This window comes from Streptopelia decaocto, assembly GCF_964273445.1.
Source record: "Streptopelia decaocto genome assembly, chromosome: 3".
Lineage (NCBI taxonomy): Eukaryota > Metazoa > Chordata > Aves > Columbiformes > Columbidae > Streptopelia > Streptopelia decaocto.
This window is the reverse complement of record NC_138656.1, coordinates 7,711,573-7,831,485: the sequence shown is the minus strand read 5'-3', so window position 1 is coordinate 7,831,485 and position 119,913 is coordinate 7,711,573. Positions and strand designations below refer to the sequence as shown.

Genomic DNA, 119,913 nt, shown 5'->3' with positions numbered 1-119,913 from the left:
GAGCAGACTGCAGCCAACTCAAAAAGACTGTGTTTTGGTATTTTTTGTGAAGTAGCTCCTTGGCCTGTAACAGTTTACAGAATCCAATGCTGCTGTGGGATCCCGCTGCAGCCCAGGCAACTGCGGTCCCCCATAGGATTGCTGCAATGAGTGGTGCCTTTCCATGTCTCCGTGCCCAGGGACGCAAAAAGCAATCCTGCAACAGCCTCTTGCAGCTTCCGGAAAGCTTCAATTCAGGAAAAAAAAAATCCTTCACCTCTCTATGTGCAAATACCAAGCACTATTTAAAGTGCTGGTGCATCATTTAGGCCCCAACTTGACTTTAGACGTACCAATAATCCTACTTAAGGCAGGTACGTACTGATGTACTTTCTTAGTTTGGGCTCTACACATTTCTTCTCCCATCCCAGTTCTCAAAGTTTCTTTTTCAGCTTTTGGCATTGTTATGCCTTTTCTTCCCTGGCTGATTACTCCTGTAAATGACATTTGAGCTGACAAGCCTGAGTGTCATGACTACCTTCTCATATCACCCAAGGCTTTCCTTTGATATTGTTGGTGTGTGTTTTCTTTTTTATTAGTGACATCCAGTGCAGGTGTAGTATCTAATCTGCTCTATCATATCTACTAAAGTGGCACCTTCTTTGAAGCAAGGACAGGTGACCCACAGTCACATTTTTACTTAGGATTGTCGACACTGTTTTATTGAAATGCTGTGGAAGTGTACGCCAGACATGGCTTACTAGGGTGTGTGCTGCTTTTCAGTTTAATTTATTAACAGTGTAAATAACTGCAGAGAAGGAATTAATCACTGCATATGCAGGCTGCAGCTTCAGTCAACGCCACGGAGGCAGCACTTCAGGAGAGCCTGGGTTGGGCGTCTGACGTGACTATCCCGTCACCTTCGGCTGGTCTCTGTGTGGAGTCACCACTCTCCACTCCTGACACAGAACGTGTTTTTCTGATGCACGTAAACCTTGTTCAGCAGCTAGACAGGATAAATATGTGGGTTTGCACATTTTCTTGAAGACATCTCTTACTGCATTGCATAGGCAGCAAGTTGAGGTGCAAGAGGTGACTCGAGCTGGTGCTCAGCTGCACTACAGCCACCAACATCACAAGTCAAGGACCATGAGGAACTGAGGCCTAAATTCTGTTGCAATCTCTGACCTGCTTCCCACAGACACGACGGCTGCCAGTAACGCTGCAGGTGATGGGCATCTTTCCATGACAATTATATAGCAAACCTCCAGCATTCTATTGTTCCTAATGCCAAGAGGTACAGTAAATGTTATGGGCTCACCTCGGCTTTAAATGCAGGCTCTCAATGAAGTGTTTAAATGCTGATGGTGATGGTGAGATACTTGCAAGCAATCGATTCAGGAGCACCTGGGACAAGACGTAGGTTACTCAGACACATTCTTGCCTTTGTGGCAATCAGAACTAGATCAGGTGGTTCTCTGCCATCTTTTACACGGTAAGAAATTCTAAAATGGAATGTTCCCTGTGCCATGGGATCATGTGAGATAAAAAACTACCTAAACGTGTGGGTGGGAAGTCAGGAGGAAGAGGGGGAAATAGGGTTTTGTGGATCAAAGTGTTCCAAACAGCGGAGGAAAAAAACCCTGCTGTAGTATTTCCTTGGGGCCAGAACTGCTGATGAAGAGCAGTGCAAAAACATCCCTGTCTCCTTGCATGTCCCCTTCCCCACCAAGGGCAGTGGCTCAATACCCACATCGCCATGTCTCGGCAGAGCTGCCCTTGGACCTGGCGTGTTTTAACCACCAAGTAACACCCAAGGCTTTTCCTCGCCCACGGCCTTCATCTTCTCTGTCTCACTGTATCACAGAGTTAGCGTAAAGCCTGTTAGGCTGCCTCTGTTGCTACCACCTCTTTGGGAGGATTGTGTTTATCTTTTCAGTATACATGGGCTACAAATATATTTATTAGAGTAAAAAGCAGAGGCATAGGAACTCATCCCACATTCAGCAGCATAGTACTGCCTGTGCACCTTTGGGTAGGCAATGATGATAGGACCTGCCAGTTTGCAACAGCTCTTTATTTTACTCATATTATAAAACATCATCACAGGGCTTTAGTTAAACAGTGTTCACCTGTTTCAAATCATGAGCTTCATTTTCCCCTTTATTATAAATACCAATAAAATTAACTTTATTTTCCATCAGCAATACCATAAAAACTTAGTCTAACTGGACATACTTTTTCAGTGATCTCCTGATGCAAAAATCCTGAAGAATTTGAAGTAGATCTCTATACTGTATATACACTTAGTTTTATATATACTTATATCAAAACTCACCATTTCTTTATATCACTCATTATCGTGATCTTTCACTTAATAAATTATGTCAGCATTATGAAAATATGAACCACCATCTAGTTATTTTGCTGCTTTATAAGATATTTAATGATTGAACAGAGAACTTCAAAATTACATGAATGCAATGGGGAGTCATGTACATGGTCATATAAGATTTCCACATGGACTTTTCTTATTCCAAAACTTTTCCCGCACTTTAGAAAAAAAAAAAATCTTCAAGTTACCTCTTTCTTTAACACATACACACAAAAAGTAATGATGTGTGTATATGTAGTATACGTTACATACCATATGTAATTCTATACATATTTATAAGCAAATATATGTAACATTCTCTGAATATACATATCGTATGTAATATATATTGAGAGAGAGAGATACCACAGGTGTGTCATAAGCATTTAGACATACAGGTGTATGCATATATATATATATATATATATATATATGGTAAATTCTTCCCTCTGATATGTATGTGCTGCTCTTGCGGAGAACTGGGTGCGTTCCATGGAAACCCACCCGCACCAGTACGATCCAAACAAAGACACAAACAAACCTGTCCCCAACCCCTTTAACTCCAGGGAGTTTTGGCTCGTGCAGCATGAACTACAGTTCATGCTTTGAAATGGGCCCCTCTTGTCCCTGGGTTAAGTTTTACATCACCAAATTAAACACAGTTGACACTATAATGTATTGAAACAAATAACAGAGCACTTAAAAATCACATGGGTCCTGATTCTTTTCCTGCCAACGCCTGTTTTATCCCAGTGACTCAATCATCTAAAGGGACTGCGGCACACACACTGAGGAACCTGTGAGTAGTGCGAGGCTTCTTGTCTTGGCTTTACAGTATAATTCACATAGACTTTGAGTAGGTTTAGCTGTTTATTTTGCATTTAGATTTGTAAAGGGAAGAGCAGGCCCCATGGAAAGATAAAAGATGGATATTCACTAGAATAACAGCACGGATTATACATTCTTAAGTGAAACGTGTGCACCGTATAACCTTTGGGTTACGTTTTTCATTTGTTAGATAAATACTTACTGAATGTGTTTCTACTACTATACACCTGATCAACCAGGACAACTGTTATTAAAACATTTTAGATTAATACTTTGCATATTAAAAATACATAATACAATTCTGAAACTAGTCACTGCTAAAAAGTAGATCTTAAATCCTGCAAAGATCCGAAGCACGTGCTCATTTAGCATTAGAGTAGGTCCACTGATGGCCTTTACTGTGCCTAAATATTTGCAGAATCAAGACCTTTTATTATTCAAAGGTTAACTTTTGGATCTCACACCTGAGAACATAGTGGTTACTACCACGAGTAATCCCCACCGAGGAGAGTGTTATATCTTGCAGCAATAGCCGGCACATACTCCAAGGGTGGGAGAGACTGACTTTACTCATGTATGAGAAGTGAAGGTGGGACTGACTCTAAACAGCCAAGAGCAATGATTACCAACAAATCTTCCCAAACATACTACAGTTTATTTCCCAAGAAGGCCAACTTTGCGTTACACATTAATAACTTAGGCAAATTCTTCTCCTTAAATATATTTGTATAACATAAAAATAACAAATCTCTTTTTAAAAAATGAAATTTGAATTAAAAATTGTCTTGAGACTGAAACTGCGTATTTCAAATTTCCCGCCCCCCCCCCAGCAATTTACTGACAGCTTGTAAACCCCAGAAAACAGGGGTCTGTGGTTGGAAATGCTGACGCTGCCTCATCTTACACTGCTGTAGCACATCTTGCTATAGAGACTTTTGCACACAGGTTGCCAGAAACCCTACAGCTCATTGCCCACGTGCTCATTCTGCTGTAAGACGGTAAATTGATTTAAATTGCCAAAAATTGAAAAAAAAACAACAAAATAAACTGAAACTTGTGCTTCTAGAATGCCCTGACCCTGTTTGTAAAGCACTTCCCCTTGTCATCTGGCTTTGGCATTGCTTTGCCTTCCTTATTGCATGCCTGTCAACCCATTCTGTGGCTCAAGTGTTAGTGCGTGTGTTGTACAAGTGTATATTTTAAAGAAAACTCTCAAAATAATTGGATTTCTGCAAATCGGACTGATAAATTCTCTTCAACTCTGGATTATTTTTGTAGGGTCTAGTGCTACTTTGGTTGAACCCAATGGGGAAAGTCCCACTGAAGTCAATGATTTAAAAGGAGCTGTTAGATGTTCAAAGGCCTCTCCAGCCAACCTCTTTGTGATTCCCTCTCTCACGATAATTTTTTAAAACGTGCCCATTATCACCAACTGCCAATGTTAAAATTCAGTCTTTTTTTTTGTTTTTTTTTAATACAAACAACATTTACCACAAAAATATGAAGGTAAAAGCTATCAACTTGTTTGCAGGTTATTACCTATTCGTATGACACAAAAGAAAAATCATTTACAGTCACAAACTGTACATAGTATTTGGTGGGGGACTATATTGTGGTTTAGAGTAAAAAAATGATTGCTTCAGTGGTAATTAAAATAATTATTGATGAGATAGAAGACTTTAAAATCAAGAAAGTGTGATAATTTGGCTACAGGGACGATCATTGTAATATGTCTAACACAGAGGTTTGGATAGTAGAAAGGTGAGCAGAGGGATCTGGGGAAGGAAAGACACCATCATGCAGAACAGCATTAGTTCTTGCTCAGTATACTCTTCAGGCTTCTCTCCACTGCTTCATCTAGTTCTTCTTCCAGCTCTTCCTTCTTGGACATGGCCAGTTTGGACTGATAATCTTTTACTATTTGGTCTATATATGGTGCGCTCTGGGTCCCGTGCAGCATCAGTGTCCACTCCTTCAGCACCCCCCGCTGCGGCAGGCTGCCCACAAACCCAATCTCTAGAGCCCAGGTGCCTCGGGGGTCTTCTCCCCAAGTGTGTGTGGTCATGAAAGGCCATTTGTCAAAACCCACCTTGGAGTCGTCATCCCTGGGACGCCGGCTCAGCAGAATGGACTTTGTTCCCATTGGCGAGGTCATGTTGATGTTGAGGTCTCCTCGCCTGGTAGAATTCACAGTTATAACTGCTTGGACGTGTTCAAGGTATCGGACAAAGTTTTCCTTCCCCTCACAAGCATCAGTTGTAAGCGTGAGGACCAGCTTGCCACTTGGTGGTATCTTTCTGCAGGTCAAAAGATAATTAAGCAAATTAAAAGAATATAGATAGCACGATATGCCTCAGTCTAAAACTACTGGGTTTTGGTGCCTCACAGAAAAACCTGTACTATATTCATTGTTAATACATGGAAAAATAAGAAAACAACAGGGGAAAACTTAGCCAGAAAAAGAACATTCTGTTTTTAGAAAATGATATCAAAACCTTAATTTGAAATTACATTATGAAATGTACACCTACACAAAGAGAGAAAGAATACAATTAAGAAGTACATACTGCTATTTAAGAAATATTAACATATATTTAATAGCTGCCTTGTCCCTACTATATTGGGTAATTGCATAATAATGTGTACATTCAGTGGCAGAACCGTGAGCAGCCGTGTCAGACAGTCACCTTAACAGGCAGCAGTGAGCGGCTCGCTGGAGTCAGAGCAGCCAGTTGCACGGAATTTTGGTGCAGTCACACTCAAGCCTACATCCTTGTTTTAATTTGGAAACCAGCACAACCACGAGATCCCAGTTTCAGCTCATCTGAAAAATATTTTTCTACTAAAATCGCTATCCCTGAACTGCTCCCATACAGGAGGACACACAGAGAGGAAAGAAGTTGCACTTCACTGAGTTGGCAAAGTGCTACACCTCAAAGTCACAAGTTCCTTGGTGGTTGAAATTCAGTCCTTATGAAGATGAACTCACAGCAGCTGAAGGACATTTGTCCCAAGGCTCATCAGAAGGCTGGATCCATAGATGGACACAGGCCCAAGGCTGCCGAGCGCCTATGAAACCCCTCAGGGGTCTGGATGACACTGCCAATTACCAGCTGCCTCAGAAACTGGCCGCCAAACTACATCGAAGTATAAACACAATTTTCTGCATCTTGATCAGCCTGCTGTGAGCAGTGTGATGCTTTCCTCTGTCTAGAATACTTGCAAGACAAGAACTACTGTGATCATTAAAAAAAAGAGTGAGTTACAAAAGACTGCAGTCAGCTTGTCGTTACCTCTTCCGGTGGCTTCTCCATGACCTACATTTTGCACTAAAATAAGAGAGTCCCTTTTAAAGGGCATTAACCACACTGTGGTAATGAATCCCTCCTTTTCAAAAGAAAAGAAATGAGTATCAGCCTTTCCCTTTACTAATGAAATAGTGCATTCTTTGGAGACCAGTGAAAGCGTTTCATCCACGCCTAGCTTCCAGGAATTATTTTCTTCTTGAGATGAGCTCCAGGTATTACAGCTTAGTACATCACTAATTGGCTCAGGCCAGTCTCTTCCCCACTTTCATACAGTATTGCCACCTTGGGAGTATTTGCAGAGTATAAAGACATTCAAGTCCAGGTCCTCATGGCATTTAAACACCTTAAATGAAAAACCTGCGTTGTTCTGAATCTTACAGGTGCCCTTAGAGCAGAAGCTGGTATAACATAAAATATTGTATGGTTAAAATATTTGAACATGTGATACCCTCAATATTTATTTAGTGTGCCAAAGCACAAGGAAAATGCACTGTATGCAGCCAGAGGTGAAGGATCATAATCCCACAGTTGCCATACACTTGCAATTTCTCTACATGGGAAGCATCATCCTCAAAGCAACCTGAATTCATATCTCACAGCAACCTCACAGAGCAGACAAAAACATGTGCCAAAAAGTGTTTCATTCCAACAGTTGTGATAAGCGCTTCTATCTTCTCCAGTAAATGAGGGAGGACACCACAGCGTGAGCCTTTTCTGTCTAGCAACAGCAAAACCTAAAGAAATAAGAGCAGTGTTATCACTCCGTCTGCTTTGCAGACAGCCTGACTGCCGCAGCTTTTCTCTCCACCTTCGTAAGTGCTGCAGTGCAAAAGTTATCTCAGCTCTCAAACACATGGGAAAAGGTTTGCTCTGTTTCCTCCTCTCCTATTAATTAGAATCCAATACTCTCTGCTTTGCTAGACTAATTACTATAGTCCAGCTGAATTTCCCCAAAGAAATAAAAAGAACCAGGGGCGGTTGAAAAAAAGCCTGCAACGAAAGGAGCAGAAGAGGGTTTTCCACACCCTCACAGTGCAGCCCTGCCCAATTGCTATATATGTGTATAAAATATAGTCACTTTTGCATGAAGTGTGGTACCCAGCTAGAGATGAGCAGGGGTTGCTCAGCGCTCCCTGGAAACACACTCTGGTGCTCCTGTTCCTCAGCTAATCAACTATCATGTCCTAAATCATCTTTGTTTAATATCTCCCTGAAAAAGCCAGATTCAGACTTGTCCATTTTTTTTCTTTTTGCTGACACAACAAAAATCCCTTTTCAGGGACAGTTGCTATTGCTAACCAGCGTCTCTACATGCAGCAGAGAAATGCTGCACTAAATACTGATTGCTTTCAGCACACTGTCTATTCTAGGCTGTCAATTATTTCCTGGCTTGTTCCTGCTAATTGACAACGCTGCTCTGGTACACACCTCTGGATCAACCTACCTAAATCAATATTGAATATGTATTTTACATATACCAATATCTATACTAACATAACCATATAGAGAATATATATAGAAAATGTTGCTCCAGCAAAGCCAAACCAGAAAAATAACCCAGTTATCCGTGGCTGAAATGCAGTGTAGTTTTAATTTCCAAGGAGTGTCTGGAGATGCTGGGACCGAGTTTTATTTACTATGTAATTCAAAAAATGTAGATATTGCAAGTCATGATGCTTATTACCTCCTGTCAGTGACATTTTCATTGGGGGATGTAAATATTACTGCAGATGTGTTAGGTAGTTCTGGGGGGCACCCATGAGGACCACACAGTGAGATGACATTGCAGTCAAGTTAGGAGGTTGGCTGGTGACTGACTTGGTTGAACTTCACAAATCTGCATTAAAAAAGGCTGTTCTGGGTGCTGCTCAAAAGCACCCATACAAGGCAGTGTACTTCTCAACCATGGAGCTTGTTGGGAAGCTTTACTGCAGTTCCAGACCCTTGAGCTGGAGGAAATACACCATCACCTCTGCTCTTCTATGTGTTCAACAGCAGAAACGGGACAGAAAAACAAAGGGAAAGGAGACAATACTATGGCAAAGTACTTGCCTGGCTCTGGCTCAGTCTGCACATTGTCTAATGCATGGAGCCAAGCCTGCAGAAAGAAATTTCCTCTCTTCTTCTAGGATGATCCTCTTTTCAATAACCAGGGCTATCCTAAGATAAATGTGATCATTTGACTGCATTTAAATTATGAATAAACTAGAAATAGCTCAAAATTAGCTTCTGCAGTTTCTCATTTGTTTCCTACCTGTGAGCATGCGTAGGCCAGATAAATTAAAACTCAGATCTCTGCTGTGAAACCTTGGATCCTGCAAATATAAACCCATCTGGAAGGCTGGGAACAAACTTACGCTTTGCCTGGCTGAGCTATGTGCCAGGATGGCATAATGGTTTGCTTTCTTTTTCCAATAGAATAATGATGCCTTCAAAAATGGCACTGAAAAGCCGTATTTCAAATGGTATAGACATAAATTGGCCACTATTAGATTAGTGTTTCAAATAATTAAATTGAACTATAGCTGTTGTAGTCAATTAGTATTAATTCATTCACTTGTTGACTCATTCACTTTAGCACATGAAGGTAAATCAGAAAATAATTTGACTACCTAGCCTGCAATTAGAGATTTGAGGAACATAAACCAAACATAATTAAATGCTGTAGTCTTCAAACTGAATCACTGGTACCTGTAGATGATTGTTTCAGTCTTCTGGAGATAAAACTGTCTGCTGGAATATGTCACAAGGAGATATGACCAAGCTGACAGATGCTTCATGTGGCAGCAGTTTATGTAATTTACAGTGCCAGCCTCCCAGATTTTCACTTGTGCACAGGCTCTTTATTCACAGGAACTTTGGCACAAACATACCTGTAAGCACCCAGGAGAGAGGGATGTTGCTGCTACCCCTAGTGGCAGCAGCAATGATGAGCTGCTCCTCCAGCAAACCGGGAATTGAAAGACCATGTAGTTGATTTTATCACCTTACTGAAATAATTGGAATGCTACCGGTAATGTTAGGCTTTCTTAGAAAAAAAATCCTCATTATATGTCTCTCTATGCCTTTGTCAATGTCTTTGCATGCCTGGAAGAAGCCAAACATATACTAAACCATCCACTTACTCAGGTTCCTGTATTGACCCTCCAACGCAATGGAATCTCTCGGGAACAGTCTTCCAGTCTTTCGCCATCTTAACCATCGCTCCTGCATCTAGGACACCGTAGCCAAACAAATGGTTGAATTCCAGCCCAACGCCATTTCTACGCCATTGATGAACCTCATCGTGAAGCTGGTTCCTCTTGGAGGTGAGCACTGTCAGATGCTGCATGTCTCTCCATGTCAGATCCACACTGGGGAAGAGCAACATGGAAAACAGCACAGTATTTCCAAGCAGATATTAAAGAAAGTGTGTTTGAGTAAGTCTGCTTCTCTGAATCACACAGAAGTTTTATCTAGACATATCAATAATAAAGCTTCTGTTGATTTCAGCAGGAACAAGACTAGGTTTTAATTGTATAGTACTTCCCCAAAATATACTCCCCAAAATTGCAAAATAATTTCTTATTGTTTCTCTGTTCTTAAAAACAACTGCTTTTAACCACACATGATAGATCCACCATGCAATTTTTAAGATGATGAGTAGGATATTAAACCAGATCCTGAGAAGAATACAAAAAGGAAAGGATGATGACAGAACTTCACCCAGCCCTCTTCTTAAACAGTGCCCTCCTTCTCCTTGGCTGCTCATGTTTCCCATGGGCTTTCTAAGGTTCACCCAGAGGTGACCTGATGAAGCTGTTGAGCTATTATATAACAGCCAAGGTCTTAGTAATTCTGGTGGTCTGGTAATACAGATATATGGGCTGTGCGTGGCTGTAGATTTGCATTGTAAGGTATAGCCGAGGTTTATCACCTGTGATTAGCATGGATGGATGCAGTAAAATAACTTTTGTCTAGATTTGCTGGTTATTTTTCATCATCAGCTCTTGTCTTCCTAGATGTGCAGTGATTATGCTGACAGGAAGGGCACTTATAAGTTATTATTCTGGAAGCTTTAGAACTGACACTCTAAGGCTACATAACTAAAGCTATTCCAGTTGTTTCATGATGAACTCTTTCAACATTACAATATGTCTGATTCAAACCATCAACCTCAAAGGATCTGCTTTTCAGCTTTCTGTGCCCCAAGTAATAAGCATGTGTGCATGCTGAATGTACACCAGAATAGCCAATTACTGTCATCTCTCCGCAGTGACACAAGATAGCTGAAAACCAGATATCACTTGAATCATTCTTATTGAAACCTTTAAAGAGCTGCTACATATTTTAAACCCATACTTTCCATTTCACAGATTGATGTGGTTTTAGAGACATGTCAGACATATATTGTATATGAGCTGAGGGACATATGACAGACAGCAGTTGTCTGCATGGACAATGGTGAACCAATCCTGTGAAGGCTCTTGCAACTCAACCTGGGTAGTTCTGCACTCACATGGAGGTTTAACAGAGCCAGCCTAGAAGGACAGGGGACACTAATGGTTCTTTCTGTCTTCCCCTCCCTGCCCCTGCCCGTCTTCTCAGCAAAGGCTGGAAATCCAATGGCGAACCAGGGGTAACAGTCTGATTTCTACTCGTGATAGTTTACCAAGAGTAATTCCAGTCTTCATGGGCAGTCCGAATGAAGAGGGATGGTAGTTACTACTGAGACATTAAGGTTGTAGTCCAGGTTAAACATGCAGTGGTCAGAAAACTACTTAAATCTTTACATTTTTATGGCCATGATTATTTATTACATCATGGCTGTCCCACTGAATGAATTCAATAGTAGAAGGATTAATCATCCAAAGTTAAACACTTGGCGTGTGTGTTTTATGTTTACAAAACCTGACAAATGAAACCTGGTCCAAGTTTCACACAACAATCATTGCTCTGCTAGTGACAGAAACTTTGTCTCCTCTGCCAAATCTTCATTCTTCTGCATACTGTTGAAGAAAACTCTGTACACAGTGCTCTCTTCATGCTATGGTTACAGCACCTGAAGCTGTACACTTGAGGAAATGTTGTCTCACTTCATAAAATAATTTAACATGAAGTGAAGACATGGTATAGGTTATTGTAAGGAAAACTCTTCTGAATCATTAGAGAATAATGAAGCAAGATATACAAGAGGTCTCCAATGCCATGAATACCATGGAGATGATATGGATATTTACCCTTTCACATAACAGCACATATGTAGCACAGAAGCAAATTACCAGGAACAGGTTAAGAAAAAGGAAACATTCCCCACCACCATCGCCAAAAACTATTATTACTGTAGAACTGATTGCCACTGGATGATATAGGTGCCAAATACAGACAAGCTGAAAAGAGTAAAATTCAAGGAATATAAATCTGCCTGTGACTATTAGGAAGAACAGGCTGACTGCTCTCTCTTCACACCACTGATTGCCAAAGCTGTTGTTGAAAGATTGCTCCTAATCCCCGTTTGTTGTACTCTCCCCTCAGCATCACTGCAGACAGCATGTGGCACAAGATGAACTCCTGTTTGATACCACAGGTTTGGTTTATATTTTTGTAGGCTGGGCATCCCACACTGGATATGTGAAGAAACGAAATCATCTCTCCATCCAAACAGTGCTGGGGAAGACAAACCCCTGGAAGCAGTGGATGGAGAGGACACAGAGAGAGCGAGTCAGCCAAAATGTATCTGCTCTATGGCTTTGGCGAGACTGTCACTGCATCGGTAAGATTCCACACATGTCACTAGGGCAGCAGGCAGCTTGTCAGCTGCTCCTTCTAGCCCCGTGCCGCAGCCAGACAACTTGTCTGATGAACAACGCTAAAGAACCACAGGCGCTCTCCTCTCTAGAGCTCACAAGGCGTTTCCCAACAGCATACTTAGCCTCCAGGGCCAAGGCGAACACTCCGGCTGCTTCAGGGGCGGCTGCAGATGTTCCTGAGTGACGCAGGGTGCAGTTGCCATACAGATCCGTTGTAGCCTGCAATGATATTAGACGTAATCAATGAAACCGGCTAGCCCATTTTTCTTGCAGCTCAGAAAAATACAGAAACTGGAGTTTGCACCCTTGCTCTTCAGAGTAATTGTGTGTTTGTTCATGGATCTGTTTTCTTTAGAATAGTGTATCAATTTAAAACCATGGTGAGACATAGCTACAGAAGGCATGAATGCAAGGATAAATTATTATGTAGTAAAACAGTGTTTATTACCACTTAGAACTCAAACTTCTATTGATGTCATTCATTTTCCATAAACACAGTTTAAACAGAGGGCTTAAATTACCTTGTGGTTATCAGAAGGATTTGAAACTACAACTTTTAACAGTATTGAGCTTCCTAACATTTGTGCAGCTCTAGGACCAACAGTAGTACCAGGCTGCTATGCTCTATGCAGATTAGTCACTAGAAGAGACTAGAAGGAAGCCTTAGAAGTACATTTTATGCTCATAATTACAAAGGTGCCACAGATCATCTTGGCTGATAGCAGCACAGAGCTGATATCAAGACAGAAATTGGTATTTTTCCATCTGCTACTGCACAGGGTCATTTTGGATGCTAGAGTTTGTCTTTGGGGTTTGAAACAGGGCCAAGAAAAATGTACAGAGGCGTTTAGCAAAGACTGGCCTTGAATTACTACACCTGAATTTTCCACTCTGTGGATTAGACTGTCCTGGCTAGTCTGAAGGTGCTGAAGAGCAGCAATCAATACAGCGGACGAGAATCCCAGTTACAATTGAACAGAAACTGCCCATTTTCCAGGAGCAGGTACAGCCCTGTGGAGGACCTGAGGACACTGCTCTGCACTGCTCAAGATGAGACTGTGTGTCTGTGGGTAAATCTGAACCCCCACATTTCCTCCGTGGGTGACTGAATGTCTGTCTGCTCTGTGCGGCCTCTAGCACAGCAGAAGTCTGGTTCATGACTGCTCTGCCTGTACCAGTAAGTGTCATCTCAGATATTGACACCTTTCATTTAGATTTTTACATAGACCTTTTGTCACACTGTCCTCTGGAAAGAGTGAAATCGAACTTCTAAATCTGATTTCTGGCAAAGGAAAGCACGAACTATATGAAGCTCTAAGAGATGGAAGATCATTGCTGTTATCAATATGAACCCCACATCTCCTCAGCTGACAGTTTTGGCATGACCACGTACTGCAGATGAGAAAATATCCATCTCAACAAAGAACCATCTGCTGCTCCGAAGCAAAGAGAGTTGTAATAGGTCATGGGAGCGCACAAAGACAGCAGCGACAGCACAATAATATCTGGACTCACCACGCCAGCCTCCGGATTTCTCTTCCTCCCATTACTAAAGGTGGAGGCTAATGTTGAAGAGCAGCTTTCATCATATAGGGCTGTCCGTCCATCATTTATAGCAGAATTGATGGAGATCGTCCACATGCTCGATGCATAACCGTCACAGTTACAGTCATCATAGCTACCCCCATCTCCAGAGGCCCACACGTAAATGCTTCCTTTGCCACCCCGGCCCTGTGAAAGGGGAAAATCGACTCTCTTGGGTTAAATTGCAAAGAGGAGACAGCAGCTACTTTAAACTGTACATCTAATTGTAAAGCTAAGCACCTATAAAGGAGAACACTGGTCAAAACAAAACATACATCAACCTTAAGCTGAAATAACATGGACTTGTGTAGGTTATTAAATCTGGTTAACTGGCAGCCACAGGCAGTTCTGCAGCCTTAGGTACACAGCGCATTTCCATTTAGCTCCTGTTTTGCTTCATGCCCTGAAGGCTCCTGTGCCAGATGCAAAGACATTTTATGGATTCATTAGCGTTCATGTCAAGGTCTAAGTGCTAGGAGGAAAGCGCTCTTTCAAAAGGGATACAGGTCATCTCACACAATGCGTTTGTAAGATCCAATTAGGTTCAGCATTGGGTAAAACACTCTGTAAAACTGGCACCTTTTTCTCTCAATAGATTTTTCTCCAAAGGTATCAGTGACTCAGAGATGTTTTTCTGACAAACCAGCTTCTACTATTAAGCAGAAAACTAAGTTATGAGACCATGTAAGTCATCTACAGAAAGATGGTCTACCAATTACACTGAGAAGGCGGGAGATGGATGGGAGACACACAAGCTGAAGGGCAGCTAAAAAGGCTTCCCGCTAATTAAAGGAAAAATCTGTATCCTCTTCCAGACAGGCAAGAAGTGGGAAGGGATCAACTCAGCTCCTCATCCCAGACCAAGGAAGAGGCAGAGGCTGCCTGGAAGAGCGTTAGACCTGAGAACCATGGCACTCAGGGAAAGATCAGTGCTATGGAACCCAAAGCTCAGATCTCTAGTATTCCAGCACAGCCACCATTTCTCTCCGTGTTTAGCTTCATGTAACCAAACATTTACTTCTACAGCACAAGAAGGGCTCAAGGTCCCAGTTTAACACACCGTTTATAGGCACTGGGCAGAAAGTAAGAAAAAAATATCTCCTCTGGCCTCGTCATTGCCCATCATTAACTGCAAGTTAAGGAATACACAAACATAGCAACCGGCAATGGTATTTTAATAGGGAACCTTTTCTACCAGGAATTTAAATCAAATCTGAGTTCCCAGCAGTAGCTTCTATTTTTCATCATCCCCCACTGAACAGAGCAACCTCATTATTTCAGGCATGTTAGTGAGTTGCATTATAATCCACTGAATTGCACAGCAGGTTTGCTGCCACTGGAGTACGTAACATCTCAGGACATAAGATTTTCATAATAAAGATGATGGCTATGGAAAAGCTTATTGAAATCAGTCTAAGAACTCCCACAAAGATCTGAGCTCCATCACTTGAGTTTTAAGGGAGGAGGACACTGTTGCAAAAATACATACTCCAAGAACAAAATAATTCCAGGAAATTATTTTAAAAAAATTTAAAAGATCAGCATAACAAGAACAGTTATGTCTTTTTTCCCTTCGACTTTTTCCATATCCCACCTTGTGCTCTTGCTGAGAGCCCACAGGGCCCAACCCTGGGCTTTGGCCTCACTTCAGAGGCTACATCCCAAGCTTGCCACCGTGCCCACATCCACCTTCACGCCACCTTGCCACCATCTGTCTCCTTCGGACAGCCTTGGCGGCAGCTCGAGCACATCTCTCTGTCCCAAACGGGCAGGCTGCTGCCCAACGCAGACAGCAGGTGGCTGCTGGTGCCAGGAACAGGAACCCGTTTTCAAACAGCCTTTTCCTTACAGCCATTTTAAAGGGAGAGGAAACACTTCCTTTTCCTGTGATAGATTCACAAAAGTAGCTTGGTGCTTGCAAGCTGGCCTCTGCAGCATTCATCACGGGGAAGCAGACTTAGCCCTGCTTGGCAAATTGTTTCATGCAGCCAAAACTGGGTATTGCTGTGAAGCATTTCATTCAACCCACAGGTGAGATTTGTGGCAGAAAATGAATGTAACAGATTGCTGATGGGGAGCAGGAGAACCTATAGAGAAACTGAAATTTGGACTCGAGTCCGTAGGTGGAGTTTATCCTGCTGGGTGCTGCTCGGGATGGGTTTTCTGCATGTAATTACTGTAATGTGAGAATGGCCTGAGGATATCACTTCTAGGAGAGTCACATACCCAAGCATGGCTTAGTGTTAAAAACCTGTAATTCATACCTTAATACATAATTTCAGTTGCCTTTCCCTCTTAGCTAGGACTGGAAAGAGGAGAAAACACCACTGGAATAAACTAATAGCAGCCCATTGTTTGCAATGATGCTCAGGACTTGCTGCTCACATTTCGCACAATCAGACCTGGAGCAGTAGGACAGTTTGCACAGCAAACTACTATGCCTGTATAGTAGTGGTATAAACCTGAAAAATCCCAGTTGGGTCACCTAAGTGTCATATTTAAAGTGAACTGAAAGCTCCTCTTTGCATCTCAAACTTACATGAACCAAAAAAATCTCAGTGGTGTCACTCAGCTTAGGCTGCTGTAAATTCAGGGCAAAATCAGGACTGGGAGGGTGGTAGTAATACAAACCTACAAACACCAGAGGGAGCCTGAAGGAAGACTCAGGAAGAAGAGAGAAGACTAGAACAATAATAAGATACATTTTAAAGAGTCTCTCCTCCGGAATCCTATTGAACCCTGCTCATTTACCCCAAAAGTGACACACCGTGTGGCACACACGCTTCTGAGCCATCTCAAGCTGTATCTTGCTAACAGCTGAAAATGGATCTTCACGCATTTAGTACTAGCCCTAGAGAGACCCACCTATCAATTCACGCTAAACCAGAACTGAATCTTGGGCAAGGCTACATGGACAAAGTCACAGATAGCAACCGAGAAGCTCTCTTTGCAGAAACGGCAGGTTTTCTATTTCCAGTGTCCTTCGTGGGATGTTGTGCTACCAGCAAAAAGTATTCCTGAGAAATCGTATTACCCCCCCCTTTCTCATCTTCCGAAGAGCACAGTCCCAGAAAATTTCCACTGAACTACCTTGCAAAAGTGAGACTGCAGCCTAATTCACTTTATGTAACTTTAGGCACATCTTGAGCTCTGTTTTCCCTTGTTACTGTGTTCATTCATCATGCTTGCTGGGCTAGTACTTCTCAAAGTTTTAACTGCTTGATCACACTATCCAGATAAAAATGAGTGGTATTTAATAAACAAATCTCCTTTCAAGGAGATTCTTTCCCATCTAGGCTGGCAAGTGCTCACATAAGTAACAGCTGGTACAGCCTCTGCCTTGGCTCCCCTAGTTCACCCACTCTCGCCTGGCCATCGGGGTTGCTAAAGACGGATGGAAGGAACATCACAGGCTTCACAGCACGTTCCTGATGCCCTTTGGCTCTGGCCTAATCCTGCAGTTATAGGTGAACAGTGCAAGCTAAAAACAAAGAACAGGCTCCTGCCCTGAAAAGCCAAGTACCAGGGAACGACAGCATCAGGACAGCAGCAGGCAGATGGGCTCAGAGTAACAGGAAAAAACAAGGAGCACCTGACTGTGAGGGGGTATTTCAAGATAAGGAGAGCCAAATGGTTTGCTGATGTTTATAGACTGTCCCATGCCTAAGGAAGAAAATGCAGATAGAGCCCACTTGAAGAAAATATGAAAAATTACAGAACTGGAAATTGCTTTCTGTAACAAATTCGAAGCGCATATTATTTTATAAGCACCTTTCTTTTTCTGCAACATATGATAGCTATTTTGTAATTCTCCCCCTTAAGAAAACAGAAGTGTTTCAGCACCCTCTATATAATTTAATACCAATTTGTGTGCCTGCTATGCTAAGAGAGAGGTTGGTGTTCCAGGGAAAGCGAAAAATTCTATAGCTTTTTCAAGTCTTTGCCACGGGTCCTACTGACTTATGAATAGGACTCAGTTATTTTCCATCCCCTATTAATTCTGACTGTATTTTCATCTAAAAAGAGTGTTTCTTTCTCTTCAGGAGAGAATTATTTGAAAATCCTTATGTGTGTTGTAATTAAAAACCACATTCTTCAGTAATGATTGCTAATTCTCTCAGAAAGCCTAGTTTGCAGTCCAGGGTATGGTGTGCCCAGAACGCATGGCTCTGCCTGGAGACACTGCAACGTTGGCTCTGCAGGGAACATGAAATTGCCACCGTGCCCCCAGGCTGGGCCATGCCAAGGACAGACTGTGGAACAGCTGTGGGACCATTTGCCCACTGTCATGACTTGGCCGGGGACCATCAGGCTGGGTTCTCCAGACATCTAGGAGTCTATGCAGAGTCCTTGCTCTGCCTCGGTCTCCCCACCACTTGGGTACACGAGCGGTCTGGCGAAGGGGTGTCAGCCAGCTGGAGGCAGCGAGTCCTTGGCACTGGTGTCCTGCTGCTCATCCTGTGCGCTGCCAGGGTTTTCTGGAGCCTGCCTGCGTGTTCCTGCAGCCCTGACACGGTGCCAGCTGGACAGCCCATCGAGCCCTCGCTCTCCTGGCTCCTCCAGCTCCCTCTGCATCTGCCAGGCTGATCTGCTCAGAGCAATCTGGTAGCCCATGACTTGTCAAGCACTGGAACAGGCTGCCCAGGGAAGTGGTGGAGTCACCATCCCTGGAGGTGTTTAAAACACACGTAGGTGAGGTTCTTATGGACATGGTTTAATGCCAAAATTAGGTTATGGTTGGACTCGATGATCTTGAGGATCCCTTCCAACCAAAACGATTCTATGATTCTACAATTCCCGGATCCCTCTGCTCCTTTGCTGTACTGATTTCTTGTGGAGCGCTAAAATCTAAAGCCCAATCTGGGCAGAAACACATGCCTGACAGTAAGCTCACACATGCCAGTCAAGTAAGCTCACTTTAACCACACAGCCACCAAAGTTTAAAGCAGGAAACATATCTGGATTTCCATTTCTTGCCATGGCACACATTCAGGGGGACAGCTGCCTTGTTTGAGCTGAATGCCTTAACACTTCTCCCACCTCCAGCCACTTCCAAAAGCCTGGAGCTGCTGTACTGTACCCCTGGCAAAGTCCAGGATGTCCAGCACACCCCCAAGTTGTAGGGTTCAGCACAGAAGAAACAGCAGCTGCGTTATCCCACTCAAATTCAGCACTGCTGAAGGTGCTGTCCCTTTGCTGTTGGCCTGTCCAGCTCTCACGCGTTCAATGGGGAAGGAGAAAAGGCTGTTTTGGCAGGAGCAAGAACTCAGCTGAACACTTGGCTGCTATGCAGAGGACAACTGTCACTTGGAACCATGTTTCAGCCGTGCTTCTCCTGGTTTTGTCCCTTTCATATTCTGCTCCTTCAATAACTGGCTTGTCTGGTTCCTCCTAGCAGATTTCTGAAAATATCTGGGTCAAGTAATAATCATCCAAGTACAAGAGATTGCTGCATACAAGGTTCTCAAAGAACTGAGCTCTATAATTGTTAAACCCTAACAAAAGGCTTTATGTAAGTTATTCTAGACCTGGTCAGAGAAAAGTACTGAACTCCCATCCACCCACCCCCACTTAATTGCGTAACAATACCTCCTTTGGCTAAAAATACAGGGTGTCTCAAAAAGATGGACTCAATTCAAAGCAGCTGTGGGGTCACCATCTTGTGAATGACCAAGGCTGGGGCTGTTTGTGCCCTGGGAATCATTCAAAACTCTATTTCCCGCCCTTTCAAGTGCTAAGAGGTTCATCCATGGGCAGTTCATGGTTGCAGAGATACATTGATTTCAAATTGGGTCCATCTTTTTGAAACACGCTGTAATGCTTGACCCGTTTTCTACATTTAAATTACTGTCGAAGCTGGATGGGCTTCTATTAACTGAGAGAAACAAACGGAAAGTTACACTTTTGGTGAAGAAGCGGTATTAGTTTTCAATTAGGGTTCAGTCCAGCACGGCAATGGGGCAGGAACTTTGAAAATGCTGAGATAAAACGGAGTAATTATCCATTCCTTTTTCTGTTGGACTCTCGGCTGCATACTGTAAGTGATAATTTGTTACTGTATTCCAACAATTCTGCAGGTGTCATTCTGGTATTGATAATACTTGCAAAAATCCATCCTGTATTTCTGAGCTAGATTACCACTGAGAAAAAGATTCTAAACATCCGATTTACTTTTTGCCAGTGATGATGCTGGTTTCTGTCCCCAGAGCTCCCAACTGGTGTGATGAACCCCGGCCTCACAGTGTCACCTGTGGCTCTTGCAACACTGTGCAAAGGTCCCGGCTGGCAGCACCAGCCTTGCTGCTGAGTTGTGGCACAGATTGGGCAGAAACACTCTTGGGGTCAGACTGAAACAGCTAAATCCACATTTCGAGGCTACATTATTGTCTTGCCTTCTTAGAAAACAGTAATTTACAGGTCAATAAAGGAAATATTTACATTTGGAGCCTACAAATATTGCCATGTTGGCCCATGATAGAGCAGCTTTCTGCTCTTTATTGTAACAGTCATTCGAGTCTTTGTGAAGGGCACTATTTTACCATGTCACAGGCCCATGCAAAGCACAAACCTACAACAGCCAAGGTCCTCAGCTGACCAAAGCATCCCTGAGGAGGCCAGTATCACAACAGAAATCAGTGGCACTTGGATATTTGCCCCCATCCTGTCCTCATAGAATCATGGCATCATTTTGGTCAGAAGAGAGCCGTAAGATCATCAAGTCCAACCGTAACCTAGCTCAGGCACTAAACCATGTCCCTAAGAACCTCATCTACATGTCTTTTAAACACCTCCGGGGATGGTGACACTCCACCACTTGCCTGGACAGCCTGTTCCAGTGCTTGAGAACCTTTTCCATGAATAAACTTTCCTAATATCCAGTCTGAACCTCCCCTGGCACAACTTGAGGCCATGTCCATTTCCTGAGCTGTGGCAGGAAAGCAGACGGTCACAGACCGATCTCCAAACCTGGGTCATGTACTCAAAGGTTGTGTATCCCATCGTCAGATTAGAAAAGCTGGTCGTGCTGTTTTACAAAAGCCTGAAAACATCCCGTGAGGTGAATGAGGTGACTTCAGAATTCCAAGCAGATATAACATACTTGGTGTGAGGTTTTAATGAGGTTTGATTTTATCTTATATGAATAAGACAAGGCATGGAATTATAATGCATATTCCAGACACAATAGCAATACAATAGTAAAGGGCTCCCAGGTTCTAAAGAAGCTTGTAAGGCGTCCTCAGAAATTGAGTAATCACATGGTTGCCAGACAGAACATAAAGCCATTTCCCTATCCTCATTTGGCTGTTGAGCAAATAAAACAATAGAACTGCATATACTTTATTAATGTGCTATCTTCAGCATATTTCAAAGAACAATAACACAATGTCTGTGGCCTTGGAGAGAGGTAAATGAAAAATATTTCTTTTCATTTTTAACACCGTCCTTTCTTCTCTCATTGGTAAGCCCAATTACAGACCCATGATGAGACTATAAATTCTTAATACTGCTCCCCTGGCAATTTGTACTTGTGCAGCATTTTCTTAGGTAGAACCATATTATATAAGCAATAACATTTTCACCAGCACAAGCACAAATGGATCATGTCTTATATATTTTGGCTTAGCTGGCGAAGTCTCAAGAAATTAATGCAGTCCAAGAGCAACTCTTCACAACCTACTAATATAAAAGCCTACATGGTAAAAATGCAACAGATAGAGACCAGCTTAGCTTGATTACTTCTTGTTACTGCCTTAAATTCCAATAACTGAAGCTGGAAAGAACTGGACTCATGAAACAGCAAGTAAGAAACATTTACTGGATATTGCATTAAAAACAGGATGTACCATAAAACGTGGGTGGAATTAGTTCTTGAGCTAGTTACCTTTTCCTGTTTAAGATGACTGCTGATACAATTCTGGATGCAAGGTACCAGAGAATAAAAAGTCTATATTTAAGAGAGTTGTGCTGTCTCAGGAATCCATTCCTACCTCCTCCCAGCATGGGTCAGCATAGGTCATACAAGGGCTCTGTATATCACGCAGTATCACTTTGGCCATACTATATCTAAAACAATGCCACCAGCTCATTCTCCTCTTCTCTCAAATGAAAGTACTTCTCACTCAGATAAGACAGCTGGCTGTGCTCAACACCAACAGGCTGCTTGTTCCCAAGTCCATCGTCCTGGTTTCTTGCTCTGCTCCGCATTTTAGTTTGTATTTCTGCACCTGCGGTAAAACCCCTCCACAGCTCACCAAAGAAAGATATTTGCAAATATGTGACAGTGTGATGAGGAGTGACGAAACTGAGCATATAAGCACAGCCAAGATATCTCAGGACAGCTTAGAACAATGTTAGGTTGGTGATTTACTGAGACTGTGAAGAAACATACACCTTTCTCCCTAGACCCCAAGAACCTGCTGCTGATTATAAGTGAAGCTCAGAGTCTAGAGGCCAGGTAACAAAATCTCATGAAGGATATCCATTTTTTGCTCCCGACAAGCGTGTTTGAAGAAAGAGCGAGCGTGACAGAGCACACTCCCTGGATCTCTCTTTCACCAAATGCAACAGCATTTGTCCCTTCGCCTATTGTGGGTGACCCCAATGGACACCTGACTCTGTCTAGCACAGTCCCCCGTCACCGCTGGCAGCCACCATCAGCTTCCTCACAGCCACGGGCGAGTTAAGACCTCCTCATTAGGCAGGTACTGGATACGAGTTTCAACCTAGTGTTTAAATAACTGAAGTTTCATTAAGTCCTTTCCAACTGCGTCCCCAAATACGTGTTGTCTAGCAGCTGGAATTGGCATTAAGTGAGATTGTTCATTTGTGTCAAACCGATGCTGGTAATTGCCAAACTGCTCATGGATGTTTGTGTGCATGGAACTCTTTCAATCCCTGTCCTGAATCGGCTGCTAATTCAGCTGCGAGCTCATTTCTCTTTGCAGCCCAGCTACCACTATTCAGTGACCCCGTCATGCTGCTGACTGCTGCCCCTGAACAAAAGTAATGAGATAACACAGCAAAGCACAGATTGAGCTAAAAATGAGTGCAATTGTGGCTTAAGAAGAACAAGCAGCTTGAGTCCCCTTCCCACACCTTCTGATTACAGGTATTATACTGACACCAAGTTCACACACACGCCATCCCCTTTGTTTTCAGCCTCAGAAAAGCAATTAGTAAAAGAGCTATAAAGGGGTTGCCAATGTGATGGACAGATTCTGCTGTCCTTAATGATACTGTTTTAGTGCTGCCTTTATTTATGCTATTTACCTTAGGAGCGAAGAGCTCACCCAGGTGAATGTATGATTAAAACAGAAGGTAAGAATTAGCTTAACAAATGTCAGGACTGGGAAACAGAGGAGGAAAGGTAAGAAGATGGGCTTAGTCCACCTGGTTATGACTGCACAGCTTCAACACATAAAAACAGACACACAAACCAGAAGTCTCACAGTTTCTGCAGTTGGCATCATCTTCTTGTTATCAGTGACTCATTATCCCTGGCAGCTCTGGAAGGAGGACTTCAGAAGGGCATGACAGTAGAACTGAGTTTAGGGGAAGGATGAAACTCTTGCCAGTGGGTTTCTTCTTGGGCTGGGTTCCCAAGTGTGGGGGCAACAAGGTAAATGTTTGTCAACTCAGTTAACTGCATATTCCTTGTCAGAATTTCCTGTCACTCCAACTTATTTATTTCTAGTTTATTGCATCAGAAGCAAGGATATTAACCTTGCTCTGTGCAAGAGATCTTCCATTTCCTTCTAGGATATTTGGAAGTATTGCTTTTAGTTTAATGACACATTTTTATTCTCAGCATGTTGCTTCCTCCCAGCCAATATTTCAGCTTCATCACTAATTCATGAACCATCACTCTGGTGAGAATCAGCCCTAGACTAAGAAAAAGAATTTTTACATTTATTTGTCTCTCAGTTTATAGAAGATACTTTTCTCTTTAATAAGAGGGCCTTTTATTCAGAAAAATGATCATAAATTAGATTTACATTTGTACAGTCAATAGGAAATTTGATGCATATATTATAGACTTCAACTAGGTAAAAGGGTATTATATCAAAGGCTGGTTAGTCTTCCTTTACATGCAGGAAAGTGCAGTGTTTTTTTCAAAGCACCACAGAGAGCACCCAGCATCTTGAAATACCTTTAGAAAATATGGCTTTCCACAAAAAGAAATTAGAACAAACTATACCCCAAAACCCCTTCTATGACAGGAAATGTAATGAGCAAAATAAGGGCAGATAAAGCTACGATCACCGTGCAAAGGGAGTTATCTGGGGTGGAATTGTCTCTTCATTCCCACACATACTGCCAGGAGACAGCTGGGATGCTGCCACTCTAAAATTACGTGTAATTGTCTCCAAACAACAATATCTTTCTTAGGTACAGTCCAGTATTGTTCCTTCTGCTCTTTAATTCTGCAATGGCTGTTTGACCGAACGTGTTTCCTAATGCAGGCTCTCCTGTTCATTTTATGCTTTCTGATCAAGTATCAGATCCCCATTCTCTCTCCTCAAGCATTCAACATGAGAGACCTCAGGGCCCCTTCCAGCCTTAATATTGCAAATTATTTCTTAAAGAGAATTACAAACACTTTTGAGGGGAAGGAATTAAAGAAGTAATATGTCCAACGCTCCCAAGTATGAGACTATGACCAGGCAATAAAACAGAAGAGAAAAATCCCTTCTCCTGCACTTAACATTCAAAGAGAAGGTTAATTCCAGTGTAAGTCCACAAACTCAACCATACAGTGATACAATAACAAATTAACGGAAAGATCTTTTAAATACCAAACTGCAAAAAAACATGACTACAGATTAAAATCTGCTTTGTTTGAGAAGGTGAAATACCTCTATTTAGTTTAGTTTTCAATCACCTGTCAGGGTTAGTAGTGCATTTTCTGTTACTTTTAGACAAGTTCTGCATGGGAGGAGAATAACACAAAAATTATACGGGAATTCTATATTCAGAGTTTAACTCTGCTCCAACCAACCTTAGTGGAAGATCAGGTATCCACTAACTGTAAGATATCAAGATGTGGCTAAAACATATCAACTGTGTGACATACCTAAGAAAGATTCTACCCAAGACAGGAGTATTAAGAAGGTCTTTATGGAAACTCTAGATAAATGAAAGAAAGTCATGAGAAGCTTATGTTAGATGGCTTCACAGCAACTTTGAGCTCATCAAAGGTTTGTAAAGTTTATACTACAAAACTGAGCAGACTCAGGAGAAATTTGTGACAAGTCTTGCCAAGTTATTGCAGTACTTTTTGAGGGGTGAGAGCATGAAGGTGACTAATTCATCTATTATAGGCAAAACATTTGAGGTTCAGGATTTGAGAAACCGTTAGATGCTTCACTACCTACCACAGCAGTAGATTTAATTATCATGTCACAAAACACGGTAAACTAAACGTGCTGCTCACAACGAGGTGGTGATGAGGAGTGGGAGAAACTGGCACAAGTAAGAGGAAGAAATAATTTGGATGGAAAAATGAGTAATTGCAGAGCTCCCACACAAAACCACCCCAGATGTGCTGGGGAATTTCAGATCTTTTCATGATGGATACCCATCTATGTTCAACCAAGGCAAGGAGGCTCATTCCCTACAGCACCAGGAGCAGCTGTGGTTGTCCTGGCTGCATGACACCAAACAGATGGAGACAGAGCCATGCAAGGTTGGTTTTGGACTGGTTTGTTTTGTTTTGTTTCTATTTGAGTCGTGACACACATTTTACCCAACCTTCTAATAGAGTACAGCTTTAACAGATTCCAGGATGATATTGAGTGTCTTCAACAAAGACCACAGACTGTTCCTAGAGGGAGTTGGAAAGGTGGCAATAAACAAGGAGGCTCCTGCTACTGGACAATAGATTGTTCCATGGACACCTGAGGAGTTGTGATTCAATCACAGCTATAGTAATGACCACACATGAGTGACCTGCAAGACATTACAAATTGAAAATTGTAATTAAACTGGGAGCACACCGAAACAGCCGATGTGAGGTCAGTAGCACAGCTGGCATGTTGCAACCTGCGGAATATTTACAGCATCAGGCTCCTCCATTTTGACTGCAATGGCATACGAAAAGCATTTGTAAACTGACCAGAGATAAACACAGTTCCATGCAAGACAGCACTGTATCCTGAGACTATGCAATAAAAGCAATGCAGCAATATTGCTGAGAGAATATCAGTGGACTTGGAATACGCTGAAAGCTGGGATAGTTTACACAATTGCATTGTGTTCTGCGACATCTATGGAAGGCCGACGTATTCCCGAGTCACTGGTTTCAGCGCATGTACGTATCATTCTGCCCCAGTACCCAGCTTATTTAATAAGACTGTTACCTTGTTCACACCATCTGCCATTGCTTGCAGTGTTAGCTCTCTAGGTCCATCCACAGTTTTCCCATTATCAGTTGGTCCCCAGCTGGCACTATATATGTCTATGACTTGAGGCATATGACTGATGGAGGAAGCCTCAATAATGTCTGTCATAAATGGCTGATCGAGCATTCGAATACCTGTAGATTTAATCAACGTAAACATGAATTATGCATTACCCACCACAAGATGAAATCTCAGCATCTGGAGAAGTCCCTCCGTTACAAGTATTTTAATTCACTGGCAGTTTAACCTGCTCAGTAATTCCGTGCTCGCCATTCCCATTTCACCAGGGTGTGCTTACCCAGCAGGACGGCAGCATTAAACACCCAGCCACAGCAATGCAGTGTGGCCCAGAAAGAGAAAGCACTCGTTAGCTTTCCAATTACATAGTATTTTCCATCTACTATTTGAAAACACTTTTAAAACAGTAGTATTCATCAATCTCAACATTTCATAGCATTTAAATAATATTAATAGTATTTAAAATATTATTTTGTAACAACTAGGGAAAAAGATTAAGGCCCCTCCCCAATCTAATTTATACTCAGTGATGTGCTGACACTTCATTAGTTTTTCAAGTAATTTTTCTGTTTATTTTGGTTCTACTCCAGAATTTAATCAGAGAGGGGAAACACACTACACAATTTCCTGGAAAAATATCATTGTGTCAACATGCAGACGCAGTAGCAAAATATCACCAGTATTTGGAGAAAAAAGCAAACTAAAACCTGCTTCCTTTAACTTCTACTGCAATAGAAATCGAGTTAGAGTTTAAGCGATACAATCCTAGGACATGTCAACTTCATAAAACCTCAAAGTGTTGGCCCTAAGCAAGGCAGAGAGTGTGACAGAGCAGCACAAGCCCTCACATCCATCATGCCCCCCACACAGGACAGATTCACTGAAAGTCAGTCTCTCGATGGCCTTTGGGTGAGGCCTGAGTAACCACGGACACATTCCACCTCTCTTTTGTAGCCTTGAGTTGAAGTTCAGTTTCTCCCAACAGTTTTAGGACACAAATGGGACAGAAATTAGTACCGCACAGTGTGAGTGGCAGTGATGACCCTGATTTAGAAGCCACTGCTTTTTCTATATTCAACACAAAACCCATGTGCCAAATGTGAGGCTGGAAAAAGTGGCAGAAACTTTAAATAGAAACCAGATGAAAACTGGATATTCCCGATCTGCTCATTCAAGCTAGAAATTATGAAGTCAAATTCTATGAGAAATCCCTTCACATGATTATACAATTAAGACCTGCACTGAAAACACAGAATTAATTACTGACCCCAGCAAGGTGGGGGAACAACAGGAGGAGCCTGGAGTAAAAAGCGAAATAACACGATACCCCAGATTGTTTGCTACCAACTTCCAATTCCACCTTCACACATGGACCCTGCATCGTGTCAGCAGCATTCTCAGCTCTAATGAACCTCCAGAACCTCAGTGACCAGGTGGTGGTGCTACAGGTGCACACTGTCCCCAGGCAGGAACGGCTGGCACTTCCAAACACCTCTGGGGATGTTATCACAAAGCAGACAAGTATGGAAGATTATTTGTAGGCTGCTCATCATCAGAACAGGCCTTTTGATTTTTAAGCAATCAGCTTGAAGTTGTAGAGTTATGCCAATCATGCAGATGAGATCCACTCAAAATCCTACATCTCAATTCACACACCTCTGAAAGCAGTTATTGCTAGAATGTAAACATTAAATGTGCCACCTCTGGAGGGGACATCACTAGACCTGCCTGGCCAGTTACTGGCTCTCAGTGATATCTCTTGGGGTAACAGCTTAGCAAAAATTGCTTGCTGCCCTTCTAAGTGGAGATTCAGCTTTCGATCGTGCAGGTGATAGCTGAAACGCAGCCTTCTCCTGACTCTTCTGACAGCACGGCAAAACAGTCAGACAGAGCAGAGCTGCCCATGCACACACACTGTTAACTGTTCCCAGGAAGCAGTGGGTGCATCCACACTGGAATTTTAGTTGGACTGGGGAATGAAATGAAATTCATAATCATCTATCTCTGCTTGCTGCACCTTGGTTCTCATCATGGAACAGTCTTAGTGTGGGAAAACTGGATTTCATTAGATTAAGCTAAGTTGACACATGCTGTGCAAGAGCCTAACTCACTCCAATTCGTACATTCAGTCTGTCAGTGCAGACATGAGCTAGTTAGAAGTAAAAAAACCCAATACCCCCGAGGTGTGAATGCTGGGTACTAAGCACCACCCATTGCATTCTGTGCACCTGCTCCCACCACTTTGCATCGCTTGTTAAAATAGAGGAAACCAGTGACTGCAGAGATTTACAGCACTGCAGGGCCTGCCCTGTGAGAGTCTAAAGAATAAAAGCCGCATGGAATTTGCCTTTTCAAGCACTGTTTCCAAGTGCAGCAGGAATTTATAGCTTACCCCCTGCAAAATGAGATTCACAAATGATTCTGCAACAACACAGGCAAGAAGCATTGAAAATCAGTATACAAACAGGAGTTGGCATAAGAAGGAGCATATCTGATCCTTTGCAATGTTATTAAAGAGCCTATATAAGGTCCTCAATTGAAAAGTCAAAGCCACGGCGAATTTCTTCTCCTCTGCTACTGCGAAAAGTAATAAACACATGGCCCAGTGCCAGTCCGTAGTCCTGTCCTGGGCAACACTCCCTGGCTCTGCAGAAGTTCTGCCTGAGGCGCAGTGCTGTAAGGACCTTCTACACCTTGAATGGCGACCATACCTGCCACCTTGGAGTTGTACGCGACTCCCACGCCGCAGATGTTGTTGTTGGCAGCTGCAGACACCTCTCCTGCACACCTCGTCCCATGGCTGCAAAAGAGGAGACAGAGACACCATGTGAACCTCAGCTAATGCATGTCCTGAACTGAGCTGGATCACCACGATCTTGGTTTTGCGTCACAATCAGCTTCCAGCACTGCCAAGGAAACCAGTTCCAAGGGAAACTGTTGGCTGCAGTACTCAGATATGTGGATGAGCAGGAGATAATCAACTTCCCCTCTGCAGTATGAGCGATGCTTGCTCTGAGGGTAACATGCATACTTATGCTTCATTTAGTCCTATAGTTATCCAGACCTTTTCTTTTTAACTCTGTCAAACAGGTTCTGCCTTGTTAACAACTATTAGTCAGTAGAAGCAGGCCTTTGACAGAACAGTGTAAAAATAACATCAATATTAATTCCTTCATTTTTGTGACTTGACAGTGTGACACCCACTTTTTTGAACCCCACAGAACAAAGTCTGATTGCCTTTTTGTTGTTCGAACACGTAGCAGGAGCATACCCCTGTCCACAAGAGAAATGCTATGGTAAGAGGTGGGGTGTCAGAAGGGAGCAGAGCGGTGGGCTGGCTCGCCGGACCCACGGCGTGTGCGTTCCCATCCTCCAGTGCCTCATTCCCAGGAGAACTCCCAGGTGCTCCAGCTGTCAGCTCACATAGCTACAGCTTTCTACTCAAACGGGACATGCCTCTGCTCTGACATGGAGGTCCAAATTCGGGCTCGCACATGGCATCTCACAAACACCTGGCACCTCTGAATTGCTTTACAGTCCTGCAGGAAGGCAGATCGCATTTTCCTTTCTCCTAATTCATCACAGAAATTAAAACACAGAGAACATAAGTATGGACAGTATAATCTAGTTTTAAAAAATACCACAGCAGCAGAGAAACTAGTAAAACCCATACTGCTGTCACGTTTAAGCTTAAGATGTTGAATCAATATCCTACTGCTCACATCAATCCACTCTGTGTATTAAAACTGGAACTGCTCCTATAGCATGCTAAGGATTCAGGCAATTAGCAGTGCTGTATTATAATATAAAGGCTACGCAGAATACCAAATGAAGCATCCCAGAAGGGATGTTTTGTTTTAATCATCTTTTTTCTCTCTCTCCCTTTAAGCATCTCTGGCAAAGGTGAGCGTAACATTAATAAAGGAGTGAGAAGCAACACATTATTTTTCCTGCTGTACCTGGAAGTACCTGGATATTTTTAAAGGCAACTTCATGAAAAAAAATGTCTGGCCTCAAATGTACACAGTGTCTTGATCATGAAAGGGTGAAGAACTCATGCAAGTTCCTTTTACAAAGGGGGCAGAGAGGAAAGCAATGCAGATTTCTTATTCAGCTGCTGGAGAAATTTCTTTCAGCAATCAAGCAGGTTTTCCCTCATGCCCTTGTTCAAGCAACTGTGAAAAAAATAGACTGTTGCCAGGCATTCATTATCTGCTCACCTGTGGGCTAGCTACAAGCCACAGAGCAGAATAAATGGCTTTGTTAAAAAATTGTCTTGACTGATGCTGGGGTGCAAAAAATCAGTGACGCTGCCAGGTGAGCTCTTTCTCTCACAGAGGGAAAAACTGCATTAGGACCTTCCTGGTGAAAAGGTTTTAGCAGAAGGTCGGCTCCCCCACCTCACCTGCCCACTGGCCCTCAGGAGGGAGACTGCAGGCAGACCTGTTCCAGCAGCTCAAGGTTTAGACACCATGCTGCTGACTGGAGAAAATAAATCACATGTGAGTTAGTGGAAATGCATTTGGTTGAATTATTAATGGCAAACAGCAGACTTTTCCAATTTAGCCCTATTTGCTGTTCACGTGTCATCGATAAACACATTGTAGTTTCTATGAAGTGACCCGTGTCATAGCACAAATCACAGCTTTTCTCTCTAACGTTCACCTCTTCGCTATTATTTCAATGCTTAAAACAAGGAGATAGAAAATAATTATTTTAACCTATGAACAAGTTACTTCAAAGGTAAACCATATAGTAGCGAGCAGGGCAAGTTTTCTATAAACATTATATAAACACAAACATTTCACATGAACATTTGTGAAAACCTAAGGTGGGAGAGAAAGGGTAACTCAATTGAAAGTCCATTTTGCCTTCAGGTGCTTTAAATAACATATCTGTACTAGTTAAAAAAATTTCACTCTGCTTTGTCTTTGAAAACTATTTCTAAAACCCACAGCCAATGTGACTGTGCATGTCTTTTTACTGACACATTTTTTAAAAGTGTCAGAGGTGGCACAGGTTTTCACTGAGGTTCCTTTTCATCTGCTTTGAAACGCGTCTGCAGAGAGCAAAGGACAGGATCCGTCCTTCCCACCTTCACCTGTCTGCAGGGGAGGGCTGTACAGAGCTCAGTCTCAGTCACTGGATCCATGTGCCTGTCTTGACCACTTTAGTTGCTTGCACTGGGCAGCAGTGAAATATGCAAAGCTCAGACGGACACTTTTGTGGAGCAAAAGCCATCCCCTTTTTACTCACATCCATTGTCAGCTCCTGAGCATTTGGGTCTTTGCATAAGGGAAAGCGTTCCCCTGTTTTGGGGAAGGTGTCGCTCTGCCTCCACCCAAATACACCAAGAACCAGCACTAGTGCTGTGGCTCCTCCTTGACACTTACCTTGTAACACTGCAGGTAGAAAGAGCTGCTAAATCTGTTTATACACATTCTCAATTATTGTTTCCATTGTATTGATTGAAAAATGAGGAGGAGGGGAGCAGGTGTTTACCCTGTTAATGAGCGCTGTCTGGAAGCCAAGGGGCATTCTTTCCTTGACTGAATAGTATTTTGTTTGGATCTATAATGAGTAAGGAACATTTTTACCTCTGAAGAATACGGGTTTCCATGATAGTGAATAATTTTTGCTCAGCTAACTCTTATCTGCGTGAGAGGATATACAGAATACAAAGGCTACAGGAGTGAAAAAAAAATATTGGTTATTCATATCATGGCAGAAATTTGTAATCTGCACGCTCTGAGATGGGGAACCCTGAGTTATGCCTTCTGCCTGCTCACAACAAGAAACCAGAGGGCTGTACAGAAAGGCCGAGCTATCTCTGACTCCTGTGGGTACCTCTGCACTACACAGCATAGTACACACCAAGATGCTGAATGTGGTTCAGGAGAGTGGGGGTAAAACATCACAGGCAGTTCCCAAAGTGGCTCCTGAAAGCCACTGAGTGCTATGCTCTGCCCCACATTGTACCCAGTGTCCCCCGAAGTGGTTTGGTCCCCAAGCCTTGAGACTGAACACAGCCAGTATGGAAGCAGAGGAATAAATCCCTTGGCTGCCCTGTCACCTCTGTGCCTGCAACAGCAGCCGAACTGCCCAACTGCAGTTCCCAACCCAAGCAAGCACACTCTCTCCTTCCAAAACTCACCCAAAGGCCAGTGGCTGTTTGATGGAAAGGGCAAAGTGCTTCCAGCAGCCTTAAAAGCACAAAGTGGAAGGGGAATCTGTGCTTCTACGCAGAGCAGCTGTGATTAATGAAATACTCCATGCAAAAACCTCTCCTGATTTTTCTTAAAGTCTAATGACACTTCACACATGCAGCTGGCAGCTCACAAAAGCTCCTTGGTTCATCTCTTTAAAAAACAGTGCTCTGCTTCTTGTTGCACAAATCACTTCAATTGCTCACATAGAAATGTATTCTTTATAGAAAAGGGATATTACGCTATCCTGTTTTGAGTCTGATCCTTCTGCATGCATAAAATTAAATGGGAGATACATCACTGACTGCAAACGGGGCAAAACGGAGCCTTTATTGCAGGTTTCTCTGAATGGCTTTTCTGTGTAACTGTTCTCTATTCAGACACACCTTTGCAGCTACACATATGGACAGAGAGACTGTCATAAGCAGACAGTTGTAACCTACCAGCAATAATAATCCAGGAGTCAGAAATTATGGCAAAGGCTTATATACGAGAACAACAGCTTGATTAACAGTATATCCAAGAAATATGCAGAAAAAAACACAGTCAAAACTACTTCTGAACAGCTGGGTATGGTGTGTTGGTTTGCATCTGAGCCTGGAGAAAACATGGAATCTTGCACCTGAAAGCCTTCTTGAGTCGTGCAGGCAGGAAAGGGATGCTTTACTGAAGGGGTTGTTCCCATGATTTACCTTGCAAGGCAGAAAATTCCCTGTCTCACCAAAGAAACCTCAAGGTTCACTAAAAAGAATGCTACACTTTCTACATATCATTTTTTTCTGGAAAGAATAAAGACAGAAATCACCAAAGGAATTTCTGCATTGCTTTTCTCCTCCTGACTTGCTGAGCTGAGCTCCCCATCCCCTAAAGAAAAGAAACAGAGGAAAGTGTTGCAGTTCTCTGAGAACCGGAATCATGTTGTTCTCAATAATTACAGATTGGCCACAGATGACCATGCTGCTCACCCTCGATTCCTCACTTGGGTGCCTAAAGTTAGAGACCAGAACTCTTGCCCAATCCAGGATGCTTGAGGCCCGTTTTAAGAGACTTTAGAGGTAGCTCTGCCTCCAGGGCCACCTTGCAGAAGATGTGAGGACTACAAATTCTGCCCCACTATAAAATACTTAATAGCAGCATAATCAGTGTTAATGGGGCTTGGCAGAACACACTTAGTTTTATGAAGTTCCACACTGAAAATGGCACAAGCTACCATTAGCCACTAAAGCTAAATTTAATTTTCCTCCGTGCTGCCCCAAAGCTAAGTGATATCTTTCTCCTACAAAGATCCTTTGCATAAATAAAGTGAGAAAGGCAGCAGACCTTCACAAATTAGAGCCCTAGACTTTCTCCAACTTTCCATTCACTAATTGGATTCATCCTAATTTAAAGTGTCAGATGTCCTTCTCTGAAATGAAGGAGAAATCTCATTGCCATCCTGCTTTGGCTGAAAAATGGCAGGACTACAAAGGAGGACATCACAGCTCCCAAATCTGTTTGATCCATTCCAGGAAGCTTGTGCCTGAGGTAGAAGCACAGCTGCTTCACTACTTTGTTGTGTCACTCTGACAGAACTAAAACTGATTTCTTTAGAAACAAAAACAAAAAAACCCCATCCGAAACTCAGAGGCCATCCACACCAGCCATACTAAGTTAGAGATGAAAACCACATCAAATAGGCCTGAAATACCTTTTGATAAGCACTGAGCTCTGAAACCTTTAGAATTTTTCAAATCCTCAGGGGTGCTGCTACGCAAATGCTGGCAACTTCAATTATATTTGCATCTAGAAGACTTCTGGAAATTTCATTAAAAATATCCTGAAACAATTTTTACAAATGCAGAGACCATGAGCAGTGTGCCGCAGAGCCAGAGATGCTGGATGCTGAGATCATGAGGTAATAAACACACCTACGCATGTGCCTTGGACTCTGCACCCTTGACGCTGTTAAACTTCCCAGGAGCAGTTAGCCTGACAGAAGAGGCTTTTTCATGGGACAGGTGTAGAATGCAGGGCATGGAGTTTTATTAAAAACTGTCAACACACATGTCTGTTCCATTCTGACCAAAAATGAGCTTTGAGAAAAAAATCTGAAGACTTTCCCTTTGGGCCATTCTTATTTACACTATACCTTGAGGACCAGACCTTCTCCTGCTGGAAACTATTCAGAACACACTAAAGGAGTGAGTCTTGGGCAATCACGGTGTGTTCAGGAGAAGTAACACAAGCAGCACAGCTGTGCTGTTCATTCCAGGCTTATAAACACAACAGAACAGGTTCCCAGTCCGTGTACGTGGACTTTAATTCCTGCAGCAGCTAGAAATATCTCAGAATCAGGCCTGAAATGCTACTAATGTACACCATTCTTAAGGTGAAAAGACAGATTATAACATTTAATTGTTTTTAAACTGGTCATTCTACACCCTGCTGCTTTTCTGCCTTCTTAGTCTACAATTGGATGAAAAGACCTTTTCCCCAAAAAAACCTTTTCCTGTATTGAGCTTACTCCCTTTAACATTACCTGGCAGTCAATACTGCTTCAGACACAGCAGATGGGAAAACAGTCTATACAGATTTACTGTAATGTCATAGGATACTGACTGAAAAAGGTATGTGGCTATCACCCATTCAAACAACCCACCTATAGACTCTTCTGAAGCAGCAACTCCATTTATGGACTATAAAATAGCCATCCAGTGCTATTTAGAGGTTACCTAAAAAAAAAAGTCAAAAGTAACCTCTAATTTTCAAGCAGTACTGTGACTGCATCTTCTCTTCTGGCAACGATTTAATTTAGGAGGAAACAGGCATTCCAGAAATACCAGCACGTACTTATAATTTCTTATGCAAAGCAAAGTGAAGAGCAGGCTGATCAAAATCCATTTACCTGTTAAACCAGTCATCTGTATAGCGAGGGTAGGGGTAGGGATCGTTACTGCTGAAGTCGTAGCTGGCTTTGGCATTCTGCAAAACACAAAGAAGTTCGGTAAGTCAGCAGAAAAACAGATGTGCAGGGCAAAGTGGAACACAAATGGAATGGGGAGCTGCGAATCATTAGCAAACTTCATCCTCTTCGTTCTGCAAGATGTATCTGGATGCAAACCGGTCCCTGTTGTGTTGTGCAATTTCCCACACCAGCAAACCTGGGGAAAGATGCTTTCTAGAGGGCAAAGCCTCCCGCACATCATTAGTATTTCCAAACACTGTGGGTAATTGTGAGGTAGTGAGAGCTCAGGTTATTACTGAGGAACTCTTCACCAACACTTACAAAGAGCATTTATGTGTTATGCTAATTGGTGTGGGAGGACAAAGGTTAAATCCTCTTTTCCAAACAGTGGTGGAAGTGACCAGACACTTGAGACTTGCATCTTATACTTACTTTTGAAAAACTCATTTGTGGTACTACAACAAACAGATTTCTAAAAGCATTTCAATGCCTAAGAATGTAAACTACTCTAAATTCAAATGTGAAAACTGCATTAATGGTCAGTACATATGCCTGGAAATCCCTTTGCATAATTTCTTGGTCCTTTAGTTGTCAAACAGCTTCACAAATGCAGCTTTCAGGCACTTTTGAAAATGTTATCGCATGTCTCTGCTTTTCATATAAATCTAAACCATTCCTGATTTTGCCCTATCAGCACAGATAAGGACACTCAGCAACTTTTTGATGCTACATCTGAGAAGCAACTGGAAAGTTTCAGAAAGTCAAGTGCCATCTACTTTCTTCTCAATTAAAAAATAAAGGGTGACTGAAAATTGAGCTTTTAAATATATTTAAAGCTTCCTCTCAAGTGTACGTTCACAGAAATGATATTTTAATAAACACCATACTCAAGGAATAGAATTATGTTAATTCTTAATTAATGTGTGCTTGTATTCTTTTTTTTCAGATTTGGCTAAGCATGCTATTGAAGATAATTTGAGAGTCGTGTATGAACAGCTTTGCTCCTAAAAACATTTCCCCTCAGCAAATTCTCAGTTCCTGGGTTACAGGAACAGACAGTCCATTGGCAGCACCAAAGCCTTCAGGTTTTGCATTCAAAAGCCCTAACTCTCAAAAACTCTTGTGCCAGAACAAAACAGGGACGACACTGTCCTTGAACCTTGAAGGGTAAAACTAAGTATCTTTCAAGCTACTGCACAGCAATTCTTGGGTGTTCAGAAAGCCTGGGTGTTTATATTCAGCAGGGATGATAAATATTTTGCAGCATTTGAATGGAGCAGAGATTTGCAGAATGTCTATCACGCGGCTTGATGCTGTTCTCCAGCTGAGACACAGCTGAATCCCTCTGTATCTTTATTGATCCCTCCATATCTCTAAACTAAGGCCCCGATTTTCAGCCTGAAGGTTCCTTCCAATAATATCAGCTGTAGCCACAAATTCTCTGTGCTTTAAGTCTCTGCACCCAGGTGTATGTTTAATTTATCTCTTTTAATTACCGCAACTGCTTATACAGCACTTTGGATTGCATAATTTCTATGAGCTAAGAGTAAACAGAACATAACTTTTCAGCCAGGGAAAGAAGGAGAATTTGACAGTGGTTTGTAAATCACGAAAAGCAGAGAGAAGGTGGTCAGGCAGTTATTATTTACTACTTCTCATAATATAAGAACTAGGGGGAATCCATCGAAATTACTAGCAGCAGAAAACAAGAAGTCCTTTTCTCCAGAACACATAATGAGTTACAAAATTCATTGCCTCCCAGCAATATAGAGGTTAAAAGCCTAAATGCAATCAAAAAGTGGTTAGACAAATGAACAGAAGATAAATCTGAAAGGGTATAAGGTGCTGTGCCTTCCTCTTGTTTATCAGCAGTCACCATCCATACCGAATTACTTATAAAGAATGTCTATTATATAATAAAAATGGTTGGTTTGCTATCAGAGAAAGAAACTGTTTTGTACTTTAAGGCATGTCTCTATTTTTGCTTCCTAGCATCCTGTACCTCTACCCCAAATAAGATGCTAAGAGAAAAGTACTGGATCAGATGATGACATTCCTTAAATCATTTATTAACTAATAGCTTGCATACCATGTACGAATGGATTACTTCTGCCTGTGTATAAAATAATGCTTTCCTTAAAAATAAGCTTAGACTGGCATTTTCCAAAGAATTGCCCTGTGCTTTCTAAAATACAGGCAATAAAATCTTCTTTGTAAAACATTCATTCTGTGAAATATGACAATAACAATAAATCAGTTGTCCCTTGTGTTGCTCAGATCTGTAATAAAATTATGTACCTTGAATAATGCAGCAAGCCCATAAATTTTTATATAGCTTTACAAGCCTCTGAAGAATAATTCACATACTCTTTTCCTCCCTAACACAAGAAATGTGCCTGTACTTCCACACTAGTCCAGGAGACGACCAATTAAAGACACACGTCCCGCTAGTCACAGGCTGATTCTGTTCATGATGTTAAAGCACCGACGAATTTACCCCAAAGATTTGTATCTTTTAAAAGAAGAGAAACATTTTCAACACATGGCATCTGGTCTTATCCTCTTCAGGCAACAGCAAATCCTTAGAGATCTGAGGCAGAAAGATACCTTTTGCTTGTTTGATTTCCTTACTGATCCAAAGAACGAGCAAACCCCTGGGCTCAAATTACAACATATAACATCTCGGAGAAACTGTACTAAAATAACACCGACCGTCATGTGGTGGAGAAATGAAATTCTGCTTTGTACACACAAGCTTAAGAAAATGGAATATGCTCACCAGGAGGCAAAGAAGGAGGCAACGTGATATTTTGTCTAGGAGGGATGCTATAAGGCTTAAAGGTCATTAATGAAAAACAGAGGCACTGTTTTTAAGTCAGCAGTCGTACAGTAAGCCATCTCCTCCACCATAGGAAGCATGCTGCTCTATTTTGTTTTGGTTTGTGTTTTCTTTTATTTTTTTTAATGGAAATGAAGAAAAACTTGCAACTTCTTAAATAGCTCTGCCTCTACATGAACTAATTTACACATTCTGTATTACTATCCAGCAAATTCAGAGCTGCATTCAAGACCCTGTCAACACCATGCATATATCCACAAAGTCATGGGCTGTGTTCAAAAATATTAACCTTAAAGAACAAATTCACTGCCGCTGAATATTGTCATCTCCCTCCAGAAACATGAGTCTCTCACCCAGTTCTTGCAGGTACATCATAAAAGTAAAAATACTCAGCCAGACAACACCAGACAGATCCTGAATAATGAATAAGACAGTAGCACACTTTTCTGCCATCCTTCTCTTGAAAACAGTCACCAAATAACACATCAGAGCATCATTTGTAACAGATGGAGTAAAGAAGTCTCCTGGGTCCTGAATAATACCTGAGGTGCACATAAGCCCTCCCAGTATTCTGCTTTCAGTTGTTTATTATACCAGAGGCCCTGCTTGGCCACAGAACAAGCAAGGACAGAGCACACCGGAACGGTGACTTCTTTTTGTGGGTATCACTGAAAAAGCTCGTACTTCAATTTCCTTAACACTCAACATGCACCTGGGATTACGTCAAAAGAAAAACCAGTGAAGTTATAGCCGAAAGAGGATAAACTGACTACAACCAACAGGTGACTACAGCTTAATTTTTACCAGTAGAATTATTTGAGGTAACAAGTGGTAACAATTCTAATCATCCAGCTATTAGAATTTATCGGAAGACACATTCACTGTCTCACTTCTGATGCAGCTGCTTATTTTGCAAAGCTGAAACCTTTTCCACTGCTTAGGTTTAAACACATACAAATAAACAAAAAGTGCAGCTGAAAAAGACATGGGGTCTCCTGTTAACATTTATATTTATCTTCATTAAGGCAGCATTATTTTTAAAGTAACAGTTACGAAGAAAAATTGCATCACTGTGATCATCTTACATTGTGTTCTTTTTGTAGATTAGACGGATTTCCTTTGTCAAGTAACTGATTATCTTCTTTACATAAGACTTGGTGCTACAACATCACACAACCTCTTATTTTACTTTTTCTCCTCTAATTTCTTTCCTATCTCCCTTGCAGACAAAACCAGAAAGGCGACATGAGTTACACTACTTCAGCATCTTCAAAAAGGGAGGCTGCAGGGAAACAAACTATTTCACAGGGGGATAAGGCACCTGGCTGCACAGCAGTGATGTTACCAGGGAGGTACATCTAAGCACTAACTTTTTCAAGCCTCAAAGAACAGAAGAAATTATCAATTCCATTCTTAGATACCAAGACCATTGAACGTTTTCCCAGCAAACAAAATGTAAGTCCAGACGCATCCAGCTAAATGCCATCTAACGCGCTGTGGCTGTTCGCTAATGCTTGGATCAGAGGTACATCGTCAAACAGGACAAAAAAAGAAAAGAAGCAAAAAGACTAAAAGAAAATATAGGCTGGGCAGAATTTTTAAGAAATGGATAATTTCTTTTTTCCTAATAAGCTTTATAAATAAAAGCAGCATATTGAAATATCCTCCATTTCTTCTCCCCTGCATCTTCACCTGATACTAGAAAAACCATAGGAAATTGAGGCAGGCATGTGATTTTATTAAAAAGCAAGCAGCCAAATGAACTTGTGCTTATAACAATTCACCTCTTGGCATTCTTAGTCTGCTCCGCAATTTCCAGGTTGATGTGGAGGAAACCTGAAGCACGTCACCAGTTGTTAATTACTTAGAGTCAGAGCTCTGAAGGCAAAAGCAAGTTAACCTACAAGAAAAGAAAACCTATTTGTGCACTGCCAAACACTCCTCAGTTTTCAGAGGGAGTGCACAAGAACCTTTAAGCTATACCTGCAACATACTGAGGAGGTACTGAATGTCCACAGCGTGGCACATTATTAAGACCATTAATTTCATAAAATAAAATAAGTAACTAGCTACTGATAAAGATTTTCATGGCAAGTAGCCAATTTAAAGCTTTAAAGCTTCAGACGATGGAATGAACTCCTTGATTTCTTTAAATGGGGGGGAGAGGGAGGGGAAGAAAAAAACCTGGCATTTGAGTGGCTAGAGATATATGAGCCATTGGATTATTTTATCTTAATGGCGAATACAAAGAGTGCAATGTCTTTTTACTGAAATTGAATTTTACTGAAAAATACTGTGAACACACACCTCATCTAGCTTTAGTGTTCCATTTTATTAAAGACCTGGCCCGCATTCTCTTTCCAACACATGGATTTTTTTTCCCCCTTCAGATATTTTGGTTATATATTAGTGTGACCTTCTGAAGTTGAGAGAGTAATAGAGGTACGAAGCTGGCAGCAGAGCAATGAGGTCCAGGTCCATTATTCTTAGTTATGTTCCTGTAAGAAATAACTGAGAAGTTTTATCAGTACATCAAATACATGTTGGGTGCTGAGCTGCAGCAAAGGTTGTGTTTGCAGAGCTTTGATGGCTGGCAGCACTTAGAGCCTCTTGGCGGGATGAGCTTTAAGAGAAGGGGAGTTCTTGTTCCTCCCAAAGCCCACCAAAATCTGCCACGAGATCTCCTACCAAATACGATAGGCAAGTTCAGTATAAAGGTCTCTTTCTTACACATCATGGCATGGATAAAAGACAATTTTGGCCATCAGTGGAAGGAAACCTACACCTCAGAGTTTGCAGTATAAACTCAGCAGTCATTTAAACCCAGTTGTTTAGCATTACATGAGCAAGAAAGACACCGAGGTGCTGAGGAGAGTTCAGAGAAAGGTGATGAAGCTGGTGAGGGGTCTGCAGCACAAGTGTGATGAGGAACAGCTGAGGGACCTGGGGCTGTTCAGCCTGGAGAAAAGGAGGCTGAGGGAAGACTTTTTCGCTGTCTACAACTACCTGAAAGGAGGTTGTAGCATGGAGGGGCTTGGTCTCTTCTCCCAAGTAGCAAGGGAGAAGACAAAAGGAAATGGCCTCAAGTTGCACCAGGGGAGGTTCAGATTGGATATTAGGAAACACTCCTTCACGGAAAGATTTGTCAGGCATTGGAACAGGCTGCCTAGGGAAGTGGTGAAGTCACCATCCCTAGAGGTGTTAAAAAGGTGTATAGACGAGGCTCTCAGGGACATGGTTTAGTGACAGAGTCAGGTTATGGTTGGACTCGATGATCTTGAGGGTCTCTTCCAACCGAAATGATTCTATGACATGGTCTGGGTGAAAAGTGGCCACCTGAGCTGGGAGAGCTAACACTTCCCTGCTGCTGTGAGTGCTTTGCAGGCACCAACACCCACATCGGTCTCTGCAACTGCAAAGGCATCACAGTCAGAGTCACTAAAAGTGGATCAATGATCAGCACCGCTTACAGCAAATGCTGGGATACTGAGCACACGGTTATAATGGTGCTCATAAAACAAACTTGGCAGAATATTAAGGATGATGACCACTTGAACGGGTTAAATCAATCCTGTTGTTACAAAACAGGCAAATGGCAGCCTTGCAAAGAGGGAAATCAAAGTGAATTAGATGGTTTGGAGAGCTGGCTACAACCGACAGACCTAGCCTGTGGTGGTTATGGAGAGGGGAGGACAGGGAGAGCTGTTCTGGTGATACAGAGGAACTGAATGCAAGAACAGATGAGACAGAAAAGCGGTTGGGTATTTTTCTTCTTCTGAAAGGTTTCTCAGCTGACAAGAGAACATTAACAGCTGCTAAACGTGTGTTTCACCTAAGCTGCACAAATATGGAAGATGATGAATGGACACATAAAAGTGATACTGTAGGTGAATCAAAAGGAGGTGAGCATTGCAGAGAAGAGAGTCAAAAAACGTAATGCAATCTATTATCTACATTTCTTTTGTCACAAAAAGCAAATACAGGTTGATTTACAGGCCTTAGAGTTAAAAGATCTTGAAGATCTATGCTCTTTTATTCCAGTTGCATGCTGACCTCATTAGCATAGTGTGAGAGCATCCCAGAGGAGTATTAACAATGTGACTAATATATGTCAAGACATGCTGTGTTCTCAGGGATTTTAATGGACCAACTTATGTGCTTTTGCATTAATTAAAAAGTTTGTATCACTTACTCCATCTGGAATCAGCAAAGACAATGGACAACTAAACCCAAAATTTCAGGGAGAGAAAGTGGGACCTTCAGAACAGACATTCTCATGTAAACCCACACATACTATATTTTGCAGCTGTTTATGATTTTAAATAGCACATGATCATTCCAGGTTCTTCTCTTAAAGATTAGTATCTTTGATCACAGCTAGTATTTTCACAGCAATTTACTGGATATGTAAATTTAATAAATGTCCCAGACATCTTTAGCTGACTGAAAGATTCACCATTCCCTCCATCAGACACGGTATTGCTGTTCACTAATTCTGCAGCTGAGTTAAGCACCACTGAAATAAAGTGATTCAGTTTCCCATGAGGATTCTAAAGGACGTGTGCTAGTGTTGAAATTATTAACTCCTTGAACATGGCACAGCCTTTGTGCTCTTCTTGGTATGTATTCGAAGAGAGATCCACCTCCTTTCCTAAAATCCAGACCACAACCTGCCTGCAGAACATTTCCAACAATCCCCAATCCAGAACATTTCCAACAATCCCCAATCTACTTCAAGGCTTATGAGTAAGGACAGCACAGGGAACGTGTGACTGAGGTATTTGCTACCTTATCTATTTAACTTTCACCGAACAGCTCCACAACACTGGAAGTGGCCAAAGTTTCATCAAATACAAGTTCCTCTCTACAGTAAAACATGTAACCAACATGGTTCTGTGATTCCATGTTATCCCAGGCAGTCATGTTTCCACAGCCTATACCTGTTACTGTGGTGATTAAAATAAAAGCAATACACAGTAGAACAAACATTATAAACCTGTTATTTATATGATCTGCAAATTTCTCATTGCTCTGAACTTAATGGAAAAAATACCAGTGATTTCAATGAGGCCAACGTTTTATTAGACATTGTGCACTGCTATTCGGTTCCCCTGTAAAAGATGTTCATTATGCGTATTGCTTCTGTTGGGAACGCAACAGAAATGAAGACCATTATATTTAAATCAAAGCAATCTGAAATAGGGCAGGCGTTTAAAAATACCTTAACCACCTACATAGCTACTGAGAAGTAAAATATTAATATGAAGAACACAGATGCATACAACTAAAATCAAACCATGCAAAGCAAACACCCATGTGAAGATGAAATGCGAGGATAGAAAAAATGGAATTAATTTCAAATGAACCAAATTAATTTACAGGCATAGTGAAGGAGAGGTGTTTAAAGCACTGGAGATCATTTGCATCTTTACCTACTGTATTTATGCTATTATGGTTTTGCAGAAGAAAACTAACTCCTTGTGCCTCCCTGCTCTCATCTTCTGCAAGTCTAGCTTATTCAAAGGCCTGGCTGAAACTCCTTTTAAAACCAGTTGCATACCCACTAGTTAACAGTGGGTTTGAGACTCTCCTTGCCAAAATCATCGGCAGGACTGAAAGTATCTCCCTAACACCTGTCAAATTTTGATGAGGCTTTGTGAGGGACTAATGTTCCTCACACGCACCATCTAATTCAGGCTTCCCTGGGGATACCCCAGGTAGCCAAAATGTAACTACAGCATGTATTTCATAGTTAACTTCCATTTCAATGATGATGGATATTCAGGGACTTCAACACTGCTTAATGTCTTAAACAGCACGAGGAGTTAAAATAACTAATCTTTGAAAAACAGAAAAAAGAAATAATCTTCCAAATAGAAAAATACTCAAAAATGGTTTTGCCTTTTACAATCCAAAATGTGGCATTTTGGCTTTTGGGAAACAGAAGCTCTTTATTTGATTTTGTTGAAACTGGCTTTAAAATTAGATGGTGTGCTGCCTCCAGGGGACCGAGTATCTGACCCTGTTCTCCCAAGTGGACCATGCACCAGAGTGGGATTTTGTTGCTGCTATTTTAATTCAGTATGTTCTAGAAGCCAAATATTTAAAATGAGGTTGAACTGATCAAAAATAAAAATATTTTGCTTTTATCTTCCCATAGACGCTTTGATTTTCTAAAACACTCATATTTTCTAGCAAAATATTGTTCTGATGGAAGATTTCTGGCCAATTCCAAAAGCTAATTGGTCTGCAGGAAGGGAGGTAATAAAACACCAATACAAAACAATACCAGGTCCCTTCTCTGGCAAACAGTGAGGACTAATAACGTTTCTCAACTTTTCTTGTCCAAATAGAAGAAGAAAATATTTCCAAAAACTCACTTGGAGATGCCCTGGGGAGAGGCACAAGCCAATTTCCAATGCACCACGTAGAACTGATGCAGATACGTCCTTATCTGCTCTCTTCCACCCCGTGCATTTCTCATTTCAACAATCTTAATTTACTTTCCACGGATGATGCCTTAAGTGAAAATTAATACCACCGCTTAATGATTAAAGCGATTAGCCACCTTGCACTTTCTCAGTGTGCAGCTGATTAATTAAGTACATTGATTATAGAGAAAAATAAATGCTGTGGACAACGTGTGGTCTTAAGCTTGCACAGCAAGTGTCTTTGGCACTATCTCACGTTGCTTGCACATCAGGAGTGCATTTAACTTGAAGATTTTTCCTTTCAGGTGGTTCTAATGCAGAAAAAAGCTGGCAACCTTTTGCAGCATTCATTGCTCTGAAAACAATCTCAGGCAAATGCAACTACAATACGTATCTTTCTGATTCTAAAGGAACTGTACTCTGAGGATATTTTATAGCCAGTATAAATCAGTGCATCCCCCTGAAGAGGCCAACACCAGTGTCAGCTCCAGCTGTATAGATGGTGCTGAGCAGCAAGGCCCAGAACTTGCTGAGCATTCAGGGCCCAGATCTCTCATAATAGGTTTTAACAAAGCAATTATCATCCTTCAGTGGGAGAAATCCAGTGTTCATCTGCAAATACAGCTCTGTATGTGAGACAAATCACATCTGCTTAAGGTAATCATACCTCCTTCACTAGTTGCAGCCTTCTTTGAAAGAAAAAGCCTCTTCCTACACACTTGGGCCACCTGAAGTGATCCAGAGGAGAAACAGCCTTCAAATTCTTTTTGCTTTTCCTTCTCTTTAATTGAGTTGAAAGCTAGAAAGCTTTGATAACAAGGACAAAACATGTCCTTTACATAGCACCATGGCCTCTCTCTCCTGTTAGCAGTGCTCATATTAAGTCCCTATAAGGCAGAGGAGCTATACAATAATCTGATCTAAACTGGAGCACACGAGCTCCCCTGCAACAAGTACCTGAAAAACCAGTTACTGGCAGGAGCAGGGGAGGAGGAGAAGACTGTTTGCAGGATCCCAATATGTTTTATAAGATGTGAAGCATTTTCTGTACGGTGAAGCCAGCGCAGCCCTCCAAGTACAGAGAGAACCTCATTTGCCTGGCTAATCTTATCAGAGACAGCATCATCTCTTTTTCAGCCTTTCCTATGTTCAGAGAAAAAAACAGATTGCATATAACAGAGAGATGAGCCCAGAAGCTGATCCTGCACAGAACGACAGAAAAAAATAGCCAAGTCTCAGACAGATAACTTCATTCTCTTCCCAGTAACTTCTAATTTATGCCAGTGAAACTTCATTGTCTTGCATGTCTTGAATGATCATCTTCTAAATGCTAAAACCAGCCTCCTAGCTGCCAGAAGCCATCTGAGCAGCATAAACAGCCCAGGAGAAGGCCATCAGTTCCGGTTGCTAAGGCATCAGTCAGCCTGGCATTTAAACACCCAATCCATCCTTCTATCCTGGCAAAAAAGAGGTTTCATTTTGTCTCAACAATTTCTTGATGAAATTTCTGCCACAATCTACTTCAACAGCATCCATCAAACATTGTGCTTACCAGATTTTCAGTGTTAGCAGAAGGATGTCTGTGAATTTATCCCAGGCTTTGGTTGATAATTTTTAATTGTTATGCTAGTGTTTATTTTAGAAAACCTATTAGCAAAAAACCCAACACCAAAACAACCCCAAACCAAATAATCTAAAATCCAATTAGTGTGGAAACATCTGAATCAGTTTATTTCGTCCCTTGTTTTTAATCTGTGTTATTTCAATATCACAATTAAAAACAGGTACTAGCATCAATGGCCAGCATGCAGAGTTTGCCCATAAAATACTTTTGATGTTATAGCACTAAAGCTTTTATTGACATTCAATGTCTAGTGCATGTGCTCAATAACCCTTTGAAATGCAGTAGAAAATGGCAGTGTAGCTGTCTCAGTCTCCTCAAAATCATGCCATCAGAACCAGATCTCATAAAGTGAGCTGAAATCATTTGCTGACACCAGGCAAGGATGAGCCTGACTCTGTTATGGTTTAGCTTTACACTCCCTGTGGATCCCCTGGGCTGGTATTAATGACAGTGCAAAGACCCTGGGAGCTTTTCAAGGTCTTCAGAGGGTTTCCAACCAATTTCTGTCTTGGAAGGGCCACCAGTTACAGCTGAACTCTATTTGACTTGGGCAATTACCTCAGCTGGGATTTTAGTGCGGCAGATCATCAGGGTCAAAGTACAGCATGTTTCAAAAAGATGGACCCAATGTGAAATCACTATCCCTTTGAAACAGGGTCCACCCTTCTGAAACATCCTGGAGCATGGTTCAATAGATGTCAATGGAGCTCTGTCAAACTAGAAAACCCTGCAGTTAAGCCCCAGTGATTTTAGTGGAGATACTGATGATTTATACTAGTAAATCACGAAGATCAGGCTCTTCACCTTCAGAACAATTTGCAGGCCTTTTTGGTAGCATGGAAGGAGGCCAAGACATACTCAGAAATTCAGATTAATGAAGGAAACACAAACTTTATAAAAGGAAGAAGATCCTTTATGCTGTTGCTAAGCTTCACTGCATGTGTTGCAGTGTATAATTTATTGCCTGTACTATTTCTTATTTCTTTTGTGGCTCTAAAGATTATTCAATGATGGTTTTGTTTCTCTAGCCAACAATGGAAATTGCAGTTTGTAACAGAAGTAGAACATTTCCCTGCTTCGCTGCTTATGTGATAAGATAATTATTCCAAAAATATGCTCCAGCAAGGCGGGTGGAGCTGTTATCACATTAACTGGTGACAAGTTACTAAAAGTTGTGAGGAAGAGACTGCTTCGTGTTTCGAGATGATGCCAAAACTTAAAAGAGAAGACAGGTAAGACCACATGCTGTTCACATTTGAATAAGAAATGACAGATGACAGAAAACTTCAATTAACCCTAGGGTAACTCCAGAAAGTCTTCCCTCATTCCTTCCATATGGGATTTTTGCTCAGCAAATCCTTCCTTGCATACAGCTCGACTGACAGCTGCTAAGGACCTTGGAAGATGGAACATACGGTTCTGTCATAAAGATACATTACAGAGAAGAAAAGATAGGGGAAGGACAGCAATGAAGTGCTGCTAGGAGGAATACATGTTTGTTTGTGCACGTTACATCTGTGTAATTCCACAGATTCCAAAATATTTTCTCATCTGAATATGTTACATTACTATCTATTAATATTACTAAAAGTTCTGCATGATTCTCATTGTACAGGTATCAGTACTTTGTAGAAAAGTTACCTATTCAGACAGTCACCTCCAGTTTTCCTACAGTAAGTGTTTGTCTTGTTCTTTCACCCTCCCCACCTCTCTGCTTCAGGCAGAGTTCAGACACTGAAACCAACAGTTTTTACTCCTGGCCCAAGTCTCTTGGTGGGATCCTGATTTTTCTCACTACTGCTAATCATGGGCAAACCCACTTACGTGAGATGATCAGCTCCCTGCTGCTATAAGTGGGATAATGCAGCTACATTGACCTTCACCAGCAGACACCGGCCAAGTACAAAAGTCCTGCAATACAAACTGATACGAGAGAGATCAGCTTATGTTTTTGTTCATGGCAAAACAAAGCTCCATTTGCTCTCTTAGTTTTTTCTTTAAAACAATCTGCTAAAATTTGTAATGTACACCCCCCACAGCTGCTGTTCTCCTCTTTTATTAGACATGTCTAATATGCAGCCCTTGTTACTTCACTCCTCTTTCTCACTCAGATGCTGTATCTTGGAGAAGTCAGCACTGAAAATTGCTGGCTTTGTATGTACAGTCTGAGTTGAAAGAAAACCACGGAGTACGTTAGGCTTCAGCTTTTTAATCATCAGTTCATAATGAAGGGTTCTCTTTGCGGGGAAAAGAACAATTTCCTGAGGCTGAACCTCTGCAGGGTTTCCAAGGCTCAGAAGAAAATATCGATCATTTGACAACGAGTCCCTCTGCATTCACGGTGCAGAATGGAAAATTCCAGCTTTGCCATAACCCCCCAGTTGCAGAAAAGCAAGTAGCTGTACTGCACAGCAAGCTGGGAGCACGCATACTCCTTTCCATGTATATAAAGTGCCTTAAAAAGAGAAATGGATGATTCAAGCAGTGAAGCTCAGAAACTGCAAAGAAAAATATGGATAGAAGTGCACTCCATATGATAGGTCATAGTTCAGCAATTTTTAGGAGACAATACCATTTTTTTTTCTTTAAAAAGCTCTTTCTTTTCCCTGACTCTCCATTTTGTCTAAGTGCTAACCCCAATTAAACTGTTCAAGCGAGAAAACCAGCAAGTCAAAAACATAAAAGCCAAATTAAACTGAGTAACCAAGGCCAAGTTTTTATACTTGGAAATGCTCAAGTGCCAAAAACACCACCTTTGGGAGACTTTCTAATTGCTCCCCATTTTCCAAGCAAGATGTACCGACATTACCAGTGTATGTAGGTATTTGCAGCTTGAGAAAAATAAGCTGTAGGCTTTTAATTTCCTAACAATAAACAATCTAACTTAAGAGAAACCTACCCGAAAGTGCAAATGTCGTGGAACACCAAACGTGCAGTATAGGAACTGTACAATGGTGACCGCAATTGCTATGTCAGCCTGAAGCGAGTTAACAACTCATTCCTTAAGACTCGTTTCATCGCGTTTTTACATCTCGACTGATCTTCCTTCAGCTGAATTTAAGTCTTTGTCTTTAGTTCATGCCCAAATTACTACCTATTGGGAAAAAAGGCCCCTGTGGTCTCTGAGACACAGCAGATGCTGTCAGATCAAGATCTCCAAGGACTCACGGCAGCTGTCGCAGCTTTGCGGTGAGAGCAGGAGGGGCCAAGTGCAGCTGAACCAAGCTCTGCGACCGCTCAGGCGAGGGAGGAGATGGCAGATTTGAGCAGCAGGAGCACGAGTTGCCCTTGCCCTTCAGCCAGCCGCCTCTCAGACACAGCGACCACAGCCAGCTCTGCACGAGCAGGTGCCAGCACCTTTTGCTGGTTACCTTGCATATAGGACGCTTATCTGTCAGCGTGTTTCCTCCCTGTGTCCTCTGGTATATTCCAGCATGGAATTAAAAGTGAATCTTAGGGGAAAAAGATGAACTATATATACTTTATGTTTAATTGGGTTTTTTTTCGAGTGCTGTGACAGCCTAGAATCACAGATTTCATGTGATAGCTCATATTTCTGTATTTACTTCTTAAAAGCATTGGGGTGGTATCTCCTTTAAGACTGTGATCTTTCAGATGGGGCTTCTGCTGCTCCTTTAATGACTGTCTTACCAGCCACTCGTTCCTCAGTCTAATCTCCCCTGTGTCTGGCTACTGATCTGCCCTGCACAAGCCAGGCCTAATTCTGCATTTTGCATTGGCCAGACAATCTTCTTTTGTCCCTCCGCAGCCTCATCATTGCTCCACTACTGCTCCTTGCTTGGACAAATTCATTGCTACACAAACTTTCCCAAGATTGTCATCTCAAGATCAGTCTCCTCACAAACATGACTGCCATTAAAGGTTTGTTGTCCCCATGCCCAGACAGCTTTTCTTCTCCAATTCTCATCCCAATATTTCTTTTTTTAACTCTAGGAGTTCTATCCAGCTCCACCATTTTCTGATTTCTAGCATCTTATCCGTGCATTGTCATTCTCTGTCATTTTCCATTAATTTCCAGAATACACACTGTTGCCAGTCTAAACCAAATACATTTCTGCCAAGCCTGACAAATATTTGTCCATCAAACAGAAAATATTTTTAGAATAAAAAGAGAAAACACTGTATTACTGAGAAATCTGTTTCTGGTTTCTGTGCATGATCCTAGGTCCACTGTTAACAACAGAACTGTTCCTATTTGACATTTTATCAGATGTGTTGTACAGACTTTTTGTTTATTCGAAACATGGGTTTTAGAACCAGACTATTCCCACATACTTTGTCCACACCTGCTGCTGAAAAGTGAGTAAAAAGCATGTGTTGTTCCCAGATCATACGATAAAACCTATACCAAAAGCACAGTTCCTGCGAAGAAAAAGGCCTATCTTTGTTTCTGGAAAGATCCTTCTGCGTTATTACTCTTGGTTGAAAGCTTTGCAGCTAGGGCACAGTGTTTAATAATCTGCTATCAATTTATTAAGCCAGTTAATAAGTAGTGAAACTGGCTGTCCTGCACTTTACCTCTCTGGTCAGCTACTTCCCAAATTCCTTACCCAAAGCCAACCCCTTTGACTTTGAATTTATTCTCTACCAGAGGTGTTTTGCTATTTGCTACAACAAATAGGTTTTCATCCTGTATGTTAATATTTTCAAAACTGAAAACATGTAAAAATAATTGTCTTGCTCTTTCTCATCTCATGCTTTTATCAACATTTCCACTTGTTCTTTTCACTTCATTGCAATTGCAAACTAAACCACATTGCTCAGTTGAAGAAGCCTGGGCTTCCCTTGGGAAGCCACTGACTGCAGGAGAATAGCAAGACCTAAAGCAGAGACCCTGCAAACCTCCCAGCAAAGAGCCAAAGCTTCTTGACACCCACTACCCGATGGGCTGCCACAAGCAGGATGTGAGAGCAGCATCCCACAAAGGCAACCTACAGCCCTTGGTGCTGGGACCCCTTGTAGGCGCCTGGAGGTAGGAGTGATAGTGCCAGTGGGGTGTTGGGGAGCACCTGGAAAAATTAAGAAAGATAAAAAATCCTCTAGTCTGAAAGTCTGAAGCCTGAAGCAGGTTTGAAGAACAATCAATCATCACAGCGTGCAATGAGAATACACAATCTGCCCTGCACATGCTTTGAAGCACTGGATCAAATCACCTGTTATCAAGGAATTAAGCTGTTCCTGGAGGTTTCAAAGGCTAATATGTGTCTTGCCACCGCCCACAGCTCCATGGCCCTCCGAGTGACAGGTGCATTCTGCATCTTAATAGCAGGATTTATAGCCAATTCCCAGGTTACACATTTTTGTCCTAAATCCAATATTGCAAACTGCAGCTTATTTAACGTGAGGCAGCACTGTCACTCCTTCACAAAGAACCCTGTCACCTTTCCATTCCTCGCACAGGCAGTCCCATTTTCAGTCTGGTTCTTTCAATGTGAAATGTACCATCTGTAAGATCAGCAGTTCAGCTGTACTGAATTCCACTCATTATTTTAAATATTAGAATCATAGAATGTCCTGAGTTGGAAGGGACCCCCAAGGATCATTGAGTCCAACTCCTGTCCGTGCATATGACAACCCCACAGTTCACACCATGTGTCTGAGAGTGTTGTCCAACTGCTTCTTGAACACTGTCAGGCTTGGGGCTCTGACACCTCCCTGGGGAGCCTGTCCCAGTGCTCCAGCACCCTCTGGGTGAAGAACCTTTTCCTAATGTCCAACCTGAACCTCCCCTGGCACATCTTCCTGCCATTCCCTCAGGTTGTGTCGTTGCTCACCAGAGAGAAGAGATTGGCTCCTACCCTTCCCTCTTCCCCTTGTGAGGAAGCTGTAGCCACCATGAGGTGCCCCCTCAGTCTCCTTCAAGCTGAATAAATCAAGCTGCTCCTCATACAGCTTCCCCTCTAAAACCTTCACCAACTTCATGGCCTCCTCTGGACACTCTCCAGTAGCTTCATATCCCTTTTATCCTGTGGTGCCCAGACCTGCACACAGTGCTCCAGGTTAGGCTGCACCAGTGCAGAGTAGAGCAGGACAATCCCCTCCCTGCCCAGCTGGCCATGCTGCGCTTGATGCACCCAGGACACAGTTGCCCCCTCGGCTGCCAGGACACACTGTTGGCTAACACTGAACTTGACGTTGACAAGAATCCCCAGATCCCTCTCTGTGGAGCTGCTTTCCAGCATCTCGTCCCCCATTCTGTATGTACAGCCAGGGTTGCCATGGCCCAGGTGCAAAATCTGGCACTTGCTTTTGTTGAACTTCATGCGGATGGTGATGGCCCAGTTCTCAGTTTCTTCCAGATCCCTTTGCAGGGCCTCTCTGCCCTCAAGAGTGTCAACAGTACCACCCAATTGTGTCATTGGCAAATTTACTTAGTATTCCATCAAGTCCTGTGTCTAAGTAATTTATAAAGATATTAAAGTGTACTGGCCTTAAGATGAATCTCTGTGGAACTCCGACAGTGACTGGTGACCAGCCTGACATAACCCCACTTACTAAAAACCCTTTGAGCTCATCTCACCAGGTTTCACTTACGCCAATGATACCATATCCCTGGGACTGGGCCAAGGCTTCTAGTTCATCTTGCTTTTCCCTCATGCTGCATGCATTAGTGTAGAAGCACTTCAAGTGTGGCTCATTGTGTCCATCACCTCGTGGCGCAGTCTGAAGAATGTCACTATCACACACAGCTCCTTGAGCTTTGACGTGCCATCCCGTTGCTCATCACTGACTAGCCTGGTGCTGTCCCATTCCCCCTTACAATCTAGTTTAAAACTCTATCTATTGTAGCAGAGAGACTGTAACAATAAGAAAACTCACATTTTATAGAAAAAGTCAGCATGTACTTACATAATTTGATGCAAGGTCAGGATGTAGATAGTCAATTCCTGCAATAACATAATGACAGGACAGAAACCAAAGGTTAAAAGTTTCAAAAGATTTTCTAACGATCGCAGAACAAAACAAGATTCCTTTGCAATCACAGGAAAATTATTATGATGCTGCAAATGGCAGATGAGCAACAAAAGTTTCAATGAAGAACCATGTTATTTGGGTGCTCTCTTCCAGAGTTACTGGAAGTGAATATAAGCCAAATCACCTCCATGTCTAAAAGCTGTATCTGACGGGCCAATAGCTTTATTTGATGTGAAGTTCAAATAGTTTGTTGCCATGCCCATCACAGTCATGCCTACCTATTCTGAAAGCGAAGTTCTGCCTCTGTGGGATCAGTGAAATCAATATACAGATGTCTGAGGCTACTTTCTTACTTCCACAAAAACCTTGTCTTAGGAGTAAGCAGATGAGGAACAGAAGTGAGGACAGACCTCATATGCAGATCCAGATATCTTATTTAGTTTCAATATTATTCAGTCACCATAAAAGGGAAACATTAGAAATTTAGCCCAAAGAAAAGCGTTGAGAGACTGCATAGAATTCCTGTACTTCAGCAAGGAACCCGTGGGTATAACACCTGTGACTTCAACTGTACCTTTTATCTTCATCTTCCCTGAACTTAGCCTCAAATTAGTAATATTTTAATATGCAGGTCTTTATGGACATTCAGCATGAAAGTGTTTAATTATTTCAGCTGTCAAGTATGACTTTGAGAATAACATAACTCAGAAATCGTTTTCTTAAGTACTTTTTGCACAGCAATTACATCCCCCAGTCAGTGCCTACGGAAGTCAAGGGGAGTCTTTCCTTTGGCTTAATGGCCATTATGGTGTGCCCTGGAAGATACCTGAGTGATAATTGCAAACTACTTTTAATGTTTGGATATCCATGCTTCAGTATCCCTACTGAAGACTTTAAAACATATTTTCCCTGAAGATCTCAAAGTCCTTACAGATGCTGGTAGTCTCCTCACTACAAGCAATCCATTGCTGCTTTTTCATCTTTTTTTTTTTTTTTTTTTACTTTGATTACATGGAAAAAGTAACTTTAATATTTTAAATTAGCACTCAAGTCTTCACTTACCATCATCCATAATTCCTATGGTTACTCCCTTCCCTGTGTATCCCAGCTCCCATGCTTCAGCTACATTAAGGTCAAGTCCAGGAGTCCCATCTGCTTGACCAGTGTTAATCTAATACATTAGTGAAAAAGAAAAATAGCTTTTTTAACTTGACAGACATATTTCTACAGCCACTGAATTTTGCTTTATGTCTCTGCATATATCTTTGGCATGGAAAATAGATCCCATTTGCTCCAGAGTGCACATTTGTACATAATCATATCTACTACAATAATATGCTAAAAACAAACAAAACAAAACCCCGGGTAAATTCACTTCTTTGTGGTCTACAAGATTTGGTTAAATACTGAATCTTTTGGACACAAAAAAGGACCTTTTTACTTAAGCATGTCAGAGCGGTGGGTCAATCCAGAAAAAAAAGTTAGACTAATGGATTTTACAGAGGATATTGTGGTTTTTTGTTTTTATGAGCACTATATATTTTTTCCTTGCAAGCAGGGATCTACTGAAAATCACAACCACTGGGGTTCAGTACCAGAATCAACCAAGTTAGCCCATTTTTAAGAAGGGAAGTTCACTACATGAACTTCAAGGGTCCTTTCCAGCCTTGTGTGTGTGCGATGCTGTGGTTCTACAGGACAGGCAATCCCCTGTATCTTCAGACATTACTCATGTTCACCAATCTCATTGCCAAATTTCTCAAGTTCCGTGGGAAAATTAACGTGTTTTTTGCTGTTCCAGTTGTAAAAATTTTCCATTTTGTGTCAGGCACAACTCTTTTCAAAACACATCTTAGTATACTTTATAATTTAAAAATTGTATAGCTTCATAATAATTCTGTTATTTTTATCACTGCGACATTTTGATTGAAGTACCAAAAAGAAGTGAATTAATATACACTTTAGTTTATCATCTCATCAAGGATGAAGTCCCATCCATGCTAATGTGCCCTCATTCATCTGAAAACTTGTCTTAGAAAAAAACAAAACAACCATATTGGATGGGTTCAGAAAACATAAGAAATGGATTAAATGTCAAGAGAATAAGAAATACTATTCTTAAGCAAAAAGGCAGTACTGCATTTACCAATATTTCATCCTAAATACGCTGCAACATTAAAACTCACCAAAATAGAAAAATATCATTCTGGTTACTTTTATGTAAAAATTTGTTTTTTCTTTTATGATTAAAGACTTCTCTATATAAAATATGACATGTTAAAAATGAAACAATTTAGCAAAATATTAATTTCTTTTGACATTCACTTAAGCCAACATTCATCAGTTTTCAGCTGTTCTGCTTTTGACAAGAGAAAATCAATTAATATTCAAATTTCCATAAGAAAAGAAAACCCGTGACTTTTTCTAGCCAATGCACTAGAACTTTTTGTTGTAATTCTATAACAACATTTTACCTGGCAACAGCTCAAAGACATGATTCATAGGCAGTTTTAGGGGTCACATCAGCACACCAGGAATGCCCACAGGACACCAATATAGTTCTCTTTCAAGCCTTCTAAGGATCTTTCCGTTGACTGAAATGAAATTCAGCTCTTGAAATGTGCTGGGTCTTCCCAGCATAAAAGAGCTACAGTTAAAAACAACAGGACAGAGCCTTGGATCCATTCCCAAGTTCTTGTCACATATTTGGAAAGAACTCTTGCAAAACATTGCAATAGCACTGAATGGCTTGAGTGCCAATTATTTAGTTATCACTTACCAGGTACCATTGCTTCGTAAATAAAGGATCATTCATGTTGATGTCAATGTCATTGATGTCTCTGTATCCTCGCTTCCTTCTACTGAAGCCTTCTTGTTGCACAGCTTTCTTTACCTGGAAGGGTTAATTATTACATCTTTACCTCAACATTCTGAACCACAAAGATTCTTTCAGCCTTGTTCTCATGATGGATAAGGATTATGAAATCACATTATTTGTGTCAATGTCACTTATTTGCAACTTCTAAACTTGTGGCTGATTTCAGTCAAAATTTGTGAAAGTTCAGAGAGCCCAAGGACAACTACAATGGCTACATGGGGAAGACATACTCAGAAATATCCTATCTGGGAGGGATGCTACAGCTTGAACATGTTTAAGACACCTGACAGAAAGATATCATAGTGTCATAGCATAAGAAAGATATCATTAGTGTCAGGGATCTTCTTGCCATACTTTATTACAGCCATCAATACCAAACCCACCGTTGTTATTAGAAGCTAAAATGATTTAATTAATTCCCAATATGTCACTGCTCCAAGCTGCAAGGATGCAGGTCTCAACCACACTTCTATTTTTCTTCAGGGCATTTTCAGAGTATCAGATTGCATTTCCTGCCAGAGAGAAAGCTGGGAGAAAAATACCTGGGGTTGTGTGCTTTCATCATTCTCCTAAGGATCTCAGAAACACATCTTGTAGAGCAATCTACTTTCAGGTATTACCCTTGCAATAAATAAGTGATAAATAAATACAATGGCAAGAAAAAAATGGCAAAAAGGCCACTAAACTGACCAGATTGGCTAAAGTGTAAAATATGAAAATACTGGTGATGGAACACAAGTAGCCATAGTTTTTTAGAGATCCTTTCCTTTATGAACAGCAAATCCACAAAAACATTTAACTAAGTACTGTAGAGAACAAGAAAGGTTAGACACACAAATAACTTTGGAGACAGGAACTACAAATGTCAGACCATAATAATCTTATTCGTACCCGTTTAAAAGAGCACTCCTAGAGGAGATCACTGAATACGTGTAATTGTTGTATGTGCTAACATGTTCCCAGACCTCGGAGGAGTGCTGTCAATTTGGTGTGCTCTTCTTGTACTCTTTAGCCTAACACCTGGAACCGAGATGACTTGAGTCCCAGCATTTAATTTAAAAAATAAAAATAATTTTAAAAAATCTAATCCTCTTGTTCAAGGAGAAATGCTTAAATCCATGAACTAAATACATCTTGAGGTGCAGCAAGAAGGCAGCAAAACCCATAACACTTCCTTAAGCGTTTTGGTTTTTTTTAAATGCATAGTTATTAAATAATTCTACTAATGCAGAGAACTGCTTCTACATGTGTGGTTTTGGCATTTCTGATTGAGAGGACATATACAGGAGTTGCACCAGTAACTCATGTAGCATCAGGCAAAAGCAACAGAGGAGAAAGTCATCCAAACGCTAAAGCTTATGTCAGTTGAGTCATTCTTGAATGTGTCCTTCTGTCTCCGTTAATTAAAGCTGGAGTCTCAAAAGAGGCTCGGTGAGTTGCCCAAGGCTGAGATGAAACCTGAACCTAACTGATGGGGGTTAAAAGCTATTTTCCTCATATCTATATTGCTTCATTATAACCCTAAAAACCAAATACCAATTCATAGGGAGCAGGATGGGGCAGTGTGTCCTGAAAAGGCAGTATCAAATGTTTCTAAAAATGCACTTGCGTGGATGCTAACTCCTTAACTAAAGGTACAAAAATATACCATTTTGAATTGGTAGGTCCTGTCATTTATGTATGTGCTTCCATTAATTCTGCAAGTTCATTAAAAGTGGGGCAGACTGAAAGGAAAGAAAAAACATAATACAAAATAAGCTGGAAAGAGGACAGTGATTAAGTAGGACCTATACTACTCTACTTAGTGGTGCCAGGTATCTGTACAGCATAAGCAGGTATAAGCACACTGATACCTCTAAGATAAGGCTCAGTGATGCCATGGAGACAACAGAGCAATCACCTGTCATTACGCCTTCCTCCATTACCACCCCTGCCTCTCTGCTTGCAACTACGAACCCCGAGCTGTCACCACAGAAAATCATTATGAACAGAAGCCAACCCTCACTCAGGGAGATGGCAGAGAAAAAGATTTCATGCGCTTGTGCTCCCACGCAGGCTCGCTGGCTCTGCAGGACCTGCTGCATTAAGGCATGGAATTAGGATTTAGTACAAAAGGATTTCTACTAATTAAAAAGCAACGCTGCAGAGCCCTGGCTTTTCTTTAAGACAACCTGGAGGAAAGGGGGCGGCGACAATTTGCAGAAATAGCACAGGCTGGTTTCCATCTTCAGGATCATCTAATTTGTCTGATTTGTTCCATCTTCACAATAATTAATTTTTTGTATTATATTACATTACAATTTCCTGAGACAAGGAAATATAGCCCTTAAGGAGGTATAACTTTCTCTGAACTAAAACAACACTGTAGGCTGTTTTCTGAATATTTCACACAGATAAAAGGGTACAGGATGCTACAATCCACAGGTTTAACAGTTTCAGAAATTCTGAGGCATAGTGAAACAAGGGGTTTTTCCTTATGTTGGCTAATGATGGTAACTCACATAATCGCATTGAGAAAAGATGAGACATTTGTGTCATAAAATGAATTGCAAGGTTTGGGTAAGGCCAGGGTAGCTTCCTAATCCCATAAGCTACAAATTGCCTTGTATAAGGAATCTCAGCCAGCATGAGGTAAGAACTTGCTTTTCTCCTCAGGAAAATGTGTCTAGAAAGCAATTATCCCAAGATCAGATAACACCCTTACAGTCCATTAAAAAATCCCCCAACTAACAAATTTATCATTGGAAAAGGATGATCCAAATCCAATGACTTGAGTGGGGAACTGCCTGTTTAGGGCTCAGACAGCTGACTCAGGAGAATCTTCTTGCCAAATGAGTATCTGCATTAGAAAAATACTGTTTTTCCAATGCTAGAAACTTGTGCTTTCATATCTAGCCGAGATCAGGAGAGAGACCACATCTGATTCTGCTTCTATTTATGGTTTTCTTTTTATGGATGCCACTCCCTGTGGCATCAGTAACATAAATGCATTAAGTATCACATTGCAGGTATTATGTTTCAAAAACACATACAAAAGAGAACATCTTCACTTCTGCAATGGCAGAAAATCATTGGCAAACATTCTGATCTTAAAACCACCATAATCCCACATACTGGTGGCAAGTTCAGACCTAGAATCCAGCCCTCAACCCAATGCACAAGGCAGCCTCATGCCATCTTTTAAATACTTGTTTCTCTAACTGAAGCAGGAAAAGTAGCCTTTGTAAGACTCAGGCTTTTGATAATAGCATCTCTAAATGATTTGAGTCGGTGAAGCATGATACTTATTAGAACCTTTTGAAGGAATGAGATTTTCTTACTAAAATAGCATGAATTCTACTGTTTCAAAACTAGCCTTGTTTATCAGCAGTAACAGCCTTTTGTTTATTTCATACTTAATTCATTTATTTCTTCTTCATTAGGGTACAGGATTAAGTGAGAGCAAAATCTGAGCATCTGCTTTATTAGCATGTGACTAAATAATGTAAAAGTTACTAGGTGTCTTGCAATCAGAATGAAGGTCATGTATCAAAGAAGGTAGCCCACAGATGATAAGATCCTTACAAGGAAAAAAGGTTCAAGTATTGATTTTTAATATAGTTGTACTTATGCATGGCACATAAAGTCACTTGGATGATAATAAACCAGCAGGATACTGCTGCAGAACAAATTAACAAAATAATCAATTGACTGCAATACTGCTCCGGGAGGGCCAGAAACCGCAGCACTCGAACTGTGCACTGTGAATGCCAAGATAATCAGCTCCTCGATTCGACAGAACAGGGTTAATTGTACTGGTGAGCTCCTGCAGTTAAATGACTCTGTTATATTGAGCATAAATGACAGATTTACTAAATTATGCCAGTGGGCGCACAAAAGTGGAACAGTACACACAATGCCAACCTCGAGAATCAAGAACTTCAGAACAGAAGAACTGGGGCCAGATTCCAGAAAGAAAGTCTCAATGATGACATCTAGTAGGCATGGCTTGCATGGCTTTTTTAAAAACAAAACATAACAGTGTGATGATCAACCAAAGGGAGCAGTGGTTCTTTTTCCTCTAAAGCCTCATGGTCAGCACGGGTTTGCTCCTGAAGGTGAAGGAAGAAGTTGGAAACTGACAACTTGTATTTTTGAAGAAGTCAGGCTGCTGGTTGGACACAGGGCCTATGAAATGTATTGAAGATCAGTCTCCCATGAAGGTGGTTTGGAACCGCCAAAGGAACCACCTTCAGCCAGGGGAAAGCTGTCCCAGCTGTTGCTATCATTAATTTCTGAGATCCAAAGGAACGCGACAGCAACAAAAGATGGAGGCAGAAAAGTTCAAGTGAGGCAGAGTTATACACACACCTAATTCTCTTTAAAAATTAATGACAATGGGATATCACATATCCACAGCAGCTTTTCCAGGGCTTATCCATAAATGACAACATCTCTGTGCCTAAACACTATACAGAGTTAATGAGTGAGTGTGTCTCTTTAACCTCTGATTTCTGTATAAGTAAACAAAATGTACTTTATTTTTACCGTCCAGTCCATCCACAAAACATAAAAGAGAGATATCTATTAGGGAAATACTGATCCCATTAGCAGAGTACACACTCTTCACCTGTATTGTCCAACAGCTGCCTGTGGTAAGAAGCTCTGAGGATGTCAGAGAGAAACACCCATCTCACATTCTTCTACATTTTTGTTAAAGCCCCAAAGTAATCAAGTTTTGTGTGACTCTCCACTACAAAATAAAAAGAAAAATGCTGACCTTCCTCACAAGCAAAAAGAAAGTATAGACCTTCTTGAACTGTAACTAAAGTCAGACAAACCAAATAAAACTGAATCACTTTTAAATGGCAATTTAATTTAATTTAAATGGCATTTCTGCTACTGAACCAGTAACCAGCGAGGGGAGGCTGTTAGACTCCATCCAGCCACAGCAATGCAGAAATGGATGCCTTTTGTCTTGACAAAGCAGGATCCATCTCCTTCATTTCAAACTTTCTGAGCCTGTTTCAAGGCCCAGAAAGAATGATGAGGGATGTCAGGGGGCTTGTGAGTGCTGGTTGAAACAGCATCATTAGATATCAAGGACCTGCTGATTTTTTTTGTTATTACACTTAGTTAGATGTTCTGGACCAGTTCCAGTTTTTCTTTTTCTCTAACCAGCCCCATTTGTCTCCACAACAATACTAACTTAATACAGACCACCAGCAGATACTAAAACCTCTCAACACACTGTCCCCAGTCATCCCTCTTGGGATGTCTTCTCAGTTTTCCTTGAATCCAGCTTGTGGTCTTCAAATGTCTTTCCCCTCTGTCTGGATATGATATTGCAAAAATGCAACATTCCTGGTGGAAAAAGACAGGGACAAAATACTGCAACCATCAAACTCTGACTGTGAGTGTCTTGCACAGCAAAACCTTGCATAGTTGGGGCTGCTCAGTAACTTCTCTGCAAAGATCACTGAAAATTGTAAGGTACATTTAGGAAACTACCTCAGAAGTTCAGCATCAATCAGGCAACAGTAAAATACAAAGGTGAACAGCCTGAGCTCAAAGGTTCCACTCAGGCAATCAACCTATTTCGACTGAAAGACAATTTAAAGAACTCATGTTTCAAACAAGTTCACATTTTTTTAAAAAAATATGCAGGAACTGACTTGCTTCTGCCTGATTTTATGACCTTTCATCTTCCTGATACTAGTTCAGCGCTTGGTAAATAAGGAGCTTTCAAAAATAAAAGAAGGGGAAAAGAAATCAATATTTTTGTCCATTTAGCAGGCTTCTCACAGTTCAGTGACATTCAGGAAGCGGTGAGTAAAGAGACAAGGAATCAATGTGTAAGAGGAGGCTGCAGATCATATTCAGCCTGCTCGGCTCAGGGATCAATAGCGCTCCTCTGGCTTCTGCTTTGAAATGCGAGTTGTTCAGGCTGCAATGTGAAATGAATGCCGAGTATGGACGGTCTGCAATGGAAAATGCCAATTTGTTAAAAAGAAATTTTCATAGGATCATGCCCTCTTTGAAAAAGGCTCGTTGTTTGGTTTTTTTTTTTCTCTAGGGTAGAATTCAAGAGGGAAGTCTGAAACAGAGAAAAATCCTTGGTTAACTCGACATGCAGCCTACTGCCTGAAGAACAAGCAAACTGCTTCACACCTCTGCTCTCTCCCCAGTTTGGCGTGAGGGCCATATCCAGATCTTTACTGTCACAGGTGTTGGCTATTCTAGGAACACTGTTCTTATTTCCATTTTTTTTCACTGCTTAGACAAGCCAAAAAGAGAGCAGGAGCATTTCTGAAATCTTAACAAGTTCCCAAAGGAATGAAAAACTGCTTCTTATTCTGCACGGAGAAGCTGGCATTACACTTTATGGTACATTACAGAAAAGTCCAAGTAGTTGATATTACAAAAAATGTCTTATTGCAAGACAGCAGGACAGTCACTACAGTTACAAAATCAAAGATCTCAGTAAGAATGAAGTTCCCCAGAGGTGGGCTATAACTGCATGCATTACATTCTCCATTGGATCTGGAGACTGCAAACCACAGGGACACTTTATCAGCAGCTTGTGGGTAAATTTTGCACTTTGCTGTCTCACCAGTTACACCGGGCCACAAATATAATCAGTCTCTCCAAATTAATCAGAATAATGATGTCTCAGCGCAAGTGTAAATAACAGTATGCCTGGTGACAGAAAAGAAAATTGGGCCCCATGCACGTAGGGCACTATTGACTGCAGATTCTCCCTTCTTAGCTGAAAAAATAGTTGCTACATGTCACAGTTTTCCCCTTTCTTACATCCCTTTGCCAAGTACTGCAGATAATGTTTTCTTAAAACATCATGCTTGAAAAAAAAAACCCAACAAACCAACTTCTTTTTCCTCGACAGTAAGAGTCTTTTCATGGAGTGATTTTCATTTATTACAAAGGCCACCATGAACCTTTGAGGTGGTACCCAAAGGAGGTCTAGGTTTATATTTGCAGCCTCTCTGTAGTATAAAAGGGTTTTAGTTTAAATGGGAAACAGGCCCAGTTCATCTTTAAGATCGCAAAGCTTCTGGCATTGAGACTAGCTTTTGGATACATCTACGCAGCACAAAGAAGAGAGGTGCTCACATGATGCTGAATCTTCTAATTTAATAATGCCTTTTCTGTCGTCATTTGTTCATTTATAACTTTTGACTGTTTCTTATATTGCTGGGCAGTCTTCCAGAAAAGGGCTTTTCTCTTGCTCCACAATAGCTTACTACAAGGAGAGCGCCACTACAGAGTCCGCCTTTACATAACCTTCTTTTTAAAGATTTCGTTAGTACGGCTGCTCCTTCTACACAAGGGATGAACATCTGATACATCCCAAGAGAACAGGAGGGCTCACGGGCTAAAGATTCCTCTAGCTGTTGATTTTAAGGCAATTTATTTCATGAAGCAAGTCTCCCAAATAAGTAGGGACTGTGAGAAAACATCACTTGGAGAAAAATCTGTTCAGTTTGGTTTGTATGGGAAGGCTCAACTGGCAGGTGAAGTTATTCTCTTTGTTGAAGCATACACTTGACTCATCCTGATGCAGAAGAGACTTCTTCAAAATGTGTGAGTATTTGTGCTAATGCCAAAATACATTTACAGTCATAAAGCATCATTTGTAGCAGTTTCACCTCTAACGTCATGTATTTCCTTTCTAAAGACACCAATTTGCTTTACAGACATCAAGTGTACTCCATATGGACAGACTGGAAGAGCCTTGCAATATGCCTGTGTAGGTATTCATCGTCATTTAGAGAAAATGAGTCAGCACAAGATAAAACCTTAAAGTCAGTCTGCAGTATGTGCTGAAAATAAAGCCCCTGGTCTTCAAAGTGATTCTGCACTTAAAAGGTGGCTCCTGACCTGTGCTACAACTCTTCACACTTCCACTTCATTCTCCACAGCCTACTTCCCACTCAGATTTCATCTAATAGGTCATAATTGGCCTTGAAACATCTGCTTTGAAAAATAAAGTTCCACATTTTCTGTCATGGAATTACTGGGACAGATTAGCCCCTTCCCACGTTAAGAAAAAGTATGTCATAATGTCATACTCATTGAAGAACTGCATGCTGCCCCATCCTTTATGTGATTTGCTTTGCTGTCCGTGTGGACTCCTTTTCTAAACTGCTTCTAAGTCAAAAAAACCCCAAATATTTTTATATAGCTGCCCCAAGCCAAAGACAGTGTTCAGTCATGGTAACAGTGGTGGGTTCCTCTCTCATGCACTGGGGCTTAGAGTAAAAGTTTACTTCTGCTTCCTCTGTCATATAGTGCCCTTACAAACAGATGAGCCCCACTGGATCCAGTGGCAGTGACAAAATTTTCATATAAAAGTGTTGCCAGATCTCAGCTGAAGAGCAGCTTCCCAGAATAAAAATGGTATCATGGCACTAGGAGGGAAGGCAGACTGACATCAGTGCTGTTGTCCCACATGCAGTGCAGGAACCAAGCTGAAAATGAATTTTATTTAAATTCATTTAAGAAAGTCTGAATTAAAACAGTTACTTAAAACTGGATATGGGTCCTCAAAACCTGGATTCATGGGGTGACGGTGATGAAAAGTTTGGCTGCACCATATAGAATACAGACTTTCTCAAACCTGGGTTCAAAAAGGGCACATGTGGCTTTCATTTTCTTCTTCCTGGCTGCAGCCCTGTGAGTGCCCCACAGAACACAATCCTTTCTCTTTTCTAACCTATTCTACACTGTCTTTGCCCAAAACAATCTTTCCTTTCCCTACTTCTTCTGCTCTGTGAGTTTGAATGTGGGGAGAATACCTCCTGAAGAGGCATCTCTTGGAGTGGCCATGGAAGGGAGCACCTCTGTGCAGAACATTGCAAGTGGTCACATTCTCTTCTTGCGGCAGCTCCTGCAGCCTCTGGTGGGACTCGGGTCTCCAGAACCGCTCATTGCCGACAATGCTTCCCCAGCCAGGTGGTAATGACATCTGCAGAAAGCCCATTTAGCTTTAATAAAAACCAAAGCCTATTTTTACAAAGCTGCCTGCCTGGAGTGATATAGTGACAACTGCCAAAAAGTCTAAGCTTATTGTAATATTTCAAACCTGCAATACTTAAACTTCAAGGTTTGCGTGAGTGGTAGTGATATATTACTGAGCCTTTCTTGACCATTTTTAACGCCTTCACATCTCTGCTGCTATCTCAGTGGAGATGAGATACAGCATTGCAAACCACCGATCTTGCTAAAGTGCTGCCTGGTGGGACTTACATGGGCTGTACAATGTCTTCTCTCAGGAAATTTCATAACCAGAAGCCAGACACAAAACAGAAGCCAATCTTATGACAGAGGGAAACCGCAATTATTCTGCTGCTCACATTCACATATCTGTTCCTGCACCAAACAGCGGAGTGGTTGTTTATAGCATAGCTACTTCTTTATTCTATTACCATGAATACATTGGATGGAAAAGACAAGCGAGCTTGCTCCTGTGCTTGCCTTCCCCAGCCCAGTAGGAAGCGACTGATGATTTTTATCGATCGGGCTGTATGCTGTAAAGGTTGCAATTGCACTTCTTCAGCTCCTAGATTCAGAGGTTTATGGATCCCCATCACAGAGAACATTAATAAAATCAGCAGACGTTTATGCATTACTGCTGTACAGCATTGGGTTAGCAGCGCATAGCTGCCAGGAACAGGCCATCTGCCACAGAGGAAGCATCAAAACAGAACGGTTCCTAGAGAACAATTTCTTTATCAAGAGGAAAGGTAGGAAAAGCTGAGAAATAAGAGATCGGTCTTCAAAAAGGGAAGAAACAGCCAATGTCCTATCGTTCTGGCCTATTCCCAAACCAGTTTTTAATTTGATACCTTCAAAGGACTAGCCTTGATCCTTGTCAAGACATGCTGTATATCAGAATCTTTTAATCTTCAGATGTTCTCCTCCAATTCCTGCCTTGGAGCCTGCGGAGAGCGCAGCTGCAGAGCTCCCTGGTGCCCGGCACCATGGCAGAGAGCACGGCCAACACAGGGAGATCTATGTCAGGGGACTTTTCCCATCTCACCCCAGAATCTGGCTGCCATCAAGTGGCAGAAAACCACCCTTCTGCCCCTCAACTCCCAAACTGCCTGGCGTCAGCTTGAGCAGCATCTTGAACCCACGTTCCTCCAGGCAAAGTCCACAGCTCTTGACAAAAAAGTCACCAGGACATGAGCGATTTGGCAAAGGGATCACATCTAGTGTGAGACAGTAGGCAGGAGACCTAACACAGAGCAGCGGCAGGGTCAGCAAAATGGGGAAAGAGATGCTGGGGCACAGCAGAGCTGACAGAGGTTTAACAAGGAAGGACAAACCTGTGAAACTGAGATAAGTATTAATATGCTCAGAGTTTATCCCAGCTGAAACTCTACTTAGCTCGTTACAGAGACAGAGCAGAACAAGGCACAGAAGCATGGTCTGAATATTCTTGATGGGTTTTGTCCACAACCCCCTTTAGAAGAGAGGCTTTTTCCATCACTGCCCCTGTTCTCCAGCAGCCTGTCCTGCTGGCTGCTGGCCAAGCCTCTCTCCAAAGCACATCTGCACAATTAAAATTATTTTCAAAAATCTGAGAAACAAAGGAGGTTCTGCCTTGATTTCAAGGGTCCAGGACATCTGACTGATTCAGATTTGTCACAGGCCCCTCCATTTATCCAGTGCCTAGAGCAATGCAAACCGGTCCCCAAAGACTACAAAATTCCGTATTAATTGGAGTTGCTTGTGCATCAGCAGGGATTTTTGGAGCCAGAACTTTCCCTTGACCCTGCTGGGTCAGGGTAGAGGCTGGTTTAAATGAAGTGATAAAATTATCATCCTGCTGCAAATTCTTTGAACTACTGCTGCTTTTTTGGCCAGAAATGAGGGAGTATCTTTTCAGCTCAGTTATTAGCATAAAATAATTAGACTTTGGAGTATATTTTCCTCCCAGTGCACATACATAATTTGCATCAATATTAATAGGAACCTCTCTGTTCAAACTCATTGAAAGGAGGCTGTACCCCACAGGACTGAGAAAGACTAAACCCTAAATATGCTTTTGCTTATCACCGAAGATTTCCACACACTCCTGCAAACTGCTATCCTCATTATATACTTCTTGCTCTTCCTAGTTTATTTCCATTGAGACAAATGTTTAGCAAATCATGGAAGAAAATAATTTGCTCAGGCTTCACACAGCAGGCAATCAAAAATGATGCATGCAAATTCTATGGAAATCGCTCTTTGTGTCCAAACTTTGAGACCAAATTCACGCTACGGTTTCCAAAGAATAAAAATTGAGGAGAAAAGCATCCCTGATGAAACAACATTTCTTAGGTATGAAAAGTGATCAATCTGTGGCTAATACTAACAGTGCCCGCTGCACACACATCTAGAGGCTCTTCATATCTCCAATGAGCCAGCATTAACTTGTGTTACGGCAAGCACTGGAGAAGTGGCTTGAGATCACCAATACTTCACAGAGTATTGAAAGGGACGTCTGGGGAAATAACCTACCCCAGCAGAAGGACTGACTTTAGGAGAGTTTGAACCGATGCCTGGATGGGGATATAAAGTCCTGTGTGTCTTGGGCCACTGCAGTCTGAAGAAGCGTAAAACATCCAGCACTAAGTGACAGAATGATGGACTTGGCGAGCTGTTGGCAACGTAATGACGTCAGAGATGATGTCCCTTGTTCTGGGCCTCTCCTTTAAGAAGGAGGTGAGCTGTACCTATGAATGAGCATCACGAAAGGAAAATGACAAACAGCCAAGCACTGCCAAAGGTACAGTGGAATTATGTAACAGATGAAGCTAGTCGTGGCTCAAAATGTCTTTTTATGAGACTGAGGGTAACAACAGTACTCTGCAAATTGTTAAATGTGAACAAAAAATAGAAAAGAAAAAACATCGCTGAGAAGGACTAAAAATTACTATTGCCCCACGTGGGTAGGGCCTGTCATCATTCCTAACTTCCTTCAGAGAAAGGGCCAACCCAGCTTAAGTTATTCCCTCATTTCATCTCACCACATGCCACTCTGGACTGAACTGCAAATGAGATCAGGGAAATTCTCTAGCTTAGAAACAATCTTTTTCTTTGCATGGTACTTTATAAATGCAATCACATTCCTCATCCCAGCACCAGCTACCTCTGCAACAATAAAAGTGGGAAAGGTGTCAGAGGAACAAACAGTGAGAACAGAGGAACGAATACCAAAAGTCGAGAACAGCACTGACAGAAACATGAGGTGAAACCACCACAGTGGAACGACAGTGTGCATTTGGTATCAGCTTTTTGGCTGAGATTCAATTCTCCAGAAGTGCAAAGACCCAGGTTCCACCTCTTCTTGCCCAAGGGTAAATACAGACTCACTGCATTCATTTCAGGGAAATTACTTCATATTTTCACTGCTGCAAATTGGAGCAATGTCTATCTCTTGTGTTTAACACCATCCCTGTGAGGAGAAAAACTGTTAAAAGCCTCCCTCCGGTTGAACGCAAGTTCAAACTTGCTGGGCTGAACTTGTGAGGACAAATTATTATTCTTTGCTTCAGGGAAGAATGTCTGTATCTAAAGAAGGAACCAAATCAGAATATGCAACCCACTGGTGAGAAGGGACACTGAGTTACTGAGGAAGAATAAGTAGAGATGCCCAGAGGAGGTGCACACTGTGAAGCCAGAGCAGCATGCAAAGCCTTGTGAATTGGTGCGTTCAGGTTCTTCAAGAAGCAATGGCACATAGACATGATCTGCAGACGTCCTGGTGCAGACACAGTGCTAGTGTGTCCTGTAGGCAGGGGCTCACAGGTGGCTTCTCTCCAGCATTTCCATCTTGGAGCTTGTGGAGGGGTCAGCATAAGCATCTGTGACCAGTTCCACAGAAATAGTGCAAAGAACCCAGTAGGATCCCCAGCTGAGGCACATGTTGTCCCTTGATGTGCTTCTCCTCCCTCCCATTGAAGCCAGATACCCTCTTCCTCCACAGTTCCCTACAAGTGATGAAAACTGTCCAGGGGAATTTATCTTCCCTTTACTATAACTCAAATGCGGGCAACTTGTAGAGAGGAAGAAAGCACAAGATCCTCATACCTTACACAAGCATGTAACTGAGATTATGGTTTGGTCTGGGATGAAGGAAGAAGATGATTATTTTGTTTGTTTTCCATTGAGATCTGTTATGAAAACGGAGTCCCGGAAAGCTACTGCGTTGTTCAGTAAAAATGTGTCAAAGGTCCTTATGGACAATATGGCTGAAAAGAAAAAATCCCTTTCCTGTTGTCAACCTTCACAACAAAAAATAAAGGTAGTACTGAGAAAAGTTCTCTCCTATTCCTCCCTCATGTGTCCCCTCTCAATTTAACTCAGAACTTGATTTAAAAAAACCCACATAAATCTCAAGGAAATTATTCATCCTGTCTTTCATCAAAATCACTAGTTTCTCTAGTCACAGTGGGTAGATAGATGGCTGTGGTTTCAATCAGGCAAAACATATTAAAAGAGGTTTCAAATCACCTCACGAAGGGGACAAAAACTATTTATCATTTCATTCCACATCTTCATCTGAGGGAAATACACACAAAGACGACAGTGCCTTGGCCTGGAGGCAGTGCTGAGGTTTGGGATCAGTGCTAAGGAGATGCCTGGTCCTGGTGTTATAACATACATGATGCCCCGAGCACCTGGGGCAGAAGAACTGACAGGAGCTAAATTTCAGTTTCCTACCTGCAGAGGCCCAAGAGAACTGTCATTTCCATGAGCAAATGCTATAATAAAAACTGTGCGACACCTACGCAACCCTAATTGCTAAGAAATCACTGATACGTCTCTCTGGCAAACCATCCCTTCCCCTGCCATCAACACAAATTTGGGGTCAGTAGCGTAGTCTAAAGTAGCACAAACACACAAAATGCCCTTTCTGCTTCTTTCCATCTGCAAATGCAAAGGTGGTGGGGAGCGGACTTTGCCTTTTGGGAAACACTAAACCTATATATTTCAAACTTATAATCTGCAGCACATCCAGCCAAGTAACTTGTGTATAGCGTATGCAAAAAATTAGTTGCTTGTTGGACAGCAAAGAATTAAACAGTAAATGAAAAAAATGTTACTTAGGTTACAGTCTCCTGAGCACAAAGACCTCTCACGCAAATCTCTGTTAATGTCAGAGAGGTAAATGTGTTTTCTCCATCTGCTGCTGGATGAGGAGGCGTCATCTGGGAAAAGCTGGAATGAGCCAAAGGGAAGCAAGGACAGGAGCAGAGACAGGACCAGCAGTGCTGGACTATACCCAGGGACAAATGCCTCCATACAATTCTGTTATTATTTTATGCTTAGATAGCCTCTAGCACAGTAATTTCCCCTGAGCCTCCAGATCATGCATGTGGAAACACTAGATGACAACAGTAATTACAGTTTAAGGTTACTGTCCTTAGTCTAAGTCCTTTGGGCTTCAGAGGATCTCTACTAATCTCATGTTTTTTATTTTTTCCCCACTATTCTCATCTCAGTTTTCTTATTGCCCAGGTGCTGTAAAGACCACAAATGGCTGTAATCCAACCTCCTTGTTTTTTTTTTCTTCCTTCCCTTTTTCCCAGAACAGGGCATCTGGAATCTACTCCTACTTTTGTTCTGCTTCACTTTATGATCTTTTGGAAAATTTAAAGGCCCCCCCCTCTATTTCTTTCTAGCAGTTGTGAAATGGGTATAATCCATGTTTCAAACATGCTTTGAAACCTACAGATTATTTCAGTATACTGTAAAAGACCACAAATTATTTCAGATGGACAGATTATTCCAGTGGGAGATCTCAAGTACTATATCACCAAAGCAGTTCATTTCTCACTTTCATCTATTTTGTAGGCAGATAGAAAGTATTTGGGTAGATTTATTTGACTTTCTGTTTTACACTGAATTATTCATTGTTGGCAAGTCAGGTAGGTAATTCACCTTGCACATGCTTCTCAAGTACAGTGCTAATAGTGCTAAGAAGAAAACCACAACAGGTAGATTTTTCTGACAAACAGCATTCTCAGGCAAGCAGCTGTCTACCGAAATACGTCCTTTCTCTACGCAAAAATGTTCAGTATTCTACAGTGAATGGCAGGACACCAGTACACGTCAGTTTGACTCATACTCCTAAAAGCAACGTCCTTTTTCATACCTTCCCATCTCCACCCAGAATTTGCATTTCTTTCATACACTCAATCTTTCTTCCAAACCTCACCGTCACATGAAAGTGAAAACATTTCATAATTAAACTCCAAATTCCACTGAGAATGGCAACTCTGAAATGAAATAAAAACAGTTTTTTCGCTATGGCAAGTTGCTTACAGCAGAAAAGGCTTCCTTAGACAGAGAGAACTAACCAAACTAACTAACCAGACTAACATTCATATCTTCTTTTTCAGGTTCTTCTCCAACTAGCTTTCTGGAAGTAAGTAAGTAAATAAATAAATAAATAAATATCTCTCCATACCTCATCTGCTGTACGTGTCAAGTTAACTACTGTTTGGGTTTGGGTTTTTTCTTGGGTTTTTGGTTGGTTGCTTTTGCTTGTTGTTTGTTTGTGATTTTGTGTGTTGTTGGGTTTTTTTTGGTTGGTTGGTTTTATTGTTGTCGTTTGTTTTTTGTTTTCAGTGAATTCTAGCGTAGTAGTTAATACAGCTTTCCTCATTTGGAGGACTTCATCATTCACCTCCCATTACCTCCTCAAAATGGAGAGGTTCTAAGAGAAATCTCAGCCTCCTTACATGTTTTTAGAGCAGGCAGGATGAGTTGAGAACCCCTGGATTTGTTTGCGATAAACTCTTCTGGCAGTTTTGGATAAAAATGACTTCCTAGACTAACATCCAAACAGGGCTAAAAAAACCTTTTGATGCAGATGTTCAGCAAATTGTCATTGTTCAGCAAATTAGCAACAGAAACAGCTTGTCCCAAGCCCCTTTCCTTCCATTTTTCAAACTGGCAATGGAGCAAACACCCAAGGGAGATTTACCAGAATTATTAAAAACTGGTATAAGAAAGCAAGGGGTCTGCACAGCTGAGAGAAGCTCCAGCCCTCACAGTGCCACCACTGCCTTTGAGTGCATTCTTAGCCATTTAGATTCAATTAAGAAGAGCAGTGAAGTGAGCAGCGAATTACCTATTTTTACAAGCAGAAGGCTGTAGTTCTGGCCAATAATCAGATGTTTGTTTCAGAGGTTGTCTCCCACCGGCTGGTTTTCTTTGCATGAAACACACTTTTCACATCATTATGGAAAATGGAGTCAGACCTATGGGTGTCTGGAAATAGGATACTCATTTGGAAAGAAATAATGAAACTGCAGAAAACAGCCAAAAATGATCATGAAACAAAATCTTACAAAAGTTCCAAGCAGAAACATTGAAACAAAATTAAACTTTTATTTTTTTTAACAAAATTTGTTTGGTGCAATAAAATATTTTTGCCCCGAATCAGTATTTTGAATATGAAAATGCAGATTCTGTCTCTGTTACTTTGCAATTGCATTATCAGAAATGAGTTGAAGTCTTAAAACAAATAATTCCTTTAGGAAAATAATCATTTTAGTTAGTTGATTGTCCAGTGGACATAAGCTTTTCAACAACATGCCCTGCACAACTTGGGAAAGGACCCCTGCGATTTCTGACACAGGATTATGGGTAGACCACGAAACATGAAAAGTTTAACATGGGGGTTTCCCTTCCGCTTTTCAGAAAACAAATCGAAACAGAAATCCTCTTCCTAGAGCAATCAAGTGAATTATTCCAAGAAAAGCTCTTGTTCCTAAACAAATAAAATGGATTCTGATGAATGTTTTCCCAGGAGAGCATCCCAGTTGAGAAACGGAAATAAAGCAAACATTGTTCAATTATATCAGGATCTCCTGGCCTAAGAGAATCAGCATTTTTGTCCAAACTCTGCCAGAGATTGCTTGTTGCCCCACAGTATCAGATCAATAAAATGCGTGAGGCAGGTCATTACAAGAAGAGTTCAGCTGGTTCTGAGTTGGTTAAGAAAAATGTTACAATAGTATCTGTACAGTTTATAAAAGGTATCTCACATTTTTAAGACATGCTGCAGACACTGACTAGAACACAGCTTCTCCAAAGAGCAGAGGGGCTGGGACAGCAGCTGCCAGCTGGAGAGAAAATGTCCCCAGGCATCATAATGGTGAACTTGGTGGAACCACAGGTAGGACAAAAGGGATCCAGAAGCTCTGCAGAGGAAGGCTGGATGAGTGCCAGGGAAATCAGTGGACTAGCACACAACATGGGCTCAGGATTGAGTTTATCGTATTTGCCAGATGATAAAGGCAAATTAGATGGTGTCCTGGTTTCAGCTGGAATAATTTTCTTCCTAGTAGTTGGTATGGTGCTGTGTTTTGGATTTAGTATGAGAAGATTGTTGGTAATACACTGTTGTAGTTGTTGCTAAGCGGTCAAGGAGCTTCTCATAGTGGCCCGCCAACAAGGAGGCAAGGAGTGCACAAAATGTTGGGAGGAGACCTAGGCAGGACAGCTGACCCCAACTGACCAAAGGGATGTTCCACACCATATTATGTCATGCTCAGCATATAAAGCTGGGGAAGAAGAGGAAAGGTGGGGACATTGGTACTGATGGCATTTATCTTCCCAAGTAACTGTTAGGCGTGATGGAGCCCAGCTTTCCTGGAGATGGCCAAACACCTGCCTGCCACTGGGAAGTGGTGACTGAATTCCTTGTTTTGCTCTCCTTGTGTGTGCAGCTTTTGCTTTACCTATTAAACAGTCTTTATCTCAACCTATGAGTTTTCTCACTTTTACTCTTGTGATTCTCTCCCCCAACCTAGCGGGAGTGAGGGAGTGGCTGCGTGGTGCCGAGCCGCCGGCTGGAGTTAAACCACAACACATGGAACTGCAATCAATGGCTTAGCCTCAGACTCCAAGACAAAACACAGGGCATCTCCTTGGCCCAGTGGCTCATTTTATTTTTCAGGTTCTTGGTGAGGATGCAACAAATGCATCTGGACTTCCTCCAAAGAAAAGGAGTAAGAAAGGGTATGCAGAGGTGGTGAGGAAGAGGAGAACCAGCTTTCTATGTTCAGTGGAGCACTGCAGTCTTACATAAGCTAGAGTAGAGCAGTAATTGGCTTAGTGATACTCTGTGAGACCAGAAGCATAAAAATAATAATTAGATCAGGCAATTCTGGTCCTTCTGTGAAGACTTCACATTCGCAAGGCTCATGGATTCCTTACTGTGTATTCCTCTGTATGAAAGAATAATGCTTGGAGTCAATAAAAATAAAATGGAGACTGACTACTTACATTCATGAAATATTAAATCTGTAGACATAATAGCATATTTCTTTTCAGCGCTCAGACAGTAGATGGCTATCAATATAAAACAAAAGCTGGATCTTCACAGAAATGTGGCCATTCAGTTTTCACTTCCCATAAGTAAAATTGTAATATTGACCCAACTCCATTTGTCATAGTATGGAACAGATACTAAACAACTCATTGGGAAAAATATGCACCATGAAGATGTTAAGTTATTCTTAATCTTTCCACAATGTTTTATTCTACTTAGTCCTGTTCTCCCCCTCAGTATGGAAGTTTACAAGCCCAAGAAGCATTATTCAACTTCACCAACCCATGACATACATATTAGCATTTTAATTACTATTGGCTATTCTCAGCTGTTAAAGGCACACATTTTGCTGAAAAGCCATGTTCAAATGCAGCACCAAATAATTACTGCAGTAAACTATTCAGAAACAATTTAAATCTACACCCTTAATTCATTTCCATTGTATCTTCAAATACTGCAATCAACTTTCTCTGACCTTTGTGAACCCCTTTTTGTAGTCATGGAACACGTCATGCATGCAAGCAATGATTTCACAGATGTATTTGTAACTTCTTGTTGGCTTTTGGACTGTTGAGTTGGTGGCAAAAAAACAAATAATACTATACTTAAGGTACTGCATACACACTTTAAAGATCTAGAAGTACAGAATGCTTGTAGCAACAATGTTTTGGAACAGATTGCAATAAACCAATAGATTGAAATGCTGTTCACAAAGAAAACACTTATCAAATTTTAAACAGCAGTAAAGCACATTAAATGGGATGTGTGGATGCACTACATAATGCATTTATTATGTGATATAGTAACATGTCATTATATAGATTCTTTGAGTTTGCATCTGCTAGTAGAAAGGTGGTTTGTTTTTAATGTCACAGCCTTGTGATAAGAGCCCTGGCCAGATACCCCAGAAAACTGCACCAAAAAGAAGTTCCAGTCTTATGTTCTTCTTGATTTCACTGTACATATTCAGCTGCACCACCTTTTATTTACTGCCCATGTCACATACAGTAAATGGTTCTGGTCATCTAACTGTGCACACAAGAAACACAGTCACCGTTTCAACAGCGCATTTTTCTGAAGTCAAGAAATAATAGAAATAAACCGCCACGAATCTATTCTGTTTTATTTTAAATCTATCATGTCTAAAATACATGGGCATCATATATTATCAGGTACATTATTTTAACTAATTCTATATTCTTCCCAAAGCATATGTCAATCAATATATTTCATATCTTTCAAAAGGGTTTAACTCAAAGGCAGTTTTCCAGTCTCTAAATTTTATGTTAGGCTTAGAGATTTGCCAAAAAAAAAATAGACTCCAAATGTCTTGAATAGCTCCTGAGGAAGTTTTACTAACATACAATTTACTCGTATTGAAAACAAGAAGGTAGAGCTGAATACACACACTTTCTATAATGAAAGTGAAGTTAACTCCAAAGATGGGCTTACACATCCAAGTCTGGATCCTGTCACAGCTCTGTGAATAGCAAAAAGCTTTGTTGTTGTATTGGTATTTTCTAAAGTGTTGGCAGCCTGGGAAGGGACAGTATTTTGAAGCCCCACATTTTGTGCCATCACTGGATTCCTGGATCCAGTGAATGGTGAAATGTCCATGACCTTCAATGTCTGTCAGCTCAGCACACCAGAGCCCTGCATTTCTTATTCAAAACCAAACCAAACCTGTCCCAAACAGGTTCCATGTTAATCCAAGGTCACTGGCTCACACTGTCCATTCCTCTCAACATCCTACCAACAAAAAAACCTAAACAATATATTCTCACTACTGCCACTGCTTGTGTTGTAATATTAAACAGACCCCAGTCAAGATTTAAGGCCGGAAATTGCACAGACAAATAACAAAGGCAAGGCCGGCTCCACAAAACAGAGAGTTTTCTTCAGGCAGGGAACAAGAGGGAGACAGGAAAAAGCAGAGAGAGACCAGGGAGTGATGATGCAGTCAAGAGAACAGACGTCAGTGACAAAGCAGGAACTTCACTAATGCCAGTTCAGCAGTTTGCGGGCAGCAGAGTGAAGGCTGGACATGGTGAGCTGTCTCAACAGGTTTTTGTAAACTTACTGAACTTCCATGTGGCTACAAGTATTTTCAAGGAATAAAAGCTCATTTTATTGCCTTACCCCAACCTTACCTCACATACCATGCTCAGCAATATGAAAATGATATGTGAGTGGAAACAACTTCAAGAAGAGGAATCAGCCACCCCCAAGCCAGTTACGATCACTGTCCAACCTTGTCTCAGACCCACCGACCATGTGGACTCCACAGTCCCCAGTGGCACCAGGACAGCAGAGCACCAGCACTTTTTTGGAAAATTCTGCGTGAATTTGCAGAGCGCTGTATTATCAGTCTATTATCTTGTAGTGCATTCATTTGTATTTCCTCTAACAGAAATACTTCCAGCTTACCCTGTAATTTTAGTTATACACTATTTCTATAAAAGACACATGAATGTTTGAGTTTTATGTCACTTTGATAGTCTGTTATTTTATTACGTGCAGCTAATGGTGCTTTTTTATATAATACACCTATACAAAACTTCCAATAGTCTCTAATGCTGATGGATTTTTTTCTTCCTCCCTGAAGTCATGTTTCTAGTTACTAATAGAAACAATAGATCAATTCAGCTTAGCTTTTACATCATGCTGGATAGAACGGCATTTGCTCCAGTAGCAAACTTTTTGAAATATTTACTATTCCATACTCAATAGCGTTGTGATATTTTACATTTGAACTCTATTGCACATCACAAATACAATATACATGCACAGTCCAAATGTAAGCCAGCAATAGCACACTTACTATTATGAATTTAAACTCAGAAACTGGGAAATTCTTCAGCATATGTTTAATATATTCTGCAGTGAAGGGGACTACTGTGTCAAACTAACTGACAGCTTAAGTATCTGAGTGACTCCAGGCCTCATTATTTTTTTTTATATCAGAGAATTCTTTTTATTTTTATTATAGAAACTAACTCCTATACAATAATCATGATATCTCGAAGATCAGCTCAGTGCTTTACAGTTGGAGTCACTGTTGGTCAGCTATGCAAAACCCAGCTGAACAGGGCTTTTTGTGAGCAGCACATCTCCATCAACCCTTGCTGCGCATACAGAGAGTCTACAAAGCCCAGGGACAACAAGGAACAGGCCTCCCCCAGATTCAGATTTCAAAAAGCAATCACAGGGAATTTAGCAATCACTACTTGCAGTGACAACAGCCATGCTATCTGTACAGTAGAGTCATGAATCAAATTTGCTGCTTCACTGAATTTCCAGATTTTTTCTTTTGACATTATCACAAACACAATGTCACGGCCTGAAGAAAAGTTTATCCCCTGTGCTCCGGATGCACAGCATTACCCCCTTACTTCTGTCAGCAGCACAAGAGTGGCAAAATAATTCCTTAAGTAGTGGGTAAACATTTTTTCCTCACTTATCAAACACCTAAACCTCCTCTTTGCAGCCCTGTTGATTTCTTCTTTGGAATGATGGAGATGATACAACACATATACCATATTTCCTCCAATTACTTACTCTTGTCCTACCAGCTGTGTGACCCTTTCTCTTTGCACATGTAAACCGTAGGTTCAATTCCACCTTCCGATGAACTGACTCTAACTGCATCTAATTTTTTTTTTAATAGTGTGCTGTAATCTGTGCTGCTTCTTCCTTTTCATTTTCTCAGATAACCCTACTCATGAACTTGTACATTTAAATAACCATCCACCACCCTGCAGAGGGTCTAAATATCATAAAAGCAAAATGCTTCATTTAAGGGTTGAATTCTCCCAATAAGACAACATATATCAGATCAATTATCACAAGATCTAACACATACAGCTGACTAAAGCTTCCTCAATAATTTTCTTATAATGCTTGCCAACTGGCTTAATTATTAATTTAAAAATACAAATTATTAGGAGAGGGTCCTGAGCTGTATCTTAAAGCAAAACAAATATAGTTCATGATATCCACCTGAGAAAGTTATTCATACAAGAAACCAGCCTCTCTCTGTGAACTGGAACAGATTCTTGGAAACCCTTCAGATCCACTGGATCAAGTGTAAGATGACTTAACACCAGAAAGAGATAAACCAGGGATCCATTCATTGAAAACGCTGCTTGTTTTCTGCACAATATGCTTCATTTTGTCAGGATGATTTATGACAAAACGTCTTTGGTTCTTGTTTGGTGAACAAGCTGGCAATGCAGCTTCATTCATCAGTGTGTAGGTTTGAGGGTGGTTGGGTTTTTTTCTGCATTGGAAAGAAGACATTTCCCCTAATGAGTTTTCCTTGGCTGTTCAATATTTATTACAGGTACTTAAGCAGAGCTTTTATTACTTAATGTTCCATTTCCTTCTAAAAGCATAACACCGATGCTCATGTAATGCTGCCCAATAGTCTCATAAAATTTTTGGCAGCTCCAAACTTTTTCTGGGCATAATCCTACCAGCAAGCGAGCCCCACGATAGCACATATTAGGGCAAAATGCTAAACAAGCTTTGCAGAGAAGTTTGTCACCTCTATCATCTACAGCATGAATTTACATAAAAGCCCTGAAAACGTGAAGGGCTTTTTATCCTGCCATTTCCTCTTGTCTCTCTGTCCTACCAAGCACATCCAAACATCCCTGCATAGCAAAGAACTAAACAGGGGACCTGAAGCCTCCGCCCAGAATTGAAACTGCGTGGCAAGTTTTGGGTATTACAGTCACTTTATATAAGGTTTATCCCCACAGAAGTTGAAAGCTCTGTATAGATCTGGGGTCACTGCTGTGGAGAACTGCATGGAAATTCGCAGATGACACCAAGCTGACACACATGAGGAATGGGATGCCATCCAGAGGGAGCTGGACAAGCTCGAGAAGTAGGCCCATGCAAACATCATGAGGTTCAACAAGGCCAAGTGCAAGGTCCTGCACCTGGGTCGAGGCAACCCCCAGTATCAATACAGGCTGGGGATGAAGGGATGGAGAGCAGCCCTGCAGAGGACTTAGGGGTGCTGGTGGATAAAACATTGGACATGAGCCGGCAACGTGCGCTTGCAGCCCAGAAGGCCAATCGTATCCTGGGCCGCACCAAAAGAAGCGTGGCCAGCAGGTCAAGGGAGGTGATTCTGCCCCTCTGCTCTGGTGAGACTCACCTGGAGTCCTGTGTCCAGCTCTGGAGCCCTCGGTACATGGACTTGCTGGAGACAAGCCACAGGAGGCCACAGAAACAGTCAGAGGGCTGGAACAGCTCTGCTGTGAGGACAGGCTGAGACAGTTGGTTGTTCGGCCTGGAGGCTCCACCTTTAACCCACCTCAGACCTGTCTGCCAGAAAGGGCATGAAAAGTTTGCATCCATGACACCACCGTTGCTAAGGGCTGCTGATTGTGATGCGGTGGCGCTCTTCCCAAGCTGCTGGCCCTGTCCCCTGTTAAAGGTGACCATGGATGAAGCTTGGCAACCCCCTGCCCGGCATCACAGGGCACATCTGTTTTCATAGGTCACAAGCCAGTCACATTAAGGAGGTATGGGAGGGATCTGAGGCAAAGATGGATATAGAAGATTTTGATTGATTTAATTAAAAGCTTAGATCCTCTGCATTTACAGCCCTCTTTTTTCCCCTTGTCCCATGGCACAAGCAGTTTGGGAGTACCATTAACCAGGGGCACCTAAAGACTATCTGTTGAAGCAGCTACGCATCTGCCCTCCCCGAGCTCCTGTACCAGCACAGACGTCAGCCAAGTCTCCCTTTCTAATCCCTTTCTGCAACATAAGAATTGCCATCACTGGGATGTTTATTTCAAAGAAGTCATCATCTAAGTGCCAAGTTCGCTCACTCTCAGTGGAAGATTTTCACTTCACCTCCCCGCTTCCACACAGATATATATTTATTCCCCCAACATCAACATAGATGCACTCACATACAGATATCAGTAATGGGACTCAGCTCTTCTCTGTATATTAGAGCTTCTTCCTTGAGTGGGATTAATCTTGGCAGCTGTCTGACAGGAGAGACTGTGTGGGAGGAAAATGGTTTTATCTAAAACTTGAAAGAAAGCAAGATAATCTTCGAGAGAACAAACTGTGTTTCAACTCTTGCTCCTTCAGTGGAAGACTATTTACTAACAGAAAACACCCAACAACGACAAAAATACAAAAGCATTGCTCTGAAAGGTAACATAACAACCACGCATTTTTTCTTTCCTTTTACTTATGTGGCCACTTTTCAAAACATTTATTAATAATATAGCCGAGTCTCTCCACAGGAGGCCAGAATCTGAGTCAGTTCAGGAAAATTAAAATGAAGCAAATGCCATGGTTTTCTTTTAGCTGTGGTGGAGCAGGAAAGGACTCTGCTTCCCAACCTGCTTCTGCTGTTCTTTCAGAGACAGGACACCTAACAAACAAGGCAGTATGAAGTATCTCCATATTTCTGATTTACTTTTTCCAGATCAATTACACTCATGAAACATACCACTGTTCCACATAATTAAAACCAAACTTTGCTCTTACAGAAGCTTTATTTCCCCTTGTTCACAGGAAAGCCTCCCTTGGAAAAGGTCACCTAGATCTAAGGTTGCATTGTGACCTGCACTTAGATGTCAACATGAACACCCTGTTTCCAGTCTCTCCAGTCTATCCTGGTGCTTCTGCACAGCCTCTTCACCTCACAGGCTGGCTTGATGCCCAAATCACTCCACCTCTTTTCTGACTCTGGGCTCTTACTTCAGCCTGTCCCACTTATCTCTCTGCACCTTCACGCCGATGTCTGGTCCCATCCTACCATAGTTCCTCTATGGATTTATGCCCCCCAGGGCCCTTGCCCCACTGTCACTTCCTCCCAGCTGCCTGTGACCATGGGCCATGGCAAGGACCGTCTCCCTGCCTGCAGCTCCAGGGCAAAGTCGAGCAGCCACTTGAGTTTCCCAATTCAAACCACGCCTGACCATTTGGTCTGAGAAATTTCAGGTGAAACCATTAACAAAAAAGGCAGACGAAAATGCAATTTCACATGTAGAACTGCTGAATATCTTTCTGCTCTGTCTCACCTCATTAAAAATTCCAGTTTTAATATGTAAAAATGTTAAAGGGGCTTTATTTCCTCCCCAAAATCTGGTGGCACCGAAGGCACATATCGTAAAGTAACAAAATACAAGTGCACCCGGAAATCATGGACACACACACATTTCTGTGCAAACGTCTCCTGGAAGGTTCTCTGTACCTCAGAGAATGTACTTTAAATAACTAAACAGTTCCCGTTTGAAGCAGATCAATTCACTATGGCATTTGCCGTCCTGATGGTGAGAAGCCCAGGGAGTACGGTACTGTCAGCAAAAGCCACGGTGCTTCCTGTGCCTGCATGTTTTTCTGGAATGGTTCAATCGCACAACAAACTGTGTGACACTGGTACACACGCCTTCACCTGCTGCCAGCACTGCTGCAGGCTTCAGCAATGCTCATGTGTTAAATAATGTCTAATCAATCATATCTGGGGCTGTTCATCAGCACAAAGATTGAGTTCTTGCTGGATCTCTAGGAAGACATCTTAATAATACTCCATTCCCAGCCTCTTGACAGTGGATGATGTTTATCACACAGCCACTGTATATGTTTAGCATATCTTCAAATTACTTTGGTGAAAACATCCAGTAAATTTTACACAGCAAAGCTTTTTCGAGCATTTTAAAAGACATGCAGAGCATGAAGATGATGCAGTAACCTATTTGCGTAGCATTCTGCCATCTATCTCCACAGACTCTTGAAAAACTGACATGGTTCCTCAAGGGACTTAATTGATTAAAGAACATTAATTAATTGAGTGAACATCTGTGCTGGTTTTCAACTAATAATTAAAATTAGCTAGGAATTGTAATCTCCTTAAAAGTGAAGAGTAACTGCAGCTCACTTTCTCACAACATTCGGGTAGGGCTAAGAAAAACAGCATTTACTGTAAAGGTTCCTGAGAGATTTGTAGGGCCCTGTGGTGGAAGTTTTCTCCCTGGCTTGCCTGACAACAGGAAGATTTTATTCTTGGCTTCATGTGTTTACATATTAACCATGACAGCGCTGACATTTGTTGCTAAGTAAAATCGAATGTAAATGGCCTAGAAAGCTGCCATTAAATGTAGAAATTATTTTTGGAGTTTGAAATTAAGTACTGTCAACACAACTCATGTTTCCACTTATAAGCAAATATGACTGGAATTTTAATGACTTCCCCAAATCCCACATATAAAAGAAAGAAGGCAAGTAAGAGTAACATTTGAATTGCTTTCAAACTGTATTACAAAAGGCAACTGGCCTACATGGTATCATAAGAGCTCAACGACTATCCAACAGGACAGAGTAAGTAGGAGGGCTAGATAAGAAAATGTCATGTTACATATGGAAATGAAATGTCATAACCCATGAGGTCAGCATACACCCAGGATCATCCTTTTCCTCACATGGAAGATATTCTTTCTTATTTAAACACAGGACTTTATTTCCTGGGATCAGAGGAGGGTGCCAAGGAGAGTCATGTCATTGCAGTGCAGCACCAGGAAGAACTGGAGATTAACAGCAAAAATGAGATTTAATTGCATGTGACAGAAGCCAACTAACAGCATAGAGACCACAAATATCAGATGACTGCAAAAGAGAGCACCTCTGAACAAGAAGGTAGATTCATTTAAGCTGTTCTTAATAGCACTGCAGACAGTCTAGAGGGAATCAATGCAAGAGTCAGTCTGGAATTAGTACAGGAGTGCTCAACCATGTGATGCTGAGGCTACAACAAGAACTGGTGGATTCATACAAATATCACAGGTATTTGTAAAATCTTCAGAGGCTTACAGAAATATTTCTTTCCAGTACAGAGTCACTTGCACAATGACTGGACTCAGTCCCTAGTTTGCAATGTGCTCACCCAGTTGTATGTTCTTCCTGAAATGGCTTTTAACAAGATTGGGTGGTTCAGGGAAATGAAAGTCACCTCTCTCAGGACACGTGCTCCATATCCACTAATTGTAAACAGTTTCTAAAAGGTTTACTTTCCAATCCCTGCTTGGTAAACAACATGAGGGAAGCCTGAGAATTTCTATTCAAGGCAGGTTGAATGGGTCTCTTCCTCACAACCCCTCACCTGTAGCTGGTACCAGCTTTAGAGAAGGCGGCAAGGAAGAGGGACCTTAGACCAGCAGCAGCTCCAGGGAACCTGCCAGCACTCCGTTCTCAGCAACTCAGGATGAAGTGATGGGGGAAGGCAGCACCTGGAATCTGTGTGGTTGACTCACATGGCTCCCAGCCACAGGCATCCCAGCTGGACCTGGGCCCAGCACCACTTGAAATTTCTACAGAAGTGGGAAAATTAAGCTGGGAATTCATCAGACCTTGCTTGCTCTGGTGTCACAACAACAATTACGATCTTATTTAACCTATTTTTTAATTCCTACTCCATTTTTCATTTTCATACGTGTTCCAATACAATATCTGGCAATAAAATTCTGTCTGGAATAAAACTGTTCCCTCCCCCTCTTTTTTGCTCACAGTGCAGAGAGTTTAAAGCCTACTGAAGGATTAAAAATAATCTGTTTGCTGTCATGATATCATTCCTATCTACTTTGGGCAGCAAATACTCTTTTTGTGCTACCTGGCCCCACTCCAGCCCAGTATTACACTATTGTAAGACCTTTCCCTCCTGTCTGAGGGATTTATGCTTCTGAAAACCGAGCACAACATTTGCAGACTGCGAGCATCAGCCTCTAAAAGAAATACTGAGGTTTGACAGCATACATTCTCAGCATCTGGGGTGTATGCCATTCCCTGAGAAAAAGTGCTGTTGTGACTGCAGAGAAAACCACAAGGTGTTCTGGCCTGGATGACCCATGGACTTGAAGGACATTTTGGGGGGACAACTGCAGGATGTATCCTGGACAGACCCTCCCCTCATAAGAGTCAGAGTGCACTGAGATGTCCTGGAGAATACGGCACTGCTGAGCCTTACTGGAGAGAGGACACATCTTAGAGAATGCAAGAATATTTGTAGTAGTGAAAAACAATAAAAGCTAAGGCTGTCTGAGAGATCTGTGCACACAGCACAAGCACCGGCACCAAGCTTGAAAAGAGCACAGGGAAAAAGAAGTAGCCGTAACCACAGATTTGCTCATCACTCTGATCTCATAAAAACAGTCTATGTGACAAAGAAAACGTGAGACAGGCACATAATGATGAAACACTTACCCTGGAATCCTTTTCCAGATGAAGCTTGTGTTGAAGACTGCGTCTCCTCCTGGCTTTGGCAATGCCATTGTGATAAAAGAAGTAGCCAGTATCTAAAAAAGGGAGCTGAGGAAGAGAGAGAAAAAAGCCATCATGGAGCTATTGGCTATTAATAAGGATGACACAGAAAACTTCTGCCTGTGAAGTGACTCAGGCAACTAGAACAAGACTTGTGAACAGTTACGCCAAAGGGCTCAAATCACTCTTGATAATGTCACTTCTAAGTTACTTTTGAAAAGTGTGCCCAGCAGCACTGAAGTTATTTCCTACAGGTTTACAATGTGTAACTTCACTTGTACATACTCGGTACAATTTTCACCTTATGTTTAAGGTCAACAGTGCAAATTTTTCTGAAGGGCTTCCTAAATCATATCAGGATTATTTCCAATTTCCTGACAAAGCCAGAATAAAATAACAAAATGAACTGCTAATGATTTGAAGCTACCTCAAACCATCCTACAGCAATAAGGCGTTACAGAAGTGCTTTCCTCAGCTATTATAACGCACCCAAGCCGCTGCCGTAAGCAGTAAGGCAGAAAGCCGATTGATTTCCACTTTCTGAAAAATACAGTATTTGGAATTTCTTCTGAATGCCAGGAAATGGAACATAAGAATAATATTAAGCAAACAGACAGTTCACAGTGTGTGGGTGGGAAGAGTCTTGTACGGCTTTATTGTCTAAGACATTTTGGCAGCAAGCAAACACCTCCCAAAGGCTTTCCAGCCCCACCTCAGGCAGGTGCCAGGGAAGGAAGATCCACATCCATCATTAAATGCATTTCTGTCCCCTGGATCAGCAGAGAGTGACTGGAAGGCCAGTTGACATTTAGCTTTGAGAAGGCTAAAACATATGGTGTTAGAACTGCATCCCACTTCCAGCAGGCAGTTAGAAAGTGCCATTTGCATCTCAAATTCAACAGGTTTTTCCCCAATCCAAACTAATAGGGAGATTTTGGTTGGACGTTCAAATCTAAGCAAGTAACTGTATTTTTAAATTCAGCTTTTCTTTGTAAAAGTTGGGAAAAAAAAAACAAAATGGGCTTTCATTGGGAATTTATAGGTTAATTCTGTGAACATTTCAACTTCAAAGGTTAGACTACCCTGCATGTAAAATAACTACTTAAAAGAGATATTCCAGAACAGCCGTGACAGCCCTGTTCCTCTCCTTTTTATTACCTTTACTTCATGATAACATAAACCTCTTAGCAGGAGTTCAAGCTTCTTTACTGAAAAACTGAGACTGACATCTAGACAGAGTGTTCACTGTGAAAACCTGGGTTGAATAAGGGTAGCAGGATCTTGCTGCTATTAAAAAAAAAAGATTCTTTACTTGCTCACAGGTATACACAGTTCACAAATATAATTTTCCTTCTATGAAATTATCTCCTGTTTCATTAAATCTATCACTGTATCTGGTGCAGTTCCGCAAATGTATTTTGGCATACATGTGCAGTGGGGTGGGAATGGAAGATTCACGGTGAGTTCTGAAAATTCAAAATTTGGTTACATTTCATAAAGAAGTATGTGAGCGGTTTGTTGGGGTTTTTTTGTTGGTTGGTTGTCTTTCTACAAAGCCCTTTTTTATGTTAATTGAAGCATTTAATATCAATGAAATCAAAGCATTTCATTTTCTCTTAAAATTCCATTGCGTATGATAGATAATACATAAATGCAAAGTAACTTAAAAAAAAAAATCAAAGCATTTTGTTTTGATAAAAAGGCCTCTTTTGAAGTGTACATAAAAGGTTAAAGAGATTTCATCAAAATCATCATGGTCCCTTGGAGCTGATTTGCAGGGCTAACTGGAGAGCTCTTCTGGGCAAGTAATGAGAATATTTTGCACGGACTCCATATACACAAGAGCTGAGGCAGAAGGAGAAATGAGGTTACAAAAGCTCACGGCAGCGGCCACCAAAGCCTCCTGTGCTTCACACCCATCCTCAGAGCCACAGCTGAAATTCTGTCATCCTTACCAACTAGATAATAAGGTATTTCCATAATCCAGAAACAGCCCTTCCCCTATATTGGATACATTACTCTAAGCCTCAAAATACGCAGAAAAAAATATCTAAATAGCCAGATTAGTTATAGCTTGAAATCCATTTCACCATGCTAACCATTACCATTCATCGCAAGCTGTGGTCCAATTACCCCTCTGATTCAGCAAAATCAGTCTATTTTTCTTCTTTTAATTTCAGTATCAACCATTCAAATCAATTGATCTTGATACTCTTGCATTAAGGAAGACTCAGCATTTTTAAGGCTATCTGGCAACATATAACATGTATTCACTGTTTATTTCCTGTGTAGCATTAGTTTCTAGGGCCACTTAAAATGAAGCAGTATATTATACAGGAAACTTTTAAAGCTGGTGTATTCAAGTCTAACCGTAATCAAAAGCAATATAAGTTAGTACAACCAGATTTATTGACAAAATAATGAAGAAGTTTGACCGAGACTATTCCATTCTTCCCACAGCTATCGCAGGAATCTCTGAGGAACTCAGATATTTCACAGTTTGCAGGGTTTTCACACTCATTCAATGAGACAGGAAGGCAGCTAAGTGAGGAAATACCTGAAATATGTCATGATCAAACGCCATGGACTGTGAATAACAAATAGTAGAAAACAGGCAACCTGCAGGACCTAAGGATTTACCTGCAGTAAATCCTTAAAATTAACGAACGTACACGCAGGAGAAGTCAGACAGCAGCAAAGGGCCTAAAATGTCACATGCTTTTCTGAGGATTTTGCATTGAGATCTGTGAATGCCACAAGCAACCACTGAAGTGCTCCGGTTCTGATGAACTCCTGCTATTGAGTCAATAAGTGCTCGGCTGCAACCGACGGGCAGGACGCAGGGAGCGCCCAGCAGGGCTGATATTCCCGCTATTGGCTTCTTTGACTTGGAACCAGAGCAAAACAGCAAAATGAACAGCGCATGTAATGAAGGGAAATGAAAACAGAAGGGCTCCTGTACATAAAAACAACTCCAAAGTGTCACCAGCAATTGCTACTCCATAATACTCCCATTGTAAAGCTGGAATTGTATTTGAGTAAAATTCCTATTTCAGCAGCAGCAGGCTCTGCTTGTGTAATAATGCGGAGAAATAACACACTCAGCCTGGTGGTTCAGGTTCTTTCTGTAAGATAGATGCAAAGCTTCCTGCCCTCAGAGAAAAATTAGCAGTTATGTAAGATAACTGATTACTGAAAAGCACTTGAATATTCAAGTGAGGAGGATTACTTAAGAGATAGAAAATGGTCTAGCATTGCCTTGATGTTTAAACATGGTTCAATACAAAGTAAGACTCTGAGAATCTCAGGAATTACAGGCACGTTGTTACTTGCAATATTTGTATAAAATTAAACACATAAACACAACACAGCAAGTAGTAAACCTTATATATCCACCTGTCTCCTTCAGATTTGCAGCCTCCTTGTGGTTATTAACAATACTATCTAAAGTAAAGATGAAATCCTGTTTAACCACCTTCCTCAAAAGGATGTGGACCAGAAAATAGCTTAAAAATTCAGTGTTCAACTAAACAGAGGGGAAAAACAAACAAACACTTTAAATGGAAGAGGTCTATTTAGAACGCAAAATGACAGGGATGTACCATTCGGTATAGAAGGAAACAGGGAACACTCCATACTGTGCACAGTTTTAGCACCGATACCTCCAACTCTGAGGTAGCTTGGCTGTTCTCAGGATACTGCTCCACCAGAGAAGTCCAGGTGTAATTACTATTGAAATAAAAATAAGTTAAATGCATGGCCCCCAGTCTTTCTGCACTCTCTTCTTACATCTGACTTCTTTCCCCAGCAAGAGAAAATAGCAAGAAGTTTACTCTCTGCTGCCGTAGGTGCCGCCTCCTGGAAGAAGGGCTGTAAATAGGCAGCTACAATTCTCCCCTGCCAGGTGTTGCTTCCGGGCGGTCATTCTGTTGTGTTGGAAAGGGAGAGGGAAGGAAAAATAACCAAAAGGACATGGTCCACTGCTGAGCCCTCAACCACTGATCTGCTCCAGGAAAGAAAGATCAGGCATAAGGCAGCCTGGATGAGGCAGCACACAAGGCTCCCATCCCATTCCGTCTACTTGGCAGAGAAAAATCAAACTGCACTTCTTATTTGGTCTTGCCTTGGACAATACATGGTGGTACCAGATGTAGTTTTACCTGTCTGAAAGCAAAGGACAAAGTGCAAAGTGTTGCAGGGTTTAAAGAAAAGAAGCCACAAAAAGACTAAATTCAGACACTGTTCCTCATTCTAAAATAGCACCACTGGGGCCACCTTCAGCAGAGCTAACACTGAAAGCAACCATAACAGCATCAGTGTCATTTGACCAGGAGAGCCCATCTGTAGCAAAAGTATAACAAAGCAGAAATAAATGCTAAAATAAATAAATAAAGTATTAATAATAATAAAAATAATAAAGGTTGAACAAAGCTGCCAGTGGCATCAGTACTTCACCTGGCTCACAGTGCGAGGTCCAGCATTTTCGGTCTGTCACTAGTTTTAAAAGGTAACAAATGCAACACAAAAATAAAGAGGAACCTTGGTCCCAGGCTAATCTTTAACATTAAATGTTCTTGACTCCTTACCTTTAATATTAAATTTTCCTGACTCACTTCAGGGCTCTACCCGTTCTACATACATCTCACAAGCAAATTAAGGTGCCCACAGAAAACTTCAGCACAGATCGATTTGCCCCCTCCTTTTTTAACATGATTGATCTCTGCCCAATCAGCCTGCCATGCTGTATCATGTAACACAGCATCTGTACACTACACTGCTTTGTTTTGTGCAGGATTTCCAATGGTTTCTCCCTGATACTGTAATATTCCAAAACCAGCTTACTTGAACCTACTGTTAAGGTTGCTCTCCCAAGTTACCAACAAAGACAGTAGTCCATAACAACCTTCTTTTGAGCGAAATCATTTTAAAATACAAGCAAAGGGTGATTTCTAACAAGTTACCCCAGGGTCAACTTCTTTGACCATCACCAAAATCAGCATAAATGGATCTGTCAGCGAACGATTCACAGAAATGAGATTCATCCAGCCAGGTTGATACAGACCCTCTTCAGGGCTCCTCGCTTGCCTTCGCGTGAATGTGTGGCCAGGCACACAAGGGTTTAAACAAACATTAGTGCTAAAGAAACCCTTTGTCTGCTCTGAGGAAAAGAAACCAATACCCAGCCCCCAAGCTAAAAACAAACAAACAAAAAGTAAAAAATTATTTAAATATAACACAAAGCATCTCTCCCTCACAGAGCACAGCTCCTGACTTTAAAAGGGGCCATAAATCTGCACAGGTGAGCTCTTTCATCCCATTACTGCTCAGTAATTACACCAACAAAATATATGACCTAAACCTGGCACAAGTAAATGTATTTGGAGCCTTCACAGGCCCCACAAGCCTCGCTCCTTCCGTTACCATTATAGCTGAAGCACAACAAAGTGCCTCCCAGCAGAAATTAGAAACCTTTTAGAAACCTTTTCATACCAGTTTCACCAAATGCACTGAAGATGCTTATAAATATTCAATATGAATTTTTAAACTCTCTTTCTCTCATTTTCCCTCACCCCAATTAGCATTAGAAATCGTTTTACTTTTACATACAGAGATGGGAGCCAAGTCTGAAGTCAAAGGCGCTCACTCACTATAGCGACGAGGGCCATGTAAGAGTAGAGCCAGCTAGAAACACAGGCAGCCCCAGGCCTCCAAATAACACAGAACAAAGCACCAATAAGAAAGAATTAATTCAACTGTTGGTGGAGAAATGTGAAATAGCACAGAAGACTAAAGCTGTGCCAGAGCTTACCCAACGTGCAATCCAATCCACTGCGTCCCCATAGCCCCAGGCAAGGATTTCACACTTTCTCATTAGTGTGCTATAATTACTCTGAAGGCTCAGCAGAAGGATCTCAGGTGGAGAGAGGGATCTGCACAAGCTCCAAGCAGCCCTGAAGACTCGCACAGCCTGGTCCAGGTCTGACTGTTATGACTCACTCCTCCTGGCTCGTTTCTCATTGCACCTGTGTCTTATTTAGCTGCCTCCACCAAAGCCTAATCCGCTTATCTTGGCAAACCTGGCAGGTGGAGGTGTTTGACACAGCTTTAACTGTCCCAAAATGTAAATGTCACATTAAAACATCATTAGAAGATGATCCTTGTGAAATCAACTGACTAACAAACAGTATAACATTTTTCCTACAAAATAATTCAGAAATGCCTGACTTGGATGCTTACATATGTTTTCAGCTCTGTTTCATATGCATATCCAACCACCTTTTAAGGGAATCAGCAACAGGTGGTGGTAATAAGGACTGTGACAACTTGGTTGAGAGCTCATTGATCTGCTTGCTCTTCCTTTCTTCCAGAAGTCAATGGAAATATTGTCATACGCATGGCAAAAAGTCTACCTATTATCATTTTTTAAGATATAGGTTAGCCTGTAAGAAGATTACAACCCTGCTTTAAAAGTTCTAATAAGTCTTTCTCAAGCCAGCAGAAGTAGTTTCCAATGGTTTCTGAAGGGTTCTTCTCACCTCCACAGTGAAATGTCTTTTAGTCTAGAAACAGTAAAACATCAATGTGTCAACCCAAGACTTTGCAGAATATATACCTTTGGATATTAATTTATCCAAAAGGATAAAATAAAGCCTTTTGTCTAGTCCCTCTTGCATGCAGCACCACAAGGTTAAACAGTCTTCCTACAGCTGGACACAAGAGGTTTAGTAAATACAAGGAATCAACAGAACCAGATGTGGGCTGCTGTTACACTTAAGTGTCCAGTCTGTCCATGTGGAATTTGTCTGAGCTCCACATACAATTCATGACCAAAAAAAGAGGCACTCTGAGACCACTATTCATCTGACCTATTTTCAGCGACCATGTTAAAGTGAGCAGAGCTGAGCACCTGGGAAGAGGAGCACAGCTGTCCAGAGTCAGGTGGATCAATTCTGATGTTAAATGCCTATCTCTTATTTTCTCATCAGTTTTGTTCTTACATTATCACACATAGTGCTTCCAGTTGCTTACAAAACACTGGTCCATTGGTTTGGTTTCAAGTTTGCAATATTTGTAATTTGATTTGCGAGTGAATGAATCATAAAGGTTTAACGTTCTACTGTATTTATATCACTATTAAGTTTGTCATTGAAGAGCTTCATCCTGCAAGCATGGAACAGTCATATAAGTCATCAGCGACAAGACTGTGGATTTGCTGATAGGTTTCTCAGTGAACTGAAGAAGCCATTTGAGGCTTTTAAAAGGATTATTCTAGTTTATGTGAATGGATCTGTGCATTTCAGACAGTTTTACTTGTTACTCCCCAGTAACTATAAAACCCACTATTGATTCTACCAGGTGCCCTGTTGAAAGCACTATACTTTCCAGATTTGGAGAAGAGAATGAACTTGCATTGGACTGCCTGGATTAATCCAGATCGTCATTACCTAGAGTAGATGATTGCTACTGTTTGGCTGACAGCCTTAAGTGAAGGCTTAGCAATCATCATTATGTCCTCTTACATAGATGTGGAGGATCCTGCAAGAAGAGCATGTCAGCCAAGCCCCGGGCATCAGGACGAACCCTGGAGCTCAGCACCCAGAAAGTCACTGGGAGCATCTAACAGTTGTGTTGTCACTTTTAGCAGCAACAAATGGCCACTGGGAAAATGAGACGGCCCTTTCCAATCATTCAGCTGTGCAGCTCCATAACAACCACACACATGACAGATAAACATACACATCATTTAGAATAATGAAGTAAATATGATTCCATCAGAAGCTGAATCAACTACATTTTCTTAAAACAGGTGTCAGTAGCACAAAATGCATTTTTTTCACAATTCGGGAGAATTTAACTCATCCTGTTTAAAAAAAACAAACAAAACCAAAACAGCACAAATAATAACAACCACCAACCGAAAACCAACACACACCACTCCCCTCCAAAAAAAACCCCAAACAAACAAACGACAAAACCCACAAACAACCAACCAAAACAAAACAAAAGACAAACAGAAATTAGACTCCAGACATGCTCTAGGCACACTTCCTCCTAGGTTTAAATTTCCTAACTCGTTCATGTTAGTAGTGACCTCAAGGAATTATTGGCCCTTAACAGTGCAATGTAAATAACATCACAGCCAAAAAGCCAGTCAGTGCTTGACCGAGTTAACTAACTTATGTAGTGATTTAGCCCGTGACAGTCAGTGCTTTAAGAATACAAGGAAAAAAAGAATGGTGCCCCAAAAGTGGTTTTGCCAGTTCTACATTTTCTGACCAAAGGCAAAAAAAAACTTTTGCTATTCATGCCTGTCTCCTGCTTGGAGCAACGCGGCTCTTCTGGGTATCCTGCCACTCTTTCAAGTCTCTTCTGTGTTCTCACAGAATCACAGAATCAACTGGGTTGGAAAAGACCTCAGAGATCATCGACTCCAACCCTTCGTCCAACTCTAGTCCGTTTACTAGATCATGGCACTAAGTGCCATGTCCAATCTCAGTTTAAAAACCCCCAGGGACGGCGAGTCCACCACCTCCCTGGGCAGCCATTCCAATGCCTGACCACTCTCTCTGTAAAGAATTTCTTTCTAATATCCAGCCTAAATTTCCCCTGGCAGAGTTTAAGCCCATGCCCCCTTGTCCTGTTGCTGACTGCCTGGGAGAAGAGACCAATCCCCACCTGGCTGTAACTTCCCTTCAGGTAGTTATAGAGAGTGATGAGGTCACCTCTAAGCCTCCTCTTCTCCAGACTGAACAACCCCAGCTCCCTCAGCCTCTCCCCATAGGTCTTATGTTCAAGTCCCTTCACCAGTCTTGTTGCTCTTCTCTGGACCCACTCCAGCACTTCAATGTCTTTCCTGAACTGAGGGGCCCAGAACTGAACACAATACTCCAGGTGTGGCCTCACCAGTGCGGAGTACAGGAGAAGGATCACTTCCCTTGTCCTGCTGACCACACTATTTTTGATACAGGACAGGATACCGTTGGCCTTCTTGGCCACCTGGGCACACTGATGGCTCATGTTGAGCTTCCTGTCAATTAGTACCCCCAGGTCCCTTTCTGCCTGACTGCTCTCAAAGCATCTCCCAAGATAATAATACTCTGTGAAAGTTTATACCTCTCAGGCTTCTCCCCGAGATGATTCTATCCAGGATCATTTAATTTGTGCTTTGCCTCTCTGGGGTAGGACAGAGCCAGGACTAAAAGTCACAAGACATGAGTTTCAGCTGTATTCTAAATAATCCTTGTAGCTTAGCCCTGGCCAACGCACTGAGAGTCTGTTCTTCAGAAATGCTGGGTAACTCCAGCGCCTACTAATATTAGGAGAATCTCAGGCAACTACAGCTGTAATATTCTTGTTTCAGTTGCTTCACATGTAAAATGGCATAGTAGAATAAGTACTTGTTTACTGATTTTATTGATAGGATTAATTTAATCAACATTTGCACAGCACTATAGACTGTGCTATAAAACAATAACTGCCATTGTCAACATATATTAATGGGTATATCTATACCTGCAATATATACATATGTAATCAGGTATCTCCTTAGCAATAGATATTTGGTAAATATTTTAATATGTTTAAATACAACATGATAGATATTTCTTCATATCACTATATCTGCCTTAGGAAAACTCGTAAGAAACAGCTTGATTTAGTTATAGTTTGCAAATGGAAGTGACCATGGTATGTGTCTAACTAAGCTGGATCAATACTGCTGACAGCAATTAGCGTTGCTAACAACGGCTGTTTGGCCTCATTCCTGATCTACAACCCAGCTCTCCTCTTCAGCACGTAACCAAACAGGTTGACTGCTATTGTCACACTGGAACCTGGTGTCACATCAGCTCTAAAGACAGTGAGGTAAAAGACGTGAGACAAAGTTTGCTGTTTTTAAAACAGCAATAAGATGGGGTGTGCCCCAGCCAAAAACTACTAGTATTTACATCTTAAGGATGGAAAGAAGGCAAGACATGGCTACTCACTGACGTTTCAGCAGAGCAGTTCAGCATTATTTTTAAACCTATGTCCAAGTAGCGAAGCGTGTAGGATATAAACATGTGTGCAAGTGCGCAGCTAATGTAGCACCAAAATGTAACGTCATGAACTCAAGCTCTAATGAAGTAGTGCTATAAAAGCAGCTCAGACCAAAATTAGTTGCTTACTGACAAGAGCTACTCAAGAAAGCAAAGGTGAATTGCACTAATGCAAGGAGGCGAGTCCTTACCAACACTTAAAGATGATTTGTAGCTCTCTTTCTAGTAAAAAAAAATTATTCTTCCCTTTTGTCTCCATGTCTGTTTAATGCTAAGCTGCCAAGCAATAGCCGATTGACAGAAAGTGCCTCACAGGGAGGTTTCTGTTGTTAGACCACAGTGAACAAGTCTTCCAGTTCCCAGAGAAACAGTCAACTCCTGGAGAAAAATATGTGCTTTATGGGAGAGAAGCTCCCATATACTGTGACATTAAAGTAATCGGGGTTGGGGATGGGGGGCACACTGTTGCTGCTTCTTTTTAAAAAAAAACACCTTAAGATAGTAAGCTTGAGAAGAGCAGGGCAAGGAAACTTTAAGGAAAACATTTTCAGTGGAGCCAAGGAAAAGAGAAATTTTGGGACACTGCTGTTTTCCTTACTTTTATAAAGCTGCTTGACTCTGCTAAGAGAAAGTCACAGACACTGATCTCCACTATTACAGGACCAGGTCAGAGGCAAATTCTTCCATTACTTACGCCATCATAAACTGGAGAGATCTCCTCTCGGCTCCAGTACACACCAGTACAGTCATCACTTCACAACAGGGATCAACTGCTCTGACTGGGTTCAAGAGCTGCATATTAGACGCAAGAAAAAGGATAACCCATATCCACCTCAATGCCAGGAATAATGATGTGAAAGGAAAGATAAAAGCACCCCTGCCTCTCCCTCCCAGGACCTGCCTCACTGACCTTTCAGGCAGCTGTGAAATACATCTTTTTACTGTTTGTTACCATCAATTAATAAATGATAGAAGTTTATTGCCAGCAGAAACTGTGGTCAATCCAGCATGTGACAATATGTTATCTGGCTTTTATTACATCGGTCACACAAGGCAAACGTAGGTTCTTAATTAATCACTCAGTGTGTTTCAGCCTTTAGAGCCTGGAATACTGGTTTCTCTACCAAGGTACAACATACAAGGTGTTTCAAAAGATGGACCCAATTCGGAATCACTATATCTCTGCAACCACAAACCACCCATGAATGAAACTCTTACCACTTGAAAGGGCAGGATATAGTTTCAAATGATTACTGCTTAACTTGATAACTCATTAAACAGTTTGTAACTTTTGTGTAATTGTAACATGTTGCCATCGTGAATTATACTGCTTTGAAATTGGGTCCATCGTTCTGAAACACCCTGTATTTAACGTGAATAAAATACATCTAGTTAGAAGGGGAAAAAAAGGGATTTCTACAGCATGAAACTGAGTGTTTTAATCTCCATCAGAAGAAAGAGGAAAAAAAACTCCACTTGCTGTTCTGAGTTTTATTCTGCACTATATCTAAATTGTAGAAGAAATGGGACAGTTTTCCTTTCAAGAGTAGAAAAGTACATTTGCCTGTGAAGTTTAATTGGTAATGTAAAAATTAACAGACATAAATGCTGCAAAGACCAGACTTCACATGATGTCCTGATCTACAACTGTCATTCCACCAATGCTAACAACCAAATTTTCCAAACCTGCAAATGACTTCCAGTTCTGATTTTTGATACTTCTTCACTCAAATTCAGAACTGACAGTTTCACTTTACAATTGGTTCAGAGTAACTTCTAAATCACTCAATTCACTTGAAACAGTTCTACAATGAATTGACACAGAGAGGTGTAAGATCCCTGTGGGACTGATTGGAATCTAGCAGTCATGGTAGAGTGGATTTCAGAACCATACTCGTTTGTTTCACTGGTGTTTCATAAAGAGTGAACAGGCAGACAGAAGCATCCTCTGGCATCAAGAGATGGGGGATATATCCCACCTCTTTTGCTGCCCAGACAAGGAAGAGATTTATCTGTTTGGCTTCAGTTTGATATCCAACACTCATAACACTGCCAGTTTCTCTATTTAATAACTAAATACATGTTTGTTGGGTTTCAGGTTTTCACAGTTTGGTTCTATACTCTAGGAGAAAGCAGCTCCGACATGTTACCCTTTTACTCTTCAGGTAAGCAAATAATGTAGTTCAGTCATGAGTACCCAGGACACACTCGACAACTGGTTTGATGTAAACACTGAGGTCACTCTTTCCATTTGCTTTCTGTGGACAAAGAAGTTAAGGATGTAACATTTACACTGAAGTTTTGTTTGAGAAGGTAGGTAATACATGACAAAGAACATTAAGTCCCTGCTCTCTCCTTGAGGGAGTAAACTAAAGCTATCTCTACCTAATTTATTTATGATCCCAGCGTATAAATGGTAAGACTGGGCTAGCTTCTAATTTCCCTTTTTAGGTCCAAGCTCCCGCTAGTTGCTGAACACAGCCAGCGTTCAGCTGAGTCGGTCTTTTGAGCTACCATCATAAACCCATGACCAAAGTGGATTTCACGCCAGCAGATAAACCGTGTGTGGTGGTCACGCAGAATTTCACACAACACAAGACCAAATCCAGCTCTCTCTGGGACAGCGCTGTCTGTCCCAAAGCACGGCCTGGGACGGCTGAGTTGAAATTAAATCAGGGTTAGCTTTTCCAGTGAACTTCTGAGAGTTAAATGTAGAGCTCATGTTGATTTACAACAAGAGCAACACACCAGACTCCTTCAGGTTACTTAGAGAAACCCTATCTTTGACAAATAGTCGAGCTGCTCGGCTTCCTCCCACCAGAGGCCGGTGATGGATGGAAGCTCTGGGCTGCTCACTGCAATATTTATAGCCACCGTGCAGGCAGCGTCCTGTAGAGACCTGACCCATTTAATTATCTGAAAAAGTTGAAAGAAAAAGAAATAAAGAACAGGGTTTCTGATGACCAGGGTAGCATTACAGGACAAAGGTAAATTTTAGATGTATTAACCACAGCACTGAATTTGTTCCTACAGCTCTCACAGAAACAGCCACCCAGGCTAAGGACTGGAACTGCACAGGAGGGTTTCCCAGGTTTAATATTTTCGTAAGAGCTGGCAGAATTTATCATTCATTTTAGCACTTTGTCTTCATTTCCAGCTCACAGAATTTTCCATGAGCACAGACATTTCTCAGGACTTATTAATTGAAATTATCTGCCAAATAAATTCTACACACATTTCAGCAACTATTTTGTACTTTGTTGCAAGCATTTGAAACTTGAGTTGCATTGATTAATTTTAATTGGAATAATTCCATAGATGGATGAGGGAAAGGGCCACATGCAAACTTCTCCTGAGCTACACTACAAAGAATAACCAGTACAACTATTTCATGAAGCCTGATGATTTTTTTTCCTTCTTCTTGTTGGTTTTGCTTGTTCGTTTGTTTTTCTTTTAAAATCAACATGGTCTAATTGGTAAAATCTGTAGTTTAAACTAAATTTCTGCTAATAGTGTTCTGATGTTCAATGAGTTAAAGATGTTATCACTCCTACACTGATAGTAACAGCACTGCAATTGGGTTTGTTCTTCTATTTTAACTACATCAGTACAGTTACAGCAGTAAAAGTTTTCAAAGAGTGGGTAGGGTGTCACACCTTGTCACCTGTCATATTTTCTGAGAAGGATAGAAGGTGATCTTCCACCTTCACACAAAGGTTGGTTCTTCTAAAAGGTAATGAATTCAAGCATCCCACGACACACCTCAGTGCTTTTCTGAAGGAGCCAAACACAGCATGCTCAGTCTCTGGGACCATTTGCCTGCTAATAAACAAATGCCAAGGATGCCATAGGTTCTCAAATGGAAGAACTTCAACCTGAGAGTCAAACAATTTATTTTGGTCTAGAGTTTTAACTGGATTTGAACTCCCAAGCCAGAAACCAAATACCTCATTTGCAGTAACCTAAACCATCTGGGTCTGGTTGTAGACACAGCAATAGGATCTGTCCATCTGGCCTGATACCAAAACCCAAGACTTCAAGACAGAGTACTGTTAAAAAAAAACAGTTATGCTTTTGCTGCACAGCTCTGCAACCTCAGGTGTGGGGACAAATATAACTTTGGTGTATGTAATGGCAACAGATATCCATATTGGCTCTTAGAAATGGCTCTCAGACTGCTCTCAACACATGGAAAACCTACTCAGAGGAATGAGAGCTTCAAATGCAGGCCCAGACAGCATCACAGCATATGGGATTCCAAAGTTCAAACACATAGAAGCAATGAATATACCTGTATGTCACAGAGTCCAGAAATGGCCTGAAAGTCACCTACAAGAAAGTTGTCTGGGCAGAAGGATGGAGTTCCCAGACTGACAGCAGGACAGTGACCCCATACTAATGATCTTTGTTTATCTAGTGCTGCTATCAAAATAACACTTTGGATTATAAATTCCATAGCAAAGGTCCAGAACAGCTATAAGGATATCTATATCCTTATATTTATAAGAAACTGGCAGGTTTGATGAGAAGGAAACAAAGTCAGAGACCAGTTTCCTATATATTAATCCTGTTTCTGCCAGTGCAAATCCTGAACCTCATTTGTACAGCACAGACATCTCCACACACCACTGTGATTCCTTCTAACAGGGGCATACAAAGGAGAGAAATAAACTGGGGAGCTAGAGTCACTACCAGCAATACTTTGAAGGGATTTCACAAGAGTAAGAAAAGGAGCATCATCAGGGTTAGGAGACGGCTCCACCAATTTGGCAAGGGGGGGGAAAGGAGCCAGTGGCACCCCCCAGCATCCCCACTTTAAGCACTGATGCTCCTCAGCTGCTTCAGACCCCCAGACCTGGAGCTACTTCTTGGAGCAGAAACCTGTCCCTGGAGGGTGTTGGTCTCTTTTCCCAAGTAGGAAGTGATAGGATGAGAAGAAATGGCCTCAAATTGCACCAGGGAAGGTTCAGATTGGATATTAAGAAAAATTTCTTCATGGAAAGGGGTTTCAGGCATTGGAACAGGCTGCCCAAGGAAGCGGTGGAGTCACCATCCCTGGAGGTGTTTAAAAAGCATTTAGATGAGGTTCTTAGGGACATGGGTTAGTGTCAGAGTTAGGTTATGGTTGGACTCGAGGATCTTGAGGGTCTCTTCCAACCAAAATGATTCTGTGATTCTATGGTACCTTCACACCACAACCGCAACAAGCTTTCTGATACACACCATGGGCAGTTCTGCTGTGCTGGGATCACAGCATTCTGGAAATACTATTCACTTCTTTGTACTTCTCTTTCTATTTTTCTCCTTGACACTAGCAAAACTAAATATAATTTAAATGAAAACAAATAACTGCGCATCCCCAGTTGGGCTGCAGCATCAAAAAAAGAGTGAAAAAATAATTACTCGCAGCACATTTCCTGGGTCTCTACCACATGTTCAGTTTCACCAATGAGCTCAGGCAATATGGAATAAACAAAATTATAAATGCAGGCAGCTTTATAAATAGCCAGAATTTTGTATCTTTGTGTTTACTGAGCTGTAGCTCAGCAAACAAACAAAACTTATCTGTAAAGGTAACGTTTAATGTGCATGTTTTGCCAAGAAACAGAACTACTACACCGTGTATTCAAAACAGTAATAGAGCAATTACAGCAGGGCTCTATAGTATGGGAGTCTGACCTTCTTGTTTTACACTCAAATAATAAATGCTATGAAAATTTGACAGGGTAATTATTTTATACCTCAAACAGAACACTCACCACCAACAAGCAGTCGGTCTGAGTCTGCAGCAGAGCAGGAGCTCTACAGAAACTGGGTGAGGAATGTACCTGAGCCTGTAGTTTACAACCTTCTTGTTGATACTTTACAGCTTTCACACGCATTAGTACATTTAAGTAGAGGGGGAATTTTTTTTAAGTTAGCCAGTTACAGTGTTTTCTCCTGGGGCTGCTTTTGCATCCAAGACAGAATGCAAAATAAAATTTAAAACCCCAAACAACAACAACAACAAAGCATAATTTTCAAAGAAATACAGTTATTTCCACGTGAGATAAACTCCCTCCTACCACACCAAAACCCTTACTTGATTCCACTAACATTTCTCCCAAGGTTAAATAGAAGCCAACAGGACTTCCCAGTCTGTGCCCAGTGATCGGTCGGGATTCCACCTGCGAGGAGCTGACAAAGGTCCCTCCAAACACAGACGGCTGCTCTCCCTGCATCTCCCCAGTCACATTCTTCCAGGGTTTTTCTGGAAAAGGGTGCTCTGCATAACCACCCAGCACTGTGCCTTCCCACAGCAGGATCAAACTTGCTGTGCTAGTTAATTGCTCCTTCTCCCTAATTTAAACACATCAGCTCAAACTACCTCTTAGAAACTGAAGCATTCACTGTTATGGTGAGATGACCTATTGAAATCTCAGTAGCTGTGCAATTAGCACTTGCATGGAATTTACTTTTTCTTATCTTAGTAATGCAAAATTGCAATAGTGAAATCTAGGAAATTAAAGCTCTTAGTTTCCTCAAAAAAATTACATTATACCTTGTATTTCTAAGAGGTTTTTCTGTTTCTATAATAAAGGATTACCTTTGCAAGCATCCCTTCCTCTAGGCCAGCATAAAACACAAAGCTAATTAATTATTAAGCACATATGAGCACACAGAAACACGGCAGTCCGTGCCTCAATCTCAAATCCTTGGCCTGGGCTCTCTGCCTCCTCTTTGCACGGGATGCTCCATCGCTTCAGCATCTGTTCCCACACCGGAGCACGTCTGCACCCTCCGTGTTGCCTTCACCGAGTCAGAACTAACGCTTTTATGAGCACTCAGGTTAGCAGCACGTGTGATGGCAACACAGGCGTGTTTATCTGTAAAGTATGGACCACCACATATATGTGGACAAATCAATATACATGCACAAATGGTCAGACAGAATCATAGCTAAGAATCCACCCTTCTTCCCTCCATGCATAGGTATTAGGGGAATAGAAACAAGAAACACACGTATGTATGTATATAAACACACATTATCTATAAACACACATACATGCCCACATCTACAACAGCTTTTTACACATACAGAATCCCATCTGTCCATCACAGCGCATTCTGGGTATGCAGAACCATAGCCTGGCACCTTAAAGATGAAGCCAGGCAAATACCTCCAGATTTCAGGGCTGTTCTACACAATAGGGAATTTTCAGGGCTTTAAGGGTGAGGACCCAGGATGAAATTCTCAGGATCCCAGCAAAGAGCTGCCAAATCTGCAAATGCATTATTTTGCCTCCTGGTCTGCCTTCCACACCATATCAACTCCCAGCTCACAGCTCCCCAGTCTAGGTGCAGAAGTGGGCGGCCACAGCAAGAAAACTGGCTTCTCTATCTGTTAAGATTTTCTTTCGATAAATCCGCACTTATGCAATGTAGAAAAAGAACCCAAGCTCCCAATATTTCATCCAGAAATTCCTGACCAACTGCGAAAAGCTTGGTCCTCAACCAGCAGCCTCCTAAGGAAAAACGGGAAGCAGAAAAGCCACAGCTGTGAGTGGTAGCTTGGGTTCTGCAAGATTTAGAGGCAGACGTGACCAGGTGATAGATACATCAAGGGAAAAACAGACCAGCTTATGAAACATAAAATTCTCCATGTTTTAAAATCTATGTTTGGTTCTTATTTTAAAATCTGAGATTACTAAATGCTAATTGTTTAAAACCCTTCATTTCAATGTTACCAGAAGTGGAATATTTAGCTATGGTGGCATTTTGGAGTTTGTCTCAGTCTCAGTGTTGTTGATTAAATGGGAAGAGATATCTAAACTCAGATCTCCAATTAGGAGACCTTCCCAAATGCTTCTTCCAACACCCCTTGTTAGAAACTGAGAATTGCAAAGCAAGGTCAGAATGAAGCTTTTTTTCCCACCTGCATTAAGAAATATATTCTGGTGGCAAGCATACCAGGAGGCAAATACAACTAATAGGAAAAAATTAATTTTAAGAAGTTGTTCCTTTTGCAGTTCTCACGATTTCACATGTAGCTATTGGGGGGCATCCTCATGACTCCTGAATGCTCAAAGATGGTAAGGTTAACCATTTTAAGAAAATAATATGCCTTATCACAGTATCTGTTTCACCATTAATACAAAGAATCAATTTTGGCAGGTACACCTGGATTGAAAAATTGCAGTCGCTACAAAAATAATCAAAGAGCACAATCAGAGTTACAAAGAGGTCTGCAGTCAGGATTAATTCAGGGAAGGATAAAGAAAAATTGACCACTGTTTTTGAGACTGTCTCAGGATCCTAGATCTAAACGTAGGCACCTGTTTATGTGTAAGTACCAAGCCCTTCTTCATCAATTCATCAAGCACTGAATTTAAAGTACACATTTTAGCCCACCTGAAGTCTTGTAGTGTTTTCAGAATACTGGTAGGAAGCATGGCCAAAGAATCAATTAGAAAGTGCATCACACAGTTCATAACATTAATCTTCAAGGCAATACTTTCTCTTGTACTTGTGCAGAAATCTGCTGTTAGGTAAATGTAATATGCAGTTGCTTGGAGATTGTTTGTTATTAGGAAAAAACCACGTGTACTAGAAGTATGTCATTGAAAAATCAGCTCCCATAAAATCTGTTAAAAGAGGTCTGTGATACATAGCATAAACAGAAGAAATCCCCCTCCTATACATCTTAAATCCACACACACACACAAAAGTTGAATCTGCCCTTGTGCTCCTACTGGAAAAGTCCCTGAACTGAAATAAAGGTGATTATTTTCAGACAGCTCTTCACTAATACAGGGAAAGATAACTCTACTGTGTTTAAGTAAATAACTCATTATATTACCAAACGCTATGTATGCTTGAAGTACGCAAAGATCACTTCTCCTTGTGGTATAATTTGATTTCTTTCTGGCATTTTTTTTTTAGTATTTCATTCGACAGCATATCTACACATGGTACTTTCCCCTGAGAGTTTACCACTAACAGCTCGGTTTCCATACACACATATGGCCACGTTCAACTTTCTGCACTGTCTTTATCGCCATGAAAGCTGAGTCTGCGGACTGTAAGCAGAGACGCTAGACAGGCCTGATGATAGCAAAACAGATTAGGAGTCTCTTCAGTTCAACAATACTGAAGAGACACTGGAGTAGGTGGCACAAGCTTTTATTAACGGCTGACTATCGCTACCCAAGCAGGGTTACCGATTTCCCCTGCAGAACAGAGACTGCTGCCAGCCTCTCGGGGAATTATCCTCCGACACAGCTAAATGCCAAACCTTATGAACTTCTCCTATTCCCTAAAATTACCGCCTTGCAGTCACGCCTCTTGCATTTGTGGAGGAGGGGTGGGAGGCTTTCTAGCTTTTCAGGGTCTGGGATGATGTAACCTAGAAACCTCTCGGGACAGCATGTGCTCGGTACAGGAGCCACTGCCACCATCCACCCCCCACCCTGCCAGCACACGCACGTCACGCCACGGCTCTGCGAGGCTTCGTTCCTAGAGACACCCGCGTCCATGGGAAACAGCCCCCCCGCAGCACGTCCTGGAAAGCAGGTACTCTGCACACCCCAGGGACTACCCTCCAGCCCTCTGCCGAGATGAGCTACAAAATTGATTTCCATGAAGAATCTGTATGTCTTCTAATGTGCTCAAGGGACCCTGGGGAGAGGCATGGTGGAGGGGAGAGGACTGTAACAGCCCAGAAGCTGCACTACTTCATCCCACAAAATCCCCCACCCTCCCTGTGTCTTCCCCGCGTGGGACACAGGATCATTTGAAAGCATCTATCAAAAGTAATAATTCAGCTCTGCACAAAGATACCCTTCCCTCCCCCTAAGGCCTTATTAGTCAGATATCCCCACGATAAGAGGGAGGGAGTGCAAACAGGAGGGGAATATAAAGGGAAAACTGTTGACCAAAGAGTCGTATCTAAGGAGTTTCATGTAACAAGATCTAATCCCCACAACGGATCCTTTCCCAAGGGCATCAGCAGCCCAGCTCTGTCACCATCAGGAGGAGGCTGTGAGCCCAAAACAAAAGCATCTTATCAGCAGCAGGAGTTGGCTGTGGTCAAAGCAACAATGATCTTGTTCTCATTTCTTTAAGAAGCCCCCATTGGAGTTGAGACAAGGCAACCCAAGGGAGGGAGTCTCACTTGATATGCTTTTTTAATTTTATTTTTTAATCAAGGTCTTAAACCATTTCACTCATCCAAGTTCAGGGTACCATTCTCATTCATTCCCTTGGAAGTAGGATTGGGCTTTCATTGCATAACTACCAGTGAAAGAAAAAAAAAGGAAAAAACAAACCCAAACCCAACACAAGCAGCAGCAAGGCTCACACAGCTTGCTTTCCCTCAAAGCCAAGTGCTGCCTGGGCATTAAATCTGCCAGGAATTGCAATAACCAGGGTACTGAATTAGCCTCTCCCTGTGTTCACCCTAGATCTGACTGTATCCTAGAATATTTAGAGGTCTAATTATTATTGGAATAGGAGACATTTCAGTGGAGCTGGGCTCCCCAGGAGTGGAAAGAGACTCCCTGCCACTGTAGCTACCTCAGATTTCTTGTGACTTCAGCAGAGAAAAAAATCTCCAATGGCACTTGAAGTTTCCCAACTTAAGTTCATTAGTGCTAAGCACTGATTGCTTATCATCCTTACTACTAAGCAGTTTCATCAGCCTAGGGGTATCAACAAGCCACCAGCCTCACAAACTTGACTGTCAAAACCCCTATGAAATCTTCCACTTAAATTGTGTGCAAGCTTCTCCATGAAGATGTAGCTTTAATTATTTTTTAAGCGCTCCGAGCAGTTTCAAGTGCAGCCGTGCAGCGGAAGTCCTGGGCGGCCCCAGCCGCTCCTGGACCCAGCCCCAGCTCCCGACCCCGCAGGATGGGAGCTCAATTGGAGGATGTTTACATAGTAAGTCAAAAAGCACCGAGCTACCATGTGGGAAACTCCTCTGCTTTCCAGTCCAAGAAAATCACCCTTCAGGGCCGCTGCTGAGGAATACTTGCAAAGGCTCTTGGCACCGCTACTCCTAAAAATCCCCTGGGAAAGAAGGGGAATTAACGCGGGGACAGCCGGGACGCGCCCCGCTCCTCTCCCGCGGTAAAGTCGCGGGCAGGACCGTGCCAGGGGCCACCCCCACGCCGCCGGGATGCTCACGGGAGGACAACGCCCGCCCTCAGCCCAACGTGAAGGGCACCGCACCTCCCCACCGGCCCGAGCCTGCGCTGCGCGGGGGCTTACCTTCCGCACCCCGCCGAAGCCGTGCTCCGCCGCCACCCGCTCGGCCTCCGCCTGGCCCCCGCCGTGCAGCTCCACCAAGAAATGGTTGGTGTAGACGGTTCCCCGGGCCGGGGCGCCGAGGAAGAGCAGCAGGAGGACGAGAAGGGCGACCGGCAGCAGCGGCGGCCCCGCCGGCATGGCCCCGCGCTGCGCGCCCGCAGCCCGCCGCGGAGAGGGCGCCGGGCGGGCGAGGCGGGGAAGCGCCCAAAAGATGGGAGGGGAAGAGGGGGGTGGAAATAAATCAAGATTTAAAATAATAAAATAAAGCGGCGGAGGCAGGACGGGAGCTGTGCGGCGGGGGGCTGCTGTGGGGGGCTGCTCCGGGGTGCCCGGGTGTGTATGCCAGGGAGCGGGTGTGTGTGTGTGCGCGCTGCCGGCTCCGCATTCCCAGCCCCTCCTCGGCTCTAATTCAGCGGCGGCCGGAGGGAAAGCACCAGCCGGGAGGGGGGAACTGCCGCGCTGCCAATCATGGGCGAGGAGGATCGCCCCTGCCCCCCCCAGCACGCATCTCACACACGCCCCCCCGCACACCCCACGGCCCTCCCAACACCACCAGTGCACCTCTCACACCCCCCTCTCCATACTCCACCCACCCACGCCTCACACCCACCAAACCACCTCACACACCCGTCACAATACCCCTACAGAGCTCTGCCCCCGCACAAATGACACCCCTACACCACACACTGGCCCCAGTGCAGCACCCACAGCTGCCCCTCAATACCCCGGTCCAGCCCCAGACCCTCCAGCTCTTCCACCCATGCATCTTGAGGTACCAAGAACTGACAGGCAAGTGGCTATAGGGCAGGGGTGTGAAACTCATTTTCACCAGGGCCACATCAGCCTCACAGCTGCCTTCAAAGGGCCAAACATAATTTAGGGCTGTATACATGTAACTACTCCTACATTTATACAGTCCTGAAATTACGTTTGGCCCTTCGAAGGCAACCGCGAGGCTGATGTGGTCTCCAGTGAAAATGAGTTTGACACCCTGGCTGTAGGGTCAGGCGAACCAAACACTTTGGCAAAACCCAGATGACTGGGGCCAGCACCAGCGTCTATTTTGAGCCCAGTGAACACAACACAGCTGGGGGTGCCACCTACACACTCATCTCCAGCTTGCACCCCACACCAGCTCCTCATGGGACAATCAGCCCCGTGTCGCCATCCCTCATTTTTGCAGAAGGCCCAGGGAGGTGGCCGGACAGTCCTAGCACAGCCAGGGGAAAGCCTCAGGCCCAGGGCTCTGAACCCGGGTCTGCCAAGCTGCTCAGCTGTGCAGGGACACACGGGGTCTGGGCTCACCGGGCGATCCCCACTTGATTTCACATGGAAAACACAGCAGGAGAGCACCTGGGCATTCCCTGGTGTGAGACAGCCAGGGAATGCCAGAGAAGTGGCAGCACCCGAGGGGATGGCAACTCGGTTCTGTAAAAAATCATCTGCCATTTGCAAAACTCCAAGCAGAAATGAACAGTACAGAATATGCAAGCTTACGATAGGGTATAGTTTAGGTTGTTCCTACAGATATGTTTGTTAATTTGTTGCGGAAAAAGTTAATCCTTTGATGGATCCCTGAATGGTCCCTCGGGAAAGACTGAGGGCATAGAAAGCATGAAAAGTTAGTACTGCCTTTAAAACAAACAAAACGACAGATTTACTGTAATCCATCCTACAAATGGTCAAATAGAGTACAGAACTTAAATCAATCTAGGAAAACAATGGAAAATGGCAAAGATCACAAGTGAGACTCTTCTTCCATTATCCTAAAATGCTTTAGAATATGACAGAAGAGCTTACTGCGTGATTATGAATCCAAATGAGCATCGGTTTGTCATGACAAACTATTGATTTCTTTCCTCTGGATAAAATGAAATCCCTAATCAAACAGAAGGGAAATGGTAACTTGGAGCCTGATCCAAAGCCCATTAAAATCAACAGAAGTGCTGTAAATGAATGACTGATGTTGAAAAAAAAATCAAACACGAAGGAAAGGTAAAACATTAGAAATGGCATAGTAGAAAAGGAAAACATCTTTGTAGCCTCACTAAGAGATTATGTCAATAGAATTCAGCTTTTAGATGCCTGTTCTAAGCATAGACAGTTATTAAAAACAACTTTGTTTTATTTCTTTAAGCCAAGTTGTTTGTTTTCATCAATATTAAGCAACACTTCCTACATCATCCCTCCCAGTATTAAAGCAGATCCTGCTGCATGACATGTTTCCAGGTGACTTGGGGCCACTAAGAGCTGCTGGTGATTGCTTGACAGCTGATGGAGGCCCTACTGGTTTCCATCCATAGCTGTTCCTTGGGAACAGAAACTAAAGGAAAATAAAAAAGCAGCAAGCGAAAAGGATTTTTCTCTATTTCAAATTCCTCTCCGTGAAAATATAGATAAAAGCCTTTCTTGTCCCAGACATCTTCCCTTTTTTGACATCTCTCTTTCCATTTTGTTGCCAGTCCACAGAAATAACATCAATAGCAAAGGCAATGGAACAGCTCTCCTGACTCCCTCAAATTAGCAAGACAAGATCCTGCACACATTCAGAAACCAGGACCATATCACATGTCTGGGTGAGCAGCCTAAGTCAGTCAGTGCACAGCCCTGACTGCCAGCTGACAGAAACGCAAGTTGGTGCCACTGAAGAACTGTATGGCGAGGACACTGCAGTGCTGAGGAGGTAGCACCAGCTGGCTCTAGCTTATAAACCTCACAAAGTTGAGCTTTGATTGTTTTGTCTATGTGATGATGTTTAAAATAAAAAAATAAAATAAAATTTTAAAAAAGATATTAGATTAGAAAAGATTTGAGTTAAAAAGTCAGATCTGAATAACACCAAGAAGAGAAAACTCAAAGTGGCCATTTAAAGAAAAATGGTCATTAAGAGCTGATGACTACAGAAGTTTATGACCAGACAGAACTACTGGGATTTCTAACCTAGTGCTTTATGTAACTGTACGGCTTATCGGTATTCATTCTTGCTTCTGGTCTGTAGTCCTTTTTTTTTCTTAATGTACCAATCTTGAGTTAAAAATCAAGACTAAAAATCAAGATGTATTACAGCCATTGTGGAAATGTTTCAATGATTGCTTACAGCCATTTGTAAAAAGTTGTAGCTATGTCTCTCTAAAATATTAATCGGTCCTGTACTGACTTCTAGGTGTTGTTTTTATTTTGAATTTGTCCATGGAACAGCTGGACTATTATTATCCCCAGATAGTAGCTTTAAGGTTGTGATGATGAAGACATCTAGACAGCACTCCATGAGTCTTTTTATGTAAGGCATATTTTCCATCCCTTCACACATTCCCATTAAGTCTTTTTTCTCCTTGAATTGTGAACCATAGCTGCATCAGATGTTTTCTCTGCAGAGGTCAGGGCAGTGCTAAATAGATGTTACATCACATTTCTATTCTTATTGGGTACCCAGAGCTTCATCAACCAAGGATTCAATTCAGTCTCCTTACCACCAAGTCTCCCTGATGTGCAGGACTGCTGCTCTCTAGGACAGTTTACTGCATCCTACATGGCCAATGATCTTTGTCCCTAGATATATATTACCCTACTTTATTGAAATACATATTGTTTACTTGCATGCAGCTTTCCAAACAATCCAGATCACTCAGCACTCCTCTCTTTTATGGTTTACAACCTCCTTCTTTTACCTACAGACCTTATCAGTAATGAATTTACATTGATGTACTGGATTTAGCAAGATCTTACAGAGATCATTTCTTGGCCCCAGTCCTCTGGAACCTCTCCAGAAACGAATCAACTTCAGCAATGACTCCCACTTTGTAATTATACTTAAGAACCTAGCATTTAATCAGTTTTTAGTCTGTTTCATAAAGGCCATTTTGATTTTGTATCTAATTTTTTCACTCACATGTCATGCAGTATCAAGGGTCTCTCAGACACAAGCAGTGTTATAGACATGATGGATCTAAAACCTGCGGGTTTTTTCCAACGTCAGTTGGCCCAGTAAAAGAGACTGAGGTTTTCCATAAACTTGGGCTCATCTAACAGAAGACAAGTAAACAACACTACTCGTTTCACCAATCAAAACTACAGGTGTTTAAAAAAATGATATAACATTAGTTTAACACTTTCAGTTCCCAGAAAGATTGCTGACTGCATCTTTAAACAACCATTAAATTACTACGATGCTTTCACAACAAGTAGTTGGCTTTCAGTCTAAGGTCACAAAGTACTAACATTTACAGGAGGTGTTTCTTTCCCTGGGGACCGCAGGGGATGGTGCCACTCCACAAGAGGCCAGTATGTCAGAGGAAGTTGTAAGAACTCATTTTCTCGCTGTGGAGTCAACTTAAGTACAAGATTTACATTGCTTTTATCTTTAATCCTTCATCCTAGCAGATGTGTGAGCAGTAGCGTTCTGAAGAGCTGGTAACAGAATATTGCAATAATCAAATTTCACATGTTATGAGAGAGCAAAACACAGGAGCATCCTTTTGCACAAGTCTGAGTCTCCCTTAAACATATCTTTCTGAAGCTGTGAAGGGAGCGTACAACCACATTTTGAACGGACTCTGGAGCAGGCTCAAAGATAATACCTACATTTGGACCAACAGAAAAGGGACTAAAAAGGAATGAGATTTCAAAGGAAATAATTGGATGCATATTTTAAAAGCCCACACCACGGTAGCAAGAAAGTGAAACACTATTGTTTAACAATCTTGTTTAGAAGTTACTAGGACAGGGTATGAACAGACCTATTTGAAGAACAGCAAGAACTTGAGCCTTATAATCTCTGCATATCAAGAACACCTGTGTAATTCAATGTACAGTATGAAAAGAATAGAGGGAAATACTATCAGGAATCATTGCAGCAGCTGAGTGGACCAGGCCAGCTGAGTTGACCCACTGAAGCTATAGGATAAAAGACACTTCAGAAAGATTCCAGAACAAGCACTCTAAATATACATCTACTTATCAGCCTTGCTGTGGATGACCTTAAGACAGTGTATAAGACCCAGCTTTAAACTGGTTTGGTTTAGTACTGAGCAGCACAGGTATGAGGAAAGCAAAGCAGAAAGCATAGTAAATGAGTTCAGAGAGAGCAGAGCTACTATTGCTCCACTTTGGGCTGATTGCCAAGTCAGCTGTGACTCTGAAAGAGGGTTTTCATAAAACACACCTGGGCCATTTGAGTACAATGACAAGGAGATGGATGCATGAGTTCTCATAGTAAACTGATGAAGCCCAGCAAAACCAGTATTTCTGTGCAGAGGTTTTACATGAAATAGCTTGGGATACAGTTATCTTAAATGATTTCAAGATAATTTGCCCTACCCTGTTTCCCTGAAAATAAGACAGGGTCTTATATTACTTTTTGCTCCAAAACTTATTACTTTTTACATGTATATCTGCCTGGACACTATTTAAATTAACTTTTAAATGAACTGTAACTAGGGCTTATTTTTGGAGTAGGGCTTATATTTCAAGCATCCTCAAAAATCCTGAAGTATCATGCTAGGGCTTATTTTTTGGGTATGTCTTACTTTCAGGGAGACAGGGTATTTCAAAATAGTCACCTGAACATTTTCATTGCTTTATACTATTGGAATATTTTATTACTGTTACAAATGTATGAATGATGACAGCATTAGTTACAGGCACATGGCTCCTGATCTGCTATATATGTTGAATGCTGCTGGGGGAGAGGGGTACAGCAGGCACCACTTTGTATCTAAGGTGTGTGAACCCAGGAAGACTAGCAATTACCAGGCACAGGAATTAAGAACTAAAATGAAATATTTCATGCCATCACTGTGTGGGACTGCATGGACCTCTCAAGCTCAAAGGACATTTGACAACTGGAGGCCTAATCCACAGTTTCCAGCTGCATGTTTAACTATACAAGTGTTACACTGACAAGTGTCAGGGTGAACAAAAACTGTATATACTCATTAGTGACATGATAATGCAAACAGTAAAGAAGAAGAATATAAGAATTGGTTTGCAGCATCCATTGACTGCAGGCTGGCTGGGCTGAGCAAAGAGGATGGGAAAAGGGTAATTTCATCCTCAAGCAGATTTGGTTTTCTTTCATTCATTACCTCCAGACACAAGGAGGGGCTGGTAAGCACCATGGTGTCTGACGGGCAGAAGGTGAAAACAGTTACTATAAACAGTGAAAGCAATATCCCATGCTTACTTTACCAGTTTACAATCCAAAATGGACAGAGAGAAATAGCTTACATGTAAAACGTATGTTCAGAAGCCAGAAAAATAAACCCCTTGAAAGAAGAGAGTGTTCAACTGAGCATTTGAGTCTGCTTAAGTTTAGGACCGTGCCCAAAGCCTCACGGATTTCACTGGGACTACAGCATGTACGTGTCTGTTTGCTAAATGGGAATATGATTTCCCATGTGCTGAAGTAGTTTCCTGAACCTGACTCTTAGCCACTGCTTAATGTCCACCTAGACAGATGTTCAGCTTAGGCAGCCATGGCAGGGAGGTACTGCAAGTAATGAAAATATGTGGTTCATTTATAATAAAAGGATATGCTTGTCACATTTCCCAGGCTTGTCTGGGTTTTATGCTACTGAGCTCTTTGCTGGAGACCAAGTCTGTCTGGAAAAGAGGTCTGTGCAAATGGTATTAGAGAACTAGAATTGCTCAGCAGAGTCAATTTGGAGCTGGTGATGTCAGTGACATTTTAGAAGATAACAATGGGTGAAAGAAAGCTCCTAAGCAGGACTTGGAAGTAAAAACAACAACAATACAAAACTAAAACCCATCAACAGCAGCAGACTCAAGGGAAATGAGCCCAAAAAAAGTCAAGGTAAAAAGACATCCATGAACAATGGAAATTACTGGGCAGAGGAAGACGGCTGGATAGGCAGAGTGAGGAACAGAAGAAAGACTGAAAGTGAAACTCCAAAGGGAAAATCAAAAGATCCAGCAAGATGGTCTCAAGGAATCCACCCACATGGGTGATAAAACTTTTGCGCATTACTAACAAATCTGTTTGCTTCAGAAGCTCCCAACTGTGTCCTGAATTAATTTCAGAAAGGCCCAGGGAGGGTGAGGAAGAGAGAGCAGTAACTGCAGTTCATTCAACTTTCTGAGCCATTGTTATTGTTCATCTCTTTGATAAAGAGAAATGGGTGAGAACATACAGGTGTAGCACCCTGTAATGAGCTCATCAACTTTGGTGAAGCACTAATTGTGAACGTGTTTGGCTGAAACACGGAATAGAACAGCTGTATACCAAAAATGCAGTTGATTGTCTTCAAAACCCATATGCAGTGTTGACAGTTTCCATGACGATTTTGTTGGGTTAAAACCAGATGTTTGATTTCTAATGAGACAATGTTGAAAAAGATGTGGTTTACTGTTGTCCATTTCATTTTCAATTTCATTCAAACATATTAAACATGCTATGGGGAGCATAATAATTTTTGTCTTAATAGTTAGCAATCATCAGTATAAAACAAAGATATGCTTTCAGAGTATTTTTTTTTTAATTTCCATGTATTAAAATTTCAGGCTTTGTTTCCAATCAAGAACATGAATTAGAAAAGCTCTGATTTTTATTTTTTTTTTTTTTAATTCAATGGTTAAGAAAGAGGTATGATCACAGAACAATAATTTATAAAGGTTAAGACTGAAAATAAAAGAAGATGCTCCTATGTGAGCTGAAAGCTCTCTATGGGCAGGCTTAAGTTTGCTTTCATAAACTGGAGAAGTGTCACTATATATACAGATAAATGTAGGCCTCTTTCAAGTATATCTTTGAGATCCCAAGTTTCTAAAAGGTGAATTAAACTCTTCCACTACTAACTTTGTTCTCTTGTTGACAGAAAAACAACTATTCCAAGACTTCATTGTATAAATATCCTTTCTGATGGAACTTACAAAATGTCTGTATTTTCCATTCCAAATTAAAGCCTTGAAGCCCCTTGAAAAGTAGAGGCAAAGACAGAAAAAAAATATCTCCACCATCTCTGCTGGGCTGCTTCGATCACTTTTCTCGTAATTCAGCTGCCAAGTACTGCCACAGTTAAGTAGCTTGGTATATAACTGAGGTGAATTTGTCTGTGCTCTTTCTTGTACCAATTTCACAGCCTGCAGTTCAACCCTGTCCCTGGAAAAGGCTGAAAACCAGCAATTTTTCCTTCATGTCATCATGAATTTTTAAAAGTCTTAATCAGCACTATAAAAAAAAATAGAAGAGAAAACCCCCGATGTAGCTTAAAGCATCATACCAGCATAACAGTTTTAAGTTAATAGCGATTTACCCCTGCTAAGGTTCATTTGCTTCAGGATTCCTGCATAGCTACCTTTAGATTTTGTCACATTTTAGCGTCTCATTCCAAGGACCTGCCTAAGAACCTTTCCTCTTGCAATCAGTGACCTTCCAACACTCCTGGTACACAGGCACCGGAGCTGGCACGGGATAAAACTGGGGACACAAAGCTCTGAGGATGCTGCAGACAGTCCTCTGCACATCAAGCCTGGACATTGGGAGGGTCAGAATGTGCCACATCCCGACATGGTGACGTGGTGGCACTGAGAGCAGCTGCCGCCACCACCCACCAGCCCAGCCCTTTGTCACCAGTTGTACCACAAAGAGCTGTTTGGTAGAGGCCACAGCTGGTGTGGAGGAGACAGGTTTGCAATGGGAAACGCACAGGGAGAAACAACAACTTGAATTTTTCCCTCCATCTCCCATGCACCTCGTGTAGTGATTACTAAGACTGTTCGCACAATGAAACCTCATTCCAGTCTGAGGTTCAGAAGTGCTGTGCTGCAGACAACAACTACAAACAGCCTTTTGTAGAGCAAAATGGAAGATTTTCTAAAAGGCAGGCCATACAAAGCCTCCTGAAATTCAGTGAGAGATGGATGACAAAGCCTATTTGTTCTCTGAAATTCTCCCCTGGCAGAAATAATTTTGTCTGGATTTTTGGCATGAAAACAAACACATCTATTCCTACACCTTTTCCATAGTGCTATTTCCAAATCATTATAAAGCGTATATACACATATTGTCACACTAAACAGTATCATGGCTTCCTCAACAATGCACCAAAAAGCCACTGCACATCCATAATTGAAAAAGTCAAATGTGACAGTGTAAGAAAAAACATAAAATATATGAGCAAATAAATAATTAGAAAAACCACATCACTTGTCCCCTGAACTGCTCTAGTATCATAATTCTCTTCATAAAGAAATGCATTACCTGTTATTACTTCTGCTGTGAGATAACTATAATGAACATCACAAAAACATGTGCAGGCTCTGCTCAAGAGTTTGCTTCTAAACCACTGCAAAAAAGTGGCATTTGGCTGTGTCTTAATTTTACTTGGAGAAAATAAAGAAGCCATGAAGAGCAGATGAGAGTTCAAGTCTTTCATAAGCGTCTTGGTATGACAAAACTGAAATTTAGTGTATTTGGTATGACAAAACTGAAATTTAGTGTATTTGGTATGACAAAACTGAAATTTAGTGTATTTGGAGTTTTGTTTTGGGTCTGATTCTGGTTTGCTTCTTACTTTGCTACACAATCAGATTTTAAGAAATGAGAACCTATTTTCCATCAGAACTACCATGCTGGCTTCAAGGTGGGGAGCCCTTCAAGAGACTTCTCAGTAATTTTTAGCTCTTGCAATCCTCACCTTTCAATGGGAGCCAAGCTGCATCAGCATCCCAAGGAAAGGCTTGGGATTCAGCAAGTTTTCTGTTTGAATTTCACTTTAGAGAAGAGAGTATAAGAATCCCAAAGAAAAAGACTGACACTTCACTTGAAATCAACAGTTTCCAATCCAAGACAAAAGAGTTTAGATGAGAAAGGAAACAAAAGGCCTGGTCTCTGAGACAGGTTTGCCTTTGTACATGTTTCTCACCTAATCTATACGAGAGGACACTAGTCTCGGTGAAACCATGGAGCACTGTTTTAAAAACATCAAAAAGAAAAGGCATCTGGCTCCCCAAATGTGCATTGCTGCTTTGCACAAGGGTTTGTTTTGGCAGGTTCTTTTAGCCACATTGCATCCAGGTTACTCTCAGGAGCCATCCTTTTGAGCCATGGAGACACCTGGATGAGCAACAGACTCATCAACACCATGAAGGGCATCACAAGACAGAAATAATCTCAGTGGGAAATGTATTCATTCAATCTTTCTTATGGAAGTGTGTAACACAGAACAGTCCAAATAATTTTTGATATTAAAAGGTCACAGTGACATATTGTAGATATTGAATAACTGTTTGTGTTACTAGGAAAGACAATAACGAAAATAAATCTGAAAAACTGAAAAACAGTAGAAAAGTGGAAGAAAAGCCTTCAGTGTGTTATTTGCTATGCAACAATCATGGATCTTATAAAATCACACCATCGTATCTTTGCATAGACTCCTCTGTGTGATTATTGCTGAAATGTAGGACAAAGTACACCCTATATTCAATTTATATAGGCTGCAGAATATTAAGCACTGAATAAAGGATTTTTTTTGGTAATAAAGAACAGATGGTCACCTTATTCAAGCAGCTGTTAGGGAAAAGAAAAATGATTCACTATCAGGCATCAAAGGCTAAAAATGAACAGATTCAGATTCACCCCCTCCTGCGAAGCAGTGGTATCAGCATCCAGCCACGAACTGGTATAAGGCAGGAGAAAATAAGTGATGGAAGAGGGCTCCTCATGGTCAGCCCTGCCCGCTGCTCTCCATCGGACATAAGCCATACCTAGCAAGTCTAAGCTTCAGCTGAGCAAAAGCTCTAACAGTGCCTCAAGGCATTTTTGATGTCCAAGTTCAATGATAAGAAATGGAATCGCCAAAGGGTACAGTAAAGGAATAAACATCTTAGAGCCTGTAGAATTAAAATTGAGTTACATCAGGAGATCATATTTTATCACTAGGTGGCATTGCTCTAAATCTTTCAATGCCTCAGTTCTGAGCTCTTTACTGTACGGGTAATACTCTAACAGCTAATGAAACACGCAGGTTTCACTGAGGCAGCACCAGCCATGCTGCTGAAAATATGTGTACACCACTTCAGTGAATCTGTATGGTGTTTTATTCTAACTTTGGCCTTCATCAATTCTGTTCACTACTACAGAAATAAACACAGTCCATAACCAGATGTTCACATACTCCAACCGAGAGCCTCAGCCTACTCAGAAGCATTTGTAAAACAACCCCAGCCCTCCATGGCTTCCCCCTTCATGCTCACAAATCTTGCCACCAGGGACAGCAGAGCTGGTTACATCTCATGTATCTGTCTTGTACAACAGCTATAAAAACAGGGCTGTTTGCCCACCACTGCACCACTGGGTTGGCTCATTGGCCTATGGAATTTGAAAAAAAAAAAAGTTTAAAAGTTATTTTCAATTTTTTTTTTTTCTTGAAGTGTTAAATTGTCTGTGAGAGCCGTTAATGAAAAGTACAACAGCGCAAAATAGAGAAGTAAAAAAGTACAAACATTTGTATTATCTCTAAACCAGAATAAGGTTTTCAACAGCATAGAAATGATGCAAGAACTCAAACCTCCATTTTGAAACAACCTTAACAAAACATGTGTCCAATTCAATTTTGGAAACTACTGAAATCTCATTGTGACTTCAGTAACTAAATCTTATGTGTTGTATTTAGGGCTTATGACCCAGTGTGCAATGGTACAATATTCCAAAGAGTGTTTAAAGCGTAAAACAAGCTAAGCCATGTCCAAAATGCAATCCTGAAATCCCCTAGTCTGTAATTACCTAAAGCACAGACATGGCAAAAAGACTGTTTATGCATTTCGTATTCAGGAGGCACTGGATAAGAAACAGAGCAAGGTCTTGTAAAAGGGACTAGAGCCTATAATTCCTCACTTTTAGCCGAGGACCCCAGGCACCAGCTAAGAAATCATGCTCCTTACACATCTACATTTTTTGAGAGATAACAAGTGAGGACATCCAGCCTCTCACACAGGAAATCCCTGCACATTTGCCACCTTAACAACTACAGCCTCAGTTCCATTGCTCCATTTTCTCTTCCTTTCTAAAACAGACCCTTTAATGAAATGTACTGTACGGCCTGGATGGCACTATCTGCTTTACTGGTTTGACGAGTTGATTTGTATTTGTCTCTGTTTCAACAAATCAACTTCATTAAGTCAGCAGCAATGACCCTTCCCATTTTCCTAAGCCCAGATCAACAAGAAAGGGGTCAGAAGAGCAGTGCTCCTGTTCAACAGAATTCTTTTTAGTAGAGGAAATCAAGTCAGTCAAAGGAACAAATAGTTATTTTCACTTTCAATCTCACACAGATTTAATTTCCGAAAGCCAAGAATTGTTATGAAAAAACCCTTCTTTCCCTTATACTCCTCCTTATACGCCTTCTTACTCTGATAAACGTAGAGATGACCATCTTCCAGCTCTGAGAAGTGAGAAACAGCCTCACAGAAGCGGGTCAAGGAAGCTTTCTCCCCTCTCTGAGCCTGTACAGCCCGAGTTTCATTCACAAGGTTCTTCAACAATTGCTTCAAGTCTTTGTAATTGGGCACGTGTAAATCAGACCGATAACACTTACTCATCCTTGCAAAGCACTTTAGCTCCGGGGATGAAAGTACCTTAGCATTAATGGCAACTATTGGCTTTAGCCTACGAGAGCCTTGAATACACACTGGGGAAAAATAAAATAATAGGGGAAAAAAAAAGTTTTAGCAGTGTAAATGAATCAGTTTAGAAACAGTTTAGCTAAAATCAGTGAATCTCCCTTATTTGTGTGCTGTGCTCTCAGCCCAAGGCACACGGCACAATGCTGGTGTGCCCAAGAGACACCACTGCTGTCCTCATACAACACCCCTCCTCCATCTCTCCCTTCCTCTCTGAAATTAATTCCATGGCAAGGTACTGCCAGAAAACAGCCCCTCTTTCATGAAGGATGCAGGAAGTTTTGCTTGTTTCATTTTTTTTTCTCTCTTTCATTCAATCCAGTGAATGCCAGCTACTGATTAACATCTCATTTCCACTCCTGCCACATTGCAAGTACCATTTCTTCCTGAAATAGCCCAGTGCAGATCATAGTATCATAGACCAATATCTTTTTGTATGTGCTTTGAGAATCACATGTTAAATCACTGTGGTTAACCAGTGACTACCTCAGCTTGACACTGCTGTGCAGATATGGGCTGAATGTACATGTTATACCATTGAAGAATAATTAAGTAGTCTGTTAATAATCTTTAAAATGAAAAGTGATTGCTATTAATATATTAGTCATCTTAATAAAACTACCCACATATGCATGATAGATGGTGATGCTGACAATAGGATTTCAAAAGGAAAGACTGTGTGATGACTGACAGCACAACCTCTGTGATTCAAATATGTGAATTCAGAGGCTAAATCCCTTCTCAAGTCTGCCACTCACTTCCAGTGTTGCACTCACCTACAAAATGGGGACATTTATATGAATTAGGCATATCTAATTTAATCAGGCATGCCGTATTGAAACATTTGCATGAAAGATTTTGAGGAAATGCAAAAACCCACATTTGCTCTGTCCAGAAGCAACTGACTGAAGTCTGCAGGGACTCAAACTTTTTGGCAGAGAAACAAGCTTCTCTTTCTCAAGAGCAGACAATCCAGAGAGTCATTTACTCCTCGCTCTCCCAAGCTGCCTGTTTAAGGTCTGGCATTTCTCTGCTCAGGAAGCGATTCCGTTCATTTCTGTAGCATCCCTTGTGAGACTCTCAACGGGGCTGAGCACTGAAACAAAAGGTCACCAGGAAATCAAACCAGGAGTGGGGCTGTGAGCTGGTGCTCACGACAACAGGACAGAAGGATGGCTTTGTGGT

The 119,913-nt window shown here is 41.7% G+C and overlaps 1 protein-coding gene across 1 annotated transcript; it reads right to left on the bottom strand.

The window, feature by feature from the left end:
* Positions 1–4,763: 4,763 nt before the first annotated feature.
* On the bottom strand, positions 4,764–106,448 carry PCSK2 (proprotein convertase subtilisin/kexin type 2). The gene is made up of 12 exons (XM_082048395.1): positions 106,054–106,448; positions 84,710–84,814; positions 56,041–56,154; positions 54,324–54,432; positions 53,196–53,233; positions 35,372–35,448; positions 28,993–29,081; positions 26,222–26,397; positions 13,794–14,009; positions 12,397–12,497; positions 9,615–9,842; positions 4,764–5,478 (listed from the first exon to the last, which is right to left on the bottom strand). The coding sequence occupies exons 1-12, from the start codon at positions 106,228–106,230 to the stop codon at positions 4,992–4,994; spliced, it is 1,917 nt and encodes a 638-aa protein (XP_081904521.1). The 5' UTR covers positions 106,231–106,448; the 3' UTR covers positions 4,764–4,991.
* Between the last annotated feature and the right edge of the window lie 13,465 nt (positions 106,449–119,913).

Coding starts and splice junctions, on each gene's coding strand:
- PCSK2 (XM_082048395.1), bottom strand. CDS start 106,230: ATGCCGGCGGGGCCGCCGCTGCTGCCGGTCGCCCTTCTCGTCCTCCTG. Junction 56,155..84,709: donor ATCTGGAAAAGGATTCCAGG/GTAAGTGTTTCA, acceptor TAACCCTTCCAG/GTAAAGAAAGCTGTGCAACA. Junction 54,433..56,040: donor TTACGAAGCAATGGTACCTG/GTAAGTGATAAC, acceptor CTAATGTATTAG/ATTAACACTGGTCAAGCAGA.